This window comes from Stegodyphus dumicola, chromosome 5 (assembly GCF_044657685.1).
Source record: "Stegodyphus dumicola isolate Sdum_Otavi_A_Nest chromosome 5, ASM4465768v1".
In the NCBI taxonomy this organism is placed as follows: Eukaryota; Metazoa; Arthropoda; class Arachnida; order Araneae; family Eresidae; genus Stegodyphus; species Stegodyphus dumicola.
This window is the reverse complement of record NC_140772.1, coordinates 56,276,855-56,421,033: the sequence shown is the minus strand read 5'-3', so window position 1 is coordinate 56,421,033 and position 144,179 is coordinate 56,276,855.

Here is a 144,179-nt window from a genome sequence, read left to right as displayed (position 1 = left end):
CGAGGAATGGCAACACTGTACGGAAAAAAAAAAAAAAAAAAAAAAAAAAACATTTTTATCTCCAGCACGAGAGACCGTGTATCGGAAATTCAAAAAATATGCTCATTTTAAAATTATTTTGCGATATTGCTCTTGAGCAGAATTTTATGGTTTAAATGCGAAGAATACGATATTTAATAAATAAAGGTAACCCACAAGACATTAAAAAAACGCCACTTTGGACGTAATTTAAAATCTGAAACCTTTCAGATTTTTTAATTTATTTATTTATTTATTTATTTGTCTTTTAAAACTATTTTTAAGCATCGTTTCCTTCGCATTTAAGCCACATACAGTTAAACAACAAATCACACAAATTATTTAAGCATATGCTTAAAGTGTGATTTTGTTGCATCGGGAATTTTAAGCCCGATGCAATGTTAAGTGTTGGTATACATTTTTATATTTTTTCAGTTTTTTAAAAGCTCATCATATCAATATTCAATTTTTTTTTAGTTAGGATGACTAATAAAAGTTTTTTTTGTCTTTTTATTATTAACTTTTTATGTGTTAATTTTATTTATTATACCATCACGTTCTTCGGATTTACGCCACATAAAATTCAGTTCCATAGAAAAATCACAAAATATTTAAAAGCAGCATATTTTTAAAATTTTCTGAGAGCGTGTTAGATGTCACCATACATATTTTTATATTCGCTATATTACTTCTTTAAAAATTAGCTGCTTGAGCGGCCAGCCGCCTGAAATAGTTATTATAAAAAAGGTAGTGTTGTGTATGTGGTGTATTTAATTATGGCAAAGCACACTAGGGCTATCTGCCTAAGGGGAGGGATGCCTTTCGTGGAGGACTTTCTAAGGGAAACTGGCTCGTATACACGTTACACATAGGGAAAACCACGAAAACGCCCATGCAGCCAGCCCGTTCGCGGGGTTCGAACCTCGGACCGAACTACCAGTGTTCAGCGTCTTTACCGCTCGGCCGCTGGTGGGCTCTATTATATAAAAAAAGGGGGGAAGTGCATAATGATTTTATTATAAAAAATAGTATCATAAAAAATAAAAAATACACAATGATTCCATCTAGTATCATTTCATAAAAAATGTTGAATATTTCTAGGTGGACAGCTCATGATTTTAATACATGCTTATTTAAATCAATCAAATTAAAAAGTAAAAAAAAATTCTTAAGAACTCTATTATTTTAAACCACTTAGTTTATTACTCAGTAACTTTCAAGATTAAATTCAAAAGTATCTTAAGCTTCATTGAATGGCAATGCACTAACGCGTCAAAGATACAAATATTTCATTTCCGGATGCAGCATCGCATTGCTTTTATACAGTAGAGTTTGTTAATTAAAACTGAAAGATCTTTCATATATTTTAGACTTTTTCGAATAGCAATAGTCTCGCGCGCTGGAGATAAAAGTGTTTTATTTCGAATAGTGTTGCCAATGCTCGTTTTCAAAATAATTTAGTTTGTTAATCAGAAATTCATTAAAGTTTTACAAAATATGAAATCAATAATAAAACAAATTCAAAATTCGGGCTTCCTAGGGCAGATGTCTGGGTGGAGGACTACGTTATTCAGAATTTAATGACTTTACTATTGCTTTTTTCTTCTCAAGATACCAATAAATAAATGAAAAAAATCAAAGAAATTTACATATATCTTAACATGTTCTACTCATCTGAAAATATATAATGATAAAAAAATGCTGCTCGAACGCAATAAATATAATTGTTTAATGATAAAAATATAGAGATAAAATATTACTAGATATTTTTTAAAACTACGGAAACTGTTAAGGAGTGCATAAAATCGGCAGAAATTATTTATAATAATAAAGTGACTGAAAAACATTTTCGGTTGTACACACTAAAATATATTGACTTTAACAATGTATAACACCAGAGTATTGCGTCTTAGTATATAATAAAAAATATGTCCTACAGAAACTTTTTCCATGTTTTATTATATGCTCAGTAGAAGAACAGGAAAAACGTTACTGTAAATACTTAATCATAAGAAAAAGAGATACCATCTTATTTGTATGATTTTATTTGCATCATTATGTCGCTATTTCACTTCTTTAGAGATTTTGAATGACTTTTCTTTTACAAGGCTGGTGATTACTTTTTCAACAATCGAATTCTTTTAGCCTTATTATTAGTCTCATTATCATGTCATCCGATGGCGGCTTCTGATTGATCTTACTGATTCCTTTAACTAGCCGAATGCAAGCAGCATTATTCAAGTTTTCTATGCGATGTTTTTGCCTGCTGTTCAGACATTATTTAGCACGTCTCCAACTATCGTTTATAATTTTTTCACCAAAAATTTACACTTCGGAGCATTAATACATTTTTGCACTAGAAGTTTTATTAGAAAGGTTTAATTTTGTACATCGCATTGTTTCGATAGACGTAGATTCATAGTTTTAATGCAAGTGCACGATCATAAAGGGAGAGACTCTCACACTTCAAGAATTTGCTTTGCTGCTATGTGAGTTAATGCAATTTTATATAGCACCTTATAAAATCTGAAACAAAATGGTACATGGAACGCCATTATAACAGAGAAATACTGTAATTTTGTCTCTTTGTTAAACCTGAGTAGTGCAGCACTTTAGCGGATTTATTTTTGGCATTTTTAGATTCTTATCATTCGATTTCAATAAATTTAAATGCAAATATTGAATTTCGGTAATTAATTAATCCGGCAAATAAGTTTTGATATTGACAAAAATTATTAAATCTGATGTTTGCTTATTTCCAATTTAATTTTGTGTCAGCTAAATCCTGTAAAATAAATTATGACTTTGCTGGGAGCTGAACCACGGATGGAGAAAACAACATAAGGGTAAAACATCGTCACGGCAAAACATCCTGGAAGAAAAGATAACAGGGAGAAAACGTCTTAGTTCGAAAGCATCATGGAATAAGAAACCGTCGTAGAAAATAAACCAGTTCAAAAACTTCGCAGTTTTGAAGTATCATTGTAAAAAATATTGCGGTAAAAATAAAGCACCTACGACTTACTGCATGATGATAACATCGCAAACATGATTTTTCAGATTTTAAAAGTTTTATATGCATGTTTGCACTACTAATATTAAATCATAAGAAGTGATAGAACTTACTAATATAGCTTTATAAAAGAAATTCATTAAATAAAGACACTAAATAGTAAAGTTTAAAATTAAGTGTCATAATGTAGCTTTAATTTCCTATTCGTTTTTAGTTTTTGAATGCTTATGTTTCCCCACTTGCTTTTTAGTAAAAATTTATTAGTTAATTCAAAAGATGAAATATAGTGGTGAAAATATTCCTTATTCCTTCATGCGCTCACAAATCTTATGAGACCATGCATTTAAAGACTTTTAAGTCTTTAATAATTACAAGTCTGCAACTTTATCATCAGGCGATGATTTGCAAGTACTTTAATATTTTACTGCGATATTTTCTACGACGATGCTTTAAAACTGCAACGCTTTTGAACCCCTACAACCATGTTTCATTCCACGATGTTTTAGAATTGCTTTTCTTTCTCCTACTACATTTCTCCTTGATGTTTTTTTTTTCTCTTTGAACAGTTTTCTCCATGACGTTTTCGTACGCAATTTTTTCACATCTAGCCCCACCTGGAAGAAAGGTCTGAATGGAAGAAAGTTTTGTCTGGCGGGAAGGTCTGAATGCTCATAGGTTTTAAGAAAAATCATATATATAATATATAAATATAACAGAAAATGTAACAGAAATGTGGTAGTGAGAGCAACAGAGGATGGTCATACATTATTGAGCGCATTTTGTTGACTAATGACAAAGGAACTAAAGAACACATTTATTGCTCAATAAATTAAATTATATTACCAATTATAGCAAATTTTCTAATTATATTAAATTTTAAAGCACTTCAAAAAGGGCTTCTTTTGTAGTGATTATACTGCTTCAGTAACCTAATTCGGCTATGGAAGATATTTTTCTTATTAGAACGTGTTTACTATGAAGCCTATATAAAAAATTCAAGTTTTATACATTTTTATGAAAGGTTATCACGTAACTATGTCACACAGCAGACGACGTATGTGACGTATTTCATAAATTACGAATTACGTATAAATTTAAGCAATTTAAGGAAATTTTGAAATCATATTAATTTTAAAACCATTTAAAGAGAGCTCCTTTTATAAAAGCGCATGCAAGTAACGAGAGTGGAATTTCAAAATATTTCTACATATTCCCCAGCAGTTTGGGAGTTATTGTCGCAAGAGTTGCCATAATTTGTCACTTTAACTCAATAATATAACGGGATTCAGTCGTGAAAAAAAATGGTCTTTTACCAACCCCGTATGAAGAAGGGCTGTATCAGGAGATCCAGCTAAATAAGATATCAGTCCATAAATATCCTTCGTTTCTTTAACTGAGAATTTGTAAAAGACGATGTTTAAGTAAAACATTATGTAGCATTATCAAACTTCAACAATCAACATGACAATGCGAATGTCATTGAAATAATGACGCTCGAAATGTTAAGGAACTTGTTGCGAGTGACTGAATGTCAACTAGAATATTGTTATGTACCACTAAAGGAGAGAGTATTTAATTGCTTTAAAATTCTAGCACATGTAATTATATTATTGAATAATAAATAATTTGTATGCATGTATGTGTTGTGGAAAAACGACGGCACATAAAGCCTCCACCGAACATGTGCACCTAGAGGCCCGAATTATGAACTTCGAATTATTATTATTTATTTATTTCGCATTTTGTGCGAATTTAAAAGACCTTTGATTAATAAAGTAAGCGATACAAAAGCTTTGTGTTACTAATCAGAAAAGTGTATGATATTTACGTTTCAAATTTAATATGAAAACTCAACCATATAAAAAAAGTGCGTTGCAGCTTCCAAAACCTAATACATTTGTCTTTCCAATTTAAATTTAATCAACGAACTCAGAAATTTTTAAGAAATGCACTGCCACTGCCCGAACTAAAATATTTTTATTTTTCACTCGGCAGTGTGCAATCGGTTCAGCAAAGCGTAAGATATTTAACTTTTTTTCAAATTTCCATGTTATTAATTAACATACTAAATGATTTCATACTAACAATAAAACAGATTCATTTTTAGAGTAATTCATTTTTAGAGCAACAAGTACCTCTGTTCGTCACTGAAAGGTGCTCAGTAATTTATGACTATTTTGTATATCGATAACCAGAAAATATACTAATTTAGATTTTTCGTATCAGCGACGCGCATAAAGCGAAAATTCATAAAGCCGAGGATGTATTACTTTTGATAACTGATTACCATAGATTCAGTGATATACAGAATTCAAATATGTTATAGAAATGTAGCAATGTAAAACAGAAGAATGTTAACAGAAATCTTACTTTTACCCGTTCCTTCTTCCACTACAGTTAAGATGCGAGCAAGCACCTGAAGCACAAGAAATGAAGACTGAACGCAATGAAGACTTCATTAATGAATAAGCCCTTCACTTCCTAGAATAGAATACATTCGATTAACAAATGTAATCACATAATATAATGAAAATAAAGAGATAAAGTAATAATTATACTATTGTCTCCTAAGAGAATAAATTACGATCGTAGATTTAGGTCTCCTGAAATCTATTCTCTGAATCTAAATCACTTTAGAGCAGTAATGTTTTATTCCGATGTTTGCTTATGTTCTAATAAATACCATTCGCGCCAGTGTGTGCCTTAAATGACTTACTGTATTTTCATCTGCTTCTCAATCTCAATTTTCTCTGAAGAACAATATAAATAACAATATTTGATGATGCTACGCATGACTACAGAATTAAATTTTGAATCAAATGTGGAATTAAAACAGGGCCGATTGATATATCCCGTTCTACTGGGCCAATTGACGAAATAATTCAACTTGCGTTTTTTATGTATCTCGGAAGCGCGACTTAGGATATGTATTAGATTCCTATATATCATTGTTTTAATATAGGTATTTTGACACAAAATCGGACATTTTCTGAAATGACATGCTAATTTTTGTCCATTTTTTTAATGTGAAATTTGGGACTGTTTAAGAGAAATCAATTTCTTTTTGTCTGGTCTTATTTCTCTTAGTTTTAACCCTAAATTCAGATCTCCTTTTAATTTTGTTCTGTATTTATTTTTGACGTTTCGTAATTTGTATTTGACGTTTCGTATTTGTATTTATTATTGACGTTTCGTAATTTTAAAATCAATTATCATGACATTTAATATTAAATCTCTTTTTCATAGATCTAGTAAAAATGAATTATGAATCCGAAGTTCTATGCGAATACTAGTTACATTTATTACGAATATGAAGATGACCAGAGAACAACTAATCGTAGCATGCTTTAACTTAGATCAATAATTCTTTAACTTGCCACAACAGATTCGACAATAACAAATTAATGAACTGTACATAACTTTTATTTTAATTATGTATAATTTATTGTATATGACTTCAATTTTTCATACATTTTTAATACTAAATATTATAATTTTAGAAAAATGTGATTTCATACAAACGAAAAAGGAAAAAAACAAGTAAATCTGATCACAGAGAAAGATTCTTCCTAACATAGAAATCGGAGATTCATGCAATTGTGATGAAGTCTAGTAATAACAGAAGTTGTCTGCCAAAAAATTGAAAATGTAAAATTCTTCTAAAATAGCGATAGGAAAAACATAGAGGAATGATTAGATGGCGATTCCGCGGAGGTGGGTTTCCAAGCTTCGTTTCAAATGGCACAAGATTAGAAGCGAAAGAGGGAAAATACAAGCAAAGAATATACTGACAAATTAATTACATTAGTCTCGAGACAGCAACGACTTTCCCTTGAAACTCGTTTGGACTTCCTCGATCAAACGGGATTCAGATACAGTCATAAAGTAGCACTTAAAAAACACAGTAAAATTTGACAAATTTAAACGTCGTCAAAAACAAAGTAAAACTACTGATTTCTTTTCTGAAATAAACGCATACAATGTGCATGAAAATAGAATTTGAATTAGCCGAGTGTTTTAGTTATCCGTGATTTGCCTCACCAGTATTAGCTCGAATAATCGAGAATACATTGTACTTAAAACACTAATGATCTGCTCTTACTACATGTAGTTAAGACATCCGTTTACCAAACAGAAGAATCGGAATCAGTTTCAGCTGTATTATAATTGATTTCTTTAGAGCTGCTGCTCCAAAAACCTTACAACCCTCTGTTAAGAAAACGTTCTTAATAACATCCTTTTTTGGAAGTACAATAAAAGTATTCCAGTCCTCTGCTCTCAAAAGATACCATTAGCTTGACAGCACTAATTTCCGGAAGGAACTTAAATGTGAGATGTATTGCATAGTTAAGGAAATTAATAAAAAGGATTCGCTTTAGTGAAATATTATAATGAAACATTCTCGTTATCTCGTCTCAAAGAGGAAGATAAAGTTACATTTATAATATTTAAGAGGATAGAGACGACGAATCTGAATTTGGTGCAACTGACCTTGATACGAAAGAATGCAATGAGACTAGACTCAAAACCACAGCCGTTTCAGAATCAAAACTGGGGAAAATGCATGGTGCTTTAAATATACACACGCATTTACAAGAAACAGTAAAAAGATCTTTCATTGCCCCCTTCCCTCGAATAAGCGTTTAGTTAAAAGATACTAACTAATATACCCCAAACATTAAAATCTGTTTTGTAAACTCTTTTTTCATCTAGCATTAAAATAAAATAATATACACATTTATCACTTAAAGGAATAAATTTCGTGTAATTCTAAAATGTTTGAATGGCTCTTGCAAGAAAAGAATATCCTGATAATTCATACTCTACGTTTTCAACTAAAGCCTATTTTAAATCGTATAATACATATAGTATATCGTTATTTTTGAAGTTATCCTATATAGTTTACGTTCTTTATCGATGAATATAATTGCCGGAATGTTTTCCGCATCTGGTTTTCGTTTACAATGTTTGACAGTGTTGTTTATAAGTATTGTACAAAAGGTTCTAACAGATCTGCTGCAAAAAAATATTTTATATTTTACTGCTTTTAATGAATAAGTTCATAAAATATATTTTTCGAATAATAATATTTCTCGTATTTTGGGATTTTTTATCATTTACAAAAAAGGACAGATATCACAATTTCAAATGTTGCTTAACATCTTGTAGTGCATTTTCCGTACTTTTTGTCACGACTGTAGCGAACAGTTGATTTTTTCAGATGAGCTGGGTACATGAGGAATTTACCGTAGGTGAGCAATTAAAAGGGGCGCCGAAACTTTAATTATTTCTCGTTGAAGCATTAAAAAATGCTCTTTCTAGTTCTAAGGTGTTAAAGATTGCAAAAACATAGCAACTGCCAATAAGTAAAGGGACGAATATTCCCGATAAAGCTGTAGCTACATAATTTTAAACCTGAGGGAAAGAGATAAATGCGCGCCCCTATGTGCAATGCAAGGTGAACCACCATTTGATGATACTACATAAATAAATAAAGTAACAGTAAAAAATAATTATAGAAAGAAGAAGAAATACATATTCATCCAAAGCAAGTTAACTATTTCCCTGCACCTTAATATTCATTAAGTGATCTTAATATTATAACTCTTACAGTAATATTTAATCATACTTTGTATGATACTTTGTATCATACTTTGTATGATATGTATATATCATACAAAGTATACTTTGTATCATACTTTGTATGATTAAATATTACTGTAAGAGTTATAATATTAAGATCACATAATGAATATTAAGGTGCAGGGAAATAGTTAACTTGCTTTGGATGAATATGTATTTCTTCTTCTTTCTATAATTATTTTTTACTGTTACTTTATTTATTTATGTAGTATCATATATATTTTTGTAGTATCATATATTATAGCTAAACGACTATAAACTAAAACTATCATACATTATAGCTAATTTATTTATGTAGTATCATATATTATAGCTAAACGACTATAAACTAAAACTATCATATATTATAGCTAATTTATTTATGTAGTATCATATATTATAGCTAAACGACTATAAACTAAAACTATCATATATTATAGCTAATTTATTTATGTAGTATCATATATTATAGCTAAACGACTATAAACTAAAACTATCATATATTATAGCTAATTTATTTATGTAGTATCATATATTATAGCTAAACGACCAGCTTTAGTCGTTTAGCTGTACCAGCTTTAGTCTTAAATTATCAGACGATAAGTTTAAAAAAAATAGGATCCATTTATTATTATTCAGGAGAAATAGCAGTTACAAAATCAGATATCCGGAGTTAATAAAAAAATTACTAATAACTTTTTGTATGAACTTTACTGCATCGTGACATTTAAGAAAAAGCCCCCGATATTCCTTTGCGAGTCATTTTACAGCCTCTGGAAAGGCGGAGCTTCCAAGAAATGAGTCAGCCTCGTCAGCCAATCCAATTCGCTTTAAATATTTCCAGATCATTCTATAACTCTACGTGTAGAAAAAGCGGGAAAAACAACTTGACTACGGGGCTGTGGATTTAATTAATTCCATGTACTTTCAAATAAGAGACCGTAGCCATTAAAAATGAAAAGAACATACAGTTCGAATTTTAAGTGTATTCTTGACTATGGAATTTTATTATTACATATATATATATATATATATATATACTATAATGATACATGTAATAAATTACATTTTGGAATAAAAGTATTCGATTTTTCTTTTTTTATGCATTGCACACAAATAACAGCATATTTAATATAAAAAAATTTTGCACAAGTGTTTAACAAGCACAAGCATTTTTAAATGGTTCTTTATATTTACCTCACGTAATTAGCTAGCCCAATGAGTTTTAATATGTTAAATTTTGCAAATACAACAGGTATCTCAGATAAGGTTTTATTCGCAGCAATAATTTGCTGCTTTATATATGAAGGTCTTAGAAAAAATGTAGAGGTTGCCTATATCACAAAGCATTATTTTTTTGTTTAAAAATAACTTCTCACTACTCTATGTTAAAGAAAATTCTTTAATATATTTGAGACATTGATCTTTTTAAAATATTATTATTCTAACAATAGTTTTTCCACTGCCGCCATACACAGTCTACAAGAAAAAAGTAGAAGCAAATATTATATATAGTTTTACAGACAGCTAATTTAGTTTTCTCTGAATTTAGAGTTACAAAGATGTAATTTGCAGTACCAGGTAACACAGTTCATATGATAAACATGAGATTTTCTCTTTCTAACAAAGCATAGACTTAAAATTTATATTTGCAATGTCTATATTGTGTTACACTTCTATAGCATGATTGAACGGTATTAATATTTTTTCGTGCTTGTTATAAAATAAAGCTGTTGCTTCTGATGTCGACCGTTCATCTACCATATTAGAGTTTTTTAATTTTTTTAAATTATTTTATTGCTATATTATGATTTGTAAAATTATTGATATAGTTGTTGAAAGTAACGTATAAGTACTGTTAAAGGTAATTAGTTATAAGAAACGCGTTAAGTTGAATTCCCATAATCATGTAATACAGTTGCAAGAAACATATTACTGTAACAGACACAATCTAAATAGACCAAATAATTATTTAAAATTTTTAGTTTGATTTTTACTCATTTTTGTGGTTTGAATATCAATAAATTTTAAAAAAATTATACGGGCTAAAAACGATTATTAACAATAAATAAGAAATAATCATCTGTTGCATTTAATATGAAACGTATTATTTTTAACATCATTTCCATTCAAATACTAGCTGAATTAATAACTCAAAAATTTCTTCATAAATGCTATTTGGAAACATTGCTTAAATGAGTAAAATATCATGTTATTATAATGTACAATGTTAACGTTTTTAAAAGAAAGGTATAAAATAAATGTTGAGTAAAATCAATCCAGAATTTCTTAAGTTAGTATATTTGCAATATTTCAAAGTAATCCCCATAATAATGTTCAAAGCAGTCCTTTAGAAAAGTAACAACCAAGCAAAGAAAAAAAATAAAAGACATTAATCTAAACGAGGTCTGGTTCAACTTGGTTTTCCCGCTTAATTACGGAGAGAAGCCGATGATCAGGAAAAGCCACACATTCATGAATCTCTGGGTAGCTACACCCTTCTACTACAACACAGCGCTGAACACTTTTCGGTAATCGATCAAATTTATTACGTTTTCCCAAATTCCGCCTATAATGACTCCATTCTTCGCCATCAAGCTCCTCGATTAACGAGTAGTCACGGAAAGATTTTCCCCTATCGGTAGCCTTTCATTTTCACATTTAATATTCTGATAAATTAAAGTAATCCGTTATGCTATCGATATTTTAAAACTCTTAGATATCACAAGCAAATCAGAATACGAAGTAAGAATTCCTCAGTCAACTGCATTAAAATTCATATTATTGTTGTTTTTATTGCTGAAATATTGATTCCTCAAAATTAATTAAAACAGAGAATTTTTATATGAATATGCAGGAATAAAAACAAAAAATGAGAAATTTAACCTGTCACGCTGATATTTGCTAAGTAATTTGAAAATAGACTGAAAGACCAATATAAATAACAATATTTGATGATGCTACGCATGACTACAGAATTAAATTTTGAATCAAATGTGGAATTAAAACAGGGCCGACTGACCTATCCCGTTCTACTGGGCCAATTGACGAAATAATTCAACTTGCGTTTTTTATGTATCTCGGAAGCGCGACTTAGGATATGTATTAGATTCCTATATATCATTGTTTTAATATAGGTATTTTGACACAAAATCGGACATTTTCTGAAATGATATGCTAATTTTTTTCCATTTTTTTAATGTGAAATTTGGGATTGTTTAAGAGAAATCATTTTTTTTTGTTTGGTCTTATTTCTCTTAGTTTTAACCCTAAATTCGGATCCACTTTTAATTTTGTTCTTATTTATTTTTCAAGTATAACATGGAAAAAATCCTTGTTCACAGAAAAAAGTTCTGAAAAAGGCAACGAAAATTTAATAGCTTTATTTGAAATGCGTTTAAACTTTTTTTTTTTTTTTTTTTTTTTTTTTTTTGTTCAGCCAAAAATTAACAAGAGGGTTATTTTCGAAATCTGCAGTCAAGTTCGATCACAGAAATTCCTATCAATTGTTCTTTTTATTCACGAGATAACACAATTCATTCAGGCACATTTGAACAAAATGGATTTCTAATCCATAACCCTGGGGAAAATACATATTAAAATGAAATAATACATATAATTAAATGAAATAATACATATAATATATATGAAATAATATTATAATACATATAATCAATGAAAAAAATGATTTTTAATGTCGGATGCTAATTCTTTTATTTTCAAATTATTTTCGGTTTGAAAAGTTTCTAAAAGTGGTAAAAAGCTTAAAATATTACTACCCAGTTCTTTGATAATGAGCAGAATTGTTTTTATTATTTTAATAGTGAACAAATTAACAATTGTCCTTGTAGTCCTAAATTTAATTCATTAAACATTTCAAATATATCAGCTAAATATGCTAAATGCGCCAACGATGATTATCTAAATAAATATTTTTGTAATTCAAATTTTGAATCACAGAGGAAAATTTGAATTTCTGATAAAGCTCAAAAAGACAATTTAAAACTTTGCCTCTGGATACCCATCTTATTTCGGAATTAACAAAAGCGTTTTTGGGCCCCTCTCTTGGCACAAAATTTTAAATATTCTTCAATTTAAAGCTCGGTCTTAAAATTAATAATTTTCACATCTTGATTCAAAACGAATTTTAGGTTTTCGGGGATTCTTGTGGCTACTAAAATTTCACGATGAATGGAGCAGTAAGTAAATTTAGTTTCAGGTGCCACATCTTTCTTTGAGAAATAACACTGGAATGTTTTCCTCTTAAAGTCACTGCATTTATTCCAAGGAATATCATTATCAGATATAAAATTGTTGAAAATTTCATTTGCAGTTGCTCTATCATGAAGAGATTCACAAAATAAATACTCTTCGGCAATTCGTTTATCTTCTTTGAAACATATGTATACTAATAATTGAACAAAGTTCGATATATGAGTACATTCATACAATTGCAATGCGAAATACTTTTTTTTTTGTCTCTTTTATGGAATTTTCCATTTAATGAATTTGTCGACTTACTGTATCATTTGATGACGGAATAGTTTTAAGTTTACAGGCCGATTTTTCTTGAATAATGTTAAAATACCTTTAGCTCTGGTAATAACTTTTCTCCAATAGTGTGAGCTTGACAGTCTTGGCACTTTTTAGGCTTATTAGGTAACTAGCTTCCAAAGTTTTTTCACATGAAGTAACGAAACCTTTCATTACTTGTTTGCTATTTTTTAACTCCGATAATACCTCTTAAAATATTCTTCAGATTTATCCTTTAAATTCAATATGTCTTTTAAGAAACCATGGTTTCATACTTTGATTGGATAATAGTTCATCACAAACAGCACACTGAATTTGAGGGTAAGTTTTATCTCCATTACAAGTAAACCCAAATGATAAATAACTTTCATTATATTTTCTATAAACAATTTTTCTTTTCTTTTGTACATTCTTAGTGCTAGTAGATTGTCCAGGATCCATCCCCTGTGAATCATCCGCTTAGTCAATCCTAGCCATTTTTCCATTTTGAAAATTTAGGTTTGTTTTATTACGTCTTCAAAAGTAATTAAATGCGCTATATATTATTACGAGTTCTTCAAAAACAAACGACGATATTCTCAAATCGCGTTGAAAAGTACGCAATACAAAGCAACAAGAGGACAAAATACCTGTTGTTAGAGACAGGAAATCGACGTAAAAAAATTATTCTAATTGAAAATAGAGCATTGTGAGCTCGGAAACGGTGGCGGAGAAAGTTTAAACATGCTAATAAATCGATCAACTCTAAAAGAATTAATGAGATGCTATTATATTTTTATAGGAACTTATTTTTACTTTATTAAATAAAAATCCATTTCTACTACTTCTTTTAAAAAAACCATTTATAGAAATTTTTGTTATGGCTATAGCTAAACGAATATTTGTGAAAATAAAAACGGATTATTTTTCTGAAGTCTATGAGCGACTACTGACCTTGAACAAAGCTCATATCGCATAAATTAGAGAAAAACTTATAAACAGGACGTTGGGATGTTCAATTTTTGAATGTAATAGTTAAAAATAGTTTGTTTCTTTGCGTTCCATATATTTTTCTCTCGCAAATGACAAGCGGTATGCATAACACCGTTACAGAATTCCTGATCTATGTGTTACTGCATAAAAAAATCAAGCGATTTAAAAGCAATAAATGCATCTTTTAATAATATTTTTTCTACTTTTTCATCAGATTGATTTGTATAAAAAGCTTTTATATCATAAGATGTCTAATTATAATATTGTTGCATTATATGGAGTGTACTTGCGTTTTGGAGTGACTAACAACAACACTTGATGAAATATCAAAACACAATTTATTTGCCAATATTACTCAGGACAGTTCCAAAAACACGTGTAAAGTTGTCGAAAAACTATGACAAGCACGCTGAAACAATCAACAACACAGCCTTTAGTCTAACGGTGAAGACAGCTTCACGGCAAAACACTAAATACAGCTCCCAACACGGTCGATCTCTCTCAGAGCTCAACTCATTCATGATAGTCTTCACGATAAGACTCACGGATTCACTTGACGATGCATTACGATATACTGCTACTCCGCGTACAGCTTTTGACCTGCTTCGAGAACATTGTGGCCAAACCGGTAAGAATTCGTTCTAGAATATTCTCCATCTATCTATGGCATATCCCCAATTTTGTCCCATATCGCCAAATGGGCGATTTCGAGCCAAATCTGGCAATACTGTCTTCCTTTGCCTTTTCTCGCAACCCTAAACTCGCTCTGCGGGGAAGCTATCTTACTGCGGTTGGGCATTTCGTAGCAATATTAATTTTTAAATTAAATTGCACTAGCACAAACTCATTAACATCAACAATACATATTTTTCGTTTTTTATTATAGCTATCTTAAGCGGCTGACCATACAAGCGGCTTATAATGGAACAATTAGACGAAAAACTGTTAAAAGATTTCAAAATTTTAAAACTGCATGGCTAGTTTATTTCAGCAAGAGCGCAACAATTAGGTATGGAATCGAATATTTACAGTCTAATTTGTATTAAAAACCCAGAATCTAAAATTTATAACATGAGAAAGATAAAAAATTTTATAACAATATTAAAAAATGAACTAACGTAATACAATCAGTTTACTTAGCTCAAATTTAAAATCGTTGTATTAAGAACGATTTCAGATAGATTTGCCTGGTAAAATGGGATAATAATTGCTTTCAGCACTGTGAGAAGAATGTTTCGCTATTTTGTTTCAAAAATGACATAATTTTCTAATATGTAACTACTTTCCGTCAAGGAATTTGTAATAAATAAATAAAAATCAGCCTGTCATATGACTTTTTATGTAGCTGTCTTACAATCTTTGTCGCTATAATCAGAAAATTGTCACTGATTTTTAAACTACTTTTTAATGAGCTATCCGAGCTCGAACTTTCTACGCAGACCCTTTGTGGATGACAATACAATATGGTGAAGCGATGTTTTCGAAGTATGTTTTTTTTTTCAATTTAAACTTTGAAATGATTATTTCCCATACCTTTAAAATAAATAAAATTTAATACATATTTTCATATACCTTTAAATAAAAATTCTCAGAATTTTTCTGTTTGCACCATCAAATAAAGCGGCAAAAATCTTCTTATTAATTGATTTTTGGGGAAAATTTACGAAATTTTGTCGACTATTCGACGTATTATTATTTCTTAGAAAGTGGTTTTTCAGTTGAGTACTTTTGATAAACAGTGAGTGAGACTGTAAAAATAAAAATAAACAAAATTTTAGGAAAGTTATTATAAAATTTTTTTTATTTAAAACTCGTAAGATAATAAATGAACTGAAAGGAGCAAAATAATTTATAATACAGTTTCAATAGGAAAAAGAAATTAAATAATTACCTTTACAATATTCATCTACAATCTTACATCAAGCATGAAGCGCATTTAACAAATTAATTAAGATAATGGCTAATGTATTTCGCAATGCAATTTGATTAATAAATTTCGTTATTTGGGTAGCCGCGTTTTTATTATTTGTGACATAAATCTGTAGCTGAATAATTTTGTAAAGGGAATGAATTATTTAATCTTTTGTTATGAAATTATTAGGCTGAGGAGCTTAATGTCATATTTTTGTATTTTATACGTATTTCTCCAAAAAGACATTACATTCAGAAATCTGTTACGGTGTAGAGAATTTTATAATATAAAATTTAGGATTTAAAATCTTACAGGATGCGTCATAAATTGCTCAATATATGAATGGGAAAATACATTGTATATTTCCTATCAGTCCCTCAGATGAAGGTTTTAAAAATAGGCATCTTAATATTAAACACGTATCTTACATTAAAATAAACTGTACCTTCCTTTCAAAAAATTAATGTAAAAGTTTAAGAAAACGTATTATATTTATTTAAAAGCAATTATTTTATACTTGCAAGTTTTCTGCAACACATTTTTTCCACTATCGATTATAAAAATTGCTGTAGATAAAAAAATTCAGAAATGTTTTTATACTTTTGAGGATATCACTAGACATTTTAATTGTTAGCTAATCAAAAACGACAAATCCCGTTGTCTGCCTTAGTACAGACGCCTTTTTTGGAAAACCTCGTTAATGGAAATTAGTCTTATTTACGTTACACATATGAAAAACCACGAAACCCACACAGCCTACTCGCGTATTGAGAACTAGGCCTGGACTAGAAACTCTGAGGTGGTCAGTATTCAAAGAGGCGGAGAATTCGCCCTTTTAATTTCTCCTTTACGCTGTCTTTCACAGAAAAAAACATAAATCACTAAATCAGATATCACAATGTATAATTTCACCAGTATACTGTTACGCCTTCTACGATTCTGGGTTTATAATGGATTTAAATGCACACCGAACCGATGACAGCTTGATAAAATTTATTCCCTCCTCAATAAAAAACACTTTATAGTTCTGGAGCTTTTCACGAAAGTACTCGTAGCTTTCTCGGTATGACAGAGTACAGCCAGCAGTTAACACTTTAAACTAATCCAATGCAAAACGCATCTAAGAGAAACTCGCATGGAGATCTCTTAATACTGCGAACCCAACTCTGAAATAAAAAAATGAGAACTGATATTCTTTCTAGTCTTACACAGTTTTCCCTCGTCCGCCAGGAAATTTCCAGTAGCTTCGATTTCTCGAAATTGCTGGAAGGCATATGCAGATACAGTTAGAGTTACATACAGGGGATCAGATCAATTGCAGTTATACAGGAATCGGACCAAAACGTCGTCAAATGGCCGCCAAGGTCTGGCGACTTTTGGCGATTTCTTACCAAATTTGGTAACAAAAATTAGTCGCCAAAACCACTGCCACCTTGGCGCTATATTGGCGAGACATCCGTTAACTTCAGTGCTAAATGGACTACACAAAAGATACTACAGTTTTACATACTTCATTTCACTAAAACTATTTAAATACATACAAAATTCCTAACAATACCTTTTTTCTCCCTTTGTGGTTGTTTTCTTCCCATTTAACGAAAAATGAAAGAATAATCAACAATTATTCAAAATATGAACTTTAGCAAACACTTCGAATAGATAACAGCCAAAATTAAGTATTTATGATGAGAGTAAATTCTAAGAAATATTTTTAGGACAGTAGACTAAAAGCTATTCCAAGCTGTAAAGTTTTCTTAGAGGAAGGAATAAATTTTATTAAGCTATCATCAGTTCTGTGTGCATTCAAATCCATTATGAACCCGGAAACACGTATACTGGTGAGGTTATACATTGTGATATCTGATTTAGTGATTTATGTTTTTTCTATGAAAGACAGCGTAAAGGAGAAATTTAAAAGGGTGAACTTTCTGCCTCTTTTAATACTGCCCCCTTCAGAGTTTCTGGTTCGGGCCCAGTTTTCAATACGCAAGTAGGCTGTGTGGGTTTCGTGTTTTTTCATATGTGTAGCGTAAATATACACATATGAAAAACTATTTTCAAATCTATTGAGAATATACAAGATATGTATGACCCAAGTATTATAGAAAAAAAAAGAATTAATCTTTGAAATATATCGCAATTATGTACGATATTTTGGTCAAAGAATGACTTCAATGAGTCCAAAAGCATTGTACCTTTCCTAACTTCCTTTAACGAGGTTTTCCAAAAAGGTGTCTGTACTAAGGCAGACAGCGGACATTTTCGTTATTGATTAGCTAACAATTAAAATGTCTAGTGATATCTCAAAATTATCAAAGCATTAGTGTATTCTGTAAGTTGATATTTCTCAGCTTACAATTAGTTAAAACATATATATTCACGAAGTCAAAATATAGAGAGTTATTTTGCAATTTCCCACAGCAATTAATTAACATTATTCAGTAAACTTCAATAAAGTGTAGAGAGAAAATTCTGCATGTTTTACAAAAATGTAAAGGTGTTATTTACATTTTTAAAACACTAAATTATAGCACAATTGGTGAGCAATGGTATGTATTTTATGTAATTAATTTTATCTGACTACGCGTTATAAGTAATTAAAAACAGTGAACAGTAAAATTATTAGAACTTATATACTACAGAAAGTACGAGAACGGTTACAATGGCAAATGAATAAAAAATTCAGCAGACGAGAAAACTGGAATTTTTCCATGCACTAGATATATTTATCATGCAAGATTTGGATTAGAACAGAACTAGTTAACTAAACAGGTCAGACCACTTACTTACCAACTTTTAACCAGCATCAATCGTTAACCATTCCATCCGCCTTGCCCAATCAGTGTCTGACATTTAAACAGCCATAATAAAGATGAAAATAAAGTGAAACAAAATGTATAAAACTTAACTAATTGAACAGCAATCGAATAGCTAATAATTTTATTTACTTGACATTTTAATAAAATATTCATTTATTAGCAACTCTGCTTAACAATTAAAATCAGGTTTAAATTTAGTAATCTGTTTAAATTCAAAATCACAAAATATCTTCTATTAGCTTACATCATTTGAAGAATACCGAACTGTTACAAAACGCGAAATACACTGTGTAATTCTACACTATTACGGAACGCGAAACACATTTTGTAATTCTACACTATTACCCTTTGCTTTATAAATTATGGTGGCAACATCTAGAAATGTGAAGATATGAATTTTCGTCATTTTCTTCACCTGCCATCATTATCTGATTTTAAATCTATAGAGAATATACAAGATATGTATGATCCAAGTATTACAGAAAAAAAAGAAATTCATCTTTGAAATATATCGCAATCATATACGATATTTTGGTCAAAGAATGACTTTAATGAGTCCAAAAGCATTGTACCTTTCTATATAATATGTAACGCACAACAAAACACGTTCATTGATGAGTTTGCCTTTTTATTCCTCGTGATGATAAATCGCAGATTTCTAGTGATTCAAGGATCTAATTTTACTCTTCTCAGCAACACTTCATGCCATTTTAGTGATGAAATGTTTGTGAAAATATTGCTGTTTACGTGAAAATTTCTACTGAGAAATATTTACTTTATTTGATTTTCATTTCGATAAATATCTTGACTACATATATCCTGCTATCAGAATATAAAAATGGTACTTTCGGGAAAAACATAATTATTTTAGGAACTTTTAATTTAAATATATACCTTTAAAAATATTTATTTGAATATTTTATCAGCTTCCAATTTATTTGAAATTGCTATTTGTATTTTATACATATGTTTATATACGTTTATCCATGCAATGGATCGGTTGAATTATAAATATATACCATTATATAATTATGACGTCTCCGCTCCCTTATGACTGCATGTCAATGGGTTATTATAATTTGACGTTGTTAGTTATTATAAATAATAACCAAATACACCAATTAAAGTGAATAATTTATGAAAATTTATCACATAAACCAGTTGTTATTAATAATTTCCTATAAAGAACAGTAAGTGTAATAATTTTTAAAGCGTTCAGTTTGAGATTTTCCATTACAAAACTGTGTGATTGCACGGTAGACAAACTGAGTAAGATGGGGGTATTTACGAGAAAATAGATTCCTCCCTCCCCCATAAGTTAAGAAAAGACTTCTGAATATCATCATTCCAGTTAAAAATTAAATATTGTAAGAACTGGTAGAGTTGGAAAACTTATCATTCCAGTTAAAAATTAAACAGCCCCAGTTTATTGCACTTTTTTAGGAGAATTTTTAAATAATTCATTAGATTCATATTAAATTTGGCCATAGAGGAAATATAGAATGATGAAATAGGTTACGACAAAGTAGAACATTTTAATCGAAATTTTAATGATGTATAAAGCATTCCAAGAAAAGATTTTTGATGCCAGTCAAAAGTAGTGAATTAAATCTGAGGTTGATCTCATTGACATGCAGTCATAAGGAGATGGAGACGTAATAATTATATAATGGTATATAATAGTTTATCGAGATAATTAAAGAAATTTATTCAGTTAAAAGAGTCAAGAATTAAAAGAGCCAAGGAAGTTGTTAATGATTTATTGGATGTGTTCATAATATCTGGTGCATCATGTATCTTGAAAAGTGAAAATGGCTACGAGTTTGCTAATAAAACTGTTGAAGAGTTTGTAGAATGCATATTGAACTCAAAGTCGTTCATGGAATGCCAACATATGTCCAATCCCAAGGCTGAGTTCAAAGAGCAAACAACACCACAGGTTAGGTTCGGTTATTTAATTACGGCAAAGCCTCGAGGACTCTCTGCCTAAGGGGAGGGATACCTTCGCGGAGGAGTTTCTAAATCAAACTGGCTCGCATACACGTTACACATGGGAAAACCACAAAAACACCCATGCAGCCAGCCCGTTCGCGGGATTCGAACCTCGGGCCGAACTACCAGTGTTCAGCGACTTTACCGCTCGGCCACTGGTGGGCCTAAAGAGAGCAAAGTAAGACGTTGCAAAGATGTTATTTACTTGGCTGAAACAATGAAGTGGGCAAAAGGAATAGAATTTATTCAATTTATGAAAATAGAGCACATCACTCTGGAATAGATCGCAGTTTATATGAAGCTAAATTTGGCTGCAGAGATAAAGTAGGTTTAAGAACCTAATTGCCAGTCGATACGTTTTTAAGAATTACATGTTAAAATGATCTTGTACAGTCTCATAATGATGTTCAATTTTAGACAGTAATCTAAACTGAGGATGAGGATATAGATGGAATGAATCACCATAATAAAAAAACTAGAACCGAATACGTTGAGTGAGCACTTAGAGGTAACCGTTGCAGGTCCAATCAAAAACAGAAATAAGAGTGTTGGGCAAACAGAAGGAAAAAAAAATCATAATTTTGGCAGAATTTTTCTTCGTGATGAAATGGAACACTGTGAAGAAAACGAGGAAGATTTTTCTTTTCCACTCGATGAAGTCTCAGAAAAACTCCAAAAAGCTTAATGCTTAGCTAAGCAGTCACCAAATGAGATAGCGGGAAAAATATTACCGCTTTCAAAATTAAAGTTTTCAACTGTTAATGCGAGACAAACTATTCGGATAAGAATAGCAAAGGTAGATGGTAAGACTGATAGCGGAAATATTATAACTATTATAATTTCTAAAGAATATGAGAATTTACATAAATTAGGCTCAAAGAATACTATTTAAAACCAACTCTAAACAAGGAAAAATTTTAATGTCTACAAGGAAGCTTTTATTTCAGTGGACGAAGTTCCACATATTGAAATAAGTCTAAGAGAATGGGCTCGTAATAATTTTAATTTAAGCAGTCAAAGATTTCAATATTACAATTGTACAAGCAATTCTACTCAAATCGCTGCAAATGTAAAAAGTCAAAAACATTTTGTAATGTACCACATCCAAATGCCACAAAAGCACTTCATGATAAAATACACAATTCATTAAAAATGTAATAATGTTTTACAATGTAATTTGTTTAACATTTACAGGTTCATAAAAAAATGTGATGTATTATAATGTTATTTGTTTGTTGTGTATTTTCAATGTAGTCTGCAATTTTTGTCGGCTTAATGTTTTTGTGTGCGATGCAATTTGTTTGGTGTAATAAATAATTAATGTATTTTATAAATAATAATAATCATTATTACAAAAACACTTTTTTTACATTAACCAAATTTCATTGCTAATAAAATTGTTAATATATATAATTTCATGCAATAATGTTTTTGTGTGCGACGCAATTTGTTTGGTGTAATAAATAATTAATGTATTTTATAAATAATAATAATCATTATTACAAAAACACTTTTTTTTACATTAACCAAATTTCATTGCTAATAAAATTGTTAACATATATAATTTCATGCAATTAATATTGCATGGTATTAAAATTGAGTTTAGAGTCTCAATTTATTATATTTAATTAATTACACTCACCAAAATTCATTGGCAACTATTAATATTTAGCAGTAACGTGATTATTATGCATTATTTACCACATTCATTAAAAGACGTGGTTATTATTAATAATTACCGGTTATTGTTAATACTAAGCAAATTTTTTTCTTTATACACAAAACACACAGTGTTTATAAAAATCCTTATTAAGCCTTTATATTCGAAACTGTTTCGTGCAGACATATACTTCCAATTACAAAAATATTTTAACGATGCGAATATTCATGGTTTGTATTTTTTATATTTAAAAAAATCAGTTTTATAAAAGCATCGAAATTGCATTTTTACACAGTTAACCCGCGAGAACACGCACCGATCCGACGAACACGAGAACACGCGCCGGGTATGTCATACCCGAATAAAAAGTTTGTAATTAAAAATTTGCCGAATAAAATTAATCGGTTTTTAAAAGAAATTAAAATGTAAAACCAAGATAATACTTAATTTTAGACAAGATATGAAAGAACAAGGAGAGGTAAAATTATTTACTTACAATTTTTTGAACATTGTTTACAAAATGAGGTCATATGTTCCATACATATACTTTTGCTACAATTTTCACAAATGAATCTGGTCTTTCTATCTTTTTTTCTTGGGGAACTCTGTACACCTCTTGTAAGTAATTTTAAGTTTTTTTTTTTTTTTTTTTTTTTTTTTTTTTTTTTTTTTTGTGTGTGGGGGGGGGTTCATTGTTAACATGTTCATCGATGGTCAGTGTTTGTCTAGAATCAGGAACTACAGATGCTCGGCGTCGTTCATTTTGAACACTTTCTATTAGCTGCATCCTGAAGGCTTTGAGAAAAGTACGCCTGGTACGGTATTCCGTTGGTGGTTCCTTCTTTGATAGTAGAATTATTCTTGCATTAACCAATCTTTTTAAATATATTTAGGAAGCCTTGAAATACTCAAAATAAAATATAAAAAACAAAACATGTGCTCCCGTACAACAACAACTGATCAAGATACTTATTTTCGATATTTGAGATGTCTGATACTTTCCTTGAAAAATCAGTTAATAAATAAATTACAATAATTCGAGGCTCTTCCCCCTTAAATGGCACTCAGTTATTTCGTTTGTGGTTTACTAGTATGTAACATTCTTTAATTTATAATTTTGTTTCCAATGGTACAGTGACATAATTTTCACACAAATAATTATACTTTTACGAAGGATAGAAATAAGTTATTAATTATTCTTGTGAAATTTTATTCTTTTAGAATCATAATCACCCAAAAGACTTATTAAACTGAGTCTTTTATTTTTAATTTAAGCAAATAACGTTACCAGTTGGCTGAATGTCATTACGGAAGTTTGCCAGAGTTTTCAGGAACACGAACGAGAAGCATTCCGGTGGCTTCGGAGGTTACATGATGTAAGAACTGCTAATGTAAACAAACAAGCTTGTGCTGCGGTAGATGTGTTGAAAATTCGGAAACTTTGTTTATTTTTAATTAGTTACCAAATTTGCGTTTCATCTTTAATTATTATTTCATCCATTAACTGTTCATTCATTTGGTTAGTATAATTTTGGTAACTCTCATATGTTATTGTTATCTTCAGGATACTCTTTTGTTCGCTGCTTTACCATATTTTGATTGTTAATATTTATTTAAGAATTCTTTTCTTGATCTGATAATTAATTCATTTATAAAAAAAGTAAAAATGAATACATAAAATCATGTTTACATAGATTGCTCTTCTACACTGAAAATAAAGTCACTATTGATATTTTTAAGTCATAATTTTACCAGCTTAACAAGCAGAACAGTAAATATAAATAGTTGGTGTCAGAAAATCGCAATACTCAAATTTCCGTAGCACTGTAAATGCAGTTGGCCCTTAAATCATGTAAGGATAACGATGCCAAAATAGACTAGTGTAATTCTAATGCACATGTTATCTCACACTATGGACTGACACAACCACTGGTTTTCAAGGACTAAATATACATGCTAATTTAATATTTAAACTAAAAAATCTCAGCAATCTCCCATAAAAATTTAGAATTAAGTATAAATTCTTATAAAAGCAACCTTTTATATCAAAATGTTTCAATACTGCGGATGCTTCTAATATTACAGCTGTTGGTATCCTTAATATCTACAATGGAAGCTATTAAAGAAATTTAACATTCCGATATTTATGTGTATTCATTAAAAACGAATTACAACAGCTTAAATATTAAAACATATTCCTATGAAATAAATAAAGTTTTAGCGGCTTAAAATATTCTATGGCACTAATTAATATTAATAAGAAAAAATTGGCTTTGTATTTGTGTTCTTGCAGATAAACAGATCTTTCACGAATTCGTCTATTCCAGTAATTTAGAACTACTATTCATGAACTATGAATATACTATTATTACACTTAATTTAAAAGTTTGGAAAACGTTATTCAAGGTCTCGGGAATAGTTTTCAACTAACTGATATACACTTAATATTCTTAATGAAAACATTATTAATACTGGTAAGCATCATGCATAAGAAAAACTTATAAATCTTATCTCGTTTTCTGCAGAAAATTGCACACATGTTTCATAATTTCGGCTTCACACAGCTTGTTATGAGTACCATGCTATCCGGCATTACTTTGAAACGAATATTGTTCACAGAGTTCTCCTTAATTAACAACAACATTTCCTTCTTGTTCTTGTAACATTTCCTTCTTGTTGACATCAAGAAAAGATAAATCATTCCCAAGCGCATTTTTTAATTTCTCGCAATAGTCATAAATTTCTAAATTCGAAAAATCAATTACTTTCAGCGGAATATCTACTATCGACTCCATTGTAAACATAGCACATGCTGATGTTGTTGTTACTAGAGCACGTGACCACATTTTTCCTCTTCTCTTGCGGAATGTATCTCATTCTATAAGATTATGTGAATGAAATTTCTTTTTTTTTTTTAAATTATATCGATAAAAATTTTTACGATAATCTGCATAGAAGTACTCGTCACTTATTAACATTCGAAACTTTTTTCCAAATCTGATATTTTAATTTTAGTTACGTACAAATGCAAAGATTTCCCTCTTTAATATGTTTACGGGCCCTGAATTTGATCTTCAACTTTAAAATGCAATATTTCGATCAACTGCTATCACCCAGTCTCAATTTTTAAGTCTAATTTTTTGCAATGAAGATACAATTTTTATAAATATAAGTACAAGGAGAGAGAGAGAGATCGTATAAAAAATTAGTTTTGGTCATTTCAACGAAATTTACATTTTGTGATACTAAAAAATGGCAGAAAAAGAATATCTGCACCATTTAAAACTTTACATCCTTGCAACTGAAAACATATGTCTACGACCAAAGGTTATGGGTTAAAGAAAAGAAAAAAGAGGAGGTGGGGAGAAAAAGATACAGACTTACAGACACAGACACACAATGTGAAAGAGAATAAATATTAATCACATATTATGATCGCATAAGATTATACACATTTTTGTAAAAGGAACATGCAAAAATTATGGAAAGCGAATGTAAACTGCGTGTAAAATTCCAAATATCTGAACTAACTGAGATCATAGATCAACCGAATGATCGAAAAATACAGATAACTGTGCTATCCCCCCCACGAAAAAAAGACATATACTCAATAGTAAGCAAAGTAATTTTATTTTTATGTTTATTACATATTAATTCAATAATTAATTTTTATGTTTATTACATATTAATTCAATAATTAATTATATACATTTTGTGGGAAGTATAATTTTTTTTCCATTATCACCATCTGCATTGTTCATTAAAGTTTTCATTAAAACTGAGTTACCTTTCATACTAAAACTCATTTTTATAAGCTTTCAAAACTCATAGTGTTTCAATGTGACTGGAATATTGTTATCAATTTTTAATCTACTTCCTGATAAGCTATCGCGTTATAGTGTTGCACACATACTGTTTGTCGATGACAATGCAATGTAGTATAAAGCCTTGTTTTCAGAATTCGATTTAGAGTTTTTTTTATTTAATGTTTAAACGATTTTTCACCATACTTTCGTTTAAACAACAAACTAAGCATATCGGATTTTTACTGTTTGCACTAAGGAATACAGCGAAAAAACGTCTTTTCAGTGAAACTTGTGTGAAAATTGTAACTTAATTTCTAAATATTTGCGAATTTTTGAAAATCGCCTTGAATTTTTAGACTATTTTACAGCTTTATGATTTTAAAATTTTAACATCTAAAAATGTACTGGATATAAAGTTTTGAAATGTTTAAAGATTATAATACAAACATTTCGCCCTCTTTTAAAACAAGAATAATAAAAAATATTAATTTAGCAATTTCTGCATTTTTTTAAATGTATTGCTGCCTAAAGCAGACTGAAGAAAAAAGCGCTCCGCACGGCAAAATTAATTGCTTTTCTACTATTTGCCACCTTAGCGCACTTAATGACGAAGTTTGCCTTTGTCGCGTTAGCCACTTAATGGTGGCGAATTGGTGATGTTCTTTTTCTTCTTCTTTTTTTTTTTTTTTTTTTTTTTTTTTTTTTAAACCTTCCAGTAAAATGCTTGTTGCAACATTGCTATTACATCCACTTTCTGAAATTGAATATTTAAGAATGAATTTAAAGAGATTTCTTCATTATCGGAATGATGTTCAGTTATCATTCTTTATTTCAAAATTTTCTTGTAATATATTGCTAGCATTTTAATAATGACTAAAAATTTCATCATTGATAACGTATAATTGAGACTAAAAAAATAAATACAACAAAAAAGATTTTTACACTATAAGCTTTCATTTAAAATAGATATAATATTAATTAATGCATTGAAAGAAGAAAAATAAATTATCGTATAATTTAACGGCAATAATGTATTAAATAATTCTATTTACAAATTTCCACTACAGTTTTATATCGAGTAAGCATGGAGCGCTTAAATAACGAATTCTATTAATTTAATAGCACTTTCATATGCATAAGCCAATATCTTTCTAAATTCATCAGGCGTAACCCACTGCTTTATTATTCGCGATATAAAATTGTAAATGAGTTCTGTATAAAGAATAATTTAATCTATTATTCTCACATTAAACTATATGATAAAGTTTTTTTCTCCTTTTTTGTGCATTAATTATCATATCCATTTTATATAAAAGCATTTTGTATAAAAACCTATTTTAATTGTATTTTATTTAATCTTTTTAATCATCTTACTCTACTGCTTCCTAATTAAGAAATATTTCTTTCATTAACCCGGATATTTTTTGACAATAGGTTGGTTCTCTTTCTACTGGCACTCCAATTCTATTCATAAGAATTCAACATGTTTATAGGAGACAAGAAGGAGAAAATAAAGAAGGTTGCATTTTAACTAAAATGAAGCACACTCTATTTTTAATAATTTTAAATTAACATCTGTTTATAGGATCGGACACATCCAAGTCATTATAGGAAATATAAATTCACAAAAATACAAATAAATGTGGGAAAAATATCTCTTTCCACAGCTTAATGTATTGTTTTCAAAAGAAGCATTTTTTAAAGATATAAAAAGGTGCAATTTTTAAACAAGTCAATGCTCTTTGTCATCCAGCAAGATCTTGAAACATTATTTTGTTTCCTCAGAGCTTTATGTGTTCGTTTGGCCTGGAAGTAATTCTGAACCTTACTGAAGAAATATGGAATACTTTCAAAAATAAAATCTACATATATACTTTCAAAAATAAAATCTACATATAAGAAATAAATATGAATTAATTAATTCAAAGAGCCCTGAGAATAGGTCATTATGGCGAAGATCTACAGCAACACTGCAAAATCTTTATAGAAAGAATATCTAGAATAATGCAGGCTTTGTCAAAATGCAGAAGGCATCTTACTGAACACTGAAATGTATTAATATTGCTTCAAATACAATTTTTCTAAATCCTTTGTTTGGAAATATCATTAAATGAAGATAATATACGTCTCTTAACCACAGACTGAGAGACATTAAGAAAACGTGTTTCAAAAATCTATAATTTGCACACGACTGCATTAAAAAATAAAATATTTCTATTTGTCTAAAACAAAATACAAAACAATCTTTGCCAACAAAATTTTAAAATGTAAGTACTTTTTACTTTTTGAAACAATCTTTTCCAACAAAATTTTAAAATGGAAGTACTTTTTACTTTTTGAAATAGACAGCCCCTTTCCGTTTTAAATAAAACAAAGCAATATTTAATTTTTATTTAAAAAAACCATAAAATTAAGCAAATAATCCAATTTGCATTTGTACAGCACGAAACGTTTTTAAAAGAAATTATTTTTTATTAGTTTATACATTACATATAATGATACTAATGTTTTCCAAAGAGAGAGAACTGATATAAAATTATTATGGTTGTTTAGAGTACTTTTACAAAAGAATCGTTACTCATGACTAAGTAATCAGTCACGATGCAAACAAAGAAGAGATGACCTCTAGATAGTGACTATTAAGTAATAGTGATTATATAGTGAACTAGTAAGTAAATGACTATACAATAAGCTAATTCATCATATTATAAATCACCAAGGAAATTAATCATGAGTGTAGTAGTAATTTTCTTGAGGATAAAATGAAAAATTCGCAGGTCGTTTGCGTTGTAAATCAAGACATTTCGCGGAACTTCTCAACCAAGCATTTACGCTAGCATTTTAGAAGGTAAAATGCCATCAGATGTGAAGCGGTAATACAAATATAACGAAGTTTTCCCCCAAAAGGTCGCCGATGTTTTCAGAAGATTTCTGTATTCTCTAGAGGTGGTCGCTTTAGAAAATGTATTTTCACTTTCGATGTTTCTTATATTCTAAGGAATACTGGTCGCTTTCAGTAGTGATTGCCGTAAAAAAAACTTCGTTATAACTAGTATGGAACCAAATATACAAAATATTACACACTTAGATTTATAAACGATGCTATCAACGCGGTTACTTTTATCAGAATTTCTGACTCACGGGACGATATTCTGTACTGATTTGAGTTCTGATTTGGACTTGGGAAAAATTTACTTGGTATTTACCAATAATTAAAATGATTTAAGCGTAAAATAGCTAAACAGTTGTAACAAAAAATTAGAAAACAGTAGCAATATCTAAAGATCTAGAAAAATTTTAATATTGAAGAAGTTTCAAACAATCACCGAAAATTCTCGGAAGTAATCGCCTAAATTTGAGTCCCATTAAATACGTCGCCAAAACTTCAGTTATTTTCTCAAAAACGATCACTGTCGAAAGAAAGAACTATTCCTGAAGGTAATAGATAAATGAGTTATTAAAAGTATAATACAATAAACAAAATAAGTCAAATAAGTGATTGGCGTTAAACTGACTTCAAAGAATGATTCAAATATATCAGCAGTTAAAGATATTTATGTATAGAAGTAGAGGGCTTTCATTTAAGATTTCAACGATTCCAGTAGTGTAGAGATACCTTTTTCATATATTCAATTATTTCATCATTATTGTCAACTCTGAAGATAATATACTGATGTAAAAAATTGAAGAATAATTTAAGAAAGTAATGTTGCTTGAGATACATAGAAAGAAAATTTTAATAGAAATTCAAAACGTTAGTTCCATGTCGCATAGTTACACAGTAAACATTCATAGTGGAGATAAAGATGGTTATATTAATTATTCTGGATAGTGACAGCAGGATAATGAGAGTAACAGTTTCGGACAGAAACAGCATGAAGTCAGTGCAATGATTGAACACCATTAATCAAGCATCATAGTGACTTCGAGTGAGCGCAGAATTAACAAGAAGTCAAATCAAATCTACACGTGACAAATGGAAGTTTTGGAAGAAAGGCGTGATGTGCCGCCCTAAGACATCTTAGCCATTTTCAATTACGGTCGTTAATCAATCGGACAATATCTTTATTTTCAGGTTTTCATTCATCAGAAAAATCTAATGAAATCCAAATCTAAAGAAATCGTTCATTTGGGCAAATTACAAAAAAGCTTTACTTGCGAATGAAGAATATTATTAATATACCTCCCTGCAGACTCTCCATCATAAATATGCAAACCGGTATGTATATTTACTATTTTTCCTTCCCAACCAAATAAATTCAAGGCCATGAAAATTCTTCGAGAAAGAACTGCATGTTTCGTGTTTTCTCCAGATGAAAGTGCATTACGATTCAACCATTTTGCTTTCTATAAGGCAGTGAGAAGAGACATACTACCAATTTTGATAATTAAGTTGAGGCTATATTTATTGCTCAATCAACCAAGCGCTCGGAAGAGTTAATTTCACTCGGGCTGTTATTTTTTCGGATAGCCGCGTTGCAGGTTATCACCAACAATAAATTTTGCACTTCCGGACGAATTTAGGAATGTAGGAAGATTCTCAACACTCTGACTGACTCAACTGTCTTGCAGTAGATTCATGCTCACTGTGGTATGAAGGAAAATGAAAGAGCGGATTTCCTGGCAAAGAAAGGAACAGCTATTCTACAAACCACTAATAACCATATGACTTTTAATTCTGTAAAACTCTTAATTAAAATAGAATTTAAGAGGAGGTTTGCCTCCTACCTGTCAAATTAGTCCAAGGGAAAGCCTGGCAGTAAGTACTTCATTAGTTCAAAGCCAGTTAATTTCAGATTTTCCTCGTCCTATAGCCGTCACGTTATTTCGTCTTTTGACTGGTTGCAATTGTCTGAATGCCTATCTTTTCAAAATTCGACTTAAGGACTCTTCTGTCTAACTTTGGACAGTCCACGGATAGGAAGCATATTGAAGAATGCACTGTGCTATTATCTTTTAATTCTATTGTTCTTCAGTATTAGGAAGCAAGATCAAGGCTAATGGCTTCGAGGCCAAATGCCTGGCATCTGTATAAATAAATATTAATATTAAGAATCAATATTTGAAATAAAGCTTATTCATCAATTAAGACAACTGACATTTAATCTTCTTTTAAGATGAAGTGGAATGCTGGTGACCTATCTGAATGTCCCCCACTAGAAAAGGAAGAAAGAAGAGCATGCACAGTGAAACCATTGGTTTGGATACAAGCTGCTGCTTCTAAATGCTAATCTTAGGCAGTCTTTAACTGACTGTTGCTACGAGGCCTTTATGATTTTGAAATTATATACTCTGTTTGCTACCAATGACAAGAAAAATTACAGTAATGTAACTTCATAAAACATTTTATAGTACTGAAAATGCATTTATCGATATTAAATTGCATATTACAGTGGAACTTGGACTGTATTTCGACAAATACCTAGAAACTGAAGTTTCTAAGTATCTACTAGAATCTTCGTTTATAACTTCATGGATACATGGTGTAATCCATCGAAGTTATCTCGATTATACACAATATAAAAAGGGTAACTTTTTTTTAAATACCTGCTAATAATACCAACAAGTAGTTGCTTTATCTAAAGCAAGTTATAGCAATATACTGAATTTCCGACAATCCATGTACGGGCCATTCGTACATCATTGCTCAGTAAAATTATGACTGGAAATTCGAAGAAGAAAAATTCTTACGACTTTTTGGAATAAATCAAGGTTCCCCTCCCCGCAGTGAATGTCATTGCTTCAGCATGACATTCACTGCGGGGATGGACTGTAATTGCTTCAGATTGTAATTGCTTCGCATTAAAGATAAAGGCTTATTTTAATGCATGGGGGGATGAAGATCCCAGACATCTTAAAATAGGAAGGTTCTACCGTGAAAAATAACGCATGATTCCCCCTGAAATTAATTCTGGCGCTCAAGAGTTTCAGACTGCAGAGGTGTGAATGGAGAAAAAAGGGATGCTAACAGGTTTGTTTCAGACCAAGGCTTTGGTGATGCAGTGATTTAAAAACAGGCAATAGCAGAGCATGAAAAAGATATGAAGGGGAAATACGCAAAAAATGGCTACTGTAGATTCTGGAATGTGTAGAGAAGTTATGTGAGTAAATAAACTGTGTTCAAATTTAATAACATCATAACATTGTTCTTCCTAAACCGTCTGGAAGAATGTTAAAAATGATTTCCAAGAAAAGGAATGTAATGTACGTTTTTCAAGAGAATTGAAAAATTTCACCATTAACTTGTAGGGTTTATATTTATTTTAACTAACATTTATTTTAAGTTTAAACTACCTTTCCTGTCAAGCCTTACTTTCCCCTGGAACTGCCAATGCCAGCGTATGTAAATTTTAGTAGAACGCGCAAGGATTCAAATTATCAGCGGAAGTATTCTGAGTTAAATAGAAAGGAAACGAGTTCGAGGTGTGCTGTTCTTACTTCACGAACGCGGAGGTAGTTAGGCAGAAATTGAAGAACCCCGCGTTTCGGCCTGTGTGCTTGCCTGGAAGAATTGTTAATCGTTCAAGTGATCTTCAAGGTTGCTGAATTAGCAGCGGTATTGTAAAACGCGGTGAGGTTAGTTACTTTTAGAGAGCCTCGTAGTTAGAGTCTTGTCTTTAGTTTCTTTTCAGGTTATTATTTTTATTTTACCGCCGAGTTGGCGTAGTTTGTGAGCATCAAGAGCACGCACTTGTAATTTAATACGTTGAATAAAAAGGGACTTAAACCCTTAACAAGACTCTGTCATTTATCCAGTTTCAACAGTCACCTCTTGGTTGCGTGCAAGTTGGAGGCGCGCAACGCTACAAACTTAATTAAACTTGTAGAAACATTAGGTATTTTGGAAGCAGGAGAGATGAAAAATGAGCAATGCCCTCGCCGGGTCTCGAACCACGGACCTCTCGAATATGCGCCAGGTGTGCTGATGACTACACCACGAAGGCATGCTAAGAAGGCGGGAGAAATACTTTATAAACTCTATACTTTGAAACACTTCAAATACTATATTATACACGTTAAGTGAGTAATTCAAACACGATCTATACATGGTTAAGACAATAATTCAAAATATCTGAATTAATTTTTACAATAACCGTGCATTAATTAAAAAGTTAAAAGGCAATTTTGGGAAACCTGTGTAAATCCATGCAATAATTAGCACAATAGGTTACCATTCTTGTAGCTACGAATATAAAGGCTACGAGAAGTAATACTCGATGAGAACAATGTAAACACTTTTTGTTTAAGGCTGCTGTTATTTGTATTACTTTGCTCAAAACTTTCATATATTATTACATTTTCCTTGGCCGCCCAGACGTATAGCGGTTAGGAAAGCCTACTGCAGTGTACCGAAGGGTCCGGATTCGAATCCCGGAGAAAGCATGGTTGTAACTGTTCGTCCCTTCATAGGAGGCGACCGTTGCTGCCTATTAGGTGCCTTTCGGAATCTTCGATACGTTCCCACTTAACAATCCCACTTCTCGATTATGTTTCCATGGATCATTTCAAACTTCAGACTGTATTTTTCAGTTTTTTAATGATAGCATAATTCCGTCTGAATTGCAATGTGAGATAGCAAATTGCAAATTTCACTTTTATTTATTTATTTTTGTTTTCAGAAGCTTTTCGAAATGTCAAAAATATAATGCATTTTAAACCTTATTATCTTTATAACTAACTGGTTTATGATGATAAAATTTTGTACACTTATTTCCGATATAATTAATATTGGTATTGCTGTTTTACTTTATGTTTAATGGGTTTTTGTTTTAATTATTTTATATAAAATTAAAATGAAATACCTTCTTTGTCATCGACATAAAATTGTAATAGGTATGTGCGTGGAATTATGGATACACAAATTACTATTTTAGTTGATTTTTTCCGAATTCAAGAAGTTATGTATATTTAAAATGAACTATTTAAAAACACTGAATTACGTTTCTTAATTTTTTTTTAATTTTAGAGATGATAAAATTGATTATTTTAAAAATAAAATTAAAGTCAATTTTTATTATTTTTATGCGAGAAGCAGTGGTTATATACTCATAGAGGTTTATACCACTAGTTAAAGTTTTCTGAAATTCTGACTAACAATTTTAGAGAAATCATTCACGCAAACAGGAAAATTATACTTTTGAGAAACCATAGCCTAAAGATATAATTATCCTAAATCTTATAAATACACTTTCCTTTCTTAATTGGTAGTTCGGTAAGAGGTTCGCATCCCGCGAACGGGCTGGCTGCATGGACCTTTTCGTGGTTTTCCCTAGGTGTAACGTGTATACGAGCCAGTCCCTATTAGAAAGTCCTCCACGAAGGCATCCCTCCCCTTAGGCAGATAGCCCTAGTGTACTTTGCCGTATTTAAATAAACCAAACCAAAAATTTCTTAATATTAATAAAGACTATAAGTATAATATTTATATGTAAAATATAGTTTTATATGTTTGTAAGCACGCATAATTATATATTTAAACTGTATTGCATTCATAATCAACATAATTTTAATTGAGAAAACAAAAAGTGACGAGTCCAAATTTAGCGTCTATGGCATATCGCCGATTTCGCGCTAAATCTGGCATCCTGCCTTCCCTAAACCTGCTTTGCGGGGAAACTATCTTACTGCAGCTGGCCATATCGTAACAATATTTATCTTACAATTTTAATCAAGAAACTTAGCTATTAAAAATAGCTGCCGTATCCAATTTTATTCCACTGCTGGAAATAAAATACTTTTACATTCCATGCCCAAGCTTATTGTGCTTCAGTAAAACCTAAGCTATTTTAATTTTAGATTTAATCTTTTTGAGTAACAAAATAAACGATTTATTAGGAATACAAACAATTATTAAGAATACTTTTTTACTTTTTAATATGACTGATTTAAATCAAAATGCATTAAAATCATGATACATACAATCAGAAATATTAAATATTTTTATGAAATTACACTAAATGGGTTCTTGACATTAAAATAATTATATACTTTTTTTCTTTTTTGTGATAAGTATTTTAGGCGGGTAGTCGTTCGAGCGGCATGTTTTAAAAGAAATAACATAGTGAATATTAAAAAAAGTATAGCAACCCCTAACACTCTAACAAGAATTCTAAAAATATTCTATTTTTAACTATTTTATGACCCTGCTGTTAAATTTTATGACATAAGTGCGAAGAATGTGATACTTAATAAACACATAAAAAGTTAACAATAAAAACACACAAAAAAAAGTTGTGTAAATCATCTTACTACGAAAACTGAACACCGAACAGAGGAAAGACTAGCGGACAACCCCGCCAGCTGAGGGGGCTGAAGCCCGCTTATCATTGTTCGTGTGTATAAGAGTTGTCATTGTAATTTCGCCGGTATGTGAAAGTTTGACCGAACTACAAGTGTACAGCGGTCATGCGCGGGCTGCGCCCGCTTTGTTCACATATGCATGGAGAAGATACTGCATAAACGATACACATGCGTTATAGTGCGAGTGCGAAGAAAGTGATGCTTAGTAATAAAGCTGAACAAAAATTTTAAATTGTGCCAGCAAAAGTGAGTCCAAAAGCAGATTGGTAACCTGCGATGCTCAACAAGAACCTACAAAATCTTAACAAACTTTCTGGTGCAACGTTAAAATTTGATTTCGCATTTTCATTATTTTTTTTTTTTTTTTTTTTTTTTTAAGTTTATAGCCGCATATTTTATGCATCATGCTTATGTTATTTACCGTGCTTATTTTATGCATCATGCTTATTGCTTTCAGAACCTTTATTCAGTGCATTGTTAAAGGAATTGATGCATATAATCTCTTTTGCTAACTGCACCGTGAGATTTCGAATGTGAAATGAAAATCACACAAATGGAATCAAAATTCAGAGTTAAAAGGAAATGTGTTACTTAAACCTTTAATCAGAAAATATTTCCGAGAGCCAAAATCAAAATGTTATTGAATATTATCCCCAAAGTGTAATATTAGTGATGGTTGATATAGCAGTTAGTCATCAAGGAAAAGACAACTGAAGAACTTAAGTAGTATCATACAAGTATGCAAAATAACAATACGATGATTATTATTGTTATTTCTCTTAATTCGAAATACTGTTCCACCAAGATACAAAAAGATAGATATCTGAAGCAAATGTGTTTTTGAAAACTATTGTGCACAGAATGATAAATAAATACAGGAAACTAGATGCATGTATTTTAAATTAGGAATAAAGTTCTTAAAAATATTCTTTAATGTAGGCAATAAAGACTACTGCGTTCTAGCAATCACAGTGGAAAAAACGCATTTAAATATCATTATGCTGAAGAATTCAGCATTTTGAAAATAAGACAGTATAATTATTATTTATTGAAAACCCATGTTGTAATATAGTTAATTATCCTTAACCACACATTTGGAAACAAGGTACGTCATTAAGGTGGTTTGCACGTACCTCAGAATAAATAAACTTTGTTTCTTGTGTCATATCATAAACGAAAAAACACGACAAGTAAAAAGCAGCATTTACACCTCATTATTTTGAAACACTTTTTTTTCCACAGTTTCCAAATGAGTTTATAAGTCTAGACGAGCATTAATAATAAGAAGTTTACGATTGGGGTCTAGTTACCGGAATTTAGAAACAAAATAACATTACGAATGCTATTGTGAAAATGACGCCATTATGTAATACCGGTTTCGAAAAGGCATGTGGGCTGTTTTTCGTTGTTTCTTTCTCAATAAAGTTCTTGAGTGGTTACATTGTATCATTTGCTCTAGTAATGATTGCAAAACTTATTTTTACTGTTTTTGTGCCAATACTCGCAGCATTTCTCGATTCTTAATATAATAAATAAATAAAAAGCACCAATTTATGCTTCGCCTAATATAACTTGCTTGTTAATCAAGATAATCTAATCACTAAGTAGATGACTACAAAGAAAGTATCTTTATGTGATTAGCTGTCCATTAATTAGTAAGATAAGAAATGAATCAAATTAAAAACATTACAAAAATAGCAATTAGCGGTTGTTGTCACACCGATTGCATTTCAAAACTTAAAAGCAAGATTTTATATCTGATCAGTGGATAAGTAAAACCGATAAAGATAGATAAAGCATACGCTTAAGACAGATAAATCATACCGTAAGATATATAAATCATACGCTTCAAGTTTTTCTGTACGAAATCGAAGTTAAACATCCATAGAATTCAATTACAATTAAACGGTTACTATTTCTTTTTGTATTTTATATTCTATTTCCATCTGGTTACGTGAAAATATAACTATTATATGAAAGGAAAAAATCTGATGTGTACAGCACATGACTTCCTTGTACGGAATATTAAATTATACGCATTTTTTCTTGCATTTCATTTAAACTTATTGGATTGAATTAAATCTACTTCGCCGACAGCGCATAAACCACAATAGAATAAATGCATTCTTTAAAATTCACTATAGTATTTGTTTACCATAGCGACACTCTGGCGCTAGATTCACTTAACAGTATTAATAATTATATGACAGTTAACTTATATAATAATTACATAACGGAAACTAAGTTAACTGTTATATAATCCAATAATTATATAACAGTTAACTTATATATTTCGTTCATATTGTAACTCATAATGCACAAAATTTATATCATTTAAAGAATAGAATTATCTAATCGTTGGCACATGTTCTATTCAAATACTATAATAAAGCTAGAATGATGTATAAAAGAAATTAAGCAAACAAAACAAAAAAGAAACAGTTTTTCACAGACGGTTGAATATTTCTCATTTAATTAATTCAGTTCTCACTTCGCGAGAAGGCAAAAATGCGTAAAAACTCAAAATATCTATATTAAAAATTACGAAGTAAAATTTGAAACACTTACTTCCTCGAAAAAATTCCAGAAAGAATTAAGCATGATTTAATTGGCAATAATAAATGAATGCGTTATCTTTGTTGTTGGGAAGCTAAGTTTTTCTAGACTGGCAACAAATCCACTAGTCTCTGTTTCATATGCAAACATCAATGGCCGCCATATAAAAAAGGCTTAGCGGCACTTAGACAACTTTAAAATTGTCGATAATTCTCAAATATTGCATACAGATTTACTAAAGGCATAAAAACCTTAACCGGAAGATAAAAATAACATAATACAATCATTTTTAAAGCAAAAAATGTACAGTTTACAAACATATAAGAGTAAAGAAACTGAGATCACTGAGCCGGGTTACAGAGTGGATATATATATATAAATATATTTATATACGTTTGATGTGGCCGATTGCAACCAAAATACGAGGTGCACATCTACATGTTATAGCAGTCTTATATACAAAATTTCAACGTTCTGAGGCTACTCGCTTTTGAGTTATGCGAGATACGTACGCACGTACGTACATACGTTCGTACAGACGCCACGCAAAATTCTCTTCAGAATTAATTTTAAAGCAGTTTTATAATTTTTTGAAGCAAAAGGGTATTTTATTCTGTCCTTACCTACAGATATCACGCAAAAACATCGTTAAATTGCATTCAACACGATAGCGTTCAAAATGGATACTTTCGTTGAAATATGCTGCCTGAAACTTTTCGCGATTACAATACTTCCTTTTTACTTCGTACAAGGAAGTAAAAACTACGTAGTTTTTTTAAGGTTTTTCCCATTGGGAGTACCCATACCTAATTTTCTAATCACGCTATTTTATCTAATGAATTCATTTGCATTACATATCAATAAAACGAGCGTATCGAATAACATTAAGAAATGACCGAATAATTACTTTTAATTGAATCAACTGTAACTTCTGTGAACTATATGGTGTAATAGCTAAGAAATCAGAAATGAGCAAAAAACATTCACTTGCAATAAATAATAAAACATGACATAAAACTACAATCTGAAAATTTCAGATTACAATCTAAACCTTCAAAGTCTTACCCCTTAAATTTTCAAAAAAAGTTTTTTAAATTAATAAAAAACTGTAAATTGAAAATCTTAGGCAATAGTTTAACACTTTCAAAATTTAACTACGAATTTAAAAATTTGTATTTTTACAATATTTTTTAACAAATTGAATCAAAATTTTTTATTTTAAAAATAAAAAACTTAAAAAGAAATCTGATTTTGGTATATATATTTCCTTTTAATACCTGGAACAGTTTAAGCGTAACAATTACCACAGGTCTACTAGTTCAAAAATTATAGAACATAAAATCTTGTATTTTTCTAATTGGCAAAGCTAGATGGAAAGAAAAGTTATTGCCAATAATTCTACTTCATTGTAAATTAATGCCACATGAAAAGTTTCGCACTTATTTAGTTAAGATAAACTTAATTACTCGATATAGTTGTGGTTTATTTTTCTGGATCGCCTTTTGGATTCACAATAAACATTCTCTTCAAATGGCTGTACTTCCTGTTTTACCAGAACACGCAATCTGCGACCTAAAAGAATAAACGCCTCGCGCAGGTTTCCTTCAATAACATATTAGTTTTTTCTGAAATAAATCATTTTAAAAATCGCCTTCATTCAAACATTATTATAATAAATAATTATGTAAATATGGATAATTTTGTCAAGGATCACTCGAAACAGCAATTGTGTTTGGTCTGGTCTACAACGAAGCAACATAACATGTACCAAGATTAAAACCCAATTACACAAAACGAAAAGAATCAGATTTTCCATTTATTCAAGATCCATTGAAACGTTTTCTGATATCTAAAGATTATAAAAGATCGAATTTTGTCCTTAAACAGGTTGCAACAGGCAACTACAATAAGACGTACTAAAAACTTTAAAGGCTTTTCTATGAGAAGCGAAAAAAAAATTCTAAATTTCTAACACATTTAACAAAATCGAAAAGAGTAACAGCAGGCTTTATTTTCTTAACTATTTATTATACATATGTACTCCCAATTGCAGAGCTTCTCGAAATAAAAGACATAGTTTTATGAGAAAGGTCAAACTCTTTGGGTGAGAGAGTTTTTGCAGATGTAAAAGCCAACATTTTTATGGTCGCTGTGGTTCCACAATGCTTAATTAGTAGAACCTTCAGTATGTTTTGATAAATACAATAAATGTCATAAACGTATATGCCAGCTTCGAGGAAAAGACAGTAATTAATAATTTCATGATACCTGCAATAAAGAAATTGATGACTGCTGTTCTGCTGAATACGGATCCATTAATCGCCAAAACAAGCAAGTTCTAGTTTACAATTTCGCCTTAAAGCTTGTCTAAATCTTAGCAAAATCGCTTAGTAATAATCTTTAAGGAAGTGATTACCTAATTGCTAATATAACTAACCGTTCTAAAACATTAAATTCGTTTTTCGAGTATCTACACGAACTTTGCATAAAGGCGTGGAATTTTTTTTTTTATTATTACAGTGTAATGAATAAATAATTATTTTTCCTGTAAAAAGTAAGGTTTTAATTTTGCAGAATGCTACTACCTACAGAGCTGAAACTCCTCATTAACGAATTCTCAGAATTTCTCAAAATATGGTATTTTGAGAAACTCTTAAGAAGAAACATACACTGGTGTGCAAAAATTAAGGACGAGACGGTTTTTCCAATATAACTTTGTACAAAAGCTTTCCAAATCAACACATTTAATACCGTAAGATCCCCAATACGTAAGGACATAAGTAATGTAAGCAACACTTACTAAAAGAGAAATCAGAGGGATAAAAAGAAGCTTTATTGAAAACGTAGCATGGAGCGCAATGCGACTGAAGGCCGAAACATCCCTGTGATGGATGTCCAGCAAGAAACAGCTGGTCTTTAATAGGGGATATGATAAGTAAGTGAAAACATATAAAAATTATAATATTATATGAATATTCTCCATAGTAAAAATTTACTTCATATTTGAATAATTTTATACAGATATTTTGCTTTAAAACGTTATCCACGAACTCACCCATTCTCAGAGTCAGATATCTTTTGCGTGTACTACCATATTCAGTTAAACAAACAACAATAATTCAGGAAAATTTAGAATATTTTTGGCAATAATTATAACTGTTTTTTAAATTTTAAATTTCAATCCAGAAGCAAAGAACAAATTCGTTTCACATGTAGGAGGCATCACCATCACCTGAAACTCTCGCTTCAGTTAACTGTAATGCTGCAGAAGTTTGTTGTGCTTGTAAGGAAAGGTTTGGTTTAGTTGATTATGCCAAAGCATACTAAGGTTATCTCCCTAAGGGAAAGGATGCCTTCGTGCAGGACTTTCTAAGGGAAATTGGCTCATACACAGGAGAAAACCACAAAAACACCCATGCAGCCAGGCATCGAACCTAGGTAGAAACTATGAGCTTTTTGCGATTTTACCCCTCGGCCGCTAGTGGGCTGTGTAAGGAAAGAAGAAGAGATTTATTTAAACAGATTTTTAAATTTACTCATTAATAAAAGAATAAACATTAACATATAAAAGTAATTCCTTCTAATTGACATTCTATAGTAAATGCAGAAAAAAATATTTTTATCTGCAGCGCGTGAGTCTCTGTATCGGAAATTCTAAAGATATGCTCGTTTTAAAACTATTTTGCGATATTGCTGTTGCACTGGATCTTATGGTTTAAGTGCGAGGAACATGATATTTAATAAAGAAAGGTAACACACAAAATGTTAAAAAAACGCCCCTTTGGACGTAATTTAAAATCTGAAACATTTCGGATTTTTTTTTTTTTTTTTTTTTTTTTTTTACTAAAAGTAGTTTCAGTATTTTAGATATAAAATTTAATATTATTGCACGTTTTACCAAATTTTAATGAAAATTAACAGTGCACTTAAAATAGTAGAAAAGAAGTATTTTAATTTCTACTACCCACCTGTAGACTAAATAACTTTACTTAAGACAACTGTTTAAGAGACTTTAAGTTGAAAATAAAATAATGTTTATTAAAATGATTTAAAAGCCATGCGTATTTATTTCTCGCAGGAACAAGAAAATTCCCGTGTATTGTCTTCCCATTCAAGTATTTAAATTAACCAATACTAATGGTTTCCTTCTTGGCCGGAAGTGACGAAATGCAATTCGATAACAAAAGGTCATCTTGTTGTTCACATCGTTGCCAGGCGCACCAGTCCCAGATACCGTCAAAAGTTGCACGCAAACTATGTTTTTATAGTTTTGTTCGATTTTTTTACTCAAAGAAATAAAAAGAAACGAACGTTTCAAAGGATTTCTTTGGTTCTCGGCGTCCGACCACTGACCCGAAGAAAACAGAGCCAGACGTCTAAAAATGCGGAGGTAGAAAAAAGAAAAAAAAAATTATCATCATCATAATAGTTTCGTTGGACATGTTTCGTTGAAGTTTGAATAAGATACGGCGAAAGGCACGCTCGTCACGCTGGCGTTTTTTCAAATGAATTCCCTTCTTAATTAACTATATTTACGCTAAAAACTAGGAAGTGCATTGTTTTGGACTCAATTAAAAATTATGACCTTGTTTTGAATTCCGTTTCGAAAGCATTTCAAGATCAAAGGTGGAAAAAAATGTTCGGTAAAAAAATAAGCTTTCATTATCCGAATATTCTTTTCCTCAAATTCTGCATGTTTGGAGGAATGCCATCGTTGATTTCAGGAAAAGCCTGAAAAATAATAGACCGAAACAAACACACACTAATAAAAAGATCCACACTTTCAATTAAAGATAAAACAGTAATAATCGACTGTTTAAAAGAACGGAAACAGCAAATGTGTTAGCTGCATTTTATAAGGCTGAAATATGGCGAATTATAGCTACTATATTATCTTCAATTTTTTTTGTTGAAAAATGAATTTAACACCGAAATAAAACACACTGATGGACATTAAAATTGCAACACCAGGAAGGAATGATCTGACGAGCGTCAAAATCACATGAAAGGAAGAAGAGGTTAGGATATGCAAATGATAAGTATTTCAGGGCATTTAAACCAAGCAGGAGGGAGAAACATCTGAAGCACTTCATAAAAGAAAATTTGTGTAGTGGATTTCTCATTCGGAAAGCGCTTTGTAAAGTCGGCGTTTGCTCAGAATATCGTGTTATGCCTCCAATAATAATAAGAAATGCTTACGAACAAGTGTCGGAATTCGATAGAAGCAGAATCGTTGCCTATCGAGAGTGTGGATTATCGTTCCGCTTGTCACACTGGTCTACATCCAACCACTGCCATACGAATACGAAATCAACGGGATGCTGAGGGTCATACTGAACCGTGCAGGATCTCAGCGCCCTGCCCTGATTAATGCTCTACAGGTCAGACATATTGTGAGGTCAGATCTGCAAAACCGTACGACCACATAACGGAAATATCAGGAAATGGGCATGTTTGCAGCACGCCCAGTTTCCGCTCGCTTGCCAGCTCGTGCGATGCGTCGACGTTTGCAGCAGCGTGAACTATTAGCACGGCGATCATTACTTCGGCCTCCCTTGGCAATGCAGAATAGAGAGAGACGGCGATTCTGGTGCGCCGAACGAATAAGCTACAGGAGTGGTACAATGTCATCTTTTCAAATGAGTCTCGGTTCTGCGTGCAGTAGTCTGGTGGCCATACCCTGTCTGGAGGTGCCTAGGAGACTGCACGTCGCCTGCTTGCTTTCGATATCGGCATAGGGACTCTGCACCTAGTGTGATGGTTTGGGCAGCCACTGGGTACACGACAGGGACATCTCTAGTTCGGATCGACGGTAATTTGAACGCACATCGGTACATTTCTGACATCGTATGTCCAGTGGTTGTGCCCTATCTTCCAGCCTGCCAAACGCCATCTTCTAGCAAGATAATGCACGATCATATGTTGCACGTCGTGTTATGATCTTTCTCGATACGCAGGGTGTTCAATTGCTGCCGTGGTCAGTACGGTCTTTAGATCTGTCACCGAGTGAGAACATCTGGTCATGGGCTGCTGAGAGACTGGCCCGCCATCCCTCTCCAGCTAATACGATTGATGAAATATGACACAGACTTGAAGCAGCATGGAATGAATTGCCCGTTTCTGTCATCAAAGCCCAGTTCTGACTCCATGGCTGACTGGACCGTTTTAGCTGCCAGGGATGGTAGCTGTTTCTACTTTCGCACCCCTTTAAACCCCAAAACTGGTCACAAAGTTAATCATTTTATCTTCATGCCATATTGTTCAAGTACAATATTTTTTTTTAATTTTTTAATTTGCTTTCCTTTATGGTGTTGCAAGTTTAATCGCCGGGAGTGTATTTAATGCTTTAAAGTAAGTTTCTCTTCAGTTAAAACTAAGAACGAAATGTAATTTTAAAATACATATGATTTATTTGATTTTTTTAAGTATGAAACTCGGATTTGTAAACCTATCCTGGATAATGAAGAATATACTGGATCCGATTTTAGCATTTACAGATTACTGATGATTTTAAAGATTAACTGTTATCTGCAAATAATGCTTCCTGGATAATGAAGAATATACTGGATCCGATTTTAGCATTTACAGATTACTGATGATTTTAAAGATTAACTGTTATCTGCAAATAATGCTTTCTTAAAATGATTAACGTTCTAATTTTGAAGGAAAAAAATTCTCCTCTCGTATAAAAAGCTTTTAGGTAATTCATAAAAGAAAAGTACAGATACCGTGCTGCATTTGTGTTTTCTTTGGGCACAATTTTGTTAAATATCTGAGGAAAAATTCATCTCAATTATCTCTTCAAACAAGTTCGTCACTCAGTTGGTTCTATCAAAATCTCCTGGAATGGCTCAGGCTAAGCAAATGAAGGTGTAGCCACGATAAATTCTTGCGTATTTAATAGTAAATAGGCAGTATAAGAATGTCTGGACCAACGTGGAAGAAGTGGACTCTCAAATTCATTTCAAGAGGACAGGATTATACAGGGTGTTTAGAAAAAATTATAATTATTCAATTTTTAATCCGTGTAAACAAATAATACGTAGGTAGAAAGGGGGAAATTTCGCGTTTAATGCAGTTGGTCATAGGTAGCGCTAAAGCTCTTCTTTGGGACGCCACTTCAGTGTTTATCTAGACGGCGACTGCACAAGAGAGTTCGTTTTGCGTTCTACGCTTGGCGAAATGTGAGTTCGTCAACGACCGTTCAACGGGATTTTCGTCTCCAATGCCCTGCCTGATGTTAAACAACCTACCGCTCAGAGCATTAAGCGATGGTATAAACAATGCCAAGACACAGGTTGTCTGTGTAAAAAAATATCACCTGGCCGTTCCCACATGTCAGACGAAAATGTTGAGCGCATCCGACAGATTTTTACACGCAGTCCACAAAAAACTTTGAAGTGATCATTTTGGTTTTTAAAAAATTTTATGATTACTCGTGTAATATAAAATTAATCTTAAGTTTTTATGTTCAGTGTTTTTCATAATATACGCATTTCAAATCGGGTGATTATTTTTGAAACATCCTGTATAATTAAAAATCTATATGACGAGATTTCTCTATGCTGAACAGGTAAAATAAAATAATATTAAATAAATAAGAAAATAAAAAAAAACGAAAAATAAGTTTTCCAAAGGTGTAAAAATTATACAAAGCAAATACTAAATGTGGATCTTTACATTATGATGCATTTTGGTGTTAGAAACATCCTCAACGGGCTCCGTCATAAATTTGTTTAGCGCTACATTATAATACTTTACGCAGCCATACTCTTATAATATATTTGCTTCATCAAATGCTGCAGACACGACACTGCCCCTCACTGGTGGCTGTCCATCGAAGGTGACTAATGGTCTTAACCCGGCGGAAGGCGCACCAAGAAAAATTACTAGAACGGGCGCGTGGGGTATCACATACCCCAATATTTAAAATACAATAAAAATAGTATTACTTAGTTTTAAAACTTTTTTTTATATGTTTTGTTGTTGTTCTCGTGTATTATATAAATAAGTGAATAATAATTGGGTTTCAAAAAATTAATTTCCGAAATAACCTTAGAGTTAAAATTAAGATAAATGAAAATAATAAACATCATGCCTCTAAGTTTCATTGCATCTCTAATACACCATGCTTTTTTTTATTTCTTCACACTTTGAACGAAATACATTCATGTGTTCTTGGCACAGAATGTTTTCACATTTTAAACATTTAATTCACGTTCTTCTGTCCTTGGCGCGAGGGCAAAAAATTTAACACATCTTTCATACTTAGTTGTTTCTAATTTCAAGTATTCGTTTTAATTCTTCATCGAAACTTCTGCTTTTGTTTTGCATGCAGTACGTCAATTTCTTGGAAAAGTAATAATCTCTGATCTTTGTTCAATACTTTTTTTCATTAATTGTAATGCTAAGTCCTTCAAAAACAGACTTCTGTTTCTTGTTGGTGGATTAGCAGTTGAATGTAATATAATTCAAGCATTTATTACAGCAACATTCAGTGCAGGAAAGAAAATTACCATTGGCCACCTTCTCGTTATTCTGGCAATTGAATAATTGGCTGACATTTCATCCCCCATACCCACTGCTCCTTTAGTCATATTATTAAAACATATAATTCCTAACGTTTTATTTTCTCCAATAGTATCATCTATAGTATGATCGTTTTATAATGTTATAATGATCGTTATATAAAGCATAAGAACAGTTTTTCCTTTTTTAGGAACATCAGGAATTAATGTTTTATCTTTTTCGAAACCAAAACATTGTAGAAAATATTCTTAGTTTCATCTTCAGTTTCCGAAATGCGATCTTCATCGCTTTCAAATATTTCTAATAAATCTCGAATGCGTTGCATCTCCAGTTCATAGGGACTCATTCGTTTGACCATAATGCAGTTATAAATTTTTAAGAATTTAATATCAAGTAATTTAAAATCACTTGCGAGTAGAAATATTAACTGTTACACTCTAGAAATAAATTTCTGAACTAAATATTCAGTCAGAAAAACACTTACACGGACAGGCGCGTGGGGTGTGTCATACCCCAGTTCCAACAAAATACCGATAAATCTTTTTCTGAAACACACAGGCAAAAAAAAAGCAGTTCTGAAAGTCAACCACAACTAGAAACTCAGCTACTGAAAGCAGCACAGAATTTCAGTTTCACAAGTTAGGAATATTCCACTTTTATGTAGGGTTGGGGTATGATACACCCCACGCGCCTTCCCGCGGGTTAACAATCACAAGTGACTATGGGCTTGTATAATACTTTTAATTTTAAAATAGATTTAGTGCACTACTCTATGCCTATGACCATGAATCAGCCTCCAATACCAATTCGCAACTCATCGGTTCATAATTTCTTTGACAAGTACTGATGCCTTTCTATTTAATTTTATTTTAAAAATCCATTTGAATTTACTGTATCATCTAACACATGTGAAACATCAGCTACCTTAAGTGACAATAATCCTGAATGTCATCGGAGGACGACAGCGTTCGCAGGCACCAATAATGCTTCAATTTCATTTTAATTTTAAAACTTATTTCTACAATAGAAACAGATACATTAATTGCCGGTATTTTCACAATTAAGTACAAAACAGTACAGTTTTAACTAACGATTAAACGCATTAAAAATCTTTGATGGGCTACCAATTAGCCTTCGTTCGAGTAATAGTAAGAGTGAAATAGTTACTTCGTTCGAGTAACAGTAATTAAATAAAAAAAAAGTAACAGGAAAGATAATCTATGGAAGAAATTATTTAAAAAATGAAATAAAGTTTTTACACTATTAAGTTTCAAATTATTTTAACCAACTTTAATTTGAATAAGCTATTAAGAATTCTACACAAACCATGCCAGAATATCAGCATTTGCAGTTCTAATTTAGTTTCTGCAGTAAAGTTTGTGTAGGCAAAAGATGATATCGAAATAACTTAGTTGTTGATTCAAAATCAATCCATTCAAATTACAAAAACTAAATTTGTAATGTTTTAGCCAATTTTTCAGAAAATGCATTTCCATCGAATGGAAAACTTTTTTTAAAAATTATGCACTACCAATTTCACAGTGTTAATTCAATGATTAATAATTAATTAACATTTTAAATTTTAATTAAGCAAGAACCATTTGCTTTTATAACACGCCAACGCGTTGGACTCTCTTTTGTCGTTTAAAAAATGAGTAACGAGAAAATTACAGTAAAGCAATTTTTAAGCGACTTTTGAATGAATTAATTGATTAATTGCTCATCATAATCGATACAACGAAAAGGATAGCGCATTTACAGTTTTACTCATTTTTTTATTTCCGACCTAGCATGTCCTTCATTCCCTTCGTGAAGTAACACAGTTTGTTCTTGGGATTTCCAGCACTCGATTCGATCCGCACGTGACTTTCATCCATTTCTGTATGCTTCGCTTTTTTAAATTTCTGTTGAAAACGTTTAGTTCGTGCCTACGTCCTCTTTCGTATATCATCATTTTCCCCTACTCTTTTGGTAATTATTAATGGCTAGATGCGGCTTATTTTTTGAAGAAAACATTGATTTCTCCGTATCTAATAGCTTGATTAAAAATTCAAAACGCTATAGTCATCATTATTAAAGGAAAATACAGTGGTACGTCGGTATATGTGCACTTTAAAATACTTTGATGCACATCCTGTCCGCGCGTATACCCTTATTTACCTTTTTCGAGAAAATGCTACCAACTGCCCGTGAGCATCTCTTGCTTTTACTCGCTAAATAACCTGTGCTATGGCTCTGATTTTCGGGGCATTTTGTGTTTTTTCGCTTAAATGTTTTATAAATTTGTTGATAATGAGTTGTAATAAATTCAATGAGAAAACTCAAGCAACGAGGAAAATGGTTAGGATCATTATGGAGGTGAAAAACGACACTGAGATGGTATGACTATTCGGGACTTGGATGTTGTATATATACTGTATGCCGAGAACGACGGTATCTGAACGAAAATATAGTGAAAAATAAAGACGCCATTAAATCGGCTAACTTTGCGGAATGGTTGAAGTCAATCACCAAATAAAAGTAGGAGACATTACAGCATGTTGAAAAACTGCTTCAGATCGGATAACAGAAAACATTTAAATATAGTATTTCATTTAGGTACAGTAAATACTTTTTGTACATAACATTTGTCTTTTATTATTAAAAAATGTTACAAAAATAACAACAAAACTTCTATATAAGAACGGATGAATTATTTTCCCTTAGTTTCTTATCGGAAATACTGATTTGGTAATAACTGTAAGAATCGGATGCTCCCTTCAGCCCACCTGGACACGAGTGTCCCCATTGCTCAAAAATATTGGTTTGGTATAAGTGCAAGGATCTGGACCGGATATTGACTTGATGTGCACCTCGCATTTTGGTTGCAATCGGCCGCACCGAAAGTATATAAATATACGTACATGTAAGATTAAAAAATATGAAAGCAAACTTCTAAATTTAATTCACTATAACCTCTTTTACTTTCTGTTTATTTGGAAACTTCATCGCTCTGTCCTAAAAATAGCACTTTAATCTAAACTGCGTCATTCAAATTAATCATGCGATCTTACGTAAGTAACCTTTAATGCAGATGCCTCTTAACCAATCACCAAATTGCAAACCAAAACTTTTTTCTTCGCCTGCTTTCATCTTGCATACCTAAGCACTTCAGCTTTGCTCTCTACTATGCTACGATGTAATTTCGCTGGCTTGCTTTCTATCTCAACAATATCAAAAATGTAAATCTTCCGTGAAAAGGCACGACTAGAGTGCCAAGTGATTGTGGCCACAAATATCAATTGCAAATAAAAATGGAATTAAAACTGTCTCGACTGCCAAGTTCTTTAGATATTAACAAGTTAACATTATTAGCATACTACGCAATCAAAATTCTTCTTCACTATGGATCTAAGCACGCAACGACCCTGCTCCAAGCAGTGGTGTCTGATGAAATATATGCTTCTCAGTGCCATTTGTAAATTCTGATAGAACTGTCAGTAAATTAAAATCTCAGCCAAATTTTAACACAAGATAAGTACAACAAGTTCAGTATATTTTTAGATGTTTAGTTTAAATGAAATAGGATACCGAAGAAATATTGCTCGAGGCTTATACGAAAGGCTTTTCAGTAAATTTAAAAAGTATTTTTCTCGAAGTTCCATATACAAGTGACTACTAATAAATGTTATTTCAAGAACTAATATAGGAAAAGAAATTTTGTACAAGCCACTGCATTTAAATGTCTTGTGTACCATGTAGTCTCCTATATGCGTTTGCCGTTAACTATATACTATGACTCATTAATTGCCGTTAACTACATACTATGACTCATTAATTGCCGTTAACTACATACTATGACTCATTAACCACGGCCAAATGCGTAAAGCCGTTGAGTGAGGGTCATTCTGGTTGGATGACGGATTAATGAGATACGTTCCCACAAACAAACACTAGAGGTGTTCATACAATGTCTCCATGGGGAGAGAAAGTACAACCCAGCACCAACGCCTTTCAATTGGATATTCATAGTACTCACAATAAGCAACACTAAGCTAGTCTGAAGTGATACCATGTTGGATTCATGTATATTTCTGCAGGTTTAGTGAGAGAATCCTAACAGACTATAGTTATAACCTGATACAATCCTTCAAACCAATATGCCGCTTTTCAGGGCTGCATTAGAATTCGCAATTTTGCGTAGGGACGGACAGTGAGTAGACTTGGAGAACTGACTTTCAATTAAATGACCATACGAAAACAGAGTTATTTTTATAAGGTTTCATTTCTGTTAATATAAATCCAATTCTGTTAATATAAATCCGACCGGATTTACATGTGAGGTACCGTAGTGTATCAATTTTACAGCAGCCCTATGTCTACTCGAGGAAAACAGATTTAGATCAAGACTTAGATATCATTACCACAACAATAAAAGAAAGCTGTATTTCAAATACTCTAGTACGCTACACTGAATACACTGCTGTGACGAGTACTCTTGACACTGATGTTCAAGGCCTGATTCCTCTCGAATCAACGGACCATGTACTTACTCTGTGTCTGGTCATTTCAACAGGTTTTTCTAAATTTTTCTATAATATTTTAAATATATAAAATTAGAAGCAGGAATAATGTTTAAAATTTTTAGTATTTTATGTCTTAAAAAATCAGATATTGGACCGTTTTATTGAACTCTCGGTAATTACTAATTTCACGAAGGAAGCTTCGATTTGTAAATTAAGGATTATTTGTACAATCAGTCTCTACTATTGTTTGACAACCTCAGCTGATGATAGGAACATAATGGTATTTTGATTATGATCAGCGTGGTCATATATTGTATTATTAAATTGATAAAAAATTCTGTAATAAAAGCATTAAAAATTCTTTAACTTCTCTTCTTTGACTCAGTTTTTTTTTTTTTTTTTTCAGGAGATACAAAATTAGGATAGTGTGTATTTCATAAAAATCATAATAAACTGAAATAATGAAGATAAACATTTATAAAAGTGAAATGCATTTTTTGTTTAAATAATAGTTTTAAATAAAAAGATGGGAATTTCTTAGGTTATTTTAGAGAACTATAGAGTCATCACGCTCATCGATGCAGGTGACGTGAAAAATGTGCAGCGCCCTCGTCGGGAGATACAATTTCTACCCGGATATGTGTTCCAGTTACACCACGTGGGACGTAGCAAAGAGGGATAAAATACCTTACAAAATATTTTACATAATATGCATATCTGTAATCTGTATCACAAATGCATTACGGAAGGAGGGACTTCCATGAGAGGCTTTACCCGGACCTCCGTTACTGTAAATCCGGCCATGCCAACAACTTGCTTATTAATTTAACTTAGAAGGTCTGAATGCATATAATGCATCATACTTCCTGATAAAATGAACTACGTTTGAAATGCATACCAACGAAGTGTGAACACTCACCTATCTAATGACTGCTGCATTTTGTGTGAAGCGTCGATCTAGACTGCTAATTTTCATGCTAATGATACACATGTTATGCGAGCGACATGACGTGATATTCAAATATCCAGGTGTCGTTTCAGGATAGCCAACCATATATCCTGTTACATGGACAAAACGGTCATCCTACATCTGGCTACGAATTAAAAGAAAAAGGGTTGAAAGCACGCATGCTGAAAAAAAAAGGATTAAATTCGAGATTAGATAACCGGATGACAAATCTCTGACAAAAAGACTAAAAGCAAACGGAACTATTTTGTTGTAAATACTTTTAGCAGAGATTTATTCACACTCTTTAACATTTATATCCGTGACAGATATGAATAATTGAAAGTTAAAATTTCATTTTTCGCCTCGCTATTTTGGCAACTTGTTTCGAAATCCCTTACGAAATTTTATTGTTATTATAAACGTAAATGTATTCTTTGAATATCAGATTCGATTTTCCACTATGTTTTGCCACTTTCCACGAATACACGCAAAATTAATGATTAAAAGTCAACTAATAACAGCGATATTTTTCTTAACTAAGCTATTTTGGGGGAATTTAGGCTTCAAAACGAAACAATCACACATTTTTAAGTTAAGTAATGAAACCTGATAAGCAGTTAGTAAATACCCTATTTATTCGAATTTAAGACACTCTTTACATTTTGAGAAAAATTTCAAGAAATAAAAACTTCGGCGAAGATTTATTTTGTTTTGCAATAATTCTGAGAAAGAGAAACGTTATTTGCTTTCTTTTTCCTTCCTTTAGAATTTCCTTGAAACTACAGTACCGTTAGCTGTGGTCTAATCTAATATATTGTTACTTATATATTTTCAGGTATGCTAGTGAACATCAAAGCGGATGCAAGTCTAAACTGAAATCGTTGAACTCGACCATAGTTATAATTAGCGGTAGATATGCAGTTTATATACGGTAAATACTTGTATGGTTTACTTAATATATAAATAATATAATTTTTCTATATATTAATTCTGACATGAAAATCAAACGCATTCCTCTCATTTTGAAATTTCATTTTTCAAAATACCAGGTTAAAAGAACCCACCAAATTTTATATCGAAAATATAGAAAAATTCTGGGGCCTATTTTTGAGTAAAACGCGCGTTTTACTCAAAAATAGGCCCCAGAATTTTTCTATATTATTTGGGGCCTAACGCGCGTTTCTTTTTTCACGCATTACTAAGCTAATTAGCTACTCATTAACAAAATTAATGTTTCAGTTTCAAACTGAAACACCAGATAATTACTAATGTAATTGTTTAAAAATTCTAAAATTTTGTACACATTTTAAGATTTTATCCTGGTTTATAATGTTGAAAATGGGAATCTGTATTAACATACTCATTAAAAGTAATTAGATATTAAATTCTTTCATTGAAATTAATATTCAATCAATTCAGCGACCGCTTTCACCAGAAGAACAATTTATATAATGAAATATATTTAAAAGATATAAAAAACTCTTTTTTGTATTCATTAATTGATGAATTTTTCTTAATCACTTTTATTTCAGTAGAAAAAATCCGAACCGCCCAACTTTCTTCACCAAATGCTAACTTTTCTTCGTTCATTTTTACTTTACCAAAACGGTACTTACGTATTATCGCAACCAGGTTGGCGCGATTTGTTTTGAGTAAAAATGTATGAATAGAAAGAAAATGTACATTTATTAATTATAGATAATTTTTAATACAGTTTTTTATATTATTTTGTTTTAAAATATAAAATAGCAATTAAACCCTTCCGGTTTCAAATTTGAATAAGTTACAGAATTATTTTTTCGGCGGAAATCTTTTGGCTATTGCTTTTAGCACTGATTGAAAACCGTCTTCGCCATTAACAGCTTGAGCTTGGCGCCATATAAATTCCATAAGGTATGAGTCAAGATGATGACGAGCTGTTCCCCTCTGTTTTGTGTTGTGCCATTTGGCTGAGCCCCACATGCGCTCTACATGTTGTGTGTGAACGCCCGTGTTGGGATCCACAAAGTTATATTTGTGATTAACAGTTCCATGCAGAAATCCAGCATTTTCGAACTCACTTGTATTGTATCCTTTCCAGCAATCCGAATAAATTATGTTGATATTTTCGCAACTTTTTTCCATGAGGGTAACGGCGCTTCTGTTAGGTACAGTAACCAAAAAAGTCTCTTTCTTTTCTCGGCAAATTCCGCCGAAAACCCATTGCTGTGGTAGTACACGCCCAGTGTTATTTTTTCTTTTTACAAATAAACTTTCGTCTAAACACGTAGGGTTGCCGTTAGTAGGGTTGCCAAATTTGGCGATTTATGCGAATTTTGGCCTGGTTGCGTTAATACGTAAGTACCAAAAAAACTTCGAGCAAAAGATAAAATATACTGTGCACATATATTTCAACAGAAATAAATAATTTGTAATTAAAAATTTGTAGCACTCTCTCTCTTTCTATCTCTTTCCTTTTCGTTCTTTTTTGTTCTTTCTCTCCTCCTTTTTTAATATTAAAGCGTAAAATCAGTTTTTTTGCATAACATTTTAATAAAAAGTATTGTATCTTAGTAAAATCTGTCTTTAGTTACCCGAGTTAAATAATTACGAGCACGGTATGAAACATTAACATTAACATTTTTACTTTTGTTTCCAGTGAGAGTCCGAGCCCTTTTTATTTATTTAAAGTTTAATAATGTAATGCCATGTGGTAATACATGTTTAATAAACTGTTCTCCGTAGGATATTTGTACAATATAGTGATAGTACGAATCATAATAATATCTGAAGCAGGTACCTCTTGTCTATTGTCCATTTTATAATACTGTTGCGTGCGTACGGGTTCGTTATGAAATGAATGCACAAGTCCGATGAAAAATGAACAAAAAAAAATTTATTATTATCACAACAAAAATGCTTAAATTTTCTCAAATTATCATGCAGTATTACAATATCTCGCAGTAGTTATCTTTTAACTACTCAAATGTCCAATAGAACGCAATTAAAAACAGCTAAAGAACGCTAATCCGCGAATTCGCTACAATCAACAAGAGCAGTTTTCTAAACAACAACAAACTAAGCAACTACTACAAACTGAGATGTTTTCCTCCTTTTATAAGATTTTAATATCACGCGCTAGAATTTTCCAGTACTTTCTCGAAATCAAAAAGAGATATTTATTTATTTAATGCACGCGCTCTTGTAATTTCAATTTTACGGCTTAGCTTTCTTTTAATATTCGTCACGCGCTGCACTGCGCGAGAAATAAAATCATTTAATTTGTAATTGAACTAACATTAGCTTTTTAAATACCAAATTCGTAACACTGCCCCCTTCCCAAGGACTGCACGTCCCGGGCAGTACAATCCCTGGACAGGAAGCTAAACTTACAACTGTGGCATAAATGCATTAATAAGCATTACATTACAATAATAAACAACATGAACAATAAATGCAATACATAAAACAAATCAAATACACATTTAAAAACAAAATGGACCATGGTCTTATACTATTTACAATTATTTACATTATGTACTATGGCCATAGTAATGAGCTAACCTGTCGTAATGAACGACTTTAGGTTTAGAGTTCGAAGACTTACGAATCCGAACCACGACGTCATTCAGCCTGTTTAGGACTGTGTACGGCCCATCCCAAGGTGACTGTAATTTCGGACAAAGTCCTTTCCGTCGAGTCGGATTCCACAACCACACCTTGTCTCCTTCGTGGAATTGATGTTCAGTAGCTCTTGTGTCGTATCGGGTCTTCATCTTCTCCGTCGCCAAGTTGACTCGCTCTCGTGCAAAATTGTGCATCACTTCAAACCGGGCCTGGAGATCTTGAATATATTCCTCAGACGATGAAGGAGCATCCGGAGGGCGGCCAAACAATAGATCACAAGGCAGACGAAGGTCACGACCGAAGAGCATCTGTGATGGAGAATAGCCGGTAGTCTCGTGGACAGCACTGCGATAAGCCAGTAAAAAGAGTGGTAATTTCTTGTCCCAGTCCTGTTGGTTTCTGGAAACCACTAATGAGAGGTTATTAAAGATGGTTCGATTGAACCTCTCTACCATGCCGTCCGACTGGGGATGCAACGGCGTCGTTTGAGTTTTGTCAATGGCGAGTAGTTTGCATAGTTCTTTGATTACTGCCGAGGTAAAATTCCTTCCTTGATCGGAATGTAACTGAAGAGGCACTCCGAACCTGGAAATCCAGTGCTGTATCATTACCTCAGCTACTGTGACAGCCTCCTGATCAGGAACAGGGTACACTTCAGGCCACTTGGTGAAGTAATCAATGACAACGAGTATGTATTTGTTGCCATCAGCAGTTCGTGGCAGAGGTCCTAAGATGTCAAAGGCGATACGTTCAAAAGGCGCCCCTACGTTGTAACGTTGCAGCTTGCCTCGGCTGCGTCTCTTCGGTCCTTTCCGACCTGCACAGGCATCGCAGGATCGGCACCACTTTTGCACGTCATCCTTTGCATTATTCCAGTAAAAGCGCTCACGAACTCTCTGTAAGGTCTTCATTATTCCAAAGTGACCTCCCGTAGGGCTGTTATGTAGTTCTTTAAGGACATCAGGAATGCGGGATCTTGGAAGTATCAGCTGCCATCGGAACGTCTTCCCATCATCCGATTCGAATTTCCGGTATAAGACGCCGTTTCGAATGTGAAGTGAATCCCAGTGTGCCCAATATTGTTTGGTTGTAGGACTACACATAGAAATGTCCTGCCAGGTAGGTTTTCTGTTTGACGACTCCATTAAATCAATTATGGGTTTAATGTCGCGGTCTTCCAGCTGGTGTTTCCTGACTTCATCATCACTCCACGGTTCTCGATCAGCCGATGTTGATGCTGTAACTTGTCTTGCGACCGGAGTCAGCAGCTCGTATTTCGCTTCCACCCTGGAACAATATCGGCAGTTTTCTTGGCAAGGTCTTCTAGACAGGGCGTCGGCGTTTCCGTGTGATGATCCCTTACGATGACGGATAGTGATGTCATATTCTTGGAGTCTCTGTATCCACCTGGCTATTTGACCCTCAGGATTTTTGAAATTTAAAAGCCAGGCCAATGAGGCATGGTCCGTGCGGAGGAGGAATTTTCTCCCGTATAGATAATGATGGAAATGTTCTACAGCTTTGACTATGGCGAGCAACTCTTTCCTTGTGACACAGTAATTCCTCTCCGGTTTAGACAGGCACTTGCTCCAGTAAGCTACTACACGTTCTTGGCCGTCTATTTCTTGGGACAAAACAGCACCGACACTTTCATTGCTCGCGTCGGTGTCGAGAATAAATGGTCTGTCGAGCTGAGGATACGTCAGGATTGGAGCAGATGTTAAAGCTTCCTTTAAGTTGTTAAATGCATCCTCGCATTCCTTTGTCCACAAGAATCTTTGCTTGCTCTCTGTCAGCTTGTGAAGTGGTCTTGCGATGGAAGAAAAGTTCTTCACGAATCTCCTATAGTAGGTGCAAAGCCCTAGGAAGCTTCTCAGCTGATGGACATTTTCGGGACGCGTCCAGGATTTAACCGCTGATACCTTTTCAGGATCCGTGCGCACACCTTCTGCAGAGATGACATGTCCCAGGTAAGTCACTTCCTTTCGAAACAATTTGCATTTAGCGGGAGTCAGCTTCAGATTGGCCTCTTTCAGTTTCTGAAGCACCTTTCTAAGATTTTCTAGATGCTCTTCAAAACTCTTTCCGACGATGATGATATCGTCCAGGTATATCAGACAGGCTTCGTAGGAAAGGCCTTTCAAAACAGTCTCCATAAGACGTTCGAATGTTGCCGGCGCATTACACAGTCCAAACGGCATCACTTTGAACTGCCAAAGTCCTTGTCCCGTAGTAAATGCCGTCTTTTCTCGGTCTTCAGGATGGATTTCTACCTGCCAATACCCACTCTTTAAATCAATTGTTGAGAACCACTTGCTTCCAGAAAGAGTGTCTAGAATGTCATCAATTCTAGGAAGAGGGTAACTGTCTTTCTTCGTAACCTCATTCAACCGGCGATAGTCAACGCAAAATCTTGTTGAGCCGTCTTTCTTTCTGACGAGAACGATGGGAGATGCCCATGGACTCGCTGAAGGCTCGATGACATCGCCTTCTTCCATATCTTTTAACAGTGTTCGCACCTCTTCCTGTTTAGCAAACGGTAGACGTCTTGGATATTGCTTGATTGGGGGATGATCGCCAGTATCTATTCTATGTTGTGTCAAACTAGTTCGACCCACGTCAGAAGACGAGCGGGAGAAAACAACTTGAAGATCTTTAATGACGCGATCGGCAGCATTTTTCTCTTTATCGTTTAATTGTGCATTCTGCAATAACTCCGATGTAATGCTCTCTGAGGACACGGATTCTGGGATGTTACTCTTTCTTTCAACGCTGGTTACTGGAGTACATGTTGCAACCACTTCACCTTTCTTAATAACTCTCGACTTTTCAGTTACATTGGCGACTCTCACCGGGATAACCGTTCTGGATAGGTCGACGAGTGTTGAGGCTACTAGTACTCCTTTTGGGATATTACAGTTATTGGGATATTCTATGATGCCGTAGCGGAAATTTCTATTTTCGGCTATGGATCCAGGAAGTAAAATTTCTGTTCTTGCCGGTATTGTGATATAGTCTTGTGCTATGATTTTATGGACAGATTTAACTTCTTCATCATTAACGAGAAATAACGCTATGTCCTCAGATGTAGAATGCAATTCGTTATTTTTAAAATCCAAGTAAAAATTGTATTTCCTTAGAAAGTCCAATCCGAGTATGCAAGAATCAGTGATCTCTGCTACATATGCCGTGTGATGGTAAGCGGCACTTCCAAACGTGATGTTAACATTTACTTTTCCGTCGATGTCGATCTTCTCACCGGACACAGTCTGGAGGGTAACGCAGGGCGGCGTCCAGATAAGTTTGTTTCCTAGTTGTTGAGCCAAATCTTTTCGGATGATGGTGACGTTGGCTCCTGTATCTATAAGTCATATTGCACGGAACTCCATTAATATGTCCTATTATGAAAAGTCCATTACTGCCGCCTCTCACTGCAGAAATCTGAAGCGCTTTAAACGGGGGCTTTTCATTATCTGGCAACCTCCGCCCCGCGAGATGGCCACTAATTAGTTTCCCTGCTGCTTGTTAGAAGCGGTCTTAACATCAGTACCCTGGGGTGTTTTGCAGTTTCGTCGTATGTGTCCTTCAGCACCGCAGTTCCAGCACTTAACGGTCGGTTTCTTCTCACCAATATTCCGTCTCAAGGCGTTCAGTTGTCTAGTTAAATCGTCAAGTCGAGCGGTGACTTGATCCCCTGGCTCCTGGACTTGAGCAGCTCTGACTGGGTGGCGGTCTCGACGAGTGGCTTGCTGGGCTGCCTCAAATTTCATGGCGTACACTAGAGCACTTTTTAAATCTTTTACATCCGCCATTCGTAGAGCTTTCTGTATTTCAGTATCTCGGATGCCGTCGATAAAGTATTGGAAGGACAGGATTTCCCTTGTTTCTGTCGGGCATTCCGAAAAGGCGAGATGGGACAGCCTTTCAACATCCGCGGCGAGCTCCTGAAGTGTTTCGGTAGGCTTCTGTTGACGAGATTTTAATTGGAGCCTGCTGTAGTCTTTTAAACACTTCTCCCCAAAGCGCAACTCCAAGGCGCCGGACAGAGCTTCGAAATCTAACCTTTTGTTTTCGGGAAGAGTCTGAAGGATATCCGCTGCGTCGGCTCTTAGAGAAGCGGCGAGATGACAGGCCTTAGCTTGGGAATCCCATCCATTCGCATCCGCCACGATAGAAAATACGATAGTCTTATACACCTGCCAGGAGGTCTTCCCATCATATGTGGATAGCTTCAGAGGTGGACGAGCAGGCATTGGTAAGAATTTAAAATCATCACTCCTGCTCCCTGCCGACGCTACGAATTTCTTTAAAGTATCCATTTCTTTGGCAACTGCAGAAACTCTCTCATCAATTTGTTGTTCGATTTGGTGTTGGACGGCACAAACTCTTCCTTCAATTCGTTCCTCCACAGCAGAAACTCTCCCTTCTATATGTTCTTTTACAGAAGAAACTTTTTCTTCTATTTCTTCTTTCACCGAAGAAACTCTTTCTTCAATATGATCTTTTACGGAAGAAACCTTTTCTTCAATATGTCCAACTTTATTTTCAACTGCTTCAATTCTGCCTTCCATAGTTTCAAATTTATTTTCTATTATGCAAGTAATTTCTCTTTTCATTTCTTCTTGACCAGCTTGAACGGCTTTCATTTCGTCCTTAACGGATTCCTGGCCCAATTTCATTTCTTCCTTAACGGATTCCTGGCCCAATTTCATTTCTTCCTTAACGGATTCCTGGCCCAATTTCATTTCCTCTTTAATTTCTTCTTTAAATGAGGCAAAGGCTGATATTAACTGCCTTAATTGCTCTTCCATCGCTCTTGTTATTGGCATTCAAACCCCACTCCTGACACCAAAAATTGTTGCGTGCGTACGGGTTCGTTATGAAATGAATGCACAAGTCCGATGAAAAATGAACAAAAAAAAAATTTATTATTATCACAACAAAAATGCTTAAATTTTCTCAAATTATCATGCAGTATTACAATATCTCACAGTAGTTATCTTTTAACTACTCAAATGTCCAATAGAACGCAATTAAAAACAGCTAAAGAACGCTAATCCGCGAATTCGCTACAATCAACAAGAGCAGTTTTCTAAACAACAACAAACTAAGCAACTACTACAAACTGAGATGTTTTCCTCCTTTTATAAGATTTTAAAATCACGCGCTAGAATTTTCCAGTACTTTCTCGAAATCAAAAAGAGATATTTATTTATTTAATGCACGCGCTCTTGTAATTTCAATTTTACGGCTTAGCTTTCTTTTAATATTCGTCACGCGCTGCACTGCGCGAGAAATAAAATCATTTAATTTGTAATTGAACTAACATTAGCTTTTTAAATACCAAATTCGTAACAATACTAATATTATAGAAACTAATTAATATACTCATTATATTTATAAGGTATTTTCCTTCTCCTTTCTGCATGCCTTCGTGGTGTACTGGTAGCACACTCGACGCGTATTCGAGAAGTCCATAGTTCGAGTCTCGGCGAGAGCATTGCTCATTTTTCACTTTTCCCTCTTCAAAAAACCTAACGACTCTACAGTGGCGCCCGAACTAAAAGGTGGTGGACGATGATTCTTCACCACCAGGATTTGGCGACTGGGTCCCCTAATCCCCAATCGCCCTTTAAAAGGGGGAGTATATAAGGTATTTTCTCCCTTATTTCTGCATGCCTTTGTGGTGTAACGGTAGCACACTCGGCGCGTATTCGAGACCTCCAGGTTCGAGTCCCGACGAAGGCACTGCACATAACCTTAAATCCTAATGACTATACATGTTAAATAATTAAAATCATACTTCGGTAGGATCTTTAAATGACTTTACATGTTAACTAACTAAAATCATACGTCAATAAGATCTTTAATAAAAATTATGTCAAACACAGTTTTGCATTAAAGATATTTTGTATTAACTGGTTGCGTTCCCCTATTAACATTGTCTTCTGTGTTAACCATCTTTGTAACATTATCCAATATTTAAAAGTGACTGCTTGTAGTTCTTGCGTAGCTAGCTACTTTACAGGGGATACACTAAAGTAATAAAAACGGAATGAAAGTATTTCATGTAAAGCACATGAAGTAATTCCCAAACCCGATATCCTGAATTATGTGGACGTGAAAGTTTGGATAGTATTGAGTAATAATACGATCGTGGCTTAGATAAAGTGGACACAACAGTCATAGCCATAATCTTTCAACTTCCAAATAACTCACTGTGTATTACTATCAAAATTTTTCAATTTTTCTGACCATCACTACACAAACAAAATCTATTGAATCATGCAGTAGAAGACACTTTCATTCCAGAACTGGTGGAAACTTTCATAAGCAATTTGGTCGCACATAAATGGTCGCACATAAATATATTGTCCAACTTGAAGAGCATATACAAACCCCTCTAACTATAATCACATTTCATTTATGCATTACATTTCATTAAACTATATGCATTACATTTCATTAAACTTCTTGAACACACTGTGCACTGCATTTTAGAAGATAAAATCGCAGTGTAATAAGTCGGAATTCAATAAACGTGTAACGTAAAAGAGTCTTAATAAATCATAGAACGGTATGAAAACGGTGAAATATTGTTTTTAAATTTTAAACGAAATAATGTAAATAATAAAGAATTTGTATGAATGTATGTGTGTACGCATGTGAGTTCCTTACATTGTGGAAAAACAACGGTACCTAGAGCAATCAATTTTGAACATGCGTAGCTCTCCATCCAAATTAATATTTTTACCATTATTGTTTTAAAAGAGGGAGAAAAGTGTTACCGCCTTTCATGTTTTCACAATTTCTTCTCCTTTGTGTTTTCATAATCTGCGAAAATTTGAAAACTTTTTTTAAATCATAAACGTCTAATAGTTTAAAAAATCGAGCTATTTTCAAAAGTTCACCCAAAATTGAATAATTAAGTTACGATTTTCATAGAAATTTCAAAGAAGAGAAGTTTTCCACTGTACTAGATGGTGCAAACAGTAAAATTCTGATGTGCGTTATTATTAATTAAGTTTTCGTTAAACGAAGATATATGAGAAAAATCGTTTGAAGTTTTCGTTAAACGAAGATATATGAGAAAAATCGTTTGAACATAAAATAAAAGAAAATCGAATTTAGAAAACATCGCTTCACCACATTGTATCGCCATCGACAATGCAATGTGGACAAATAGTTTGCGTACAAAATTTCGGGAAGCAAAGCATCGGGAAACTGGTTAAAAATCGATGAAAAAATTACAACCACAGTAAAATTCAATTATTGTAAATTTAATAAAGCTTCTTTTCAAATTGTAGGAAACAGCAGGGGGGACTAGCTTTACGATATTTTGCCAAAGAATTGCCCCAATTTTTAAACATGTTTTTGGGTGAAAACTAAAGCCATTTTAGACATAAGTAAGTTAACTTTCCTAAATAAAAATATGAACGTACAGCTACACAGCTTAGCAGTTTCTCAGGAACAAAACACATCACTATTCCTAAATCAAAACCCTATAGGTAACGTGTATACGAGCCAGTTTCCCTTAGAAAGTCCTCCACGAAAACATCCCTCCCTTTGGCAAATAGCCCTCGAGGCTTTGCCGTAATCAAAAAAGAAACTAAACCAAACCATAACCTAAATCGAAACCACCAATATTATTCCTAAACCAAAAAGTTTAGCAAGAAAGAATTAGTTATTAGAAGTAAACCAAGGTTAAGCAAAAAGAGTTTTTTGTTGATCGAGTAGAAATATAACTAGTTCAACGATTCGTGATCAATTAACTTTGCATTTATCCAAACACATTGTTATTACCACTTTATGTTAAATACAATTTTAGGCTCCATGCTATGAAAAACGTTCGGATAACATCCACGAGATTTTTGGGTTGTTTATATTCTCTTTGTATAAGATTAACAAATATTTTTGAAATATTACTTACAATCCAAAAACAAAATTTAATGACATTCACAAATCGCAATTTTATATAGCCTAGCATTATTTCACAATAAAACGGAACAAGCTTTTAACACTGCATTACACAATAATAAAATAAACAATAATTTATTAAAACAAAATCTCTATCATTAGCAACTCAACATAAGCGTTTTAGAAGCAACTAAAAAAAGGCTAATCATTGCTCGTCGATCAGAATCATTTTATTCGAATAATCGAGAAACACGAACTATTTGTGATAAAAAATACTTTAGTAAAGAAAGAGGTAATCGAAAAGGCGTTAAAATGAAAATAATTTTACAGAATTAAGTCAGTAAACACTGCGGCATTTTAAGACAAAACCTACAGTTTTAAAGATTAATTTTATTGATAAATGAATCACTGAATACCAAAAATTTCTTATCAAAGTCCCTTCTTCGGACTGTGTTTGGAATTAAAAAATTAAAAAATGGCAGATTCTTTTTATCATAGTTTCCACCATCTTGTAAGTTGTGGTGTTGCGTGGCCCCAACTTGCCCGCAACAATAGTAGTGACTGCTATGAACTGGAAAGTACACAAACTCTTAAGAAGGGTTTAACTCCCTTTTTATTCCACTTTAGAAGTTACAGATGCGTTCACTTGACGCTCACAAACTACGCCGACCCGGCGGTTAAATAAAAATAAGAAAGTACAACTAAAAATGAATAATAACAAGTCCGGCGGTTAAATAAAAATAAGAAAGTACAACTAAAAATGAATAATAACAAGTCACTACCTACGAGGCTCTCTAAACGTAACTAACTTAACCGCGTTCTAAGATACAGCTGAGATTTCAGCAAACTTTCTGAATAAAAAGTTGAAAGATTCAACTAACTGCCGAAGCAAGCACACAGGCCGAAACGCGTGGTTCTTAAATTTCTACCTAGCAACCTTCACGCTCGTGAATCAAGAAAGCACACCTACAAACTCGTTTCCCTTCTATTTAACTCAAAAATACTTCCGCTGAAAATTTGAATACCTTGCGTGTTCTACTAAAATTTACATACTCTGGCATTGGCAATTCCAGGGGAAAGTAAAGGCTTGACAGGAAAGATAGCTTAAAATAAATGTTAGTTAAAATAAATATAAACCCTACAAAGTAAAAGTAAATTTCTTCATGAAGATATTCATAAAAAGCATCCTTTCTTCATGAAGATAAGTATAAAATGCATCTATTTTTTATATTAATACAATCCTTCATCATCATCAGCCTTAATTAAAACAGCTTTACGGTAGAATCGTTTCATAATTTCCACCATCATGTAAGTAAATGTTAATTTTTCAAGAAGGTATTCATAAAATGCATTCAGCTTTTGTATTTATGTTATTCTTCATCAACTGCTCTAATTAAAATAATGTTACGAATTTTGTATTTAGATAAGTAATTTTAGCAGAATTATAATTAAATTTGTTATATTTTTTCTGTGTAATGTAGCTCGAGACAAATTTTAAGAGAAGGCTATGCCGGAAAAGTAAGAATACAGGGGTAAGTGTATTTAACATTTAGTAAATAGGTGTCTCGGTTATTTGGCGAGACATTACCACGCTGAAAACGGTTTTGGCGACGATTTGGCGGCATTTTGGTCCTGTCCCTGTATCATTTCATAATTTACCCATGTCCCTGCAGAATCATTTTATAATTTACACCGTCATGTAAGCAAAAGTTAGTTTCTTTATGAAGATAAGTATAAAAAGCATCCTATCTTCATGAAGATAGGTATAGAAAGCATCCACCTTTTACATTTATACTGTTGCATTTCTACGGATTCATGGATTTGGAGTGATTAACGAAAACACATTTTTTTACCAATATTACTCAGGACAGTTCCTATTACTCAGGACAGTTCCTAAACCACGTTTACAGTCGTCGAAAAGCTACGACATACACGCTGAAGCAATCAGCAACACAGGCTTCAGGCCGTCAGGCTATAACGGTGAAGACAGCTTTCGGCAAAGCACTAGAGTACATCTCCCGACTCGGTTCAGTAGTTCTCGGAATTCAACGTGCTCTCCAGACTATCCACGCTACAACTCGCGATGCACTCGACGATCTACTGATACACTCGATAGCCTCAACGATGTACATTCTCGATACGCCAACCCGAGATATACTGCCGGACACCTCGACACTAGACTCGACTGTCCACAACTCTCGTGATGCACTAACTCGGAAAACACTCACGAGACACGTCGACACAATTTATTTTCCAGTACTACTCAGGACAGTTCCAAAAGTACGTTTACAGTCGTCGAAAAACTATGACAAGCACGCTGAAACAATCAGCAACACAGCCTTCAGGCTACAACGGTGAAGACAGCTTCACGGAAAACACCAAACAGCTCCCGACTCGGTCGATAGCTCTCGGAGCTCATCACACTCTAGATACTCATCACGATAAGACACGATTCGCTCGACGATGCGTTACGACATACTGCTACTCCGCGTACAGGTAGGGTTAATACAGCTTTCGGCCTGCCTTCGAGAACATTCTGCGCCAAATCGGTAAGAATTCGTACTGGAGTGTTCGCCATCCGGCTATAGCATATCGTCAATTTTGTCGCCATATGTCGCCAAATGGGCGATTTCTCGCCCAATATAGCAACCCTGCCTTTACTTGCCATTTTCTGGTAACCTTAAAACCACTTTGTGGGGAAGCTATCTTACCGCAGCTGGACATTTCGTAACAATATTATCCTTTATCATCATCTGCCTTCATTAACATAGCTTTACCATAGAATGGTTTAATGAATTCCTCCATTATGTCAACAGGAGCCATTTTCTTCAGGAAGACCTTCAAGAAAAGCACGCATCTTCCAAACTTTATTCAACTTCACCATTATTCGTCTTTAATTAAGCGGTTTAATGGCAAAATAGTTCCATGGCTTCCTTCATATAAAAACTAAAGCGAGCTAATTGAAGACCTTCATGACAAATATCCATCTTCTAGACTTTTTCCATCATCGTCTACTTTAAATGAAATAGCTTAACGGCAAAATTTTTCATACTTCTCCTGTTATATAAATAAGAGTTAATTTCTTGACGAAGACCTTCATAGAAAAAAATCAGTCTCTTAAATTTATTTCCAGCTTTAGCAACTGCCTTAAATTAAATAGCTTAACATCTTTTCATGACTCAATCCAATAAAAGCAGCCAAATGTTTCAAAAAAAGACTATGAAAGGAGTTTTCTAGCTTTATTATGATCTTCCACCTTTATCACTGTTAAAATATTTCAGAAATTTAAAGTCAAATTAAACTGTCCCTGCGCAAAGGCTATCTATCACGGCGATTCCTTCACTACTACTAAAAGTGACCAATCTCTCTGACAATGTAATGAAATATAATACTGCACACCATTGCTTTTCATGTTCTTCAAATATACCCCGTCCACATAAAATTAAAATCATTTGTAACTTTAGGTGTTCATTTTAAGGAGTTAATTGCTTAATTACTCTTTTATAAGATAGTTTTAACTCTAACAAAAAGCTATAGCTTACAGATTAATAAAAAAAACTTTTCAGAGCATCAATTCTGTTTCACTATTTAATTTTACAACCTTTACCCCTTTCCGTCACGCTACCTTTTGAAGTCGAAGTTTTGATTAAAAAAAATAAAAATAAAATAAAAGTAGGCAATCTAATTAGGGCTAGGAGAGTACACAAGTAAAATTTTGTGACGACAGCACTTATCGTTTTAATTCTGTGGGTGTGCCCAAAGTGGGCACGCTGATTCAATAGAGCTTCGAAAAGAGTGCTGAAACGAGCATTGTTGTCAATGAACTGACCGATGAGATGCGGAGAAACAAAGAATACAGACTCTCAATTGTCCTAGATTATCGGTGAGCCCCGTTTGGGCACACCTAGAATTCGCCGTTTAGGCAAGATTTCAAGGTAAAAATTTAAAACTAATATAGAATAAGGAGATTAGCATACAGCCAAAAAAATAACATAGAAATTTCTTTTCAAACAATTCCTTTTATACCCCCCAAAAAAAATCTGTAAGATTTCTTTGAAAAATGAGAGTCTTAAAAAACTAAACATGGCTAAAATATATGGACTGTTTTGTGTTGAGCTCCCATCTACTATAAATAAAGAAGGTTCAGAGTAACCTACAGTAACCTATAAATCCTTTTTCATTCAATTTTTCTGTGCGTACAGAAGGAAATTTTTAGGTGTGTCCAGACCGGACACACTGTGCCGCAAAGGGATATACCATAAGAATAATTTGTAAAATAGAACAGAAAAAGGCCTACATTAAACCTTTTACATAGCAATACAAACTAAATATTTTAAGGAACACTTAAATTTTTTTTTTAAATTATAGACAGACATCATAACCTATATAAAACCTTAGAAAATAGAAATACCAAGCCTCCTAAACGATATAAGGGTTAGGGGAACCTACTGCGGTAGCGAAGTGCCCGGGTTCGAATCCTGGAGAAAGCATGAATGTTTGTAAATGTACAGCGGCATGGGGGCGCTCTAAATATATAGCGAGCCAAAAGTCCTCTCATGTGGTGCGATGGTAGTGGAGAGGAGTGGAAGATCCTCGGAGCACCTCCCGGGATGCTCTTCCTTAAAACTAGGGTGGAAGTCCAACTTCCTTCAGGCTTTGACAACATTCTTCCATGAATTACATGAACAAGACAACAACAATAGAAATCCCTTTTAATGTAGAAAAATAGTAGTATCAGTAAAGCAGTAAACATTACAGAAAATTATTCAAATGGTACAGAAAATTCTCCAGTGTTTACTTATTAAGAAAATAAATAATCGTACTTTTGATAAAGGCTATGCACATCAATAGGCGCAATAATTAAATTGTACGCAGCTGTGTTATTTGGTTACTGCCGAAAGAGGGGAAAAAAATGACATTGTTACGCATTGTTATTGTTGTGACTAATGTTGTTACTGTTGTGAGTAATCTCGCTCGTCTGACATCAGAACAAGCCCACGCGGTTCATCGTGGTAAGAAGGCAAGATTGCGCCTGTCCTTGGCAAGAGCCTTGGACACCATACAGGTGACAGGACGGCTTAGCTCATTTCCGCCCACAATTTTGACGGGGAAACGCGTCCGAGTGTCCTTCCTACCTCCATGCTTTTCCCCAATCACCAACCTCTCGAGAGAACTTTCAGCTTTACGCATACTTTGAGTACCTCCAAGGCCACATAGACACTATACATTTACAAACATCCATGCCTTCTCCGGGATTCAGTCACTAACCACTATCCGGTTTGGGTGGCACAAATGACATAATTAAGAAATATTTATTTAGTTATTATCCAAAGGAAAAAACAAATGACATAATTAAGGAATATTCTTACATTTTTTTTTAACTTCGTTTCTAACTAATCCAATTTTAAAACGTTACCTGCGTTCGTTAATCACAAGGAAAATGGTCCCACCCTTGCAAGATAATCATGAACTTTAAATTCACATTTTTAGCTTTTTCTTCAAAATACCGCTATGCCAAACTTAGATTTCTGATAAATTTTCAAGATTTAATTCTTTTAATGAAGACAGCTAGGAGGTAATTAAATAAAACTTTGTTAATTTATAAACATGAAACATTTTTATTAGCCCAAACGGCGTTAGCCCAAAAGGACTATTAATTTCACTTTGTCATTTTGTGGCGTTTCACTATAAACAGCGATTCACTTTTCAGATTGTTGCCATCAAATATTAGAGCTCCGTGTTATATTTAAAGAAATTAGATAATGAAGAATCTGCATGAATGTATGCATATTTCTCGCATTGTGGTAAAACAACGGTACCTACAGTCATCAAAATTTGAGTTACGTAATCTTCCATAGAATATGGGCATGTGAAAGCCCGATTTTAAATTTGAAATTTATATTTCATCGATTTCATATTTCGTTAAAACATTTATGACTTTTTGATTAAGAAACTCGACGATTTCAAGACAGGGAAACAAAAATTATATTTCTCCAGCGCACGAGACTGTGTATCGGAAATTCTAAAGATATGCTCATTTTAAAATTATTGTGAGATATTGCTGTTGAACTAAATTTTATGGTTTAAGTGCGAAGAACATGATATTGAATAAATAAAGGTAGCACACAAAATGCTTAAAAAAAACCTTTTGGACGTAATTTAAAAGCTGAAATCTTTCAGATTCTTTTTTTAAATAACTCGTATTGTAATTTTTAATTCGGCTTCTCTCACGGATTATAGTCACAATTACGAAACTAGTCAGGTAAACGAAATGGCCATTTAAAATCTAGAAAACTGAATTAAAAATTAAAATACGGGTTAATTATATTACAGGGATTATTTCTGAGAAATAAAATAAAATCATATGACAAGTCATATGAAAATAAATCATGACTTTTGAAATGACGTAGTTTAGAAAGAATAAGATGTACGAAGAAGAAACTTACGAAGAAAGTAAACCATAGGTTTTATGTCTTACATATTTCTTAGACATGTAGTAACAACGCTTTTCTAAATAAGACAGGTGATTATATTAAAACAGTTTCAGAACAAGGAATAGAATGTTTTGTAAACCTAAAATTAATTTCATACGAAAACATTAGAAAAACACGTCAAAGTCAAACATAAAATTAGCATAAAACATTAGAAAAACACGTCAAAGTCAAACATAAAATTAGCATAAAACATTAGAAAAACACGTCAAAGTCAAACATAAAATTAGCATAAAACATTAGAAAAACACGTCAAAGTCAAACATAAAATTAGCATAAAACATTAGAAAAACACGTCAAAGTCAAACATAAAATTAGCATAAAACATTAGAAAAACACGTCAAAGTCAAACATAAAATTAGCAAAGCAACAACCTTGTGACTGATGGAGATTTAGTCAAGAACTCAATCGACTTGGAGAGCAAACAAGTACAGGCCGCTCTTCATCAGGAGCAAAGAAATCTGCAAGAGTGGAAAACACAGCAAGTTGTATTTATAACCTACGGTAGTAAAGCAAACGAGAAGACCTTAAAAGCAAACGAGAGGACTCCAGTCCAGTCCTTTTTAACGCTTTTAAAATTCTATTAACTTAATTTTTCAATTTCGTTACTATTTTTGACGACAGATAGCAGTACCTTTTCGTTCGCTTTACTACCGTAAGTATAAGTACGGCCAGTCTTGCAGATCTTTGCTCCTGACGAAGCGGAACCAACATGTATCTTTTTGTCCTCGAAATCGATTGAGTTGTTGATTAGATATACGCCAAACATACGGTTATTGCTTTACTAATTTTATAATTTCTTGTGGTCCTCGTAAAACAAAAACTGAAATCAGTAAACAGGTCCACGTACAGGTGCAAAAACTGTATTATACACAGTTGCGTTATTTGGCTATTGCCCAAAGAGAAAACAAATGACATGTTGTTGCGACTAATTTCGCGTGCTCGACATCAGAACACGCCAACGCAATTCATAGAAGGTAGAAGTGGAATGTGCATTTACCCGATATAGAAGTTCACCAAAAGGAAGGTTTTGGTTTAGGTTAGAAAAGTTTTAGTTCTCAAAATTCAAAGTTAGGTTTTGAATCGGCTACGTCATCGGCTTTACGCATGCTCTGTGGCATAGATTTATCTAGAAATGGTGCAGTCAGGAAAGTTATTATTACTTTGAGAATACACAAATTAAGAATGAGGAATTAAAAGACTATTAGTAAATTAAATTGTAAAACCGATTTACATATTTTTTATCTTATATATATAATTTCAGATATAAACATGGGCCCACCAGCGGCGGAGCGGTGAAGTCGCTGAACATTGGTAATTCCAACCTGGGTTCGATTCCAGGTGAACGGGCTGGCTGAATGGCCGTTTGCGTGGTTTTCCCTATGTGTAACGTATACAGGCAACTTTCCCTTAAAAAGTCCTAAACGAAGGCATCACTCCCCTTAGTAAACCAAACAGCCATATATATATACATGACGTAGATAAATCTTGAAGCTGGATGGTGACAAAGATGATGCAGTCGTGGCTGGTTGATATAGTTTGTATTTACAGCATAGTTATATAGACTTTACCACATACAGCTAAATCGATGTAAGAAGTGCGCTCGCTGTTTCATAATTATAATTGTACGTTCGCATATTCATAGCACTACAACGGGCAGATAAGCAGCAGACTACATGCTAGCTGGGTAGAAGCAAGTATGAGAAGCGAAGACTTCATGTTAGGTCAAGTTGCTCAATGTCTCAAAAAGAGGGACACAGTGTCGATTTATTACTACTCGATGAAAAAAAATTCGGTTCAATTATAATTAGATAAACTATTTTATCTTCAGTTTTGCCATTATTTCAATATATTGTTACAAAATGTACAGGCGCGGTGGGATGACTTTCCCCGCAAAGCAGTTTTAGGGTTGCCATAAAATGGCAAGGGAAGGCAGGGTTACTAGATTTGGCGAGAAATCGCCCATTTGACGACAAAATTAACGATATGCCATGGACGGATGGAGAACCTTCTGGAACGAATTCTTACCGGTTTAGCCCAGAATGTTCTCGAACACAAGCCGAAAACTATATAAACCCTGCTGGTCCGCAGTCAGTTAGTCTGTGTGCCTCGTAGAGTATCTCATCTAGTTAGTCCGTGCGGAGACGATCGAGTTGACAACCGCCCCGCGAGTGCCGAGTGGGTCGTCGAGTGCACCGAAGGAGTCTCTTAGTGTATCGCGGTTAGTGCATCTTCGAGAGAGCGTGTTGAGCTCCGGGAACGACTGAACCGAAGAGTCGGGAGATGTGCTCGTGTGTCGTCGAGTGCATCGGGAGTTGTACCATGGAGAGTCTCGAGAGTATGTGGAGTTCAGAGAACAACCAAGCAGAGTCGCGAATTGTACTCTAGTGCTTTGCCGTGAAGCCGTCTCCACCGTGATAGCCTGATAACCTGGAGGCTGCGTCGCTGATCGTGTCAGCGTGTTTATAGTAGTTCACCGACAACTGTAAAACGTGTTTTGGAGCTGTCCTCATAAATACTGGTAAATAAAGTGTGTTTCGATACTTCATCAAGTGTCGTCGTTATTTACTACAAATTCCATCAAGTGTCGTCGTTATTCACCCCAAATCCACACGAACCCCGTACGAACTGGTGTCAGGAAGAGAAAAACGCAACAATATACATCATAAAATATATTACAGGGATTAGTTTTCAAAGGACGTACTTTAGAAAGATTTTATATGATCATTTTACTACTTTTAGAAGAGAAGAGGGAAATAACAAAATTGTGGGGCTTTATCAGATAACTACAGATAAGTTAATCAGATAAGTTAGCATTTTATCTTACATAAATCTTCCCGTTTTTAGAAAAAAGGCTGTGACAGAAAAGCGTGTTTTGGTAAAAGCATTAAAGCAACAGAAAAATGAAAAAAAGGTGTTTTATGAAAACTAGTGTAATTTATTCAGATTATACTTAAATTTCTAAATCATTATGAAATAGTTTCAAACTTAGAGAACATAAATTTTGATTAAAACTCTTTATGATAATAAACACAATCTTTATCTTTAAAATCTTACTGAAATTTCAGACAATCAGTCCAATTAATTTAACAAAAGTCCAAATAATTATCGTGATTTTTCAAGGCTTTTCAAATTTTTCTTGTTCTACCATGTAATAGCATATTTTCAACATTTTTTTCACATAACCCATTACTTATTTCAATATATTATATATCTTTATAGTATTACACTTTCATAGTTATATCTTTTAACTCGACAAAGCACTATTAAAGCTATAGTTCAAATCTGAAGTTATAAGGTACATCTCCTGCCTTCCTAGCGTGCCTTCTGCACCCTGGGCCGGAGATCCGTGGTTCGATTCCCGGCGAATGTTAATTTTTCATCTTTCCTGCTTCCAAAAAATACCTAATGTATCTACAGTGGCGCTCGAACTAAAAGGGTGCTGCATGATTATTCTCCGCACCCAGGATTTGGCGATTGGGTTCCCTAAAAACCCCAGTCGCCCTTTAAAAGGGGGAGTATATAAGGTATTTCTCCCGCTTTCCTAGCGTGCCTTCGTGGTGTAATTTTCTCCCCGCTGGGCCAGTATTCCAGAGGTCCGTGGTTCGATTCCCTGCGATTTGTTAATATTTCATTTTTCCTGCTTCGAAAAAATACTTAATGTCTCTACAAAGTCATTCCAGATCTTAATCATACTCAAACAGGACTCCCAAAGTTCTTAGAAATACTAATCTAATTCAATACGAAGAACTGAGCAAGTCCTCTCAGCTGATGACAGATATTAAATTCACAATATGATTAAGCTACTGTTGGAATGCAATTCTTTGAAAAGCCTCTTATTGCTATACAAGGTAGCTGACCCTTTGAGAATAGCATAAATCGCTCCATGATTTAGACAAATTAATGTTATAAAAAATACAACATAACAGTCATACACGTTTCGTATGAGAGGACAAAAGGATCACTTATTTAGAGATAAAACACACCTAGGGATAATTTTAATCAATACATCACGAATAAAGTATCTAGAATTTAATTGAGGGGTGTATTCATTTTCAAACTGTCAAAATTACCACTGCTCAATTTTGCCATTTAAAATCTGAATTTAATCTAAAAACCAAATATCTGCAATTATATTAGGTTATTTAAGTACAACGTATAGCATTTACTAAATTGCCTCTGTATTATATTATATAGCATTTAATAAAATACCAATCACCAATGCAAAAATACTTGCATTATTTTATCAGATCAAAGATGTTTCTTAAAGCAGTTTTTTAATTTACTTAAAATCATATACCATGTTCGTTCTGCGTTTTGTTTGCGAGGGGGGAGAATATTAAAAAACGTATTTTACAAGTATCTTTATATATGTGCGTGTGTGTGTAACAAATATATCCATTTAAACGCACTTCACATGTAATATTTCATAAATAATTTTTTAGATATTTTAGTATCAAACACGAGTTTTTCCAGTACACGTAGTAACTGGCAATATTACTAAGATTTTCAAAAGTTTGTAAACAGCAGGAAATTTTTTTTTATTGCGGGCATCTGAAGTATCTACTGCAGATAAGATATTTTGCCTTTGATGCAATTTTATTTGCCACAACATTTAAAGTACCAGTATTACAATCCCACAAATCAGAAGAATATATATTTAAAAGTAATTCGAGTTCTTCCTTACCTATTCAGGTTGCATTTGTATTTTGGAGGGAAGAGAATAAAAATTATTTCTTAACATTTAAAAAAATGTTCTTTTAAATGCAAGATCACGCCATCCAAGAATTCATTAAAAATTGATATTCGAAAATAGGATTTTATGGATTCATTTATAATATTAAAAGTAACACGTTTACTTGCTTGCCCGTCGCCAGTCACAGAAGAGCAATTTCAAATTCTTCTTCGTTTATCTTCTTCAGAATTGTGGCCGATTCTGAATAAATTGCTAAGAAACTCTTTTCTGAATTGTAACGAATTTCTTGTAGTTTTCTTAAAATATCGTTACATAATGGAATTATTGCAGGGCCAGCTATTGATTTCGATTATAAATCCCTAGTTAAGGGCAGAAGTATATGAAATATTTTTGCAGTTGAAAATAATGCAATCACAAAAGCAGAACATTTCAGGGAACTCAGAAGTAGCGCCAGAAAACAATTCATTATCATACCACGTGCTCATTATTTCTTAGCGTATGAACCAAAGATTTTAGTAATACCACCATAACCCAAACAGATTCTTATCACTCTATCCAACAAGTGGGACAATCATGTTTTGAAAGATACGACTTTTGAAGATGAGCAGTGATTTGATAGACTTTCTTGCAAAACAGAATCTCGCTTTGCAGTGTTGATAAAAGAACAAAATTTTCTGTTACTCATATGTAGTTGTGAATATCTTTAAAGTCACATGCATCAGAAATTTCCAAATTATGATAATGAAAAGCACAATGCACAAAACTCCTGAAGGAAATCTTTTTCTTACGTTAGACTGTATGCGCTTGAATCCAGACATTCCTGCGATGTCGTCAGACCTTGACCTCTCATGTTCAAATCTAAGATAACTGATATCAAATTATCTATAATGGTATTAGCCAAATCATCTCCATATGGTGACACTACAGATACGACTGGTAAAACATTTTGTATTGATATAGTTTTTCCTTTAAGTTCTTCCTCATGTCTCAAAAAAAAAAAAGACGCACTTGCTTTGGGAACGAAATATCAGCAATTTCATCAGGTATAACTAAAAAGCATTTGCTTGCTTTTGCGTTTTCAACGATATTTTCCAAAATAATTTTATTGCGAACACTTAAGATTGTTTAATAAAACCCCTTCTACATCTACTCAAAATCTGAGGAACTGACCAACGTTTTCTCCGTTCTAATCAGATTTTAACACCATTATCATTTATATACACTTGTTCAGAATCACAATGACTATGGAAATTCATTTCTCCCACAGATAATCACTGTTTTTATTACACGAAGAAGCATTTTCCGACTTATTTTACCTTGATGAGCGCTGGTAATATCAAATGCATCGATTACGGATTGTTTGTGGCTTATAACGATATTTTTTTAAATGTCAGCAGATAATAAGGAATATTTATGATATTTTTTCTTTTTGTGGTGACGAATGTTTCGTTAGATTTTCTCCAACTGAAAAAATCTCGAAGCCCGTTTACTGATTGTTCTTAAGTTTGGTTGCTTGACCAGTCTTCATATCCCTTGGTGAATTAATACGCAATATTTACAATATACTTCATCTTTAATTTTAAATAAGCCAGCCAAGGGTGCTCAAATAACAATGTAAATTTAAATTTTTTTATTTACATCTTCATTGCCACATGAAGAACTTGAACACGGGAACTTTGCTGTTGCAGCCCACGTATTTTCAAGAAAATCGTGTTTTTCGTTTTAGTTAATTTACGATTTACAAATTTGACACATGATATTTTTCAACTTGATAATGGATTTTAGATTCAGGCGAAGAGTTCATAGATGTACTTGAATTAGAATCATAAGTACCTGTAGAGTTTTTGTGAATGAGTTTCACTTTCAGCTCTCTGATGAGTCTTTAATTCTAGAGCTGTCGCTCAAAATCGCTAAATATGCCTCTTTGCTTACATTTCATTTTTTATTCAACTTAGCGACAATTTTCAAATAATTAATATAGCTAATTAGCTGTTTTATTAACTCAAATGAGTACCTTTACGCTTTTCCAAATTCAAAATATGCTGCATGTCACTGCTTTTAGGATAACCATTTCTACCCGTCAGAGTCAGGAATCATTATTCGTTAACTGAATATGTATCCAATATTCAAAATTATATTTTCACTTTTTATATCATTATTTTCAACGCCAAATCAAAACTTTCTCATACATAAATATAAAGTAACTTTTTTAATTTTATTTTCGAAATTAAAGCATGTTTTACAATATTTTAGAGCTTTAGCAATTATTACATTAAACGTTTAGTAACCTTTCTTAGTTAAGTGGCTTAAAAGTATTAAAATTCTTTATTTAATATATAAAGCAGCATGAACTCCGTAACATAAATTTCTAATAACGTTAATTTTTCGTATATCTCTTTCCTAAAAACAATATCACTTGCTTAAAATTCAGTAATATTATAATTAACTAGCAGCTTTCCATATGACGATTATATAAAAATATTTCTGCCCTGAAGTAATTATATTATCTCATTAGACTGAAAAACTTTTAAACGTTAACTATAAACAAGGTAATAAAATTAAATGTGCCCACAAAATCTGTAAATGCTAAACCACTTAAAAGATATTAATTAATAAAGATATTAAAACTATTAGTCCAAAGGGGCAATTTGCCCTGAAGTAGTATTAATTTCGCTTTGGTATTTTGCGTTGAAAACTTTAAAAGACTCACTTTTCAAATCGTTGCCACCATATGTTCATTTAGAGAAATTAAATAATGAAGAATCTGCATAAATTTATGTATGTGTAGCCTTGGCTACTAATGTTTAAAATTAATTTATGACTAGGAACAGCATGAATTATAAACAAATAGCTAAGTTATTGCATTTCATTTTCCAGCTATCGAAATGCGACGCTACGAGCAACGTTTTGAAACCAAAATCTAGCAATCATGAATCAGAACTAGAACTAGTTGCCATTCAGCATACAGAAATTTAAATATAAATATGAACTACTTATTTCCATTCAGCATAAAAGAAATATAAACATGAATATTAACAAAATAAGTTAATTTTATAAAATAATTAAACACATGAACAAATATATGAAATAAAAAATTATTATTTCTCATGCAATAACTGGGCCACTACATATGTTTCTCGCATTGTGATAAAACAACGGTACCTGGAGTCATCAAAATTTGAACAACGTAATCTTCCATAGAATACGGGCATGTGAAAGCCCTAATTTGAATTTGAAATTTGGTTTATTATTCATTTCATATTTTGTAATACTTCAACGAATTTTTGATTAACAAACTCAAGGATTTCAAAGCGAGCAATGGCAACGTTGTAGAGAAAAAACATTTTTATCTCCAGCGCGCGAGACTCTGTATCGGAAATTGTAAAGGTATCCTCAATTTAAAACTATTTTGAGATAATTGCGAAGAACGTGATATTTAATAAATACAGGTAACAGACAAAATGTTAAGAAAATGCCCCTTTGAACGCAATTTAAAATCTGAAACATTTATATATATATATACGTTTTTATTTTTAAACAATTATTTATATGATTTTTCGAAATAGGAAAATAAAAAATGTTGAAATTTTAATCAAAACTAAAAAATTTACGTAAAATTTAAAATCCATTGCTTCTTTACCAATTTTTGCTTCCCTGAAAAAATATATAATGTTACTTACATTTAGACCTGGATTCCCAGAGAGTTCACTGTATTTTTAAAACGAAGAAGAAAATATCACCGGCAGTATAATTATTTGATGTGAGTTTTGTGACCCGATTAAAAATCCTGAACGAAAATCACAAAGTAGTAAGTTCGGCCAGCCGCGCATATAGCTAAGTGCCTCAGATCAGCATGTAGATATTTGCTTCTGAACGCGGAAATGAATCATCTAACTTTTTTATGGATGAACATCTGTAGAACATAATTCAGAACTGTGAAAGCATTAAGTCGACGGAACACATATGACCTACGCAGTTGAAAGAAACATATTTTACATTTTTGTAAACATTCAATTACTGGTTGACCTTTGAAGCTATACTCTCGAGCATTCCTAAATCAGTTTCTGCAACAGCCCATGGAACGGTTTAAAAAGTCTACTGAACGTTGACCTTGTGGTGCGGCGTAGATGATGACGCTATGCTAGTAGTTCCTGTGCTGGAGACATTTTTCAATTAGATGCAATCACGGCCAAATTAAAGCAGCTCTGTATGGAATAGCATAAACATATAAATCTAATCTGGCGCTGAAGGCGCATCTGTTGTTCTGTAATTATAATCATCTGGTCTTGTATTTTTAGTATTGGTCATCAAGTGATGCAGCAGACAAACTAGCCAGAAGAGCTAAAAATTATGCTATCGATGTCAAATAAGGAATAGTGAAGACCCTTAATTTTCAAAAGAGTAACAAAGGCAAGCTGCATTTTAATTATAATGGAATGAGAGATTTTACTTTCACTTTTGCTGTTGTGTGAATGTATACGTCATTAGCGCTAATCATATGACAAAATTTAGTTTTGAAATAACGCACTTCAAAATAATTTTGCATGCATTTTACTACTTTAGAATGCAACAGGGAAATAATCAAACTGAAGAGCGTCATGAGCTACTTTATATTAAAATTAGATACCTGCCGCCCAACCAGTATAGTGGTTAACGTCGCTGACTGACGTGTCGAAAGGCCTGGGTTCGAATCCCGAAGAAGGCATGGATGTTTGTAAATATGTAGTGTCGGTGTAGCATGGCGGGGTGCTACTTTTGTAGACGGTTGCACGGATTTTTGGCGATTTACGTTGGCGCAAATGTTGGCGCGATTTTTACAATCATCAGCCATATTGAAAAACGCTGTTTCTACGCATAGTAAAGTATTCGAAACTTAAAAAAATAAATAAATAAATAAATATTGTTAAAAGTAATGGATTAATTTTTTGTTGAAAATGTTGTTTTTTAAGATGGCAGACAAGTGTAAATAAATACATTTACTATGAGTATAAAATACTAAAGTAAGGCTATTATTACTTTCATATAGCGGAAAAAAGAATAAAAACACCGCTATAAAAATATTGTGCCAACGTTTAATTACATTAAAATATTACTGAATCGAATTAAAAACCATCCTACCAACATTTAAAAGAATTAGAATATTATTAAATTCAAATACTTTAAAATACATTATATAAACTATAATTAACATTAAAACATACGTGGCAATAATTATCTCAGCAATTTTTGAAAATATTGTATGAATTTTTTTAACAAAAATTGAAGTATACAATTATAAAATAAAAGAAAAATATGTACTTACATTTTTTGAGTAATTTAACCTCTTGTTTATTGATAAGTACCACAAAAAAAATCGAAATCATAATTGAATTGGCTCTTTTAACCATCTTCATCTGTTATCCACATATCTCGCACTTCATTGAAGAAACAATTAGCGCGGTTTCCTCAAAAAATTTAAAATAAATTTCCTCTGACGCTATTAACAATTTCTAAATAAACCTTTGATTAGGAAAGACAGGTTGGCCAAAATAAGGTCTCAAAGGGCAATTTTTTTATTCCAATACCAATAATTCTTGGTCATCACCAATAACAACATTCATCTTCGAAACAAAGATATTCATTCCATTTGAAATCTGACGAATTCGAAGAGATGAATAATAAAATTTTAAAATGGCGCGGTAATGCATAAATATTCAGTAACCAATCAGGGAGCTGATTACATCACGCATAGAATTAAAATTATTTAAATAATCATTCATAATAAAATCATTTTAAAACAAATGCAAAATTAAATTGTATTTTAATATTTAACAGCCATAAATAATGTTTAAAACATTAGATTAAATTTATAGATATTAATAAAACCAATTACTTTTTAAGTAAGGTGACGTCATTGATTACATCATCCACAACATAAAATTATATAAAATATTATAAGCAACAAAATTTTTATTTCAAATAAAAATGTAAAATTAAATTATTTTTAATATTTAGAAGCCATAAATAATATTTAAAACACGGAAGTTATGCATAATAACACGCATTAGTTTTTAAATAAAATGTCAACAAAGTATCGGTTACCATAAATAACTTATCCAGCAATGGGTTTACCATTAAGTCGTATTACTCACCAAAAGAAAAATTGCCAAAAACTCGCCAAAATCCGTGCAACCGTCTACCAAAGTAGCACCCATGGCGGTACTCTAAATATGCGGCGAGCCGAAAGTCCTCTCGTGTGGTTTGGTGGAAGGGAAGAGGGGTGGGAAACCCTCAGACCCGTCCTCCCCCCCCGGGGTGTGCTCTCCATCAAAATTGCGGACGAAACTGAGACTAATCCGCACTGTCGCTTGAATGGTGCTCAAGGCTGTTGCCAACAGCAGGTGTAATCTAGTGCTAGGAATTTCGTGAGCTTGGGCTGACTACGTTAGACAAGAGAAAATAAACAACAACAACAAAATTAGATACCTACGCGAAGCATTAAAGCAGCACAAAACGAAAGAAAGATATTGTAAGAAACTATAGAACTTTAGATAATATCCAGATTTTTGAATTACTATAATATAGCTTCAAAAATACAGATTTTACAACATCAGATACATAATCAGAAGCGTGGTGCAAGCTGATAGAAGAAACAAATAGTTATCATATTTCATTGCTGTTATTAAAGTTATAGGGCAAATGAAATCTCGAATACGAGCTGTATGCCTATCAAAATTACGAAACAGATTTCAGAGAGCTGAGTTACGCAGTTTGAAAAAAGCGCCTTTCTTCGGTGGCGCCATTCATCAGAGAGTTACAGGGTTTCTCTAGTATACCAATATCGATAAGATTTTAAAAACATGAGTTTTTACTTCAACAGCTAAGCACAAGCGCATAGTCATCTTCAAAAAACGTCAAGAGTTTGGAATGATATAAACTTTTCCACTTTCAAGTGATGAAGCAATCACGCCTGAAGAAAAGATCCCTGAAAGCAGAGGGAAACGCATTCCACCGGAGCGACAAATAACATTTCACTGCCTCGTAGTTTGATCGATGAGTATTGGATTTAACGAAAGCCAGTAAGGACATCGTTTATCTATCCGAAAGTGTTATATAAAACAGTCTAAGAGAAAGTGACAGTACAGTATAACGCTGCCGCTGCTTTACATGGTTCAGGTTTTTTGATGAACATTCTAGGAATTCTGGATTTATAATTTTTTGTCAAAGGCTGATTCTAAAAAAAATGTTTTCATGAAATAGGTATTTAAGAATTAGTTATTTAATTGAACTTCATAGAGATCTGAGCTATACACCATCGACAAAAAATTTTAGATGAAATGTAAGTGACAATAATTTGTTGAGATTAAAAACAGAATCTTCTCTTTTAATATAATCGTATTAATTAACGAAGCTTTAGATTCTTTTGAAACTGCTTTAGCACCCACGAGTGTTTAAAGCCACGAAACACTGGTAATTCATCTCAGGTTTCATTTTCGATTATCCATCAAGACCTGCCGAGGTTTTCGTGTTTTACCTTCGGTGGCACCACTCAACGACTGGCCGACATGTAGACCAATTTCTCTTGAAATTCGTCAACGAAGATATTCTCTTTCGGCATATAATCCTTAGTATGTTTCCCCATAACTGAATAACCTAATCGGAGTTAACTTAAAGTAATCCCTTCAGCGTTTAATTTTCCAATATTAGGTGTGTGCTGTTCGGTGCACTGTAAAAGGCGCAAGTCAGCCATTTACATTTAAAAACTAAAGTGCATAATAAACTTTAGCAAAATCATTTATTTCAACCTCCACGTTAATTGTCCTCCCACTTAGCAAGAAAACAAATAAGTCAAACATAAGTAAGTTTACGTGTTGGTAATCTCAAAAATCTGTAACTAAATTTGTTAACAAATGCACATAAAAGTTTACATTCGAGCAAAGAGAGCTGAAGAGTTACATTCGAGCAAAGAGAGTGGGAAAATAATAAAACATTTCACTAGCACGCATTTTTAAAACACATTTAGAGCAGGTTTTTTCTTGTTCTTGACTCTGGGCATACACATAACGTTATCGAGCGAATGTATGAATTCCTAGGCCATAGTGAATGACTATGAACGACCTCGTGTAAGTTCAAGTATAAGGATTATTTGGAATAACTAATAAATAGACTAGTGTATTTAATGTGGTGTAGAGTACATTTTGATTTCAAACCCTGCTTGAATTCGTTTTCGAAAAAGAAATACAAGTTTGGAATGATAGTAATAGATATTTTATATTATTCTTTAACAGAACCTGCTCCAGTTTCTTAAAAGCTGCCAGTCAAGAAAAACCGGCATTTCACTTTTTTTTCCTTGGCAAACCGCACTGATTCAATGGCATTTATGTCTGATGACTGCGTAAGATAGGAACTACATCTTTCAAGATGAAATGGTGGTGCTGGTGGTGAGGCAGTTACTCAAAGGATAAACATTTCGGAGCTATTAAAGGGCATAATAGTTATATAAAATGAATCCAAAGTCACTGCTATTTATTCTTCCTTGAAAGGTAATTTGATCTGTTCCAAGCGATAACATGACTGCTGAAAGCATAAATGAAAACATGATGTTTTATAGTAGAAAGCAGTCTTGATCGTTAGTTTCCGCTAGTGTTTTCCACAACCCGTCCTGAGGTAAGAATAATGTGAAGACTAATTGAATAGAAAATAGTGTTTTTTTTTTTCATACTGTATTCTATGTTTTATGTTGCTGGCAGCGCTGTAGCCGCCACTTTTTCGTTTTCTTTGTGTGGTTTTATTTAATTTTATTAACAATTAATTTTATATTTTAAAGCCATTTTATTATTCCTATAACCTTTCGTTTTCAACCCACGCTTTCTTGCCAGAATGAGAGTTTCGTGCATTATGCAGAATACGGTAGAAAGCTACTATTTAGTAAACTCTGGTGTCTGAGTTACTTCAGAGAGAGCATGTTGAGAGAGTGTTCTGCCTTTCGGGCCACATTGTTTCTTTGCTAGTTAAGCTTGCTAGTTTACGGCCTGTTAGTTAAGCTTGCTATCTACGGCCATGAATTGACGGTTAGTCTACATCGATATTAGCTAAGCATTTAAATCTCTCTGTGCAGCTATAGCTGATTTAGTCAGCTTAGGATTAGTTTTAATTTTACGTTTTCTATTTTGAGTTACCACCAAAACGTATTGGCGAGGTCTTGTATGCACCAGGAGTGCCATCTTTTCATATTTTCTCGAGTTGATAATTTAAAAGGGTGTTTTAATCCTGTGTTGTTGTTGATACAAGTTGAACTTATCGAATAGTCTCTTTACAGTTCAAGTTAGGACATAGGCTTCCAATTAATTTTAAATTAGCTAGAATCTTATAACTTGAGAAAAAATAAATTTTACGACAGCAGCTCTGCTGTAAGTATTCTACTTATTCCCTTCGTATGTGTTGTTGTATGTGTTGAAACTGGGTACTGTAGGTGCATATTAAGCTCAGCCAATCATCTTTATCCAAGCAACTTTACTTTTCGACGTAACAACCTTCTTTTACATACCTCTAACTCTATTATTAAGTTACGTTTACTACCCACAGTTATGACTCATACACGATACTGTGCCTTGAATATTGTAGGCTGTCATGTGTATCAGACACAGTACCTCTCGATACCATCCATAATTCTCAAGCTGTGGTTACGGATACAAACACAAGCCGGGTACCAATAATTTAACTTTTTGGAGCTGTAGAGACATTAGGTATATTTTTGAAATAGGAGAAATGAAGAATGAGCAACGCCTTCACCAGGAATCGAACCGCAAACCTCTGGAATACGCGCCCAGCGCGCAGACCACTACACTACGAAGGCATGCTAAGAAGGTGGGAGAAATACCTTATAAGTCAAGCCACTTATTTTAATTTAGAAACTGCAGAATTTTATGAATCACAATTGAAATTTGCAGTTTTACACAATCATCGGAATATATACAATATAATCAAGCAAAATGAAAAGATGGGTCTGCATTTACGGTCTAATATGTACTATACAAACAAAATCAACTTTCTAAAATTTAATGTGTTCAGTCCCAGTATATATGCTCCCATCACATTAAAATGTTAACTGAGAAACAAGGCAAAATGTCTATTGTCAATGGCCCGCTTAACCAATGATGAAAATATAAGTCAGCAATATTTGAAATCTTCGCCAAAGTCGCAACTGTTGTAAAGTGGAGTGTTGTACAGTACAACAACTTCATATTAAGCATTCCAAATTAAAATTCGCCTTTGTTGAAATAATTGTGGGGATATTTAAGTCATGTAAAATATTAAGTTAATGCGAATTTCCAAATTTCAGTTTTAAAGTAATTAAGCAGAACTTTAACATTAAACCCAACGTTTGCAGAAATATGTTTCTCGAAAAGTTAGCTACAGTTGCATCTTTGTTAATTTTAATAAATTATCTACAACTGTAATACTATAATAATATACTTTTCACGCAAATGGATTCGAAAAACATTGACGAATAAAAAGGTCTGTAAAATACGATCGCACATATTTGACGAAAAACCGTTCAGAAGGAATTATCAGAATGCTGATAGAAAAACAATTAAAACTAGTGCATCTGGACAAGATTAATACATATGAAATGAATAAGCAATGAAATAAATTTGACCAAAACATCGCCACAGATAACAACATAAAAAAGTTGCATTTTTAACATTAACACATTAAGTGAAAATAAAAATAAAGTTACTAACACTATTTCTTTTGTTTATAAATCTCAAGGCTACAAAGGAAGGAACACAAATCTTATTCATATCAATCGTGAAAAAAATACAATAATGTATTTAATAAATTTGTTTTGTTAAATTTCATTTGAAAAAAGAAATTGAAATACAAAATTTTAAATACCTCTTCTTAATCATGTTGTATGGGTTTTGATAAATATGACGTAGAAAAACAGGAGAAAATAAATACATATTGAAAGATGAGTGCAATAAAAAATATTTTAACAGTAGCTGAAAGTAAAAATATTTTCTAAGTAACAGTCATCCTCCCACACAAACGCGCCTACGTAGATATCTCCGAAAACTTGTTTATGGAGGCTCAGAAGCAAAAAGCACTGTGGGCAGTTTGGTATTAAACACTGTTGACATATAACTCTGCAGGTAAAAAAAAAACAAAGACCTATTTTCATTCTTATTTCTTCTCATGGAAGAAGAATTTATGACTTTCAATATACACTTAATTTCAAATTATCAGCTTTGCTGATTATTTGTGAATTGTCTATAAAATGTAAATACACTCTTAGACAAAAAAAAAAAAAAAAAAAAAAAAAAGACGCACCACGACGCACCGAGAAGATATAAAGCAAATTGGACACAAACTGATACACATACAGGTTTCGATGGTAAATGCAACATTTTACATTTTGGCAGTTGATGAACAAACGGTTGTCGCTACAGCGCATCTGATCTGCGCAACTGGCAGGATATTTAAAAGGAGAAATTTCGATTTCAGGTTATAAATTCTTCACAAATTTCCTTCCCTGTACTCTGGTAGACATAAAGTATGCCTCGCATACAGGTGCGGGAACGATATGCGCAGATGTCAGAATTTGAGAGAGGTCGTGTAGTTGGACTCAAAGAAGCCGGTTGGTCTTATCGGCGAATAGCTCGACATTTGAGCAGAAGCGATGCCACTATTAGACGATGTTGGCAGGAATGGGTGAACCATGGTCGCACGCAGCGTCAAGAAGTAAGCGGTAGGCCTAGAGAAACGACAGCACGTGAAGACCGAGCAGTGGTCAGAGCGGCACTCACAGCCCCAAATGCATCATTATCATCGATCGTACGTGCAACTAGTGCTTCAGTGACCGCAAGGACCATTCATAGACGGCTCACAGAAAGGGGGCTGAGGTCACGGCGCCCCTTGCGCCGCCTACCATTGACCTCTGTACAACGTCAAGCCCGTTTGCAGTGATGTCGGGCTTATTCGCACTGGAATGTCACTGACTGGAGTAGAATAGTCTTCAGTGATGAGTCCGGCTTTAAACTGAGCCCCGATGACCAGCGAAGGTGAGTCTGGAGACGCCCCGGACAGCGGTGTGATACCAACCTGACTGTCTTCCAACAGACAGGCCGACAATCAGGAATGATGGTCTGGGGTGCCATTTCATTTCATAGTAGGACCCCTTTGGTTGTCATCCGTTGCAACCATACAGCACAGCGGTACGTCAACGAAGTTCTAAGGCCCGTTGTGTTGCCCTTCATGTCACGCCACCCTGGGCTTACATTTCAGCAAGATAATGCCCGCCCCCGCACTGCACATGTTTCTACTGCTTTCCGAACATTACTTTGGCCAACAAGGTCGCCGAATCTCTCTCCTGTTGAGCACATTTGGAGCAATATGGGCAGGATCCTCCAACCAGCTCGGTATGTTGACGATCTAACGCGCCAGTTGGACAGATTTTGGCACGATTTTCCTCAGGAGGACATCAGCAACCTCTATCAATCGATGACAAGCCGAATAACTGCTTGCATAAGGGCCAGATGTGGACAAACGTGTTACTGACTTTTTCACTTTGCGAAGCACTATCACTTGGAAAAATCATCCAATTTTTCTTAAACTGTAATCATTTGTTTTTCTGTACATGTAGTACATCACTTCTACCGTCGGATAACTCCTTCTTGGTCCCCCTTTTTTTTTTTTTCTTTTTGTGTGTGTGTGTGTGTCTAAGAGTGTAATAAGTTCCTGAAACTGGAACATTAAAAATGAAGAACCTAAGAATTTTTTTCCAAAATACTCACGAATTTTAATATAATGACTCTCATTGCTAGCCTGGAAGGAAATTAATAAATAAAGTTTAATATTACATGTCTAAATATATTTAGAAAATCGATTACCGATTAATCGGAAACAACATCCGCGATTATTTTAAATTTCACAGCTAATCGAAGGACAGTTAATAAAAAATACTGGAAAGAGGAATATGCCGTAATAATTAACAGAAAAGCTATTAGCAGTATACTTTTGCTTTCAAACTGATTAATCGAAGAATAAATTAATTTGGTTATGAAAATTAAATTAGTATTCTAATTATCGCTTCTCTCGCTAGAACGTGTGCGCATATTTTTTTCCCCTCTCTCTGTCCACGTTTCTTCAGCACTCTGCGGTATAAATGCTTTATATATTATTCTTGTATTTTGATAGAGTTATTGTGAAACAAAAGGTTAATGGCTCTACGTTTGATTTATTTTTAAGCTTCAGCAATTAGTAATTAACTTTTAAGGATGATTTAACCACGCGCAGTTAAATTACGTAGTATTACAAATTTTGTACATAAGTAAATAATTTTGGCGAAATTATATGTAAAATTGTAGTATTTTAGTGTAATGTAACATGAAATGCTTGAAAGAGAAGATACTCTGCAGGTAAAATAAGAATAAAGGGGTAAGTCTATTTAACATCAAGTAAATGGCTGCCTCGCTAAATTGGCAAGATATCAACAAGTTGGCCGTGTTTGGGACGATTAATTTTTGTCGCCAAATTTGGCAAGCAATCGCTGAAAGTCGCCGAATTTGACGACCATTTGGCGACATTTTGCTCAGGTTCCTGTATAACTGTAACGGATATCGTGTTATTGATCGTATATGTATACAACCGCAGCCGGCTCCCATATGCCTTACAGTGATTTCGAGAAGTGTAAGGCACTAGAGATTTTTCGGCAGTTGGGGAAAAACTGTATAAAACCGAACAGAGTTAATTTAAAATTTAAGTTTCTTTGTAGTTGTTCAGTTCAGCATTGAAAACGGAGTATAGAGATAAGCTTCGCCTTTTAGATGCGCTATGCGTTACATTGTGTTTAACATTCTTAGTTTGAAGTGTATCTACTGATTGTATTATGTGATACTAAGAGGAGCTGTACATGTATTTTTGCGGAAAGTTCCAGAACTGTGAAGTCTTTCCTTTGGTTAAATAAATTTTATCAAGCTATCATCGGTTCTGCGTGCCTTCAATCCATTACGAACTGATACACACGCAAAAGTGTTGCTATGAAAAAAAATCAGTTCCCAAATGTGCATTACCTGAAACGTTTCTGTTGCCCATGGAGTTTTCTCTCCTTTCCTACATTTTGCATAGACAGGCGCGAAAGGCTTGCGATAGCATTTTTTCCATCGTTTCGCTATATATAAAGCTGACGTTTTAAATAGGGCCCGGTTAATTCTCAAGCCAGTTTCTCCGCTCCCGGATAACTGAGAGTTAACTGTGGTATATCCTAAAACAAAAGATTTCGCAAAATCGAACTTTCTGAATCATTTCTAACGATCAGGGCTTCCAAAATGTAAATAAAGAAAATGTGAAGAGCAAATGAAGATTAAAAATAGTGAAGATTTAGATGACAAGATATTCTAGACACATCAATTGAATAAGAGCAAATAAAAAAGCTAGAATAAAATGTGAAGATGAAAGAGCGAGAATGAGACTCCGGAGCACTGAACTTTACAGCAAGGTTACTAAGACTGTGATGGTCCAGTATGGGAAATATTCGCCACAGTGTTTGGAAGAATATCATAAAAGAAGAAGGTATGTAAAACACCTTCTCTCATTAAGAAACAGAATAACTCGGTAATGGAAAGTAGCTTTTTTTCCCTCTATAAACGTATTTTATTGTTCGAATGCTAGTTCTGAATCCTTCTGAATGAAAGCAACAAATTAAAACGTGAAAGTGAAAAAATATATGCTTTCATGGCAAAACATTTAGTTTCAGGACAATAACGATCTTCGACTGCAAAAAAAGAAACATCTGAATATCTGATACAGAAAAGAAATAGTAAACTTGAATGTTCAGTCTTGTATATTTTCGGTCACGTGTATATTTTATCGATATTTAACATGCATTTAAATGATCCGGCTGAAATTCGTTTTATTTAACGCTTTGTTTTCTAGAAAAAGCATCCTCATCGTTAAGCTGGATACTGCAGTATATATATATATATATATATATATATATATATACGCAGTTTTTTGTTAATGTGTGCAAAAGTAGGAAATCATGAAATTCTGTCCAAGCGATGACTTTCAAATGTACGCTCGTTTATGGATCAAGTAAATTCGCTTTAAACTAAAAATATTTCCATAATGTGAATAAACTAGAAAACCAAAAGAGTTAGCGATGTCAATAAATTAACTGCAGTGTGACCAAGTGAATTTTCGATATCCTATCAAGAAATATGTAAATGATTACGAACTATTTTTAAAGAAGATATTCAAGAAGTAGTATAAAGAAATATTCTGAAATTGACAATTTGTGGTTATTTATGAGATTTGAAATATTTTAATTTCGCCCTTTAGTTGAATTATGTTTTCCGCGTGCTTTAAATTAAAGTATTCATATGGATCATACGCTTTACCTATGGAGAATTATTTAATAGCTAAGACACAGTAATAAAAAATGAAAAATAATAAAAAATGAAAATTTTAATAATTTCTTTATCACAAATACAGATGCATGTGATTTCCTTCAAGCAATTCGGATGAAAAAGAAAAGCTTTAAAACAGAAATTTTAAGGTTTATTTTACAAAAATGAGCTGATAATAATATTATTATAAAACATGATAGCTACAAAGATTAGCCATTATATCAAAACAAACCTGAAAAATGGTTAGCCTTTTTTCAGTTAGTTCGTATAAACGTGATTTTACAATAAGAAAAAACTTTTTCTAGAATTGCAAACACGTTTATTCTAATTAATAACTCTACGTTTATTCTAATTTTAATTATTATTTGTCCTTAATTAAAGCGCGAATTTAAAAAGTTTCCATTTAAATTTAAATGAGACCGTTGACCCCATAGTTAAGAAAACCACGAATCAAAAATATCTTCTTATGCGTCCAGTGAACTTGAATAAAAAAAAAAACTCCCTAAACTCTTGCTTTTGGTGAGACTTGAAAAACAAAGAATTTAATTAAAGCTAATATCTTTCAATAGCGTTGTTTGAAAAACAAAATTTATAATTCGCAACATTACAACCACGAGGCAACAACAGCGCATTAACTTTCAATACATGATTAAATTTAAAACTAATAACGAATAATCAACAGTTTCTTGAACATATGAATAAAAAACATTCCTTTTTAATACGCAAAAAATATTTACTGACTATGTGTGGAAATTTTCTCTAATTGCTTGGGTACAAAATAGAAATAAAATAGGTCATTCAACTTACTGCTTAAAAAATAAGGAAATAAAGTAAATTCTAATCATTCGTAGAAAAATATTAAAACGTAAGAAGGCAAAATATTGTTCGGAACGGAAAGCCTTGAATTTTAATATCAAATGAGGTACGTAAAACTATAGACATTCAAGGTTTATTCAATGGAAAATATTAACAGAGTTTTCCTTACAAATAAAAAAAATAAAAAATAAAAAAAAAAAATCTGAAATGTTTCAGATTTTAAATTACGTCCAAAGGGGCGTTTTTTAACATTTTGTGTGTTACCTTTCTTTATTAAATATCATGTTCCTCGCACTTAAACCATAAGATCCAGTGCAACAGCAATATCGCAAAATAGTTTTAAAACGAGCATATCTTTAGAATTTCCGATACAGAGACTCACGCGCTGGAGATAAAAATGTTTTTTCTGCACAACGTTGCCATTGCTCGCTTTGAAATCCTTGAGTTTGTTAATCAAAAATTCGTCAAAGTTTTAAAAAATAGGAAATCGATCATAAAACAAATTTCAAATTTCAAATTTGGTCTTCCACATGCTCATATTCGTTGGAAGATTACGTTATTCAAAATTCGATGACTCTATGTACCGTTGTTTTATGACAATGTGAGAAATATACATACATTTACGCAGATTTTCATTATTTAATTTCTTCAAATATAATGCAGGACTCTAACATTTTATGGCAACAGTTTGAAAAGTGAACCGACATTTATCCGTCCGACGCAAAATGCCAAAACGAAACTAATAGTCCTTCGGGATTCAAATCCCTTTGGACTAATAATGATTAGCTCTTTTTAATAAATTATGTTGAAAAAGAGATCCTCTCTTACTCTGACTCAAACTTGGAACATTAGAATGGTCGGATCTAAGTGCTATCCATTATACCACAAAAGTCCAAATATCTTAATTATTTAAGTTTTAAAATTTCATTATTTAAAGAGAACTGTAGAGAGAGTAAAATTTGCTATTAAGCATATTATTCTGGAGCTGAAGTAATTACACTTGGTTTTAACAAATAGTTAGGCAACATTCGAAGCCGTAGTTTATCAGACAGCGTTATAAAAGGCAAACATTGTATAGCTGCATTATTACGATAGCCTTTATACTTAAGTACGTAGAGAAAAGAAAATCCATAAAGATAGTTGGTGCCAATGTAGTTGATATCGTCCTTGTTTATTAGCTTTCAAGAAAGGTGTAATTTAAGAATGTACTACTTCAACGGTGGCTGCCTTATTCTTTCTGATGAACGTACACAGTAGGATTCGGTTATAACAAGAGTCGAGGGACCGATAAAATTTCCCAAGTATAATCATTACCCGTAATATCCGTGATCAAGCTTCGGCGAGAGGAACTGGTGGACATGGCTCGATACGAGAGAAGAGAGCCTAATTCAATTTTTTTCCTGAGCTATAAGAGTAGATAAGGTTGCCATTTAAGACAAAAAGGAGGGGTTCCTAGAGATATGGTCAGGGGCTCCTTTCTCGGCTGCCGACAGCTCTGCCTGTAATAAATAAAATGTGAATGAAGATACTCATAAATTAAGATTACTATCATTTTTTGTACAGTAAAAACGGGATCTCATTATATATGTGATAGTTACAACCAAGCTCGAGGATTTAAATATCACAAATTAACAGCCCTATTGACAGCTTGGAAAACTATGAACTACTAACAAATATCTGAGAAAGTTTTGTTTCCTGTGTATTAGTGTATGCTGATTTTAGATATTTATCAAGTTTTTGTTATCGCTTATTTTTAATTACGTCACTTATCCACGTTATTGGACAGCAATGACTGCTTCCTAAGTGCATGAACACATGTTGAAATTTAAAAGATATGTATACGCATATATACATATATAAGTTTAAAAATGCCAGAAAGATTTTACATTCGATGTGTGAGTGTATTTCATAATTCATTTCTAGTCTGCAATTAAGTTGTTATTATAAAAATCGAGTTTATAAAGCGAAAGTGCAAACAAATAAACTTCGTTACTTTTCCTAATTATCAACGCATTTATTTACTGTTTTCCGTTTTTCACACCAGCATATATTTGAATTTGGTATATTGCTATTTCTTTTAAAAAACAGAAATATGATAATATTATATTTGAAGTCAGTTGCCATTTAAGAATCAGAAATATTGTTTCACCCCCACACGTAAAAATTATTTAAGTTTTATTAGCTCAAACGGCGTTAGCCCAAAAGAGCTATTAATTTCGTTTTGCCATTTTACGTCGGAAATTTTAAATGTCCGTTTCACTTTTCAAATTGTTGCCACCCAATATTATCTCCCTGTGTTATTTTTAAAGAAATTAAATAATGAAGAATCTGCATAAATGTATGTATGTTTCTCGCATTGTGATAAAACAACGGTACCTAGAGCCATTCAGTTTTGTATAACGTACGTCTCCACCCGAATATAGGCATCTGGAAGCCCGAATTTTTATAACACTTTAACGAATGTTTGATTAACAAACTCAACGATTTCAAAGCGACTAATGGCAACACAGTACGGACAACAAAAAAAATTATCTCCGACGCGCGAGACTGTCTATCGGGAAATTCTACAGATATGCTCATTTTAAAATTATTTTCGATATTGCTGTTGAACTGGATTTTATGGTTTAAGTTCGAAGAACATGATATTTAATAAATTATGGTTACACAAAACGTTAAAAAACGTCCTTTTGGGCTTAATATAAAATCTGAAAGCTTTCAGATTTTTTCATTTATTTATTTTTTCAATATCAACAGAAAAGAATTTACATGTTCAAACAAAGAGATGTCATCTTCCTCTCTGTTCCGCACTGGGCTAAGACTTCATTAAGAACTTGGTTAAAGCAATAGATGCAAAAGGGCTAAGATACAGAGGAACCCAGAGGAAATAAATACCTCACATACGAAAGCCTCTGATGATATAATAGTTGTATAATATTTTTCGCTGAACCTCAACATAGGAGATGCTATCATCAAAGAGAATGGTTTAGGAGACTACAAAAAAAGTATTCGTTTCTGTAACAGAAATTTAATGAAAAATTAAATTCAATTGAAAAGACAAAAAGTTGTATTGTAGACATCCCAGAATGTTTAAATATTTTTTAAAAATACAGAACCATCGAAATGAATCAATGATCTTTGCAAGTCCTGAGATTCAGGTCTTTAAAACTTGCTTTATACATTCTTATCAATTCTGGTATCCAAAATTCGCTTTTTGCAAATGCAGAAAGACTGCGAGCAAAATCACTTAGACAGTGGCACCGCTAGATCTAGTAGTTGTTAAGATGTTAGTGTCAGGGGCGTATTATGAATTTGCATCAAGGGCATGCTGATGAATATAAAATATTTCGAAAATTATATTAATAAATGAAAAGTTACATATATTATAAGTGGAATATAGCATTTGCGTACTAATATGTTGTTAAACATTCCATATTATAAAAAATAATTAAATGCATACAATAAAACTTTTAAATTCCTCAGATTTGAGGTACAAAAAGGAAAATTTTCAGGTAAGGTATGCAGACAGTTTACATCGTAATTCAGTTTCGTTTCACCTATGCAGATCGCTCTATAATAGAGTACTTCCAAGTGTAATCTGCAAATGAATTATATTAATTTTGATAAAATTTCATGTTAATTATTGATAAAATTTCAACAGTCGTACAGTTAATGCTGATATTAGCAAAATTAATTACTCAGTCTTATAAATTTCACTGATCATGTTACGATAATACTGCTGGTATTTATAACATTGTATAAATTTACGTACAAGTTTATTATTACGTACGGTACGAGCATTCCTCATGTTTTGACCTTTATATGCACATTCTCTTTACGCTTCCTCATCTTTAGGTAATTTTTATTTTTTAGAGGACGATCAAAATCTAACTATCGGTAGATGAAGCCTTTTAAACCTGTCTCCTTCTTTTTCAGTCATGGTTCAAATTTAAATAAATAAATAAAAAGATGCTTCACTTAATAATTCAGGTGTAACTTAATAATTCAGGTGTAATATTCAGGTGTAATTCAGGTGTTCTTCACTTAATAATACATTATCACAGTGGTCTCAAATCACATCGCACGCAGGCCAAATGCACGATCTGAAAGTTGGCTACAATTAAAAAAATTTTTAAAAAGAAACAAAGAAAGAAAAAGCCTTTTTTTTTTCAACCTTATCAACTAAATTTAAAAATTTTTTACGACACATTTTTCAAAACATACATATAAAAATAACTCAGAAAATTCAAATTTATAGTTATTTTCCGAAATCTAAATTTGGCACCTGCAAGAAATTTCTCTTGGTCACAATTTGTAATTCCAACGCCTTGACAGCAAAGATTAAGATTTCCAGATTGACATTTATTCAGATAACTGCAATATACTGAGTTACTACTAAATAATTTACACTTCACGAAAATTAAAAAGAAATATGCGAAAACTTCAGAAAAGAGACAAAACTTCAAAATAAAAATGAAATCTATTCTCTTTCTTTTCTTTATTAGATTTTTCTACGATTCATACAGAATATGTAAATAATGGTACACTTCTTTGTTTTTTGCTATATCTTTCAGCTACAAACCCTTCATGACGTTTGGATTTTCATAAAGTTTGTAATTTTGAAGAAAAATGTCTAGAAAGTAAATTCATCACCAAATAGTAAATACTCATTAGGAGTCGGGATCTTTTCTTTGTTTCATTACTTTCCAACTACGAAAAAAAATTTTTCAAATGTAAACGTACTCCGAAACAAAGCAATTATTTTTATTGCGAAAATTCGCAACTCAGAATAGTTATGTTTCGACGAGTAGTAATAAAACTAATTCGGATCTTCAAATCTTGTATAAGATTTATATCACAAAACTCTACTTCTACATTCCGGAGAGTTTTGAATATTTTTCTTCAAATTATTGTCACAATAATGCTAATTAATTTAGAGGAAATGTATTCACGAGTCGCATAAAATTACTTCAGAGGCCGCATGCGGCCAGTTTCAAGCCGTTGAATTATCATACGGAACTTTGAAAGAAGCTAAGAACTAAAAAAACGCTTACTTACTAAATGTACAGTACGATGCCAGACTTGGAATCAGAATACTCATCTTTATATAACAATAACTTCTAAAACATAATAACTGAACCAAATTCAGTGCTAAACAACTAACAGTTATTTCGTTCATCTGAATGCGATAAAACTACCGCACGCATACGAAAAAATTCGAATTCTCTTTCAGGTCGCAGGAGGGAAAAAAGTGAAAGGTCCTTTGTCCTTGTAAAATATACTATTTCGTAATGATGCTGGTTTTCACACAGTATGCCGAGGCAAAATTACATAAAACACGACAGCATGCAGTTCATTTTGTTTTAAATTTCTGATTCTAAATAAAATCGATGATTCAAAACTGCGTATTTAAAGTAATATGGATTTTATTATTCGATTTAAAAAAGTAATATTTCCTTTTGGGGGGGCTATTTCTAATTTATAGGCATGCATCGCGTGTGCTAACACAATACTCCTGGGTAGTGTACTTTGCAAGGACATCTTCGGCCTTGTTATTGCGAATTACACGGTGAAATCTGCTGGCATACAATTCTCCTGTGACACTCAGACAGACGACACATGAAAACCGGCATTTCTCAGCTTACTGACTCGTTGCTGGTCTGTGCTGAAGTACGGTAGTCAGAATAGCTGCCTTAGTCTCAGAAGAATTGCAGTCTTTGGTGATTAATCACTAAAAGTTTTATAAAGTAGTATCTATACCGTTTACTTCATAGTCAAAAGCAGTTTTGTGGGCCAAGCACTAGGTTATGGGACAAGATTTCCCATTACCCCTACTCCAATTCTTATTCCAAATTCTTCGATATTGCGAGAATCGAATTCTAGTCGAAAGGATATTTGTTTCTGTTAGTATTCACAGATGTTTAATACTAAGAAAATATTTAATACTAATAAAAGGCAAAAATCTAACCTTCTTTTGATATTAATTTCAATGAAAAACAACTTCAGAGAGTTTAGGACATTGCATGTATTCTTCATCAATAGAAGTAAAACATTAACTCCGCACAGGAATACCTATTCGAATATACTGTGCGAAGATATGTGTGCTGCCATCTATTGAAGATAAACGTAGAAAAAAATGTTTGATGAATGAATATCGTAAGAGATGGTTACGATGATGTCATATATTGGAACAAAATTAGAACATTTTAAATTTATGACGTATAGTGTATATAAATAAAATTAGAATGCCTTTTTTGTTGTTTAAAAGAATCATAGAATTTGGAAAGAGGACAGCTAGAAACAAGAGGAGTTTTCCAAGATGCTGCAATTCTTAGAATAGAAATCTCCACTACTGGAATTAGACCGATTGTTGTATCCTAAGGTAAACGAATGGGGCACTATGCAGAGTACTTTTTTTTCCCTTCTTGCTGAAGAAGTCATGCTTTTATTGAAATGAATAAAGCTTCTTTATCTTTCTCATCTCTTTTCTGTTGAAATTAATGCGAAGAGAAAGTTACATTTTTTTCACTTTACATTTTTCAACACTCATATAAAAATATAAATTTCTGTCGAGCAGCTTTTCAATTATGAGAACCATTAAAAATACCCAAGTATAAAATTGACTGCAATCATGATTTTGCATTTTTATATCACACAGTATCGAACCAAAACATTAAAAAATTAATGAAACATATTCTATCAGATTGCGTTTATTTTTGTTTTCATAATTTTAAATTTAGCTTAACTTTCTAACACTTGAAACACTCTTTTAGTAATTTCAGTAATTGTTATTTACTTTTTGCTAGGGTAATGTCCGAGAAAAAATTCAAAAGCAAGAAAAAAGTACAGCCATTCACCGTAACACACGTACACAAGTCTTTCGTACATTTTCTAGATGGGAAGAGCACCATGCTAATTAGCGTAAAACTAAGTAAATCATTTACAAAAATAATGCTCGCTTCAAAACTTGAGTAGGGGTAAATTTTAAAAATAAAAAAAAATAAAAAAATAAAAAAATAAAACCATCGAAAATAACAGCTTTATTCAAAATCTACTCCAAATTAAAGTGTCTCTTTTTTGCCTAATTTTAATATTTGTTTCTAAATAATGGTTGCAACAAGATTTATTGCGACTTAAACCATCACTATAATTCAGTGTATTCTTAATATTTTTCGCTAAAGTTATCTTTATATATCAGGTTATTTCTGTGACACCCCAATTCAGGATATGTACCTACCCAAAAGTTAATGTACTAATGGTACTGCTAGCTTGGTAAAGTGAAAAAAATAAATGAAACACGCTTTACATATTCACAAATAATTTACGCATGAAGTATTGTTGCGCTATTTTCTTTCTCTTAACGTTCGTACGGGGTTCGTAATTTGGAGTAAGTAAAGAAGACACTTCATGAAGTATCAAAACACACTTTATTGGCCAGTGTTCTCAGGACAGCTCCTAAATCACGTTTTTACAGTCGTCGAAGAACTACAATAGACACGCTGTAACAATTGGCGACACAACCTTCAGGAAATTAGATTATAACGGTGAAGACAGCTTCAGTACAGCTCCCCCGACTCTACTCGGTCGTTCTCGGAATTCTACGTACTCTCGAAACTCTCCACGCTACAACTCGCGATGCATTCGACGAAACACTAGAATACAGCTCCCGACTCCTCGGCTCAGTCGTTTCCGGAGCTCAACACTCTCTCGACGATGCACTAACCGCGATACATTAAAAGAATCCTTCGGTGCACTAGACGACCAACTCGGCACTAGACTTTGAGACACTCTCTGACTATCAACTCGATGGACTCTCACTAACTGACTAACTAACACTCCATGTACCAGCACGGTTTATATAGCTTTTGGCTTGTGTTCGAGAACATGCTGGGTTAAACCAGTAAGAATTCGTTCCAGAACTATATAATTGTTCAAAACATGTATTTATATAATACTGTTACGAAATGTCCAGGTTCAGTGGGATAGCTTCCCCGTAAAGTAGGTTTAGGGCTGCCAGAGAATGGCAAGGGAAGGTAGGGTTGCCACATTTGGCGACAAAATTGGCGATATGCCATAGACGCATGGAGAATGGCATATCGCCATGCGTAATATATCACTGCCTTAAAACAGCTGTTATTAGAAAAATTCAATTATCATTAAGTATATTGTTTTAAATGTTTCAGTTTGTTACACTACCAAACAATGTAGATCAGATATTTTGCTACATGAAATGGTTACAGTTCTATGGGGTATCCCAACAAAAGCGGTAGATTTGATATATGCCCAAACAAATATTTTATTTTTAGAAAATGAAGAATATTTTCACACTTACAACAAGTAAATGGTTCAGTTTAAGAATGTCAAGTTTGATTTGACCTGACAGCACTGGAATTTTATCACTGTCAGTTCATTTCGCAGCTTAGTCCACATGAAGCGTCACACAAAAGAACAACGAGTTTTGATCAGTGCCGGATTTCCATATAAGCTTAACAAGCTATAGCTTAGGGTCCCCACTTTCTTGCCCCCTTCCGAAAAGCTTAGCATATCGTATATCAAAAAAATTGACTCATATCCCTCATTAAGGGGCCCATATCTTAATAGCTTAGGATCTCGTCAAATTTAAATCCGGTCCTGATTTTGATTGTGAAAACTCGTTACAAGAACGGTAAGTGTCATGCACAAACTGTAACGAAACTTCGTGCAATCTTTTGATATGAAAATGCACCTAATGAAACAACAGTCCGCAGACTGACGAAGAAATCTGAGGATAGAGGTTCGACAAGAGACGTTCATTCACCACTTCTCGATCCAACCGGTCTGTTGAAAACATCCGCTGCTGCCATTGTTGATCGTGACACTGTTGTTGCAAGTCAAAACAATCCGAACTTAAACAGAAGTAACAGTAGAACTTAAAGAGGAAACTGAAAAGTGTCATTTACCACCACGATTAAGCAAATAAGTGAAAAGAACGTAAGAGAGAGTGCGCTGCTGCAGAGTAAGTAGTGTAAAACATATGACAGACATTATTTAGCATTCTTAAATTGGAACATTTACCCGTTGTAAGAATGTAAAAATATTTCCTATTTTCTAAAAGTAAAGTATTTTGTTGGGCATATTAAATCGGAGCTCTTGCTAGGACACCCTTTACTTGATAATGGATACAGCAGAAAATTTTCGGAGTTTTCTAGGGCGCTCAAACACAGGTTCGCATAATTAACATCAGTATACAAAATTAAAGAAAGCTTGAATTAAAGTTGGGACCATCAGCGGCAGAGCGGTAAAGTCGCTGGATACTGATAGTTCGATCCGAGGTTCGATAACCGTGAACGAGCTGGCTGCATGGGCGTTTCCCCCATGTGTAACGGTTATACTGTAAGGATCTTAAGTTTTACTAACGTTTATTTTATTTTAAATCTTTACTATCACTTCTTATTTTCTACTTCCGGCCAGAATTAAAAGCTTTAACTTATTTATGCAAATTTGTCTGGCGAATGCCAAGTACTTAAGTTGTGGCTTTTTGCCAAGCAAGCGAAGAGAAAGGAGTTAGTAGAAGCAGGCCGCTTGCCTTAGCAGTTTTACTCGGTTGCTGGTTGCCTTCCAGGCCAGAGGTTTAATCCTCTTGATAATTTTAAACGTATTGTAGTGTTAACAGTTCTCTGTACTACATACGGCTTCCTGTTAATATACGGCCAATCTTCTCGGAGGCCCTTGTTTGTTATTCCAAAGTTAAGTTAGGGTTTAGTTAATATTTTTATATTCTTACGTTCAGACCACAAGTGGTTGGTCTATGTATTCCGAAGTCCGGAAATCATTGTAAAGAGTGAAAAATAAAGGGTTTCGTATACCCTTCCTGTGTATCTTGTCTACTTCCTACATTTATTGAACATAGCTTTAGTAAGCTCCCTGTTCCGAGTCAAGTTTTTGAATGTTCCCCAAGCAAGTAAGGAGAAACACTGAACCTGATAATACGAGCCAGTTTCCCTTTAAAAGGTCCTCCACGAAGTCGTCCCTCACCTTAGGCAAATAGCTCTCGAGGCTTTGCATTAATCACATAAACCAAACCAAACTTATGATTATAAATTACGGCCAAGGACTCGAGGGGTGTTTGAATTAAGAAGGCTGTATGCGTGGAGAACTTTCTAATCAAGAGTTCTCATTTCGGAGTTCGCGGTTTCACTGAGAATTTTTTCTACCTCATATTGGTAAACTCCGAAACACTTAAGGCAGAAACCGGTTAAGTTATGGCAGAAATCAGGTGACCAAAACGGCTGAAGAATATAAACATGAATGCTCCATAAAAGCATATCCAAAGCAATAAAAAATATTTCTTTATTTATATTTGTTATATACAGTAGTAATTTATATTGTAAGATATTTTCCCCTCCTTTCTGCATGCCTTCGTAGTGTAACAGTTAATACACTCGGCGCGTATTCGAGAGGTCCAGATTCAAGTCCCGGAGAGGACATTGTTCATTTTTTCCTGTCTCCTGCTTCAAAAAATCCTAATGACTCTGTAATATATTAAATAATAATGCAAACCAACATCCAACAGTCTGGAAAAGACTTCGGAAAATTATGGCTAAATTAAGGTATTGTTTTAATTCAGTTTAAGAAATACAACACCAGCATTTTTAAGTGTACACACAGATTTAGCAAAAATATTTCATAAGGAAAATTTTTCATTGATTTCATATCGTTGGGGCTGAACACGTAAAAACTGTAAACCAAAGATATCATTAAATTGGGTTTCGTTCAATCGCGCTTGGATTGTTTTAATTAAATTTGAAACTTATGTTTAATTTGATAGTTTCTGAGTGATTATGGGCTGAAAATAAGTGTTCATGTTAAGAAATATCATGAACACTTATTTGCACAATGAGGAAGATCTATGCTACTGTTTAATAACTGGTACAAATTTCAAACTTTGTGTTTAACATAGTAGATATCCTCAACGCCTATGTTTTCTAGCCAAACCGTTGGCATGGTGGTAGGAAAACCAGCTGCCACAGGCGTGGGCCCGGGTTCGAATGCAAGAGAAGATGTGGGTGTTTGCAAGTGTATGGTGTCTTTGAGACATGGGGGCACTTAAAATACTGCCAAGCCAAAAATGAAGGAAAACGAAGCTATTAGAAGAGGAAGAGAGATGCAAAACCCTCAAATCCATTCTACCGGGGTTTCTCCTTTAAAACTGGGCTGGATCTGGGCAAATTCGTTTCGGCCAAGGCCTAAGCCAACGATAAGGCGCAATCCTTGAAGTCCTTGTCTACAATGAATTTGTGGACTTGATTTGATGTTGCTATACCAGATAAGTGAAATAAGTCATGACAACATTGTGATAGCATACTAAAATCAAAGATTTTCAATTTTGCTCCGCATTTAGAATACACCACTTGGACAACCTAAGAGTGGAAAACACTAAGTGAAAAAGAAGAAACGCGGTAAAAAATTTAAGAACGTCTATTCTAAGAGTTACTCATGCACATAAAAACCAGGAAAAAAACATGCAATCAGCTATGAATTACATACACTTAATAAAATTCTAAGACAAATTGTATATATAGCCATAAAAAATTTACTTCTAAATTCTAGTGTTTAGTAAACACATCCACCTGTTCACAGGTGCAAGCTAGTTAAGAACGAATAAAAATAAAAATTTCTGTATTTCCATAGAATTTGAGTTTGAATCCCAGTTTGCACAATGAATTTTCATCTAAACATTAATAAAACCGCATAACATTTTAACGTAGAAATCGGATATGTCAACTATATGTGTACACGAATATTTTATTTCAAATTCAATCTGCAAGCAAATGGCATTCAAAACACTTTTACTTCAACTATAATCCAGTTTTTGTTACATTCTTTGATTAGAGCTATGTTACGTTACGCTATTGGTGCATTAATCTTCCAAGTAGCTTTTTAAATTCTCATTTCTGAAAACTGTTGCCATTCCTCACCACGAAGCAAAAAGTCATTAATAATCATCCATGCGGCCAGACAAACAGCTAATTCTCAGAGTTGTTTCCATTCCACGCAGCGCACAATCTTTAATTTATTTTTCAAATTCAAATAGTCGATTACTTTTATTAGTGTAATTGAAAGCTTTAAAAACTGTAAATACTTCACAATAATTTCTATCATTTTATCTTTTATTTTAACTATATATTGGTTATTAGGATTAAAAAATAATATGCTTATAAATATCAGCAATAAAGTATTTGTAAATATCACCAATAATATCATATAAGAGATCAAATTTATAATTTTATAAACATTACCATTATTCGTTTCATTAATAGATGACGCACCTAACATTATATATGTAACTTAGCTATAAAATAATTTTTGGCGCGCATGATACCGCCCCTCCAATGCGTTACTTTTGTTCCACTCTGTCATGAAAGGCGATATTTCTCTGTATTCTTACTTCCTGTTACGTCTGTTCCAATTAACGATATATAGTGTATATATATAACGAAAGGAAAAGAAGGAATTTTTGCATCGCATAAAAAAATTAGTTTACAGGAAATTAAGCATTTACCTACTTAATATCCGTACAGAAGTTACAAACATGATTGAAATAATTAATTTCCTTAATGAAAACTTTTGAGAACTTCGACACGTGAATATTAAAAATCTGATACGTCAATTAAATTCAATTAAGTCTAGAAAAGCAGAAGAGAGATGATACAAAATTTCGTAATTCTGTCACGCGATTCTTAACTATGATTCTAAAATACAAAGCAGAAAACTAAAATTGTGAAAACATATAGAATTAAGTGCATGAAAAATGCATAGAGTTATTGCCGTTGCATAATAAGCTCGAAATGCAGACATAGTTTCCTGTATATCAAGGTCATTAACTTAACGGTTTCCAAGGTTTAAAGTTTTTGTCACTGCCGATTAAAATTTCAAGGCAAAAACTTATCAGCTCTTCATCTTTCTGATGCAGGAGCGCATGACCCTTTTGCAGCGCCAATTTGAATATCTCGATCAGATAAGCAAGCCATTTACTATCTTTCACTCATAAATTAATGGTAAATATATTGTATAACTTCATGACTGGAAAATAAACGGTCAAGCTTTAACTTATTAACTAACTTTTTTGTGTTTTTCAGCATTTCTTCATGACTGGAAAATAAACGGTCAAGCTTTAACTTATTAACTAACTTTTTTGTGTTTTTCAGCATTTCATTAAACTGATTTTGTTCGATAAAACAAAACCTTATTGTTACAATGTAAAGTTTGCATCACCTAAAGATATAAATAGTAGTATATAAATGATTAGAGCTGCAAGTGATAGCGCGAGTATAGACTCAGAAATTCTATCTGAACTGTTGTGTTAGCAGCACAAATAGACGGTTCTAGCGAAAAATTAAAGGTTATTAATTTATAATTAAATTAAAGTGTTTCGTCAACGTCAACTGTCAATGGTAAACATTTCATGAGAAGTAACTATGCATCGTCAACGGCAATGGGCTCAATACAATTAATTTAAACGTTTTGAACGGGGGTAAACGATTTGCCTGCAACAAGGAGGATTTTCTTATCCTAGTAAAATTGCAGCTGGTATGAGGCGTAATGCCTTTTCAGTGATGCATGTATACAAGTAGTGGTTCAAAAGAACTAGACAAATCTCAAAACATACAATGGACCACGAAATGTTATATAATCGTAGGATGGCAGGCACTTCATCCACATAATGATAAAGTACCATGCCGGTTCATCTCGACAATCAGCACAGCACTGGAACGCTACTACGGGCATGCCATTGCCAGCTTCAACAGTTTGCTGGCATCTGTTACGTCTTGGATTGCGTTTATGCATTTCTATGTGCAGGATTTCATTGGCACAAAATCATTGACACCTGCGGCTAAATTAAGTTCATCAACACAGTCACTGGCACGTCGATTACCAACAGCTCATTTATTCTGACGAATCCGACCAAAGCCGACTAGATATCTAGTTGGGCTTGATCCGATTCAGTTCTGAGTACAACGATGGTCAAGTATTATACGTTAGACATTGTTCATTGCCACGCCTATCGAATTAATTTCTACCTTTTCGTTGCCCTGCGTTGGCAACATGCTTTTGAGATTTGTCGTTCGTAGGATTCGGTCGCTAAAAGTGTAGCTGGCCTGTAACGGTTGTAATTCTTATTTTATGCTTATCTGTACTTCTGAATTATTACTAAATGTTTACGTGTGAATGTTATATTATTAAATGTATTCAGTTTGGTTGAAATAGACCGAGAGTGGCTGAATTTATTAAGTATAATCAAAGTCGAAACTGCGTCATCCATGTCGGCGCCATTCTAATACGAGGTACGTAAACAGACATTATACGCCAATTGCAAAAGCATTTTATCCCTTATACTAACGATCATTAATTTATCAGTGACTGTGTTGATGAACCCATTTTAGCCGCAGGTGTCAATGATTTTGTGCCAATGAAATCCTGCATAATGGTCTGTAGGCACCAGTAGGTATGATTGACAATTTTATCAGCCAAGAGCTGTACGTTATCGTCATCATCAACCGCTGCATTAGGGGGGTTTGTATCCTTAAGTTGCACCCTTTATTTAACGCATTACTTCAGGTGTATTTCAACATAAGAATATCTGTCTTTACATGTTGCTAGAAATGTTCATCACGTCAGAGAGCGCTTCATCCGTAGCCTGCCCCTTCACCAGATGAGTTGCCCATTGGACACGTCTGGTAATTTGAGGGTCGGCAACTCGCTTGTGACATTTGTCTCGCATAAAAAAATTAGTTTACAGCAAATTAAGCATTTACCAACTTAATGTCCGTACAGAAGTTACAAACATGATTGAAATAATTAATTTCCTTAATGAAAACTTTTGAGAATTTCGAAGTTCTGCTTGAATTGAGAAATGACATATGAATATTGTAAATTTCATACGTCAATTAAATTAAATTAATTTTAGAAAAGCAGAAGAGAGATGATATAAAATTTCGTAATTCTGACACGCGATTCTTAACTATGATTCTAAAATACAAAACAAAAAACTAAAATTGTGAAAACATATAGAATTAAGTGCATGAAAAATGCATAGAGTAATTACTTTCAGCTTTGGAATCGGATAAAAGTAATTTGGAATACTAATTCTCGGGTGCACATTCAAACTCTGCTTGATTCCAGTCCACGAAGAGTACGAGCTGTTATTGCAGAGTATAAAGTCTTTCCCAAATACTGAGAATTTAATTTTCTTGCTGTATTGCTCTGTATTAATTTACAGAGCAGTCGTTTTATTTTTGTCCCCAAATCACAAGCCGTATGTGGAATAAATTCCATTCAGTTCTGATGATTCTTTGACGGTGTTACAATTTTTACAAACAGGAGTATATTAATGAAAACGTGACTGAAAGGTACTTAAAAAATGCAATTTTCACATTTCCTCAGTTATTAAAAATTTGTCAATAGGCTCCATAAAATTACTCATACTTTTAACATTAACTTAAGTATTTCAACAAATTATAATTAAAGTTTTTTTTTCGTTTCATATTTTAATTAGAAACGAACTTTTGCAATATTTAACATATATGTTCACATAATTTAACGTGTTAGGTTCTTCTATGTAAGACTTAATCATGAGAAGATATCAAAAGTCAAGTAAAATCAAAAGATAAAATCATCATATTGAACATACATCAAACGAGAAACAAAACACGTAAACGATTTTTAAAAAATTATAATTGCTTTTTTCATTTAAATTGCAGTAAGCTTTTTGCAATCACGGCAGCAACAATTAACACTGCTTACTGCAATTTACTAATGCAGGCGCACTGCATAAACATTGAAAATATTACGCGCTGCATTGCATTTCACCCGCATTTTTAAATTTCAATATCGGCTTGGGGTAGATCAGGGGTTTCCAACTAGGGATGCTCGCAGCCTTTAGAGGTACGGTGTAGTAGCGTTCTAAAGGGTGCCAGATGTTGATGAAAATATATTAAACAATTGTTTAAAAATGTTTTTCTTAATGGCCGGGTCTTTACTTAATAGCCTTGTTTAAAAATTACACGCACGATGTTGATGCTCGTACAAAACATATTACCTGCGCTTGCGTCGATAACAAATTTGCAGCGCATATTGTTAACATTCGTTGCATTTTGAAACGTAATATATGTTAGTTAATTCTGAGTACATTTTGTAGTGATTCTGTGTTTATGCCGTGCTCATTTCGCTTCCGTCTCTAATACACAATGAGTATACTTACGCTATATTACTTACCTATCATTATATATCTTTTTAATAAATTTAGATTCATATTTTTAGGTTATAGTTCTTTAATTATATATCGTGATATCAAATAGAAGAAAATGTAATAATGATTATCTGAAGTTTGTTTCATTTGCACCGGAACAACTCATGATGTGCAAAAACCTCAGAGCACACGTGACGCTGTCTTCCAAAGCAAATCTGAAGTAGTCTAAGCTGCTGGAACATTTCAACAATTGGCATGTGATCCATACTTTTGCAGGCCATAATGCAGAATCCTTCAAAAGCTAAAAGAGTCCAATTTGACTCTTGAGCAACTCTTCCAAAACGAGGTTTTATACCACTTGAAAAACCATTGCTGATGGCTTCATACCACGAGGTATAGAAAGTAGCCAAATGTAAAAAACTCTGTACAATTGCAGCAGAGTTGATAAAACCGTGTGCATTAGAAATGACTACAATTGTTCTGGGAAAAGATGCCTCAAACAAGCTTGTATTAGTGCCGTTATCAAATAATGTTATTGAAAGTGAAACTAATGATTTCAATTTGGGCATTTAAGATTAAGTTGTCGCTGATATTAGAGTTAGAACCTTAAAATTCTCTCCAGTTAAACAAAACAACTAATGCTGCAAACTGCAGTGAACTCATTGCATTGGTGAGTTGTATTCATAAAATTATCATAATGGAAGATTTCCTGTTCTGGAAAAAGCCACAAAAGGAATATTATTAAAATCTGATTATGCAAACTTCATTTTTTTTTTTTTTCTTTAGGAATAGCTTTAGGTGCGAGAAGCCATGAAAAATTTTAAGGTCATGAAAAGGATTGAGAACATGTTGGCTATGACGTTGGAATATTCATTACGGTGGAATATTTATTTTACAATTAAATTGTCTTAATTGCTTTTGGATAATAACTACTAAGAAAGCATAGTATTTGATTACTTAACATGAGTAAGTTTTCATATATATATATATATAAGTAAAAAGAACAAACGAAAAAAGACCTATGTGGTCAAAAACTTTGCGCATTGTGCTGCAAAATTTAGGAAATAGTTAAAGGTAATTCCTAGTTTTTTTCTCTATGTAACACATTTCATTGCACCTTATCTTGCTTATGTTAATATTTTCACGGAACCACAGTATTTAAGCAACGTTTTAGCGTACGTACTAGGAATTTCCTTATATATGCACACACACAGATATATATATATATATGTAATATTTTCAGGAGCAGGAATTTGGATGGCGTAGAAGTGCTGATCCAAAATGATTAAAATTGGGGACAAATGCAGATTAAATATTCAATTTTATTTTCAGCTACACACAAGTCGGCACATTAAATGTGCATGTTTCAAAAGGCTTACATTTTTTATAACTTTGTAGCAAGTGAGCAGCAGCAGACAGCAGTGTAGCTAGGCCAAAGCGTGGAAAGCAAGTACATAATGTTCACGATGAAATCTCAAGTCAGACTGAGTTAGTTTTGGTTCTCAAAGCATTTTGATTGGATAGTTAATATTGCTGTAAAATTATTATTGGCTGCTTTAGTTCAATTTACATCACCAAAATTACGTAAGAGTCATATGGCATAGATTTTTCTCCAAAGGACGCAGTGCAAATAGATGTTGCTATTTTTAGAATAGAGAAGGGAAATTAATTTACGCTGCTAATTTAATCTTTTACATATTCTTTATTTTTCTTATATATATATAAAGAAAGAGAGAGAAAGAACATGCATTAGGTGTGTCGGAGTTTAATGGAAGATCGTTTAGTGAAAGATCGGGATGGGAAAAATATATTAATCAATTAATAATTTAATTAAACAATAAATAGTAAATACTTAAAATTAATTTAAATTCAAAGAATAAAAATATTAGTAAATCAGTAACAAATAATTAAAGATAAATTAAATTACAGGTTATAAAAAGTAAATGAAATAATAAACAAATGAAAAGTGAGTAAATAAATGATAGTAGGACGTGATGCCGAGCATAAAAGAAAAACTAAATATTCTGAAAGATATTTTTCAAAGTCAGATATAAAGAGATCTTGGCCGGATGAATGAGCCCATTAACATGAGAATCGCATTTCGAACAGAGTACGTATTTATCGTTCCTCTTTCCGACTGCTCAGGATTTCGAGCGTATTTTGCTCTTCCCAACTAAAATAAGGCATGCATTCAGCGGATAATACAAATATCGGTTTTACTAACTGATAAAAAGAACGTTGCATAAATAGCAGAATTTTATTATGATTTTGTTTTTGAAATTTATTATAAAATGGCGTATCGCATCCCATTTGTAACCGGCTCGAATTTGCAATATCTATAAAAAACTGAAAAGAAACGGAGGAAGCGACTGAAGTTTTGACATAGGATAGTGTGGAGATTATTAACATAAAATCACTTTTCCATTGTTTGTTAAAAATTAACTATTGAACAATCATTTAAACGACGGAAAAGTATTTTTACCTTTCACTGGCTGCCTAATTCAAATGTTGATTTAAAGTCAGAAAATCACAAAAAAAGGCCAAAAAATTTTTATTTTATGTTTCATATTATCAACACATTAAAAAATAAAAAAACGTTAAATATAAAAGTTATAGTTCTGACCGAAAAGTTATAGTTATAAAAGTTATAGTTCTGACCGAAAAGTTATAGTTATAAAAGTTATAGTTCTGACCGAAAAGTTATAGTTATAAAAGTTATAGTTCTGACCGAATTTTCAAAATATCATCAAAAAGATTTAGACTGATGTAATATTCTTTTACTTTTGTTTTAACACAGGATATAATAGAAAATATCCTTCCGATACTAAAATTTTAATACTACATGGGATTAGTAGGAAAATAAATGAAAACGCATTGAATAATGCCTTTTCGGTACTTTTCCGTTTCGCCTGCGCAAATCTCGCCAAGCAGACTTTATTGGCGACAACAAACAGTATACACATAAAAAATATTTAAAAAATTTTAGTTCTAAGAATTCTCTTTTTGAAGGCATAAACATTTTAATATCGTTTAAAACTTTATAAAAAGCCAATAAATAAAGACAATAAATTTGTAAAAAGACATTAATTTAAGAATTTACTATGCTTTCATGGTTCAACTTACTAATTCGCAGGTTCATATCACGTGACACCAAGCGATCTCATCACACGTAATCTACTTTAGAAAAATCTAATGCTCTCAGTAATTATCTACATTAATTTCAAGTTAAATCTTAATTTGGAACACAAGTTTAAATGCAAGAAATATTTCAATGCGTACGAATAGCTTACTCAGAAATTATGTTAAACTGCAGTGCTTAACTTCACTAATGCATTCTCATTAGAATTGATGAACCCTTGACTTTCCTTTTCTATATTTTCGGCTTCGGGTAAGCGTTGTGATTGCATCCCAATTGACTTAATTACCAAAAATGGCCTTAGACATAAAACTGAACTATCTGATAACAATTCTATGTAATAATATGCCAGCATTGAAAGAAACAATCAATCTGATAAGAAAAAGCTGCGACTTGTTTTGAAAATGAGGCGTAAAAGGTTACCAGCGAGAATATTCAGTTTGGCATCGTTGTACCATTATTGGCGACTTTATCGCTTGCGCCGGCAAAACGGAAAAGTACCGCCTTTTCTTAGTTAATTACAACCAGACGCTTCGTAGAATTACGGACAAACCTATCACAATTTTGATGTTGTATTTATTGCTGCTACTTTTGGAAGCTGAATAAAGCTGAAAGGCCTTCGATGTTGCAAAAGTTCGGAGTTTTGCGAATGATTTTAGAATAAAAAATACATAAAGAAATAATTACTTAAACTAAAATTATAAAAAAAAAGCTTCTGATTTCCGTGTAAACCATGTTAATTCTGCAAAGAGCTACATGAAAGCTGAATCAGTATTTTACAACATATGCTCCGCTAGCTGTTATTTTGAACTTTAAAGTATTAACAGATATATATTTAAAAAAATGTTATTAACTTTTATTTAATTTCAGCTCCTTGTGTTCCACAAAGCATACAAAGAGGCTTACACAATTAAGTTATAGCACTAACAAAATAAATAAACAAATGTACAATAGCACTGCAGATGTGCAAAAATAACAATAAAAATAAATTTAAAAAAAAATCTGAAAGGTTTCAAATTTTAAATTACGTTCAAAGGCGTGTTTTTTTAACGTTTTGTGTGTTACCTTTATTTATTAAATATCATGCTTTTTGCACTTAAACCATAAAATTCAGTTCAATAGCAATGTCGCAAAATAATTGAGTATATCTTTAGAATTTCCGATACACAGTTCCGCGCTGCCGCCCAGTCGGTATGGTGGTCAAAGAAGCTGACTGGGATGCCGAAGGGCCTGGGTTCGAATCCCGGAGAAGGCATGGTTGCAACTGTCCGTCCCTACATAGGAAATGCGATAGTGGCCCACCTATTAGGTGCCTCCATAATAAAGAGACCACCATATCCGGCCTTGCATAGATTAATGGACTGAGTTACATTTGTAATTGTTCACAATCTGCCATTGGGGGAAAACAAAAAACGTTTTGCGCGCTGGAGATAAGAAGGTTTTTTTCACTTCGTAGAGTGTTGCCATTGCTCGCTTTGAAATACTTGAAATTGTTAATCAAAAATTCGTTAAAGTTTTACAAAATATGAAATCGATAGTAAAACAAATTCCAAATTTGGTCTTCCACATGTTCATATTCGTAGGAGGATTACGTCATTCAAAATTGGATGGCTCTAGGTACCGTTGTTTTATCACAATGAGAGAAATATACATACATTTACGCAGATTTTTCATTATTTAATGTCTTCAAATATAATGCAGGACTCTAACATTTGGTGGCAACAGTTTGAAAAGTGAAACGGACATTTATGGTGATTCAACGCAAAATCGCAAAACAATAGTCCTTCAGGGACAAAGCCCCTTTGGACTAAAAATGAAAGGGCTCAGACTTTAAGGGTCGCCTAGATGGGTTTGCTAAGGATTTTCTACACTGTCGCTGAGCTAGCAGACTACCAGTCTCCTGTTGTATTCTCCTGCTAACACATTTTTCTTTTTATCTTTTTAGCTTTATTATTAAGCATAACTTTCTTTGCACTTACGACATAATTCAACAGCAAAATTACAAAAATTTTAAAAGCAGCGTGTGTTTAGAATCCTGATGAAGGGTTAAATGCTGGCATACATTTTTTTAATTTTTTTTCAGTATTTTCTCGGTTTATCATATCAATGTACAATTTTCTTAGTAAAACGGCTCACAAAACTTTTTTTAGTCTTTTTATTATTAACGTTTTGTGAGTTAAATTTATTAATTAAATATCACGTAATTCGTACTTACGTCACATGAAAGAGCAAAATCACAAAATATTTAAAAAACAGCATATCGTAAGAATTTTCGATATACAGTCTAGAAATAACAAAGTTTTCCCTACAGTGTTGCCACTGATCGCTTTCAAATCATTGAGTTTGTTAAAAATTTATTAAACTTTTACAAAATATGAAGTACAGCATTCGATATTCAAAATTCGGGCTCCCAAGTGCACATGTTCGACGGTACCTAGGGCCATCAAATTTTGTTATTCAAATATTCAAATGTATATGTTATTCAAAATTTGATGGCCCTAGGTACCGTCGTTTTTTCACAGTGCGAGAAACATACATATATTCATGCAGATTCTTCATTATTTAATTTCTTTAAAAGTAATAATATTTCGTGACAACAATTTAAAAAGTGATTCAGACATTTAAAGTGATATGACACAAAATCCCGTTTCGAGACTAATAGCTTATTCGGACTACTAAAAAAGTAATAAAATAAAGAGAACTCAATAACCTAAATTGACGATGAAATTCCGAAAAGCATACATTGTCTCTTTATTTCAAAAAATTTCATAAAAAAAAAAAAAAAAAAAAAAAAGATGACCAAGATATAGACAGGTGCTTAAACGCTGCCTGAAGTATCTTCCTTTGCTGGGCAAGAAGAATATGCTTAACATTTTCATCGCTGCTACCACCAGAGGCGTAGTTAGGTTTTTCAACGCCCGAGGACAACTGAAAGTTTTGTGCCTCCTTCTGTGTGCCAAGAATGGAAAACATTTAATTCTAAAATTTCTTAACATCAATTTCGCGCCGCCTGGATGCTGCGCATGATCCCTAGCCCCATCCTAGCTGCGCCACTGCAGCAGCTACACAAAGCCGTTGCAGCTAGTCCAGATCACTTTAAATAGCTATTAAAATTGTTATGATTCGTCAAAAATTGAGTTACTTTGAATCTGTTGAAAATTTATCAACTTTTATTCTGCGAAAATTGTAGGAAAACACTTTTTGGTCCATTGTGATTTTGATAGGCCACATAATTGTTTCAAATAAAGGTAGCATCGTTTCTATAAAAGCAACTTCCGCACACTTCATAAATTAACACTTTAAATTTCAATGATTTCTTTTAAGTTCCAATGATATAAATAACAATAAAAATGTTTGAGGCTAAAGTTTTATAGCAAAATATGTATTGTTAAGGAACACGGAGGTTCATAAATGAGAATTCCAAGATTGAAAGATAAAAAATTAAAGGTAAAGTTCTAATAATCCCATACAGTACAAGCTTCCGAAATAAGATTTAAAAAAAAAATTTGAAAGTTTTCAGATTTTATATTACGCCCGAAAGGGCTCTGTTTAATGTTTCGTGTGTTACCTTTATTTATTAAGTATCATGCTCTTCGCACTTAAACTATAAAAATCAGTTCAACAGCAATATCACAAAATATTTAAAAGAGCATATCTTTAGAATTTCCAGTGCACAGTCTCGCGCGCTGGACATAATATATATTTTTTCCCCGTACAGTGTTGCCATTGCTCGCTTTGAAATCATTGAGTTTCTTAATAAAAATTCAAAATATGAAATTAATAAAGCACATTTGAAATTCCGGCTTCCAGATGCACATATTCTGGTGGAGACGTGTGTTATTCAAAATTTGATGGCTCTAGGTACCGTTGTTTTATCACAATGTGAGAAACATACATACATTTATGCATATTCTTCATTATTTAAATTCTTGAAATATAACACAGGGTGATAATATTTGGTGGCAACAATTTGAAAAGTGAAACGGACATTTGAAGTTTTCAACGCAAAATGCCAAAACAGAAATTAATAAATAGCCCTTCTGGGCCAGCACCCTTTGGGTTGAAAAGAACTGTGCCGGAGTATCATCTCGTCACAAATAGCGTAACAACAAAAAATGTGACAGTTTCACGGAACATGGGAAGAGGGGATAATAAGTATAAATTTTTTCAATTCAAATTCTTTTCTTGCAATAATTTGAACGTTTGCTCGAAAAATTCCATGTCACATTGTGTGGTTTCATTAAAAATTCATCTTTTCGATTGGAAGTGATCTTATTGAAAGATCTATGCACGTTACTGTTAGTAGTATCACGTTACTGTTAGTAGTATATTTCATAGTAAGTATATAGAGATATAGTCTTTAGTTAAAATTATTATAGTAATTCTTTAAATATAGCAATATTTGGCCCACGAGTTACACATGCAAGCATTTTAAGCGGCTCTTCAGAGAAAGGCTGGACAATCCTGAACTCAATAAATTCGAAAATAATAAAAGGGGGGAACTGAATTCTTGAATTTAGTTTAAAAAAATAAGTCAGGCATTCTAAGTTTTAAAATAGCATACGATTTTTTCATTTCATTACAGTGCGTGATGTAATTTTTTAGTAGATGGGGAGACTTCAAATTTATTACGCACTTTAAATTATTATTTGTAACGTGTTCAAACAATTAATAAACACTTTTATAAACTATACATTTTGTTTTACAAACATTGCTTCTTTCAGATAACGAATTAATAGCAAAGTTAAATAATTACCTATTTAATATTTTATGACACAGCACTTTGAATTTTAGTATTTTGTAAAATATGAATGTACTTATGTATAAATCCGTGCTAACGTCTTTTCACAAATTATATTTAGAAATTTACGAACGTGTCTAAACCATTTGGGATCTATATTTCTTTTATTGGAATTTAATTATGTCAGCAACAGCGAGCGGTTAAATGGTTAAATAATTTAGTTCTGTACGATGGAACTAGGAGAAATCGAAAGAATTTTTTTAAATGATTGTTGAATGGTTAACGTATTCTTTAGAGCCCAAAAAAATCCATATGTGATAAACTGGAACGTGTGGATTAGGGATGTATAATTTATTTCCCTTTATGACTTTTATACTCCAATCCAAATTTATTACTTACCTAAAATAAAAACGAACTTTAACACATATTACATTTTTATTTCTTTCGGGTAATTTATTTCAGATTTCATGTCCGATATCATAAAAATTCCTTGCCAGTTTTTCTTAGTAATAAATAAAGTTTTCTTTATGTATAAAATTTGTCAATTTCTACCAGTAGAGGTCCTGGTTATGAATTCACACACTTCATAGATTAACACTTTAAATTTCAATGATTTCTTTGAATTCCAATGATAAAAATAACAATAAAAATGTTCGAGACTAAAGTTTTATACCGAAATACTACGTATTGTTAGGGGAAATCTCAAAGTTCACAGCTTTCCGCATTTCGTTCTTCTATATAAGCATACGAAAGGGAAAATGACTGAAACAATGTTGATAAGATACGCTGTAGTAGTAAGTACCTTGAGTTATCGCATTAATTCATCCATTGTTCACAAGTTTGGTAATCCGATTAATATTTATATCGTCCCTTGACCTACGATTACACATTTTATAACATAGCAACAGCCCCCATCCATAGGCAACGAGCTGAAACCACCACCGGGCTCAGTCGTTTATTGATTTCCGTCAGTCTGCTAGACGTCTAGGCTTCGCGCATACACACACATGCACTTACCGCCATCCTGTGTTGAAAGCAGACACAAAGAACAGGTTCCACAACAATTTTTTTATGCCTCCGCGTTCCCCTTTTCTCTGGTCGCCCGTCATTAGTATTCGTTTTCTGGATCTGCACTAACCTGCGACTTCCTTCTTTTCGGGACTTTTATGCTTCGTCCCTGACTCAAGGGTTGTTTCCAGGGTTTCCCACTGTCTGTGACGTCACGCGCCGAGATTCCTAGAATGCTCGCTAGTCTGAATCAGCAGCCATTGCTCAAAGTAGCATTTGACATCAGCAAGTGCACAAGTAGCACCATCTGTTATCGAAAAAGAGAGCTATAAGCTTCATATTTTTCCGTTTCTTATAATAAATTTAATGCTACTTGTCATTTATAATAATATACTTAAATAATGTATAAATTTCAAAAAACGACTTTCCTGATTCTAGAGTTGAAGATTTTTATTTTTACAAATGATGTCATAAAATACGGTTCTTTAGTATTGAACTGAATTATAGAAATTGCATTTAAGTTTTTATAAATTTCAAGATATTTGGAAATAATAATTAGCTATTTTTTTATTACTTCTAAATTTAAGAATTAATTTAATTAAATTTCGAACACAATATTTTTGATAAAAATTTTTACATTAAAATTAAAGAAATATATAAAATTAAATAAACTTAATTAAATCTCGAACACAATAGTTTTGACACAAACGTTTACATGAAAATTAAATACAAATGTAGTTTATAATTCGTATTTATTCATAGCCAGTAAAAATTCGGAAACATGCAATAATAGGTATAAAATGTAGTTTAAGATTTAATTCGTTACTTCTCGGCAGGTGCGGCGTTTTAAACTTTTTGCCGCCCTGTGCAAACTCTTAAGACTCCTAATGCCCCCTCGTGCGATTGCAACAATTCTCCGCCGGCCGTAGTTTTGAGGTGAAGTTAAATTACACATCATCGTTGAAAGAATGTATAAGAGTCGGAATTAGGCTATTGTGCTCTGTTATTCAAGACGTATGATGACAAACCAGGGCCTTTATCTAGGCCTTTTTGCCCACCGGTACAGTCTTTACGGCTCCTAAATTCTGCGGACCAATGACTATAAATTAAAAAATAATAATAATAATAATAGCGTCCCCAATATATGGCGCACTGTGCCCTCGGCCATTATATTTAAGATCGCAGTTTTTTTTTTTTTTAATAAATTCAATATGCAGTCTGAAATATAATGGTGGAGTCTAATCATATTACATAATAATATAATATAATAATTCTGAAATATCACAAAGCTAAATATTTATTTTTATTCGAAACTTTGCAGGCTGAATTGAGTTGAATTTAGATCAGGCGCCGGCATCCTTTTTTTTTTTTTTTTTTTTTTGAATGCGGGTCATAATCAACCAAAATATGTATATTAAGAAGACGTTTCGGGTCAGTGATATTTTCATTTTAGAACAGTCTTTCTTAATGAATAAGATAAATCTTAATGAATACGATACATTTTATTGAGAAAATAACTGCAATATTTCTTCTTGGGTTACTTCTGTTTTGCATGATTTTGGACTCGGTCCATTCATGTTATAAATAAATAAATAAATAAACAGCTTTTGTGCTTGTTTATGATTTATGCTAGTAATATTTTAATCGGATCTGTATATTTTCAAAATTTGCATATAGTTTTATCTTTTCCAATTTGAAATTGGAAAATTTGAATTTTTGTTTTTTCAAGCATTGGATTATTATTTTTATTTATTTATTTATTTATTTATTTATTTTGACTCAAAACATTCTTAAAATTTGCCTGTTATTTCGCAATGGGCCTCCATGCTAAAATGTTTGAAAAACATACATTTCGAGGAAACATTCTATGTTTGACATTCCAAACCTTTTTGTAATCTATATTTCTATAAATATCGATTCTAGACCACCATTTTCAACTGCATAGAGTAAAGATTAAAATATATTTAAGAATCGGATATATTTAAGAATAAATTTGCTTTGCCAGATCCGGCGTAATCTAATACATTTGAAAACAAATTTAGAAAGCAATTTCAGACTAAAAGTTTCTGTTTTGAAGATTAATAATTTGACAAAACAGCATTCTTTGATAAATTTATACCCGATCTCCTGAAAGTGTTTATTAGTCACATTTCTAGGAATTTTTCGCGCGAAGATGTGGAACTCTTTTTTTTTTTTTTTTTTTTTTTAATTAATTTAAGAAAAATAAATATTCTACCGTTCGCAAATTTTAGTTTGTTTGAATTATAGTCGTTAAAATGTTGAGCTTTATTAATTGAATGAATGTATCAAAGATCAGCATTTAAAGAAATGAAACATTCAGCCAATTTTACCGAAAAGATTGCCAGGCTAAACACCCCTTGAACGATTGATCTTGGTTTCACTTTAAGAAATTAATCAAATAATGTAAGTTTTCAGAATTCAAAAATTTGGTTACGTAATTTCTTGCAGTAAAAATATAAGAATATACTGATTTTGTTAACAGCCATGGTCACCATATAGGTGACAATACGAATTTGCCCAGTTCCACTCCAATTTTGAGGAACAGAGCCTGGGGGAGTGGCTCGAGGGTCTCCCCTCCTTATCTCTATCAAACGAGAAGACTTTCGGCTCTCCATATGTTTAGAGTGCCTTAATGCTTACAAAGACACTATACATTTACAACATCCATGCCTTCTCCGGGATTCGAACCTGGGCCTGTCACTGAAGAAGTTTCAGTTGGTAACATCTGTTACTTATAAAGAAGTAAAAAAGTGGGAAGGGGAAAATCCATACATGGCCTTGAAAAAATTGTCAAAATTCGAAGACAGGAAATCTGTTTTATTTAAAATATATTTAGTTGTCGCCTGCGAGAACAGCCTAGCTGTCGCCCTCCGCAAATTGGCGACCTACGCATCTGCTGATGTTTTCTTATGTTTGGAGTCGTTCTATGTCCAACAGTGACTATTTTCAACATATGTTCGAGTACAATTGCTTTCCTTGTTATTGACTAACAGGTCGTATTCTGAAAAGATAATTATTGAATTTCTTCCTGTTTAACTAAGAATTTTCTTGAAGTGCTATCAGTATGCGAATACAGCCGTTGTAAAATCTGGTGGGAAATTTAAGCTATAATTCAGTACTTTAGAGTACTTTTATAGCTTTGTGCCCAGAAATTCGTTTGGCGAACTTCTCAGTTTACGGCAACCTATTTCGTTTTCCCTTTCCTTCTGCTCAAGAATAAAAAAAAGAAAAAGAAAGAGGTTTCTTTTTTCCCCATATAGTTTTTTACTTCATATAATATTTTCTAATTATTTTTTTTATCTTTAGAATTTCCATTTTAATTACTTGAGTTGCGTGGTTGAATAATAGTTCTTCAAAGAGTTATTTTTTAAAAAATGTCTGTTTACTCATTCGCATTGTGTCTGTTTATTCATTCGCATATTTAATTACATAAATGTTTTTTAACTTGACTTTATTTAATTAAGTAGCATTTCTTTCGAAAGAACGCTTTGTCACCAAAAAATTACTTTAACTCAAGGCATTTGTCACGATGCCTTTGAGAACTGCATTCTCCATCAAAAGAGAAAATATCGTAAAGCACTGTTATTACGTCTTTCAATGGGTCGTTCAGAAGAGGTATACAAATGAGAAAGTTTTATAAATTAGTTTTGAATTTAGAATAATATGCATACAAATACTTTTATTTTATTTTATTTTAATTGCAAAGGCACTTGATTATACATCATTGGCCCATACGAGATGGAGAAAAAAAAATGTATAAAAATAGAATTACGAAAAGATAAAATAGTAATTAACCTAATTACAATAACAATAACCACATCGAAACTGTAAAATGGAATAATATATAACTAACATTAAGCATTAAACAAAATTAGTCTCTGAATATCAATTACATCAATATCGTCCGCCAGTATCGACTATATAGGTTTTCTTCCTTCAACGAGGAACATTTTAGCATTTGATATATATCTATCTCAAAATTCTGGTTGTAAAAAGTGCACAAGAGATTATCATATCTACTAATGCGGTGCAGAGGTTTAGCGAGATAATCATGCTCGATCTCCAAATGAAACGCCGCAACTGCGATAGATCTGGAAAAGTCTAGTATATTACAAATCGAATCCCTTAACTTCTTATTCTTAATTTCTTCAAATAATTTAACATAAAAATTTTCCTTGGAGTATTTTTTGCTATTCTTTTCATTCATGTAAATGATACCCCACTATCTTTAAACTGCAAATTTTCCATTCCTTTTTTAGCTAGTTTATAAGCCCATTCATTGCCAGTTATTGTAACATGAGCCGGGATCCACCGTTCATCCCTTTTGAGGCTAGAAGACAAAGAGTTCTGCAAGAATCGATAATTTTTTATTCCGCGACATTATATGCAGAAATCGCTTGAATGACGGAAGGGAGTGTAGAAAAATAATACTTTGGAGTTTGATTGTTCTAATAATAATTTGTTCAGTTGCAACTCTTATATTGCCTTTAGTTCTCCATCAAAATTCGTCCTAAACGGACCAAGAGAAGAATAAAATGCAAAAAGCTCTGAATACGCGCCAGCTCCAACTTTGTTGAGCATTGCATGCAAACATGTGTCCATAGTTTTATCACTGTGCCATTGTTTTTACACAATTTTATCATCCTGCAATTAGTTTGTTAAAATATTATCCACATTTCGGAATAAGATCAAATTTTTTTTATTTTTAAAATCGGGAAGATTAAATAGCATAAAAAAGACTAACTTTTATGCAAATAAATAAAAATAAATAATTAAATATTTTTTCTTAATGCCTTAAACTTGTCTTCCTTATCACCTGAAGAGAATCTTAATGTTTGTTAATTTTCCTGAGGCAATCGGCAGATATATCTGTAATCATCCGCACCCATTTTTGAAACAGTTTGTCTTCTATGACATTCTTATGAATAAAGGTGCTGCCTTCCGTTTCATCAACAATTGGTCAGAAGAAAATAGTGAAGCGATTTAGTCCATACCTACCTACATGATACCTAGCCATTTTGAAGGGATGAGAGAAAGGAAAGACTAATTTCATCAATAATCAAAACATTTTTAGTTAATATCAATACAGTTAGCTAATATCTGATAAATTCATGAATCTTTTACAAGTTCGACTAAGACATCTTTAAAATTTTTAATATGATATGACTTTCGAAGGCGTGATTTAAATTTATAGAGCCATTCAGTCAGGGATTAATTTTTAAAATCAGAAGTGCCGGAGCCCTATGGAAGGTGGTCAGGAAAAAGGAAAAAATAAAGTAATAAAAAATAAAATGGCTAATAATTAAAATAAAATTAAGATTCAATGAAATATAAAGATATAAATAAAATATAATAAATTGTTAAATTCGTGATAAATACTTAATAAAATAAATAAAATATCGGGCCTCATCCTTATTTGGAGCTCCGGCTGGACTTAAATTTCATTCAGAAAACTAAACAATATAGCTTAGGCGGCCTCCGGCTGAATTCAAGCCCTGAATGTACGGTATAACGTACTATTTCAAGGGAGGAGAGAAACAAAAAAACCATTATTTTCCTAGCATACCAATGGATGAAAATAAAACCATTAAAGCGGTACTAATGAAAACGGAGAGAGAATGATAGAAACAATATGAGAGCATGGAAAGAGATTTTTAATGGAGGAATGTAGTTTCGAAAACAAACAGAGAAGAGTCCTAAGCTTACCCGCGATGCCCTACTTGTAAAATTCTAGCTGTCAAGCAGAATGCAATTGGGAAAAACAATTTACCCCGAATCCTGTCTGATAACAATATGAGCACAAATGTAAGGTTTGTACAAGTGAAAAATTTTGTCCCTGATATTTGGTTCAACAGTTCAAGTCTGCAGGAGTTCTGCAGTGAGAGATCACCAGCGCTGGAAGTGCAGAACCAAGCTAATCATTTTTGTATTTTCGGGAACAAAACATCTTACTCGCTCCCATAAATTAATTGCACTACTTGGAGAATAAACCTTTAACATGTGGATGTAAGATTTTCTTTCCTTAAAAGTGTGAACAATGAGCTATGTCGGTGTGACATGTGTTTTCTTCTCTTTAGTGCTATAGTGAAAATAAATCATGTACAGTTCACTATGTGTGGTGAAAGTTATTTCTTAATTAACAAAACTTTTTCTGACAGTAGTTACACTTTTACCGAACAGGCATTGGGATAGCCTCATCTTTTGAAATCGTACTGGTAAGTGTGAACATATTCTCTATAACAGAATATTTTTATTGTTGAAAACGGTAGATACGCGTATAAGATGCACCGGCCTATAAGATGCACCCCCTATTTTATACTCACTTTTGAAGGATAAAACTTTATTACTGATCATTATAATGAATTTACAGTATTTTAAATATAAAGTAATACAAATAGAAAGTAATACTTTCTGCAAATACCCAATTTATCTGAGAAAGAACACCTTTTAATCTTCTTTGTCAAAACCCAGATACTCATCTCCAGAGCTAAATGAAGAGTCATTTGTTCCCCTTCGTAGGTTATGTTTACTGTGAAGTTGCTTTTTTTAGATCCCTCTCCTGATTCCGCCAAGTGCTTATCACTTCCTCAGTTGGGGTGGCACGAAATGCCTCTCTGCTACCCTGTTTCCAGTTTCCATGATCACACGTAGCTTGCATACTGTGTTATAGCAATGCCGATGTTGTTTTTGAGCCATAAATTACCAACAAATTTAAGAAAATTGAACATTAGAAATTTCACACACTTAAAAGTCATTCACAAAAATTGGAAAGTTTAAACGAACCCAGCTGTGATCGTCGATGACAGCGCCCGCGCATTCACTGAACTAGTAACTGAAGTAACTGTAATATTCCCACACTTCCGCAAGGAAACAAGAAAAAAATCGCATAACTCCGAATACAGGAAATTTTCAGAAATGAAAGTAATCAAAAACGTCGATTATTGCGTATAAAACGCATTATCGACGTATCAAGACGCACCCTGTTTTTCAGGCCTATTTTCAAAGAAAAAAAAGTGCGTCTTATACTCCGGCAAATACGGTAATTTAAAAAAATAACTATAAAACTCTAAATTTAATCAATCGGTAAAATTCCTTGCAAAATTTAATGACTGATTAAAGTTTATGGTTAGTTCGCATCAAAACAAGATCATTTATAATTTTGAAGCTTTTGTCTGGTATCCGACTCAAAGTGTTTATTTCGACGTACTTCTGACATACTCTTAACAGTTTTGAAAACTGAAACGAGGATAGATGAAAAAAATGTCGTATTAGTCGTGATTTGGACAAAACCTGATTTTCACTCTATGGACTATTTATATTTTATCAGTAGCTATTTATTTCCTATAAGTGATTACTATAAATGCCTATAAAAATAGTCGTAACTATAAAATTGGTTCTATTGTTTCATTCTATAAATTTCTAAGCGAAACATTAAATTTAAATTTAAATAATTCATTATACAGAATTCTTTTATATCTTCTTAAAACGTCATCTATACTGATTTTCAGATCCTCAGACATCTTTTCTGCAAAGAATAAAGCTACATTTTATATTTCTTTATGGAATTTAATGCGCTTCTTGACTGTAACTTTGCATTTCAAGATAAATTACTGCTATTGTAAAGAGCAAAACTCTTTTAGGTAGTTGATATTAAGACTAAGTGTTATGATTTTTTTATTAATAATAGATCATCATGAGAAGAAAAGAAATGACTACGTCCCATTTATTGTTCAGAAGCGAAGATGCAGTGGCTTACCATCAGAGTGCAAAACTTGGTAATATACTCTGTCAAAGAATATGCAAATAATCTCAGATAAAAACATAAGAAGCTAAATCAACACTTGTGTATTAACACAACGGGGCAACACTTGTGTACTTACTTTTGTTTTAGAGCGACATATATGCAGCCTTCATATTATGTAATATAACTAATAAAATATGTAAAATTATTTACATAATTTATTTATGTGTTCCTGAAAGGAAATAAATGTAGTATCTGTAAGTGCGATACAACCACCAGAGGGCCTCACCGATGCGCCTGCAGCAAGACGAGGTAGACTTTCTTCTGCTATCCCACGCTAAGGTGGTGAGATGTCTGTCTACATGTGAAAGTGTAGAATAAGGAACTGTAGTTTTCCACGCGAAGGTGGTAAATTGACTGTACAATACATGAGCAAGTGCGAGTAGGCACTAATCGGTTATGTGATAAGACAGGCAAAAGCTATACAGAATCCTGTTTGTATCAAACGGCACTTCCGCACAATCTGCACCTTCCGTTTTTATTTATTAAATGTTCTGTGGAGTGGAAAACACGTTGGAATTGTTATTTAGCATCTTTAACTCTCCCACTACGTAAATTACTGCATTCAACCAGGAAGCAAACTTCGATGCAGTATATTCACCGAAGGCTTATTTATTAAAGGCATGGACAAGGGATTGTTAATGCAACTTTCAATTCTCTCTTGCTAGAACGAATACCATATCAACTGGGCCAGATTTACGTATAAGCTACACAAGCTATAGCTTAGGGCCTCCACTTTCTTGGGGGGGGGCAAAAAAATTTTAAATATAGTATAAATAGTATAATAAAATATATTATAACAAACTTATAAAGGATTATAACAGACTTATAAAGGGCCCCATATTTCAAATAGCTTAGAGCCTTATCTAGTCTAAATCTGGCTCTGCATATCAGTATACTATAACAACCATATTACTTTTGGTATATTTATTTATTTATTTTACGGTAGGCAAATATATTGGTAGTCTTCAAACTTTTCAGTTTATAAAAGATTAAATGCATAACAATAATATGTGAGTATCTTTAACAGCAATTGTTTAAAAATAATTCAAGGTGTTTGATTGCGCTTCTTTTCTGCATTTCACAGATGTTTGCATATTTTTTTCAAAATATGCAGCAGTCCTGAATACAGTCAATCGATGTTTTCTTAATTACACTTGCTTGTTTCGTGTCTTGTGTCACACCTGGAAAAACATTATAACAATTATAACCTCTTAATCATTATTATTGTGTTAGGCTGGGGATGAATCTCAATATCTCAAAGACTAGGTATGCCGCATTCATATAAAGTGCACTACATGGCATCTGCACTATTCTTATAATAGAGATTTTCTTCTGAATGAGACATGGTTTATAAAACGATAAGAATTGCCTACTTGTATTGGGTCATCAGGAAAAGTTCTGCTGTTTTTCAAATCGAAGCGCGTTTTCGTCTGATTCTTTTGTTACTACTATTACAGACCGACTTTAATCGAAGGAGGCCTTTTCTTCTTACGTTGCATAATTCTGGCTTGTATTGTGGCATAATTTTTGTTTCAACGTAGCGCTAAGAATGGAGAAGCCGGAAGTTCGTTTTCGTCATATTATCAGGTTCAATGTTCCGTCTTACTTTCTTCGGGAACATGCAAGGACCTGACTCGGAACAGAGAGCTTACTAAAGCTATGTTCAATAACTGTGGGAAGTAGACAGGATACACAAGAAGGGTATACAAAACCCTTTATTTTTCTCTATTTACAATAACTTCCGTACTTCGGAATACAAAGACCCACTACTTGTGGTCTAAACGTAAAAATATAAAAATAAAACTAAACTCTTAACTTTGAAATAATAAACGTGGAAGATTGGCCTTATATTAACAGGAAGCCGTATGTAGTACAGAGAACTGTGAACACTACAATACGTTTAAAATTATCAAGAGGATTAAACCTCTGGCCTGGAAGGCAACCAGCAACTGAGTAAAACTTCTAAGGTAAGCGGCCTGCTTCGACTAACTGCTTCCTCCCTTTCGCTTGGCAAAAAGCCACAACTTAAGTACTTGGCGTTCGCCAGACAAACTTTGCATAAATACATTAACGCTTATAATTCTGGCCGGAAGTAGAAAATAAGAAGTGATAGTAAAGATTTAAAATAAAATAAACGTTAGTAAAACTTAAGATCCTTACAATATTACGGTCTTTTAGTTTGAAAAAAGGAAAACGAATACTCGTAAAATGCGTGCTGTATATAGACTGTACAGAAATGTCAGCCTAGAATATAATGCTCGCTCTTTACGACTCTCCTCTGTAAAGAAGGACGTATTAACAAGCTACCGCTGAAATCCAAATTATACAGTTCAGAAACTATGAGACGGCAAATATATTCCAAAAAGTACATACAGTACATGAGCATTTGAAGAAGACTGTGTATGTAAGGTGCTACGATATATGAGTACCCCATGTATCTAACCATGAGTAGAAATTGCTTGCTTGAGTTTTGGCATATTATTCTTTGCTGGAAAAAAATAAAAAAGTTTATTTTTTTAAATGATTCATTACTGGAGATGACAAGTGGATACTATACAGTACTGTTAGAAGAAACATTTCATGGGGTAAACTAAATCTCCTTTAGTAACTTCGAGAGGGGGGTCTGCATCCTAAAAAAGTAATGCTTCGTGCATGGTAGGACTACAAAGGAATAGTATGCTATGAATTGTTGCCACCAATTCAGATAAAAAATTCGGATAAATACTGTTCTAAAATGGCAGTTTTAAAAGCAGAAATCGAAGCAAAGGGCTCCCCCCCCCCGAACTCACCAATCTTAGAGGTGTTGTTTTCCATCATGACAATTCCCGGCTTCACATTTCGATAAATATCAGATAAAACTTATTGAGAACGTATGAGATCTTTTATGTCACCCTTTTCTCCTTCTTCATATTTACTAGACCTTGCCCCCTCGGATTTTCATGTCTTCAGGTCGCCTCAAAATTCTGTGAATGGCCTAACGTTCACATCTTTGGAAACTGTCCAACAGGGCGTCACGGTAAGATCTTTAAGAATAAAATTAATGAACGATTTTAAAAAAGGAATTTTCCAGCTGCTTGAGAGGTGGCAAAAGTCATAGAATAAAATGATACTTACGTGATTAAACGAAAGTTCTTATGTTTCTGAAGTTCTTACGTTTCACTTCTATTTATCATCAAAAATCGGAGAACTTTTCGAATAACTCAATATATTAATTTAATTTGCCTTTCATTTGCGATATTCGATAGGCACCTTTTTTAAAAATCTTAGAGGTTAATTTCAGGGGATTTTTTTTAGTCAGCGGATTTTGCATCTTGGCAAGATAGAAAATAATGCCATATCACTTTAAGGAAATATTTGCTGCAAACCTCGCCCGCAAACGATTCAGTGAAATAAACAGATGGCTACTTGTGGAACAGTTAGCTTTTTTTTATCAAATATTTACACAAGTTCTTCATCAGGCGTTAATTTACGAAGAAATTATATCATAAGAATTTTTTTCCCATTGTAATTTTAAATATAACATTTTAGGATTTTTATGTTCCATAATCTATTAATTTATGGGGGTCTAATTCTTGAACTAGTAGATTCTTAAACTAGTACTAACTGATAAGCTTAACAGAAGTTGAACTGTAATCCGTATATCAATCTGATGGCAAATTTTGTTTTAACATTATGATTGCATATTTTTTATTAAAAAAAAAAGAAGTTTTTGAAACTTAAAACTGTAACTCTTTTATATGTTAGGCAGTAATCTGTTTTCAGATTGATATTTTCTTTCATCTGTGTTTTTCGTTTCCGTTTTCTCCTCCAGTAATCAAATATTAAGTTAAAAGAATTAATACATTGGTTCCATTGCATATTTGCACAAGGTGTTTGAAACGAAAGCGACTGGCTGGCAGCAACGCGTGACATCATTGCACTAATATTGTTGCGGTGGGGTTAACCGACGACTCGTCGCAGCTAAAATCAATACTTCGTCCGTCTGCAGCGATTTTGAAGGAACATTTAGCAAATGGTTTTTTACATGACTAATATCATGAGTTTCTTGCTTAGCCTACAGCGATAATGAAGACAGGATTGCTGTTAGAGATGAAAACTACTTGACCCATTCAAGCAGGATAATCTTAATTTACTCAGTCATTAAATAAAAATTTTAACACCAGCAGATCGATCCACTTAACTGTGTAAAAACCACCACGGCCACAAATTTTTAACTTAACAGAAAGCAAATATAAATAGTTTCAGATGTCATAGTCATCTTGAACAGTTGCATTGGATAGTAGAATTCCGTTATCAATACAAAAAGCAACTTCTTTTCTTATTCTCGAAGTGATTTACATGAAGCATGAAACTCTTTTTTGTGAGATGGAGAGGAAGAGGAAAATTAAAAGATTCGGAACAAAAATATTATATATTTTTATATTCATTTGTTAGACTACATTCAGTTTTTCGCTTCACAGAGTAGCCTTAAATTGTAATGTTCTTTTTATAATGGCGTAATGTTCTTTTTGTTATACACACTGTTGACTAGAGAAAAAAAAAAGGCCTCACCATATAGAATAAAAATTGTGTCTGTACCATTATTTGCACAGTATTCGTTTTAATAACATTAAATTGCAATTTATATAAATTTGAAATATGAAAGGAAGCTATTTCTGCTGCAACTTAGCAGTTAAATATACCCCTTCAAATATGGTGACAGTTATATTTAAAATAAATATATTAAACATAAATGGATTAAATATCGGTTTGCTTCAAACGAATTGGCTCCTGAAAACTATGAAAAAATTCTCGTTGAGGGGGAAGGGTAAAAAAGGAAATATATTAATAACAAATTTCGGCTTCAATGAATGCTGGAAAAAGAAGGTTATTGAGACGAAGTCAGTTATACGACCAAATTAACTATTGGTGCCTTTTCTTTATGATTAAATTAGATAATTCTATAAAAACCGCAGCCAGGACTTTAATTTAGGTCCTTTGGTAAAAGAACTGCTTCCGAATGAAGAAGTTGGCACTGCTTTCTAAGATTTAGAGCATGAGTTAAAAATCTACAAGTTTCCATCACCAACATCAATTCTGTATCGATCTTCTCGAATTAAAGCATATGACTGAAGTTAATTCATGGCAAAAAGTGCAAAGAGAACTCAGAGGTTAAACGCATACTTTCTGCTATTGGTGGTAAGTAAAAAAGCTTCGGAAGTGAGGACTCCGTGAACTCACCGTTCAAAACAAAGGCAATGAGATTCGAAATATGCTCTTCTCTCCTCAACAGAAGAGAAGCGAAAGAATTCTGTTAGTGATTAGATAGATAATGAGGAGCAGGATTTACACTACAATTTCTGACATCCTTTGGAGACAAAAGACGCCTTAGAAAGAATGCCGAAGGTACCTCTAACGTGTGAAGAAAGTAACGCTTGTTGTAAGGTAGTCCTCTTCCGATGTCATTCACTATTCATTTCTCCTGGGAAATCTTCTTTTCACCTGGAAAGTAAGAGATGCCAGAATTCGTCACAGGGTATTCAGTGACAAAAACGTGCATCGTCGTGTTATTGATCTTGAATGTCTCGCAACACGTAAACTACGTACAGTGTCTCACAAAAGTGATGGGACACTTGTGCTTTACAAAAGGAAACTGTAATAAAATAAATTAAAAAACATGTAAACATTTTTTGTGGGTGTGTTTCATACTTAAATTTAGTAACAATTATTACATAACATACATTTTCTCAAAATATTAAAATATTAATTTAATAAAAATACAATTGTTTAGAACGGAGCAAAAAATGGCTCACATAAGTGATGGGACACCATTAGATACTACTGCATACTACAATAAAAATATTTTTTTGGGTTTTTATTTTTACTCAAAAGCAATTGGCAATAATTTATAAAATCGTCTGCAGTATTTCTCTCCAGTTTGTTTTGGAATTTTTGTGTTTTTTAGCTCTGTACAGCCATGAATGCTAAACGAAAAGAAACTTTGCCTGAAATTCGAAAATTAGTTATTAATTTGCATATTCAACGTGGAAAATCTATTAGAAAAACTGCTGAAACAGTTAACTTGAGTCATTCATCAGTTTTCAATATCATTAAACGATATAAAAATAATCATATGATTAAGGATAAAAGAAGACCTGGCCGACCATCAAAGCTATCCAATGGAAGAAAGCGAATTATCGTTCGAAATATTAAAAAAAAAAAAAAATCCAAGAATGAGTGCTCTTAAAGTTGCTGCTGATTTACAAGCATTATATGGAGTAATTGTTAATCCTGAGACTATTAGAAAAGTAATTCGATTTGCTGGAATCACGGTAGAGCAGCCGGAAAAAAATTCTTCGTAAGTGAAAAGAATAGAAAACTCAGACTGGCTTTCGCAAAATCCAACATAAATAAGAATTCTGATTAGTTATATTTACTGATGAGAGTAAATTTAATATATTTGGTTCTGACGGTAGAATCTTGATGTGGAGAATACCCAGGGAAGAATTTCGCAAACAGAACTTGGTGCCAACAGTACAACATGGTAGAGGAAGAGTTATGGTATGGGGGTGTATGTCGTCCGCTGGAGTTGGTAATCTTGTTTTTATTGACAGACATATGGATCAGTACAAGTATATTGACATTTTAAATCAAAATTTGAACTCTTCAGCACGAAAATTGAACCTTCATAAAGATTTTAAATTCTACCACGACAATGACCCCAAGCACACTGCTTTGAACGTTAGACTCTGGCTGCTGTATAACTAATAATAAAAACACCACCACAATTCTCCAGACTTAAATCCCATAGAGAACATTTGGCAAGAATTGGAATCAAGAATTCGCAAACACACCATTTCTTCAAAACAACAATTAAAATCGGTGCTTCAAGAAGAATGGGGTAAAATCACTGCAGAAATCACAAAAACAATTAGTCGAATCCATCCCAAGAAGATTAAATCATGTTTTAAAAGTAAAAGGAAATCCAACAAAATATTAAAACCTTTTAAAAAGTAAAATTTTTGGATAAATATTTGATGGAAAAGTAAGTGTCCCATCACTTATGTGAGCCATTTTTTGCTCCATTCTAAACAATTGTATTTTTATTAAATTAATATTTTAATGTTTTGAGAAAATGTATGTTATGTAATAATTGTTACTAAATTTAAGTATGAAACACACTCACAAAAAATGTTTACATGTTTTTTTTTAATTTATTTTACTACAGTTTCCTTTTGTAAAGCACAAATGTCCCATCACTTTTGTGAGACACTGTATATTCAAAGTATTTTGTTGTTGCTGCTGTTTTTATTATTTATCTTCTGCTATAGTATGTAGTACTGGCGTATGTTGGCTTCAATCTGCGGCTTGATGATGTTTTACTTACAAACACTTGGAATAGGGATCCCCAAACTTTTTGTGCCTCAAAGCACATTTTAGAATACCGTGGGGCAACAGGTACATTTATTTTTTCAAGGTGAATTTATAGGACATAGTTAATAATATACAGAATAATGAAATAAAATAATATTCCAAAAATATAATTTTAAGATATAAAATTATTGATTCTATTCTTATGTAAAATGAATGACTAAATAACACAGCCAAAACTTACAAATTCATTGGTTTATAATATGTTGCTAAAATATAATACTAAAAGTCAATGTGAATTAAGAAAATATGATGATATTCCTGCTCTTAAATAGTCATCAAAATGTTCGTCTGCTAGTCGAAATATGTATTTTGATTTTATATATATTATTCTTGAAAACGATGATTCACACATGTATGTGGACCCAAAAAAAGATTTGCCTTTTATGATGCTTTTTTCAAAAATGGAAATTTGTTCCTTTCAACTGTATTCCAGGAATTCTCGTCTGGTCATTGGATTTTGGAACAATGTCATTTTGATGACCCAAAATTTCTAGATCCATTTCTTCTGGTCTTGCTTGAATAAGCTCTGCAATGTATGCAGATATTTCTGCTGCATTTATTTGTCAAGTAATTGGATTGATGAAAATGGTGGAAAATATTAAACTCTTCGAAAACTGGTTCGAGTATATCAAACTTTTAAAATATAAAAAATATTAAACTTTTTTCAATCTGGTCTTGAAGTAACTGAAGGTTGATGACAAATGAGGACAAGTAAATTTCAGCTTCGCTTATCACTTTTTTTTTTTTTTTTAATTTCGGAAATGTACAAATGGTTTCGCAGATATGATATCCATAAAACCTGTTTAGCTTTAAACGATTTAAATAAAATTATATGTTTGTATTTTAACCTATTATTAAAGTGAACTTACGTTTGTGAAAAAACTTAAATTCACCTGCCAGCGAAAGTTCGTTAGGTTAGCAAACTTTTGATTTTTGGTATTGATATAATTTTTTATTTCTTCAATTAAATTTATGAACCTTGCAATAACTTTGCCTTTACTGAGCCACCGTATTTCAGTATACAGAATGAGATTAGGATCATCTGGATTTTCTAGTAGGACCTTGTAAAGACAGCATTACAGAGAGGCTGCTCGAATGAAGTTTACAATTCTTTTAACTGTTTTCATGACTTGTCCTAACAGCAATATTCTACCTTAAAAAGCCTCCTAGTGGATGAAACGTGATATGACATGAAACTTGGAAATGATTTATCTTTCTTACAGAAGAAAATAAATCCAATTAATATTACAAACCTTTGCCGGCGCCCCATGAGTGATTATCGCTGACAGCTTGTATATATCTGTCGACTTGGTTTGTGATATAAATATGCTGTAGATATCCTCACCTTTATTCTTTCTTAATGGACAATATTATCAGTAGATCTTATTTTACAGTCAAGTTACCAGATATCATTCTCACCATAACTGCTAACTGTGCAGTGTCTGATATATTTATAGACCCATGAAATTGTAATGAGAACAAGTCAGTTTTCAGGTCACGTTTCAACTGAGTTTGCATATATTTTAAAATGGTATTTTTTCTTTTTGTGATGATGTTATCTGACGACTGAAAATTTTGTATTGCCTCACGTTAATTATAAAACTCTTCACATAAGCAAGCGGCAACAGTTATAAAAGCTTCTTTTAACAATTTACCATCTTAGATAAACGTTTTCTTCTTTGCAAGCATGGGAGAAATTTTTAAAGAAGCGATAGTGGTATTTTTGTATTTTACAATAACCTTAGTGAAAACTGACTGTTGGGCATATTAAATGTGACGCGATTTGTCTGAAAGTAGGGTTCAAAATTAGTTTTTTTTCAATCACTACAACGCTACTGCCGCACAACAAGTAGTCTCACTTAGCTTTAAAATTGATGAAACCTTATGATTCTTCTCAGTCAGTATTAAAATTGTAGATTCTTTGTCTTTTACCTGAGCCGCTCATTTTGGAATTAAAATAGCAAAGTTAAATGTAGGATTAAAACAATAAAATATATTAAAGCAATGAAGTTAAAGACACCAGCAATAAAATAGGAGACACGTAAACGAAAAGTATGACTATAAATCAATTTTAAATATAACGTGGCATTTAGGGGCATTCCCATTAAATACGAACTGATGGCACCACAATGCAGAACAAATAATTACGCCCTGCGTATGGTGTCTTCTACAAACAGGGGTGTACACTACAGTAATACAGAGAAAAATAAATTAAAAAATATTTTTAATGCGTGTATATTTAGCATTTTTTAATTTTTATCAAATAACCGGTGCAAATTGGCCGGAACGTCAGTACCATACCTTAAAACTTGGATGTTTGGTAGCCTAATTTAAATGATAAACATATGCATAATATATTTCCAAAGTTCTAGCAAATTAGGTAACTTTTTGTTTATTTCGTCAGTTTTCATCAGTGTTATAATGCAGGTTTTCAGCATAATCCCCATTTAATTTAATACACTTATTGAAAAACGCAGTCCTCAAAGAACTTTTTCAATGTCTTCTCTCTCTCTGCTTATGACATGATTAAACTCTGAAATCTAACACCCCGTAGAAGCTTACTTTCAAATATCGAAACTGAATACTCCGCGTAGACGTTGAACATTTTCCGAAGTTTTTACACTCTCTTTCAACAAAACAAGATGATTGCTCTTCGCATCTTTCATGTTTGCGAAAACAGTGCTACAAAAATACGCCTGTATCAGTCAAACATCTGAATCGGACTAAACAGTATTGGCATGAGACTGAATAAATATATCAAGACTTGTCTTTGACCGATAGCGTTGTTAATAAACCTAGCTGTAAGCTCTAGCCAATTCCTAGAACTTTGGATAGATCCCACATACTTATATACAGATAAAAAAAATCTACACACACTTACATCCCTCTAATTAATTCTACTAACTATAAAACATTTCAGATAACATATTACTGGATATTTAAATAATTTTTCTATCGTGTCGCCACAGCAGCGGGTACCCGTAGGACCGTTGGCGGGCGCAAAGGTGTTCGCGGGGCGTAGGATTGGGGACTCCTGATTTAGAGCGTACATGGCAACCAAGCTGGCTAATTATCTTTATCTTTCCTATATGTTTCTACACCTTGAGATTATAATTTATAAAAATTTTAAGACCTGTTATTATTTATAACTAAGAATTAATGTATTCAAAGAACTGTATGTTATAGAAAATAATAAGTACTAAATGTGGTATCATACATTATAATGTGTAAATGGAATTTCATAATATTCTCTGCGTATTTAAACTATTGTTCTATTTGTAAATTTGTATTGGATTAAACAGACAGAAGCGGAAAAGGTGGTTTTGAATACATTATCTTCTACTTTTATAAAATAGAATTTTGACACTCTATGTGAATTTATTTTTATTCTTTTTTTATAGAGCTATGGGGAAGAAATGCAATTTAAGGTCTGAAGAGAGAAATGCGACTCTACAGTAACTATTGAGAAATTTTAAAAAGGAAAGACCTTGGTATTATAGCGGCTATCAGTAAAAAACTTGATGTGTCGGCCAAAACTGCTTCTAGGATATAGCAACGAACCAAAAACTGCTACGACACAGATGAAGATGGATGGAACATCCGATTGTATATTCAACAGCTCTGACTTTAACATCTTTGGTTTAGGATTCCTTAGTGCCGTACAAGCATTGCAACATCAAGTTATGCCTGCCAACACAGACCAACTCTTTCAAGCTGTTTATACTTCATTCAATACGTTAAATATCGAAGCTTTAAACGATGGTCTTTTTGACTTTGCAGCAGGTCATGGAATGTTCTATGTGGATTGCTGGAAGAAATAATTATAAGCTGTCACGCATGTAAAGGGTTGTGATTCGATCTCAAAATAAGCTTTCAGAAACCGTTAATGCGGCCCATGAAGCAAGAAATAAATTTAAAGATTAATTAACACGTAACATATATAAAATGAAAGTTGAGCAAATAGTTATAGCACTCATACAGCTGCATCGTACTTAATAAATTATACCTGCACCTTGCAAAATTAGTGATAGAACAGAGAAAAACATGTTTTTTTAAATTGGAACAATAATTTCGATACAATAATTTATGCAAGTAGAACAACTATTTCGATACAGTCTGCTTTATTTATCAGATTATGTACGATAACTTATAAACGAAGCAGTGTTTTTTTGATGGCATTGCGGGAAAGCCTCGAACACACATCTTTAACCAAATGGCAGCTGTTTTTCGAGCTAGATGTATAATTTATAACTAATGCACATATATTAAAAAGCACAGTCGAGCATTGTTGAAGTATTGGAATATATAACAATAATGTATATTGTATTTAAAAATAGACGAACTGATAAAGCTAAGAAACTGAAGAACATTCACAGTAGTCAATTGCAAAGAAAGTGATTGATAGCATTTATCTAAGATGAACTAAAATCGATTAGCTGCTCGTGTGACAGCTGATTCTGGTGTCATTTTCAAAAACATTCATTGCAAGTAGTACGTTCACTTCGTGTTGAAGAGTACTACAGGCTTCAGAGAGTAATTTTCGTGGTTTCCAGACCAGTCTTCCCAGACAATAATATAGATGAAAATGTCTTGAGCGTATGGAAGGATATTCCAGATTGAAAGTTTTTTTTTAATTTTGAAAGGGCTCAGAACGTTCGCCGAAAGTTTTTTTTTTTAAAGTTTAATATGTACAGACTATCAACAGAGATAATCTCGGTGGAATAGCGAAACATTTCATAGGATACTAAATGAATACACATTTAGACTAATATGAAAACGTTATATATTTTCTGTATACTTAAAAAGTGAAAAAAAAATAACGTAATTTTGTAAAAATATTTAGTGTTTTTAATTAGATGATATATCATGAATTAAATGCATTTTTATTGAAGTCAATCAGATTAAAAAGTAAAAAAAAGTAATATTCATAAAAACTGTATCTATTGCTTTTAAATTGCTTAGAATGTTAATCAACAATAGACAGACTAAATCTGAAATATATCTTACATTTTTGGAAATGTCAACAGACTTGAATGAAAAGTGAAACAGCCGATTTACAGAGGGTGACATTTGAAGTGAAGCAACGCAAAATCGTGTTTCGGGGTAAAATACCCTTTTGGGGGTACAAATTCATTCTTTAACTTTGTAGAAAGAAGTTGTCTTTGTTTACCGAAGTAAAAAATTTTCCTATTTTTAAATACATAATCTTTTCTGAAATTGAATATTATTAAAGAAATACGAGGTGTGACACACACACACAAAAAAAAAGAGACTGTGTAGCTTGAAAACAGAGTGGAGTTGGCAACAACTGTTTTGGTGACGTCATGCTACACACCTCTTCTATCCATGCGGCCAGTTTCGACTTAACCTTAACCGACCACACCAGTGGGGACTACTGCGTCATTGAGAAAACTCGTGCAACTGCATTCTCCCGGGAAAATGTCTAATGTAAAAACCGAACAGAGAATCAACATCAAGTTTCTTGTGAAACTTAAGAAATCAGCCACAAGGAAACATTTCAAATGTTAACCGAGGCTTATGGAGATGAAACTTTGTCTCATGCACGTGTATTTGAATGGCACAAGCGGTTTTCAGGGGAAAGGAACAGTGTGGAAGATAATGAACGCGCTGGGCGCCCAACACGTTCATCATGATTGAATGGGTTCCCAGTGGTCAAACTGTTAATCAATACTACTACATTGAAGTACTAAAAATTTCGTGATATAATTAGGGAAAAAACAGGCCACAGTTCTGAAGTGATGGATGGCTGTTGCACCAGGACAATGCACCCGCTCCACGGCCCTATCTGTCAAGCAGTTTCTGACCATCAGAAATATTACTGTGATGGGGCATCCTCCTTATTCACCTGAAATAGCTCCATGCGACTCTTTTTTATTTCCTAAAGTTAAATCTTACTTAAAGGGAACCCATTTTACCTCAGTTGAAGAGGTTCAGGCAAAAACGGAGAATCTTCTAGAGGACCTTCCAAAAACCTCGTTCCAGAACTGTTACCAGCAATGGCAGCATCGAATGCAGAAGTGTATGAATGCTGAAAGGAACTACTTTGAAGGTGATAGTGTCACGGAGAACTGATTCTGTACGTACAATGATTTATTGGAGCAGTCTCGTTTTTTATCACACTTTGTAAAGTTCCTTTTTTTAAATATTTTTCCAAAAACGTGCTTGGTCTGCAGAAAGAAGTTACAGCTGTTTATTGGGATATTTGACGTTAAAAATGTGTATTAACTTCCCGTCGTTAAGGTTATATTTGAGATGATACTTGAATTTGAGTCCTGTTACCCTGCTAAACAACTAGCGAGTTATCTACTAGGTCTAAAAATAGTATGAGAGAGAATTGCGAAGGTTCAAACATCCTTTTTACTAAACTGACATAACGAACATGACTTACGTTACAAATAAACTACTACTTGTGGCAATCTAAATTAATCAGTAACGGTTACTTAAATCTAAACGTTAATAAAAGTAGTCTAAGACTATACAGGCAATAAACTAAACTATAAGTTAGATATAATGCGAGATATACTGCGAGATAATGCTGCGTGTAACTTCAATATACTTAAAGCTACTTCGTATTCTGTGAGACACAGAGAGAAAGAAGTTAAGGTAAAGATCAAAATCATAATAACTGGTTAATTAACATAAGAACCTAAACGTCCAACCCATCCGTGGTTTGCGGAAAACACGAGAGTAGCTATGAGTTCGTTGATTAGACCTCCGTTGTATAATCGAAAAATGAGCGAAAGGTTTGCCAATTGAATTTGAAAATAAAACTGATTGAAGGATTTTGGGCGTTGAGATTCTTATCCAATTTTTTATATTCATCTTTCATATTACTTAAATTTCCATTTCCTGTTATAAATCAAATATATAAATTTTCATATAATACAAACAGATGATTCATCCAATATTAGTATCCGAAATTTCCATAACTAGGGATCTACTTTTAACTCCAATATAAGTAACTGCAACATAGCTATTTGGATGCAACTGAACTAACAATATTTTATCGAACGCCATCTATAGCGAGTCGACTTCCAGCTGCGAGGAGGAAAGGTCCTCCAATGTTATGTATTCGTGACTCGAGCGTTAAATTATAAATGTCATGTGTTTTCCGTTTTAGTGTATGTTTTGTTTTGACGTACATTTTCTTTGCAACTATTTCTGTGCTCTGTTTACAAAGAGCTTCATCTGGCGTTTGTGTTTATAGAAGAACGGTTACAAAATGGCGCTCAATGAAATGTAGAGAATTTCTGTTTACATAACTACATTTTCATTCACAGTTATTTTATTTCTTTCACTTTTTTAGAACTATTCTACTCACATTAATTTATGAAGTCTCGTCTTCTTTGGTAGCATGAAATGTACAAAACTTCTAAGATATTAAGTGAACTATCACTATGTCTTGTAAAGTATCACAGAGACTGAGAAAGGATGTAAAAGACCCTTTTATTTAACCCAAATCAAAGTTAACAGAAGTCACAGTTGTGCTTACAGAGTATAACATTCATAGCTCAAATCAAAGGGAAATACATTGGTCGGAATACTACCGTAGAGAGAATTAAATAGCAACGTGGTTTACAGCAGGCAGAACACGCTGTGTTTCTACCATTTAAATACTATCTTCTCTCTATCTCATTTGAATACACGTGAGCTAGAAATTTAAGTTCTGGTAGGAAAATGGGAAACGAGAAGGACAGAAAAGCAAATTAAGATAAAATAACTGGTTAGTATATAAGGTATTTCTCTCACTTTCCTAGTGTGCCTTCGTGGTGTAGCGGTTCTGCACGCTGAGCCGGTATTCCAGAGTTCCGTGGTTCGATTCCCAGCGAAAGCGTTGTTAATTTTTCGTCTTGCCTGCTTCCAAAAATCCTAATGTCTCTACAAGTAAACCTAAACAAAACCTTATAAATTCTTTACAAATAATTGTAAACTCATTTAAATCATCTGACTTCTATTCTAGTAGTAAAGTATACCATTTTAAAGTTTTGTATATATATGAAAAAGCATATTTAGTTTTATATATTTTATTTTACATAATAGCATAACATAACAAAACACAGACCCAAAAAACTTTGCATAGCACAGAAAGTGCTAGAACTTTAACCACTGTTGCCATTAACTTGGAAAATCAGCTGTTGTCACTAATTTGTGAGTAGTTTCTTTAATAAAAATTACCCCTTTGCATGGTTAACGTAAAATGCAAAGAATCTCTTCTCCGAATGTTACTCTACGACAGAATAATTTGTTTGGATTTTGATTTCCAAGAGCAAACAAACTAAAAGATTATAATAACTCCATGGTACAGTTAGGCTGTTAGCATATGGCGTACAGTTAGGCTGTTAGCATCTTTAGCATACTACATTGCATATTATATTTTATTTCGGTATATAAAAAAGCATATTGCTCAACGCAGCGAGCATATGCAGAGGCTGTTCACGCATTTTTTAGACGATGTATATTGTATTCACAAAACTAAATTACATAAAATTCTTGTGTTTTAAATGTTCTATTTGACATCCCTTATTCTAAACTATCTTTCGACACCGCAATTTCCAGGATAATAATGCCTTTTGAAGTGGCAGAAGAGATATTCTATCCCATTCCTCCCGAACAGCTTTCCAGAGTCCTGTTAGGGTTTTGGGACAACGTTTGGATAATACAGTTTTTAAAAGTCCGAAAGCACAGAAATCCATAGGTGACACATCGGGAGATTTAGTAGGGATATCAGTGAAGGGTTATGGCCTTGATACCAGTTTTTGTTCCATTTCGTTTAGGAAATTTACAGTGGATTTTGATGTGTGACTGCTAGCTTTGTCCTGATGGAGTCTCACAGATTGATTTCACTGTGGGTAAAGCGATGGTATTTCATTCAGAAAAATATGCGATAAAATATGTTCCTGATAGTATTTGGAGTTAATCTTGACTTTTTTTGCATTCTCTTTATTTTTAACTTGCCATTATAAGAAAAATCAGCAACAATCATGAATCCCTTAGAAAAACTTTCTTTCGATTCTTTGAACCATGTACTTAATTTTTTTCTCCCCTTTTATGATAATAAATGGCTCTTTTTTTTTTTTTTTTTTTTACAATCATTTAAATACACCCATGCTTCACCTATTGTGACAATTGTTTTCCATTTTTCTTTAGATGAGTGTTTCTCATATAGAATTCCGCAGCGTGTCCTGCATTGAGCGATATGCTTTGTAAGAAGACGATGCACATTGCGTTTTTTTCGCTTTCTTAAGATTTAAATTAACGTTTATCATTTTGTTTACAGTGGACATCGAGCATTTTAATGATTTCGCAACTGTGCTTTGACTAAGGGGATTTTCTTTTAACATTAAACAACGTACCTTTGCAATAGTCGAAGATGTCCGTTTTCTCCTTGGATACTTGTTTGGAATTTTTGTCCCACTTGAGGCTCCAATTTGACGTTTGTTTTTCCTTTCTTGTTGATGATATTACCTATCGACACTTTAGATATCACAAAACCATGACTCTCACATCGTTTTTGGATAACGGAGTATGCATATTTCTCTTCGGAAAGAGCGTAAATGTAGCCTTCGAACCACTGCTTTGTTAAATTCGTCATTTTGAATAAAAACAAAACTTTCAAGCCACAGACGATAATTTTGACTTTTAAAAACATAGTACAATTGCAATTACTTCTTTTGCAGCAAACAAGTTTTTATTACCGCTTACCAAAATCGTCTAAAAAATGTGCGAACAGCCTCTATACATACTATTAATTATGCATGTGTGTACTGTAGACGTAATTTAAGCTGAAAAACCGTAAATCGAAAGAACAAAAAAGTCCCTCCTCTTCCATTTCTTTTTTTAATCTTGTCGATTTAATTGCAATCTAAGAATTATGACAGTTTAAATCTGACAGGAGGCAGTTAATGTCGATAGGTTGTAAATATATGTCATCGGCAAAAAAGGATGGCTTCTTTTAAGTGTAATAATGAACAGCAATGTGTCAGTATTAGTATAATTAAACTTCTACTATAAAACTCAAATCCATTTCTAAAATTCGCTATTGCTTCAAGAAGAAACAATTAATACATTTAATAAATTGACTTTAATGTGTCTGCAGATAACATCTTAATGCCAGATATATTAAGTGCTTTATCCATAGCTATGACAAAGGGCGTCTTTTCTTTTTAGCATTGAAAAATTCGATAGTGATGTTACCTTAACAAAGACACTTCTACGGATCAGCGCTGAAAGGCAAATCGATTTAAAGGGAAAATATTATTAATATGGCAGTGTTCATTAGCGAAAAAACGTTTTTTATTACTTCATACAGATACATTAACTGCTTAATAATGCAATAATTACACAGGAAAATATTCTTCGCAATAGTTTAAGAAAGATAATTATGACATTTTTTTCCTTGGAAAAGAAAAACCTATTCTAAAACAGAATTTTATTCTCTTGGCGTAGGTGATAGTGTTTTTTTTTTTTTTTTTTTTTTTTTGGGCAACTTTTGAACAGTATTATTTATTCAAAATGTGTGAGAATTCACAGAACCGTATCTGGGATTTTAAAAGCACATTTACAGTGTTTGCGTTATGACTTAAATATCATGACTATTATGTAAACGCTTGACCACATGAAGCGCGCATTTGATCAAAAGCTTTAGAATATCAGTAATTCGAAACCATTTTCGGAATATATGTTTCCCTTGTTTCAAGGCAAATTGCCAATTTCGTAAATTGCCGTTCAGCGTGCCTTAAGATTCCTTATAGTAAATATTGTTGCATTCTTACAGGTTCCTGCGATTTGCAGTGATTGACGACAACACTTGATGAAGAATCAGACACAATTTATTTAGCCAGTATTACTCAGGACAGCTCCAAAATCGCGTTTACAGTCTTGCCATAGTACAGTACAAAGCACCATAGTACAGCTCCCGACTCTGTTCGGTAGTTCTCCGAACTCAACATATACAACTCGCTATGCACTTGATAGACTCAACGATGCACTCGAAAGATTCGCGATACTCTCGACGACCAACTCGACACTAGATTGACGATCAACTCGCTAGTCGAGGCACTGACTGACTGCTACTCCGCGTTCACACAGGGTTTATATAGCTATTGCGCTGCCTTCGAGAACATTCTGGTCCAAACCGGTATGGATTCGTTCTAGAAGGTTCTTCATCCATCTATGGCATATCGCCAAACTGTCAATGGCATGTCGCCAAATGGGCAATTTCTCGCCAAATATGACAACCTTCCTTTCCTTGCCATTTTCTGGCAACCCTGAACCAGCTTTGCGGGGAAGCTATCCTACCGCAGCTGGACCTTTCGTAACAATATTTTTATTCAATTTTTATACCTGCTTGTTTATAGAAAAAGCCCGGCGACAAACGTAGGCTACGTAAGCAACCACCTAAGGCGCCAGCCAAGTCGCAAGTTGTTTTAAAGGCAACGATGATGTGACAAGAATAAAAGACTAAAATTGTGTAGAACGTCATTAAACACTTAGGAGATGAGGCAGTTCTTAAACATCATCATATGAAATCTTAATTAAGTCAGTTCATTAAAAGATGCAGATAAGTTCTCGATTCGCAGAGGAGCAGTGAATTTGATTCAATTAGGAAGAGTGAAATCAATTTATATATTGCTTTGATTGATGCCCGTGATTTGGTTGAAACGTTAGATGTAAACCATAAGAACTGGTATATAGAAAGAATATTTGATCATGACTATTCCTACTTAGCTTCGAAAGCTTAGTTTTTGAAAGCATTTCTTCAATGAAGCAACGAACTAAGCAACTTTATATGAACAGACTGGACTAGCCCTTTCTTTATATTACTAAAAAATTCTGCTGAAGCTTGTAAGGTATATTCTAATTTTATAATTATTTTAAGTTTATACCACTTTCCTATCTCTTCTAGCTTCAGCTTACAATTCCTTACCAGAATGAGTTTTTAGAATCGAGTTAAATGCAAATGATAAGTACAGTAGTATTTAGAGCAAAGTTCCTTTGACTTCGAGAGAGAGAGTTAGAATTCCTGAATAGCGCATGTTTGCCTTTTGGCTACGTCTCTTTAACTGTTACTACGCTCCGCCGTATTACTTGCTTTTAGACAGCTTCGCTAGCTAATTTAATTTTACGGGGCAACTAGTTTAGATTTCATGTTAGCTTCGTCTAAATCTCTTTAGTTAGTCATTAGTTAGTTCTTATTTCTTACATTTTTTAGTTCAAGCCCAAGTGGAGGCTTTGTTGTACGCCCTGAGAAAGAAGCCATCTGTGAATCTTTATTTTGAGCAATAAAGGGTAAATAATCCTTCTAAAGTTTGACTTAAGGGATTATTCGCTTAGTAGTTCAGTAAGTTCCTCAACACTTAGTTTAGTAGGATAAAAGGGAGGAACATTACAAACTAATTAGCAACAAATTGCATAAGTTTGTAATTTTCTTAATGCAAACGATAACTGAGGATACAGTAAACAGCTATCAATTTAATATTAAATGGTGAAAAGATGACCATAGAATTATATAACTTACAGGATGTCCAGAGTGACCAAAAACGCCAAAACAAATTGCTTTCTATATTCACATGTATTTTACTAAATATGTGTCTTAAAGTATTGGTCACCCTACGAACTTTTATACAGTTTCATTCTCAGTAACTCACGAAGAGAGAAATTTGAAAGCAGAGAGAAAATATTTTAAAGCTTATTTATTAATTTTTATTTA